We start from the raw sequence: 144,179 nt of genomic DNA, 5'->3' as shown, positions 1-144,179 counted from the left end.
TGATGGTCCTGGCATAGGAGCCTGAATTTCAAAAAAAGCAAGCAGACAAGAGAGGTCTGGACAAAACACACACTCACTCAAAGAGTGCTAGAATATGCCTTGGGGGATAAGTGCCTACCTATGGCTAAAATGCCAGGGCCCAGAATACACCAGAGAATGTGTGTTGACTAAATCTGGTCCTTGGATTTTATCTAAGTTTGTAACAGGCCCACTGTGGCCTTGGGCAGGTTACTTGTAATTGCTGAGATTCTGTGTCCTCCACTGCAGAGTGAGGTTATTAATGAACGTTCTCCAGAAACGTTTTGTGCTGATGAAATGGAAATGGGAGAGCAAGGAGGAGTATAAGTTTGCATTTAAGCAGTCAGCACGGTGCCTGGTAAGCATTTGGTAAGTGTTAGCTATAATTTGTTACTAACATTGAAGACGCAGCTTAGTCAACTGCTCGGGGATTTCTGGGTCTCAAAGGTTTCTTCTTGTTGCAACAGTGCCCTCTAGTGTCTATCTAGTCAATTGCAATGCCCTGCCCAAAGTTAGAGATCAAGCATTTTTCTTCCATACTCCTCTTAATTTCTCACTATATATATCTCAAAACACAAACACTTTAAAGGTTTAAAAAACATGCTTTTAAAGTATGTTTCTGTTTCTAGGCTTCATATAGAACAGAAGGTCCCTTTGGTCTGAGGCTCAGGAATGTGTGGGATTCTACATAAACCCAGAACTAAGATAAACAATAGGTAGAGACACTTTATATGTGCCATGTGTTCTTTGGGAGTGTTTAGTTATTTTTGTAAGTTCATTAGACAAAACAGCAGATTCTCCCCACAAGGCAAAGAGTGAATGAATATTCAATAATACACTGCTCTTTCTTCCTAAGAAATATGGTGAAATGTGTGTGACCAAATGCATTTTGAGTTCCTCTTCTAGAGTATTCTGAAGTCATATATTTGTTGCAATGAGGTGCCACAGACTACTTAGAGACACCATTAGGTGAGCTGGCTGGTGGCCCCACTGACATGTTTGCTGCCTACTGCTTTAGGTAGAAACATGGCTGTCTACGCAACTGACGGGATAGTTAAGAATCTACAGCAGAAATGTTTGACCTGCTTTACCTTAGTACATCTCACATGTGCCCTTGCCAAAGAGGGGCAGAGGATTGCTGGACTCACAAGAAAAGGGCAGACACATGGAAATGGCCATGTGAAGATAGAGGCCCAATACAGAGTGATGCAGCCAGAAGGCTACACATGCCATAAAAGCCATGAGAAGCTGGAGAAGGAAGGTGTGGAAGACTCTCAGTAACCCTGGAAAGGAGCAAGGCTCTGCCTGGCTTCTGATCTCTTGATTCTAGATGGGAAGAGAATAAGTTTCTGCTGTCTGAGGCACCAGGTTTTCAGCAATTTCTTAGAGCGGTGACAGGAACCTAACCATCACCACCATGGTGGGTGGAGTGTTGCTCAGAATGAGCCTGTGTTCTGCTTTCTAGATGGTGCCAAAGCTTTGTCTTTTAATGGGAAGGCTGTTGTGCAAAAGTGCTGATTCCGGAAGATAAGACCAATGATTAAACTGGTAATAAACAAGGGGTGCTTGTCTCCCCCGTCCACCGGGCAGTTGTAAAGCATTGTTAAAGCACTGTCAAAACCTTTTCAAATAGCTATTAGTGTTAATGATAAGTTCTCGAAGTTTATGCGGGAAGCTCACCATCTGCTGTTCATTGTCCTGTAAATAAGACCCTGGAGATGAAGCGAGTGGACTCCCTAATTAGCTGCTAGTGAACCCTTTCACTGCCTGGGCTGACTTGAGCAGCCAGCCAGATGACCCTCAGGCCTGCACCAGCCATCTCCAACACCCCGTGGACACCTCAAGACAACTGTGCAAAGGACTGTGGCTGATTTCCCGGGTTCCTGAAGGCACTGCCCAGCTGGAGTTGTTGAAGCTATTTGTACCAGGCTTTTTGTGATCACAAGCCTCAAGCCATTTTTACCTCCTCCAAATGAGGAGTACTTCCGCTGGCAGCAAGGCCATGCTTGGCATAAATCAAAAGTCCTGATGACTATGAGTGGTGCCAGAGGCAAGGATGTGATTAGCTAAACAAGTGTCTGTGAATGCTTCGAGTAACCCTTCTGGTGCTGCAAACATAAGCAGGCTGCTTTGGGGTCACTGGAATGCACTCTCCTGGGCCACCTCCTCTGGTGACATGACATCAGACCAGGTAAAGAGCGCCCAGAAGTGGGCTTGCCTAGTTTCCGTGGTGCATAGGAAACATACAGAAGGAAGCAGAGGGAGACTCTAGAGCAGCAAGGACGATGGTTAGGGATGCAGAACAACTGAAAAAGTTCCAAGCTCCTGAAGTGACATGCACCGTGAGGATCCCCAGAGCCTGATTTTGCAGGTGCCACTCTGACAGCTGAAGATCTACAAATGCATGGGAATCCTGCCCCATGCTGGGTAACACTACTAAGCTCCACCCTGTGCCCAGACACCACTTCCTTTCCTAATGTGCTTTCCTGAGCTTCCCAGGGGCTTCTGAGTATAAATGTGTCTGCAAGTGTTTGTCAACTGCAGGAAGTCACAGAGGCTGGTTCTTGATTTCTGATATCTGTCACCCTAGCTCCAAGATAGCCCTGTTTGTAACCAGTTCCCTCTTTCTGAGTCATAAACCCTTGCTTTTCATGGTCAAGTGTAACTGCCCATCACCTGACTCTGGAAGAAGCCACAAGGGGGAAGCTTTGACACAGCCATTTGCCAGCTGAAGTGGCTACAGTGGAATCTCCAGACCCTGACACTGGTAGTGTCCATGGGTCTGAACCTACCCAGTGGTGCCTGTGATGCACAAGGCTCAGGATGCCAGCTAACCACACCAGGACACTTCATCTGCCTGGCTGCTGGAATCCAGCCTCATGGTAGGAAAGACTGCTTGTCCCTGGTCAATCAGGCCTGCACCCAGCAGCAATTCCTGAACTGTTGGAGCCCACCAAGGTTTCCTAGTGGCTTTACCCAGTGGGACTGCATAAGAGGATGATTGGACCATGGGGCTGAGTACCAGGTGTTTGGAAGGGTCTACACTTGGCTATATCTAGCAAGGGGGAGGTCCTTTGCCCCTCCCCTTGGCGTTGTTATAAAAAGCCATTTTGAATAAGGTTCTAGGCCAGTGGATAACAATCTAGGTCCACCTGAGGCTATCCTGCATTTGTATCTGTTTCTTTCCCCTCTATACTTCTATCTAAGTCTCTTACCCCTCACTCCTCAAGAGTCCCTGGGGTAAATAAATGTAGGAGCTGGTCTCCCACACTTAACCACCCTCCAATCTGAACAGTATGAGAGTGGCCAGTGTAAGCACTACCTCTTGGATAGAAAGGTGTCCTGGCAGTGCGGAGCTAAGGAATACCACAATGTCACACAACACAACAGACTTCACACAAGAGATTTATTGGGAGGAAAAAAAAACCAGGAGGGTGGTCGCCTCTGGAGAAGCAGTGGAAAACTGAACAGGATACAAGGCTTATACAGAGCTTCTTGGGAAGATGGTAGAATTTTTCAGGGTGGAGATGGATGGGATTTTACATCTAGAGATTGGACTTTTTACTCTGTAGTGGGGGGCAGGGTCCGGCAGTTAGGGGAGTTGGAGTGTTCTGCGAGTAGAACCTGGCAGTTGGAAGTCCTGGTAGAAGGGTCCTGGCCCCTTGTGTTGCTTGAGGGGCTTACAGCCAGGGTGGGGAAGGGGAAGTGTAAGCAAAGGCAACAACAGAGCAGAGAGATTTTAAGACTACAGAGATTGAAAGAAGAGGACATGCTGTCTGTTCCCTCCAAAGATAAAAGCATGAGATGGCAGGCCAAGAGCTGTAATGCTGGCTGCCAAGGACCAAGCTCCCAATAGCCATGGCCTGAGGCCTGCTTGGGAACTGTACCATGTGTAGCACTCAAGAGTCCCAACTCTGACACCCAAGGCTAGCAAAAGACTGTGACATTAGTGTGCCACTTGCTGGAACTTCCACCTGCCTACTGCTGCAACTCACTGACGTTGAACTAGAGACCAATGCTGAAAGTGTTTCTTGCCAACCACGGTTCCTATCAAGGGAAAGGATGAGAGCCCTCACCTGGCTGAGTGGCGGCAAGATGACCAACACCAATGTGCTTCAAACTGTAAGGGTGGCTTTAGAGTTATACAGCTGGTATCTATGTGTTGCTCTTACTCTTTGGAGGCTGGCCTAGAATGAAACCTTTAATGTAAGAAGAACCCAGCATGTGATGGGGCAAGGCACTACATGTCTTAGGTCTGTTTTCTCTTGCTATAACAGAACACCCAAGACAGGGGAGTGTAGGAAAAGCATTTATTTTGGCTCCTGATTCCAGAAGCTAGGAAGTCCAGGACCAGGCATCTATAGCTGATGAAAACTCCATGCTAACTCACAGGATGAAATACGGAGAGTAGAAAGGCAAACACAGAAAGAAAAGTGGGACAAACAGACAAACAGCTGTACTAACCAATCTATTCAAATGAGAAAGACATCCAGTCAGGAAAGCTCTGCTTCTAAAATTCAAATGCCTCCCAGGAGGCCCTGCCTCTCCAAACTTGCTGGAATCAGCATTCCTGCTTTGAGTGTTTATGGGACAAATGATGACATGAATATTTATATATAAATTATAAAAGTTCAGCCTTAGCTTAGGCTTGTTCCTAACTAGCTCTTATAACTCAAACTAGCCATATTTTTTTATCTACATTTTTTCTCATGAGGCTCATTACCTCAACTCCACTCTGTCCATCTTGTTTCCTCTATGTCTGGCTGGTAACTCCGCCTTTTTCCCCAGAGTCCTCTCTGCCCTCCTTTCCTCTCCTCTCCCCCAAGTTCCTTCTGAGACCACAAACCAATGTATTCACACTCCTGGCATATGATCAGTGCTCAATAAATGAAAGATATCAATAAATAAATTGAGCAACAATGGCACAAAAATAGACTCAACATGTAAAGTTCCAATTGCCCACTCTGAGGAATGGCCTGTGCTCAAATGTTTTCCTAAATAATAAATCTGAGCTGTGACCTAAAGCAGCTCCTAAGTGTGACTCACAGCCCTCATGGAACAATAAGCCTTAGTTATGAAACATATTCTAGTATTTTTATTTATCAAAACTGTGTCAATTAGACAGTACAGCTTCCTGACAATACACAGATAGATATGCCCGGTAGATTGGGATGTTTCATGAGAGACATACACTGCAATACAGGCAGTGGGGGACTCACCACATATACATACATATCAGATACCAGAAAAAAAGCATGGAGCAACAATAATGTGAAGGCACAGCATAAGCAAAAGACATTCTGGAGTGTGTGTATGCTCACAAGCCTTGCTTGAACAAGACATTCTCATCAGAGTTTTTCTTCTGGTGGGCTAACACCTGAACTTCTCTGACACTGCCATGGATATCGGCAGTTCACTCTCCACAAACATACATTGAACATCTATCGTTCAGCTGGAATCTCCAGCCCCCTCCTGCTCGGTCAGGGATTCCCCATTGATCTGGGAAGCCCCATTCCTCTTTCTGCAAACCCCACTCTCTCAGAGAATCTCCAACAAAGAAAAGATGTAATTAATTAATTAATTCAGCAGCTGTAACAGCTCCGCCCCTGAAGTTGCCAGCAGCTGAGTGCTTTCCTAAAGCATTATACCTGGGCACAAACTCAGCTTGTGGAGGACATGTCATCACCCCTCGAGGACACTTCTTCCCTGAACCTTGACTGGAGAGAAGTCCATATTTTGTGCTTCTTTAATCCCAGACCAAAAAGCTGACTAAATCTGCATCATTTAATGCTTATGAACATTGCAGCCTTTGTATCTTTGAAACGAATGCCTGCCCGACACCTGGCAATATGACTTTTTTCTTCCATTTCCTGAGAAGACTTTAGTTTCATCTTCCACTTTCAAAACCAACTGATGGATAAACATGCACTCCTCAGAGCTCACAGGGGCCATGTTGACTGTGGGTAAAGCTTCTCATTTGCATCTGTGAGGTGAGAGGTTCAGATGCCTGAAGATGGGTTTGTTCGTTTGTTTGTTTTTTTACCTTTGTGAGGTCATCTAGTTTGTGATTCATCATTAACTCACAATCAAACCAAACTGTTCTGCAAAATACACTCCTTGGTGCTCACAATCACTGTATTTACTCTGTGAAAGATGCTTGCTTGATCCTTGGGGAAAAAATAAGACTGTCTGAGATATAAGAAAGTGTTTTCTTCTTCTGTGGCCTTGTTGTGGCCTTGTGTCAAGATCCCCCCTCCCCCACCAAGACCACCACAGAGCCTATATCCAATGCAAAACACACAAGGGTTTATTGACAACAAGCAAGCTCCGGCTTGGTCCATGTCCAACATTTGACATAGCAGGTGAAGGAGGACGGCCCTGAGCTCTCAGGGTGAGAGGTTTTTAAAGGGAAAAACCACAATCGGGGTGGTACAGGCCTTGGCATCATATGATTGGGTGAGAGTGTGTAACCTTTGAATTTACTAGTTGAGGGTTATAGTTATCATTTTGGAGCAGGCCTGCACAAGTCCCAGGCTTTATCCTTGAGCTACCATGGAGGCTAGCTGGCCTTGCATGTTCACATTGACCCATGCATGTAGCTCTAAATTGGTGAGGGGTCCCAGACAGTAAACAACTGGCTGAATCTTGAGCAGTCCAGAGTACGTGCAGAAAGGGAGCTACTGCAAGGACTATGTCTTTTGTTCATGGCCCTCCTCAAAACTACTGGCTCAAGTCTCAGGAAACTGAAATTGAGGCCCGATCTCTGAGAGAAGACTGTCAGCTTGATATGGCATCTGTTTGGTCCTTTCACTCTAAGACTCCTCGCTATGTGATGCCATTGGTCAAGCACTCCCACAATCTGTCTGGTAAGAACACATTCCTGACTGGCTTTGACTCAGGGAGTGAGGAGCCCTTGCTCTTGATGTAGAAGGGAGGAATGCAGGGCATCTGCCCCTGTGCTCTCTCTTCCATTGCCTGAAATGGATTGGTGGACAGTGTTCATTTCGTGCGGTATCAGTGTGAGCTGTTTTCATACACATTTCCTAGGGTGCATAGATTCTGTGTTCACTTTGTCAAAAGCACCTTGTTTCTGTCTGTGAGAAGGAAGACAGCCAGGTGTCTGACAACGCATGTTCTACCTCCCTCCATGACATCGCCCAGCGGACAGTGCTGCCTTCATCCAGCACCAACACTGTTTGAAAAGTGCACCTTCCTCAACACTCATAAATTCTGCATTCACTATCTCAAAAGCTCCTCAGTGGAGCCTTCTGAAGTGAGCCAGTTTGAAGCCTGAAAGAAAAAGAATCCTCTTCTATTCAATGAGGAAAATGTGATGTCCTTTTTCTTCAAAACCAACAGAAAATGTTTTTTATGAAGACATGAATATCATATTAGGTACATGAAAAGCATCTTGTTTGTGCCTTTGAGAAAGAAAAGTGGCAGGTATCTGATAATGAGATGTTTTCTTTGTTTCCATGGGAGCGTGCAGTGCATAAAACATCAAAAGTAGACACAAACTGTCACAAACACATACCCCTTCCTGCTCATCAGCACAGCAGCAGAGCACAGGAAAGCAGCTGGTCTTTGCCTCTGAAAGAGATGGGGGCTGCTGATAGACAACAGCACTCACTCTGTGAAGGAAGCTAACTGGTGCTTTTGAAACAGTGAAGCTTCTCACCATGAGAGTGTGGCTGCTCTTTCTTCCCTCCTATGACCTAACTCAGTGTGTACTTGATCGAGCATCACCATGGAATAATTTCTAGGCCCACAATACTTCTTGCTCATGGTTTATTTAGTGTGTGAAAAGCATCTTGCACCTGTCTGAAAATACAGAAGAGTGCAGGCTGGAGAGACGGTTTAGTAGTTAAGAGTGCTTGCTGCTCTCTCGGAGTTCAGATCCAAGCATCCATGTAGGGTTGTTCATGAAGTCTTGTAACTCCAGCTCCAAGGGATCTGACACTTTTTTCTGGATTCTGTGGGCATTCATGTACACACACACACACACACACACACACACACACACACACACACACACACAAGGTTGCATGGCTCCCAGGAGGCTCCAGCCCTTCTGATTGCCCTGGTGAGCACAGCCTAGCTAGGCCTTGCCTAACAATCTGGTAGAAACCATGTACCCAGGAGACCCCAGTCACACTATAGCCCAAGCAAATACCATGCCTGAGAGGCTTCAGCCAGGCCTGGTACCCTAGTGAACACTGCTTTCCCAAGAGGCTTCATCCACACCCATTGCCCATGGGAGGACCATGACTCTGTAAAACTTCAGCCACTACATTGTCCTGGTGAAGACCAATGCCCAGGAGACTTTGCCTTCACTGATCACATGGCAGGCAGAGTCTCTGTGTGGTCAAGGACACAGCCAAGCATGGTGAGCCAAGTCTTCAATCCCAGTACCAACCACAGAGACCTGGAGGTCTGTATAGACAGGCAGTAATGAGGAAGTCATGTGTTTGGGCTTAGAGCCAATGAGAAGGAAGAACAGGAAAGCAATAAAAAGACAAGTCACACAGGGAGAAGCTCTCTCTCAGGGGAAGGAGGGCAGTGAGTGGTAAACTAAAAGTAGTCTTGGTTCTTCACTAGTGCTCTGATCTCTTGGGCTTTTAACTCTGTATTTGGCTCTGTGTTTCTTATTTAATAAGACCATTTAGAATTTTGTCTACAAGCAAGGGCTACACAAAGAAACCTTGTCTCAAAAAGCCAAAAAAAGAGAGAGAGAAAGAGAATTTATACTGTAAAATGTGTTTGGCTGTCTTACCAAACATAGTCAACAGATTCAACATGATCACCTCCAAAATACCAAACCATTCTTTTTTAAAAAATATATTTATTTATTAAAATTTTTTCCATTTTACATACCAACCCCAGTTCCCCCTCCCTCCCTTTCTCCCGCCTCCTCATCTCCCTCCCTCTCTACCTCCATCCACTCCCTCTACCCCCATCTACTCCTTAGAGTGGGTAAGGCCTCCCATGGTAGTCAACAGAGTCTGGCATACCAAGTTGAAGGAGTGCCTAGCCCCTCCCCCTTGTATCAAGGCTGAGCAAGGTATCCCACCACAGGGAATGGGCTCCAAAAAGCCAGTTCATGCACCTGGGATAAGTCCTGGTCCTGCTGCCATGGACCCTGAAAACAGGTCAAGCCACACAACTGTCACCCACAATTCAGTGGGTCTAGTTCAGTCCCATGCAGGTTCCCAAGCTGTCAATCTAGAGTCAGTGAGCTCCAACTAGCACCGGTCAACTGTCTCTGTGGGTTTCCCCATTATGATCTTGACTACTTCTACTTCTTCTTCTTCTTCTTCTTCTTCTTCTTCTTCTTCTTCTTCTTCTTCTTCTTGAATGCCAAATGTCATTTATTGAAGGAGGGAGGAGGTCTTAAATACAGGCTTACAGCACAATGGGAGAACCCCGGATGGCAGTTCGCTTCTAATGGTTTCTTGTTTGTTTGTTTGTTTTGTTTTGTTTGAGCTGAGGATTGAACTCAGGGCCTTGCACTTGCTAGGCAAGCACTCTACTACTGAGCTAAGTCCCCAACCCCACTTCTGATGTTTTACAATCTTGCATCTGAGCTGTTAATGCCCAAAATGCTGGATTCACAGACAAGGAGCTTCCCTTAAGCATTTAGGAGGGTGGAATCTTGCATCGAATTAGCATAGGGAGGATATCAAGGTCAAGGTCGGCAAGCAATGCAACAGTTACCCAAAACGGGGGCCAGGGACCTACAGGTCCCCCCCCCTTTTACTAAAAAATGAGCTTCTGACTTAGGTTGCATGGGATGTTAGCAGGTCACCTTACCCGTCATGGAGACACCTGTCCAGGCCACACAGGTATTCTGTCTTAGGTTGGTGAGCGCCCCCCACGTATTACCTGTCTCTGAATACCCAATACCATTCTTTACCAACTTAAAGGAAACAATCTTGACACTCACTTGGAAGCACAAAAGACTTTGGATAGCCAAAGCAATCCTGAGCAAAGGCAATAATATTGGAGGTATCACAATCTCTAATTTCAATATAGACCCATGATAATAAAAACATGGTAGAGGCACAAAAGCAGACGCTAAGATCAATGGGATAGAATAGAGGACCCACACATAAACACATGCAGCTATAGCCACTGACATTTGACAAAGACACCAAAAACACTCATTGGAGTAGACAGTCTCTTCAGGAAATGTTCCCAAGGAAACTGAATATCTACCAGACAAATGAAACTAGTTCCATGTCTCTCACCTTACACACACACACACACACACACACACACACACACACACACACAAAATCAACTCCAAAGGGATGAGAAACCTTAATGAAAGACCTGAAACTCTGAAAATGCTAAAGGGAAAAGTAGGGGAAACACTCCAAGATAAAGCATAGGCAGGTTGTTCTGAAAAGGAGTTCAACCACTCAGGAAATAAGCCAGTTATTGATCAGTGGGAATTGTATGTGTCAACACAAAAAAACCCACAGCTCTCATCTTCAAGGCAATAAGAGATGGTTTCTCCTGCAGCCATTCTGAGTAATCATGGCTCAGGAACATGGATTTGGGCTCCCCCAAACTCCATGTCCAAATGTTCGTAAGTTTTATAGTCTTACAGAATGAAGAAAATCATGTATCAGGACACTTTTAAAATACATTGGGGAGTACATCAGACAGTCACTTCCCACAGGTCTCAGATGCTGGTGACAGTTTTAGCTTTTGGGTTGGTAGGAGCTCATAGTCTGCTAAGTTAATAGATTTCAAAAGGTTTTTAATCTATTAGTCACAGGATGTTAGTTCCAACACAGAGGTGGACAATAAATGGCTATTCGGGAGTCAAAAACTAGCACAAAATGGGGTAATTAGTGTCAGGACCTGCAACATCCCAACCTCTCCACATCACTGCAGTTTCAGCCAGTCGATAATTGCAGACAGGGCTTCTTTCCAGGAATTTCCCTGCACATACGGCAGTTCCCTCCAAATTGAAACATTCCTCCCCAAGAAGAATTATGAGCTCAGGAGGTAAACAAAAGGTCATGTTTCTGGGAGAATAAGAACTTGAAAGCTCTTATGTTCCCCCCCCCCCAGCAGTATAAAAAGAATAACTGCTGTTGGGAGGCAATAGAGGTGGAGGGGAGGGAGGAGTGGGAGGAAATGGGGAAAGATGAGGATTCACTTGTCACACTGCCTGCCAGCTGTAAGGATCTCCAGGGCTGCAGCTTTGTGGAGGTGTCACTGGACTTCAGGTACTGGGGTGGTCTTTTCAGTGATGCAGCTGCTTTTGAGTTATCCCTCTTCCTTGTAAGTAACCCCCAACCACATCCCTGCTAGTAACCCCCCTCCCAAAAAATCCATTGGTTCACCAAGAGAGATATTGGAACAATTATTAGTTTGATGTGTCATGGATTCCCTTCCTGGGGTGAAAAGACGTGTGTGTGTGTGTGTGTGTGTGTGTGTGTGTGTGTGTGTGTGTGTGTGTGTTGCATCTCACCAGATTAAAAATCTGTCACACAACAATAGAGCCTCACGAAATTACAAAGCTTCTGTACAGCAAAGGACACAGCCACGTAAAGAGACAGCCTGGGGAATAGGAAAAATATTTCCTGACTATGCGTCTGATAGGTTCATATCTAGACTATACAGTGAGCTTTGAAACCCAAACAAAAATAAAGCCCCAACAAAAATTGAACCAAGGAACTGGAAAGAGCATTCTTAAAGGGAGAAATATAAATAGTTAACAAATGTTTTTGAAAGTGTTCAATATTCTTTGCTACGGAAAAAAAAATGTAAGCTAAAACTATAATGGCTGGCAACATGACTCAGTAGGTAAATGCATTTGCTCTTTGTGCCTGCTGACCTGAGTTGGTCCTCAGAACTCATATAAAGAGAGAAAGAGAGAACCAAATCCATAAAGTTGTCTGACCTTCACACAAGCATTTATTATTTATAAATAAATAAATAAATAAAAACCCTATCCTGTCCTGAATTCCTTATCACCTCTGTCAGAACAGATATCATCAAGAAAATCATGACAATAAATACTGATAAAAGTGTAATAAAAGACAAATCCTTATTCACTTTAGGTAGTAGTGCAAATTGGTACAGCCATCTTTGGAACCAGCAAGGAGGCTTCCCAAACTGTTAAAAATCAAACTTCCATATTACCAGTGTCAATGAAAACTCTGGAAAGGAGCCCTGTGGCAGAGGCTGAGAGCAGATTATAATGCCAATGTCTATGGAGAGGTGGGTTGCTGCAGCCTCGGGCTGAATTACAATCCATCTTGAGTGATATTTAGACTAGTAAACAGCCATTCCTTGCCCATCTCCTTGTCTGACCCAAGACTGTACCAGTAGCAGACAAAGCTGAACCTAGCATCCTGATAAACAGATAAAACCGTTTTTAATATATTTACTCAACAAAACTGTATTCTCCACCAATGCAAAGGGTAAAGATGCTGTCAGATAGCATCTGGGGCTTACAGTTGAGATTCCTCTGCTTCCTGTAATCTCCCATTTAATGTCCCCACCAATGTATTGTCAGAACACCTTGACTTATAACTATTTTCTGTTCTGTTACTGTAAAAACCACTTTCATGTTGAAACGTTGTATTTGGAAAGAGCTATATCTATGGTCACAGCCCATCATCTATCTTGTCACTCAAATTGGACTCCAGAATAAACTGTCTCTTACTCCCTTTGAGGTGAGAGCTGTTCTTTTTGGGGGGTTGTTTTATTTGTTGTTGCTGTTGTTTGCTTTTCTTGTCTTTTTTTTGCATCTGCACCAGCTATTATCACTCTTGGGAGTATGTCCACATAACTACAACCTTCTACAGTAACAGTTGCCTATGTTTATTGTGGTTCTGTTCACAGTAACAAGGAACTGGCATCAGCTTCTATGTCCATCAATAGATGAATGGATTATGAACACACTTGAATTTCATTCAGCCATAAAGGAAAATTTAATTCTGTGACTTTCAGGAATGGGTGGAATTTGAAAATATTAAACTAAGTGAGGTCAACCCAAGCTAGGAAAGATAAACACAGCATATTCTCCCATATTCAGAACTGAACTTCTAATTTTACATATACATGAAAGAAGATACTAGAAAACTAGTGCCTAGCCCCTAAGGGAGGGGAGTATTTTCAGCATAAATATTTAAATATTCAGCTTAATATTTAAAACTTAGTAAATTCCACCTGTGCTTTATTCAGAACTTAAGATGTCACTGAAAGACAACTCGGTGGTTAGGAGACACTACTGCTCTTAAAGAGGACCTGAGTTCAGTTCTCAGCTCTCACATCTGTTAGCACACACACACACACACACACACACACACACACACACAAATTAAAACCCAAAAAGCCATGATTTATTGAATTGGTGTTTCACCATTTGTGGTAGTTTGAGTGTAATTGCCCACCCCTCCACCCAACCCCCCCCCACCCCGGGATAATCCCATAATCTCATAGAGAGTGTCACTATTAGGAACTGTGGCTTTGTTAGAGTGGGTATGGCCTTGTTGGAGGAAGTGTGTCACTGTGGGGGTGGGCTTTGAGGTTTCCTATACTGAGGACACCACCCAGTGTGTCCGTTGATTTGTGTTGCCTGCAAGATGTAGCAGTGTCCACTCCAGCACCACCTCTGCCTGCACACCGCCATGCTCCCTGCCATGATGGACTGAACCTCTGAAACTGTAAGCGAGCCCCCTCAATTAAATGTTTTCTTTATAAGAGTTGCTGTGGTCATGGTGTCTCTTCACAGCAATAAAAACCCAAACTAAGACATCATTTTTGAGCTATTTTTAATCTTTTATTTTGTTCTGTTACAAATTGCACTTTTAATTTACTTCCAGATATATTTTCTTTTGTGATTGATAATTCTGGTGAAAATGCTGTGATATTCTGTTTTTGCACATTTCTACACATTCTGCTATTTCCACTTAGTTTCATTTTTGTTTTGAAGCCTTTCATCTCTCATTATATAAATCTTCTCCTCAAAACAATGCATAAACTAAAAAAGAAAAAATAGAAGCCATTCACAGTTTTAAAATACCACCAATTTGGACTCTAAAACTACTAGTATTTAGTATATTCAGTTGGAATATAAAGATATAATTTTTTCCACAAAGGCAAGTAAATTTCTCCTGAGAGGTTTTAGGCTGAGAAGGCTGTTGCTAATATATAGTGGTGAGTTTGTGGTTGATGGTTCCCTCTTGACTCAGTTTCCCCAAATTAAGAAGAAACAAAAGAAAAGGAAAAGTACTGAAGCTGACCCAGTGAACATGTAACTAACAGCAGATGGTTTCAGGCATGTGGCGTTATTTTTAGAATTCAGTTTTATTTCATTTCATGAGTGTTTTGCCTGCATGTATGTGTGTGCACCATGTATGTGTGTGCACCATGCATGTGCCTGGTGTTCTGGAGGCCAGAGAGTGTTCCAGGTCCCCTGGAACTGTAGTTACAGATGGTTGTGAGCAGCCATGTGGAGTGCTAGAAACTGAGCAAGAGCAGCCAGTGCTCTTAACCACTGAGCCATCTCTCCAACCCCTGTCTTTAATTCTTCATTCGAAAGTTGGTCACATTTATTTCTTGGCATGTGTGTGTGTACACATGCCAGGGCACACATGTGGAGGTCAGAAGACAACTTTCAAGAGTCAGTTCTCTCCTACTATGTATGTCCTGGGGATCACACAGGTCATCAGGCTTGGTGGCCAATGACCTTACCCATTGAGTTACCTTGTGACAGTATTTTTGGTTCTTGTCTCAAATGAAAGCATATACATTTTCATTATTATGCAACATATAAATCACATACACAAATGTATTTATAAAGAAATCTTCCCATGGCCCCATAATGCATTTTCTATTTCTGTTCCCTGAGACCATTTCAACCAGTAACGATATGAGGTTTTACAAGCACTTTCTCTTTGTATCAGCTAGTGCTGGATTCCTTATGTAAAAAGAAGCCCATCTATGCATCTGGAAATGTAATACTTTCTGAAGCCCAGAACTGTGTTTTCTTCTCTTCCTTCAGAACACTTGTTTTATGATGAATCTTTCATCCAACATGATCCAACATCCAACAAGCTGTTTAGGGCACATTTGCTGTGGGATGTCTTTCTGTACAGTGTGAATATGTGTTGCTCTAATTGGTTGATAAAGCTGCATTGGTCTATGGCAAGGCAGCTTAGACAAAGGCAGGAAAGCCAAGCAGATATACAGGGAGAAGAAAGGAGAGGAGAGAAACACCAGCCACTGCCTAAGGAACAGCAAGATGCCAGCAGATTGGTAATGCCATAAGCAGCATGGGACCACAGGTCTGGGCAAGATGGGAGAAAACTTATAGCTACACACATTTTTTTTTTTTTAAATACTCATTAACTACGTATCACTGTGTGAGAAGAAGCCTGTTTTGTCTTTGATAAAAGGACGTTGTATGGAATCTAAGAAATGTGTTTTCATCTTTCCTTCCTTCAGAACACTTGATTGGTGATGCACCTTTCTTCCAGCATCAACACATGCTGTATTGTAAGTGCACACTCCTAGGTGCTCCCCATGGCCACCTCCACTGTGATGACTAGCAGCTTATTTGAGTCTTTGAAGTAGGGAGTGTCCAAGCACTAAGTGTGTACTCCCTTCTTCCTTTTGTGAGAGTCCTTAGTGTGTCATGCATTGTCCATGCAGCACTGACAGAAATGGTATGCCCACACAGCCCTTAGTTCTTACAGATGTCTTCACTGTATAAAAAGACACTTCCTTGAACCTCTAGAAAAGGAAGCCTCTCTATAGCCTGGGGAAGTTGTTTTTTCTTCTATTCCAAGACAGCTATATGTCTGATGTGTCTTTCAAAGGACATCGATGCAAGCTATTTTTATAACACACATTCTGCATCGCTCACAAGCATTCCATTCACTACATGAAAACATCTCGGTTATGTCTGGAAAAACAAAAAGAAAGGAAGAGAGTACTGGATATCTTACAATGTACGTGATGTACCTTTTATGCCACAATAAAACCATGTTTTCAGCAAAACCCACATTACAAGCACACTCTCCCCAGTGCTCATGAACAGTGCGTTCTGCTATCCCACCTAGTGAGAAGCAAGGTTTTGTGTCTTTGGAAAAGGTACACAGTCAGAAGCACGTTTGCCCCTTACCTGGCAGAACTGTGTTGCATCTTTCACCCAGCATCCACACAGACTAAACATCTATTCCTGAGAGCTCACAGTGGCTATCGTTGGCATTTGAAATGATGTTTGTTTGAGCCATTTGACAGAAGGAAACCTGCCAGCAACCTGACAGTTTTCTACTTCCATCCAAGTAGCAACTTCAAGTGTTGTTTGTCTGTCTTTGGAATACACACAGCGTTGATGAGCACGAATCTCTTGCTTCTCTTAGAACCACACTCACTGTGTGAACATAAGCCCATTCATGTTTCTGAAAGGAAACTGAGAAACAGTTCTGTTCTTTCTTTGCATGAGATCACTCAGTGTGCAACGCATCCTTCATGCAGCATCAGCATACATAAACTGTTTTATAAGGGTGTATTCCTTACACTGTAAATATAAGGAACTATAATATTCTAGATATTGTACTCAGTGAAGACAGACAGACAGCATGCTTGGGTCTTTGAATGGAGAAGGTTTTCAGATTCCTGACCACGTGTTTTCTTTTTCCTTTTCATGAGATCCCTCAGTGTGTGGTGCATCTTTTATCGTCAACAGAAGTGTTATATAAAGTCACACTCCTTAGTATTCAGCAATGTGCTAGTCACTTTGTAAAAAGATCCTTTTTGTGTCTTTAAAAAGTGACCTATGGAGGCAGATGCTGGGCTGGAAGACCTATGCAGGTGGATGCTGGGCCAGCCCAGGGCTGACTACCTCAGTTGCCCTCTGGGCCACTCCAACATCTACTCCATGTATGAGCTACTGCAGCATTTGAAGGAGCAGGTCCTGCAAACTAGATGTCATTACATAATAGGGCCTGCCAGCCTACATGCAACATGGAGCCTCTGCATCTGCAGCCTATGCTGTGGAACTCCCACAGAACCTGCCCTCAGACACCCTACCTAGCCACAAGATCACTGTGACTCTGGGAAACAGCAGGATATCCGATATGAGTCTCTGCGATGGTCCAGTATTTATAGTATGTCAGAAATCAGAAACTTTAAACCAGACCGACAGCTTGTTGCAATGAATATTTACATGTAAAGCTGTCTGGGGAAAAAAATACATGCTGTGTGACACACTGTTGTTTCCAATGCCACTACAGTGAATGAATATGTGATGGAAACATGGGAAATGTGGAGGAGCAGTGAGTGAGCCATAGAGAGAGATGCAACTGTGGTGACAGGTGTAAGAGAAGGCTATGGTGGATGGGGAGCATGTCATTGCTGAATAAGGTCAGCAGGGTAGTGTGTGGTGGCCTGGAGCTTGCACAGAATCAGCCCACAATCACCCTGACCCTGAGCAAGGACTGGATGTCCAAGATGAAAAAAAGTTCATTCTTTTGATTAGACCTCCTGGAAAGACTTCCATGGTCCATGTTGCCCAGAGGGCATGTTGGCATCTGTAGTACCTGCTGCTGACTCAGGCCATGCTGAAACCCAATGTTCATGTGCATGTCTGTGGTCTGGGCTGCCACTGGAGGCCATGTTAATGTCTGAGGCCCATGCTACCACCAGAGGCAAAGTAGACATCCATAGCCTGTGCAACAGCAGGAGGCTATGTTAGTGTTTGTGGCTTGAGTTGCCACAAGAGGCCATGTTGATGTGAGTGTCCTGTACTGCCACCTGAGGCTATGTTGATGTCCATGATCTATGCTGGCACCAAGAGCCATGTTAGGGGTCCATGGTCTTGCTGCAGCCAGGAGCTATGTTGATATCCATGGCACAGTACCCCCAAAGGCCATGTGGGTGGATGTCCATGGTCTGTGCTGCCACCTGAGCCTTGTAGATGTCCATGGGCCAGACAGCTGCCAGGGACTGTCTGTGTCTGTGGCCCATGCTCTGAAGGCTATGTTAATGTCTGTGCCTATGCTGCCACCAAGGGCCATGATGGTGTCTGTACTAGCGGTTTTTGTGTCAACTTGACACAAGCTAGAGTCATCAGAGGAAGGAGCCTTGGCTGAAGAAATGCCTCCATGAGATCCAGCTGTAAGACATTTTCTTAATTAGTGATCAGTGAGGGAGAGTCCAGCCCATGGTGGGTAGTTCCAGCCCTGGGCTGCTGGTCCTGGATTCTATAAGAAAGCAGGTTGAGAAAGCCATAGGAAGCAAGCCAGTAAGAAGCACCACCCCATGGCCTCTGCATCAGTTCCTGTCTCCAGGATCCTGCCCTGTTTGAGTGCCTGTCCCAACTTCCTTCAATGATGAACAGCACCGTGGAAGTATAAGCCAAATAAACTCCTTTTTTCCCAGACTTGCTTTTTGGCTGTGGTATTTTGTAGCAGCAATAGAAACACTAACTAAGATAGTGTCCGTGGACCATGCTGATGCTGGAGGCCATGTAGATGTCTTTGGTCTATGCTGTCACCAGACACCTTTGTAGATGTCATGGGCCATGCTCCTGCTGACTGTAAAGGGCAAGGAAGCTGCTTTTGCAGTGGTATTGATGACTGCAGACACATAGTTGAGAAAGAGAGTCATAGAAGGCTTCTGTGACAATCCCTACCCCTGTCACCACCCCCAAAAAGTAACAGTCTCAACAGGAAGCCACCAAGGAGAACTCTCAAAAATTGTGATAGGGATGCTGAAGTATAGCTCTCCACAACTGATGGCTTCTGGCAGGGGTGTGGGTGAGGAAGGATTAAATTTTGTTTAAGGGACTGGCCACTGGGGGGGGGGTTGACCATGCTCCAGTGAGTATATGAGCAACACAAATTGGACTCATAGTTTTTTTTTTTTGGGGGGGGGGGTCACAAGGGGCCACAAGGGGGCAGAGCTGGGAGGACTGGAAAGTGAGTGTGATGGGGGTATCTTATGTGGAATTCCCAAATAATCAATAAAAATATTATGTTAGAAACAAAACAAAAACAAGCTGGGCATGGTGGCTGTGCTGGCTGGTCTTATGTCACTTTGACACAAGCTAGAATTATCTGAAAGGAAGGATCTTTAATTGAGAAAAATTCCTCCATAAAATCCAGCTGTAAGCCAGGCAGTGGTGGCATAGGCCTTTAATCTCAAAAGTCAGGAGGCAGAGGCAGGTTGATCTCTGTGAGTTTAAGGCCAACCTGGTCTACATAGTAGGTTCCAGGGCTTCCTGGGCTACATGGTAAGATTCTATGTTAAATATTAAAATAAAGAGAAACCAATCTATGGATTCTGACAAATGTCTAATGACATTGTTTCCTATGACAATAATAATAGTAGTAGTAGTAGTAGTAATGATAATAATAATAATAATAATAATAATAATAATAATAATAATAAACAACCCTGACTAAAGCAACTTGGATGAGAAAGAGTTTATTTTGGCTCATAATTCCAGGCCATATAATCTATCATATCAGGGATGTCAAGGTAACAGGAATAAAGCAGCTGGTCATGTCACATCCACAGTCAGGAGCAGAGAGAAGCAAATGCTGTGTTCAGCTTACTGGCCACTCCTGCACAATTCAGAACCTAGCCTATGAAATGATAGCACCCTCATTCAGAATGGGTCTTCCTACCTCAACCAATGTAGTCAGGATAACCTCTCCAGACCTGCCCTCAGGCCAGCCTGACCTAGACACTCCTTCACTAAGACTCAAGGTGATTCTACATTGAGTTGACAATGAAAACTAACTACCACAGGAGTGTCATACAGAATATTTACACTGCCTTAAAAAAAATCTCTGGTCTCTGGGTACCCTAGGAGTCCAGGCCAGAGGTGATACTGCAAGGTAATTATAAGAAAAACATCAGACAAGCTGGAGATGGGAATAGTCTTAAATAAAGCCAAGCTGAGAAAAGTTCAACATGAGAACACCCCACCAACCAAAGAGACCACTGAGCAGAAAAAGTAGAGTGAAATTTCCTAAAATCCTAGGCTGAAGGATTCCCCTCCATGCCCAAACACATACTTTACTATCCAAGACCCCCTCATGATGGGGAGGGAGAGTCACCTTCCAGATGGATGAGAACCACACGCTGTACTGTGAAGCCATGCATTCTGCACCATCCTGTTGGTCTCTGAAGGGACCTCTCCCTAGATAGTCTGCCATCTCTCACCCATCTACCCTGGAATCATCTAGAAAATTATTTGTATGATTAATGGAAATTAGACACATCTTGTGTGAAAAAAAAAAGTGATCTCTCAGGTGACTGGTGAGATTGTTATCAGTAAAGTCTCATGCCATGCAGGTGTCAAGATCACAGTTAAGATCCCCAAACCATGTAAAAGCCAGGCATGTTGGCTCATGCCTATAATCCCTGCACTGGAGAGACAGAAATAGAAGAATTCCTGGGGTTGATGGCCATCATGGCAGTCTAGCCAAAGCAGTGAGCTTCAGATTCAGTGAAAAACCCATCTTGAGAACAAAGCTTGAGAGTGACTGAGGAAGATACCCAATATCAACCTATGGCCTCCACACACATGCACACCTGAACATACACACACACACACACACACACACACACACACACACACACACACACACACCCCACTGATATTTTCTTCTGTTACAGCACTTGGTTTGTGAAGCATCACTCACCCAGCATCAACCAACACTTTGAATCCTGAGAGTTGAGCCATTGTCCCAGTGAGAAGAGCTGTGTGACCTGGGACTTTTCTTCACTTTCCTTTTTGGTAGCAGGAGGGTTTGAATTCACAGGGCTGCTTATGCCATGCAAGTGCTCTGCCTTTGAGCTGCCTCTAGTCTCTTGTAGTTTAGATTTTTAATATTGGGTCTACGCTGAGCTAGTTCTGTAGCAATATTAGTTACTTTTCCACTCTGAAAAAACACCTAAAAGAAGCAACGTGTGGGAAGATTTCCTTACCCTCATTGTTGGGGAGAGCCCAGTCCACCCTAGCAGGCAGGCTGTGATAGAGATCACAGCAGCTTATGGGATAATGCTTACACTTGGCATATCAGGAAAGAGAGAGGTTGGGCCAGAATTGGGTCTGAGCTATGGTGAATAAGCCTATTCCTCCAGCTCAGCCCCACCTTGTAAAGGTTCCCTCCTGAAATAGCATCACTAGCTGCTTCCAGTTTTTCTGCATTTAGTACTTTGGGCTGTAATTATGCCATACGGCCCTTATTATGCAAAGATATGTTCTCTCTAATACCAGTCTCTGGATTTTGCTTTTGTTTGTTATGTTTTTACTTTTTTTATTGTGAAAGGATGCTGGATTTTGTCAAAGGCTTTTTCTGCATCTATTAAAATAACCACATGATTTCTGTTCTTGGGTCTGTTTCTGCACTACATGTATTGATTTGAATACCTCAAGCCATCTCTGGAATGCAGCAAACTTGATCATGGACAGTGATCTTTTTGATATGTCCTAAAATTCCATGTGGAAGTATTTTATTGAGAATTTCTGTATCTATGTTTATTAGTATCTCTAATTTGTTTTATTGCATCTTTATCTGGTTTTAGTATCAGAGTGATACTGGCTTCATACCGAGTTTAGAAGCATTTCTTCCTTTTCTATTTTATGGAGTAATTTGAGAATTATTGCTGCTATCTTTCCTTTAGTCATCTGTTAGCATTTCACCATGAATCTGTCTGCTAGCATTCTACTGGCCTTGGAATTATTACAGGTGGGACATCTTTTTTTAATTATTGCTTCAATGTCATTGCTCTTACAGATCTGTTAAAATTATTTATCTTGGTTCAACTTCGGTAGGTCGTATACATCTAGAAATTCATTCATGTAGGCAGATTTTGCAGTTTAGTGGAATATAGGTTTTAAAGGTATATCCATATGATCTTCTGAATGTCACTGGAATCTGCTGTATTGTTTTCCTTCTCATTTAAAATTTTGTTAATTCACATCTTTTTTTCTCCTTCTTTCAGTTAGTTTGGCTAAGGGTCTATTGGTAAGTATTTATTTTTTCAAAGAACCAACTCTGTTTTATAGATACTTTCATTAGTTCTTGAGTTGTGTACATGTTTTGATTATATCTAACCCTCTCCCCAAAACCCCCTTTCCCAAACATCTCATTTAATGTCCTTGAAAAAAAATCAAGACCAATCTGTGCTATTCAAATATTTTTGATGTTTGGACTCCACTGGAGCATGGGCAACAAAGCAGGGACTACACTATTAGAGAAAACTGATGTTGACACTCACAGGAGCTAACAATGGCCAATAGCCCTCAGAATAGTGGTAAGACGTCCCTTCCCCATGCCAGTTTATCTTTGGCTTGCACATGTCTTGTACATATTGTCATAACTACTGTTGTGTTCATGTGCACAGCTGCACTTCCAGCATTCACCCCAATAACTGGCACACAGATCCCTTGTAGTTACCCACTACCTCTGGCTCTGCCACTCTTCCTGTCCTCTTCTACCATGGTCCCTGAGCTTCAAAGGAAGGCTGTGATAGAGATATGCCATTTAGGCTGAAAACTCTGAAGTCTCTTACTCTCTGTATCTTGTCCACTTGTGGGTCTCTGTGTTAATCAACATATACTGTAAACAGAAGCTTCTCTGATGAGGGTCACGAGATGTATTGATCTATAGGCATAATATTAAGTCATTAGGAGTTAGTTGAACACCATGTCCGGTAGCATAATAATACTAGTAGATTCTCCTCTAGGGCCTATGTCTTATCTAGACATAGGTTCTTGGACCAATAATGGTGCTAGGAATGGGTTTCACCTTAAGGAGTGGAACTAAAATCCAACCCGAAAATGTTTGGTTATATCCATGATATTCATGCTACTATTGTAGGCCAGTCATTATTGTGGCTTGTAAGGTTCAAAGATGGGTAAGACTGATGGCTATTCTCCACTGGTAATACACATAGCAACTCCCAGTACTATAAAAGCTATCCAGTAAAGATGAAGCTTCCAGGTCAGTACCAGCTTGATTTCTCCATATTCTGTGACTTAAGAACATAGTGTCTCCAGCAAAAGGATCAAGTTCTATCTGGAGGGTAACCAAGGGCATTGGCAATTGTCTGTGATAAAAGAGTCTTTGAGACATCACTGGCCAACAATTCCAAAAGAAGTAATGACCTATTTCTAGAAGTAGGCTCTTTATTTGTTAGCCTGTAGTTAACTCTATATCTAGCCTGAATTGTTAACTCTATTTTAACATATGTGAGTGTGAGTGTGTGTGTGTGTGTGTGTGTGTGTGTGTGTGTGTGTGTGTGTGTGTAAAGATAGATTGGGGAGAGATAGGAAGTTTCTATAGTAGCAGGCTTCCATATGATGTTTTTGAGAGATCTTTAGTGTTATTTATCCCTCCCTGTGTGTTGATAAATTGTGTTCCCCAGTGTATTGTGCATCCTAATAAACTTATCTGGGGCCAGAGGACAGAACAGCCACTAGATAGGCATAGAGGCCAGAAAACGGTGGTACACATGCCTTTAATCCTATCACTTGTGAGGCAGAGATCCATCCGGATCTCTGTGAGTTCAAAGCCACACTGGAAACAACCAGGCATGGTGACTCACACTTTTAATTCCAGGAAGTGATGGCAGAGAGAAGAAAGGTATATAAGGCATGAAAACCAGGAACTAGAGCTGGTTAAGCTTTTAGGCTTTTGAGCAACAGTTCAGCTGAGATTCATTTGGATAAGGACTCAGAGGCTTCCAGTCTGAGGAAACAGGATCAGCTGAGGAATTGGCAAGGTGAAGTGGCTGTGGCTTGTTCTACTTCTCCGTTCTTCCAGCATTCACCCCAATAACTGGCACTGGGTTTGTTTTTATTAAATAAGACCTTTAAGATTCATGTTACATCCCTGTAGTCTCTCTTCTACCCTGAACCTCCCTCAAATTAACCCTTCTTGTTCCATTATTCCCTTATCATTTATAGAAGTGTGTTCTAGCTCTCCTCCCTGTAAAAATCCCTTCCCATACCACCTTAGTGCTTTCTTGATTTCTATGGGTGTTCCAAATGAAACCACATATCTGAAGATTCAAAGCTAACATCTACAAATGAAAGAAAATATGTGATATCTGTCTTTCTGGATCTGGGTTGGGCAGCATGATTATTTCCAGATCCATCCATTTACCTATGAATTTCATTTATTGATAGCTAAATAATATTCCACTGTATAAATATGCATTTTCATTACCCATTCATGGGTTGATGAACATCTAGGCTACTTCCATTTCCTGGTTATTATGAAAAAGCAGAGATGAACATTTCTGAACAGAACCCTAATAGTATGAGCAGGAGGATCAACAATTAATAAATGGAACCTCATAAAACTGGAAAGTTCCTGCACGGCTAAAGACATCATTGTTTGAGTGATGATGCAGCCCACAGAATGGAGAAATCACCTTTTTTAGATTTAACAGACAAAGAATATATCATCAAGAAAACTGTGAGATGACTCATCCCTAACAGGCTTGAGGGCCAGCGGCCCAAACAAGTAAAAAAGATACTTTCTGAGAACCAACCTGGGTCTGCCTAAGGGCCTTAGCAACCGCAACTGAGACATGATGTGGAAATGACCTGGACCAATGAGATGCAGCCATGTCCAACACCAGCAGATGCATATTTATCAGACTTCCCCCCAGGTTGGAATGGAGGGTATATAAGGCTTGCCTTTTCCTGAATAAATTGGGCTTGTTGTTTCTACATTCTCTAGGAGTCTATGTGGTTTGACTTTGTGCCAACTTGGCCCCCTCCCCCAAGGGGAACAACAGCACAGGACCCTGCTACATGAAAACAACCCAATTTTTAAAATGGGGCATGGAATTAAACAGAGAGTTCTTAAAAGATAAATTATAAATAGCTAAGAAAAAAAAGGTTTTCAATATCTTTGGCCCATCAGGGAAATGCAAATTAAATCTACTCTGAAATTATATCTTATCCCAACCATAATAAATAATAACAACAATAATAATAATAATAGACAAACGTTGGAGTGAATGCAGGGAAAGGGGAATACTTATTCACTCCTGGTGGGCACACAAACTGGTGCAGCCACTATGAAAATCCACATGGAGGCCTCTCAAAAGCTAAAAATAGATCTACCACATGAACAGCTGTACCACTCGAGCATGTACCCAAAGGAATCCGCATCCTACCATAGTGATACCTGCTCGTCAAAGAACCAGCTCTTCATTTTATTGAGTCTTTGTAATTTTTTCATTTCCATTTCATTATCTGCACTGATCTTATTTATTTCTTTCGATCTATTATATTTGGGGTTGTTTGTTGTTGTTTGTCCAAGGCCCTGAGTTGCATCTGAGTTATTTGAGATTATGCTGTTTTTATGGAGTATATCTATATATGAACTTCCTGTTTAGGCCTGCTTTCAGTGTATGCCAAGATTCTGTATTTTTTCACTTGATTGTAATAATTTTTAAATTTCCTTCTTGATGTTGTCAATGACATATTCATCCTTCTGTAGTGTGTTGTTTAATCTCCATGAGCTCATGCATTTCCTGTAGTCTTTTTTTAATCTCCACTATGGTGAAATAGAATATAAGACATTATTTCAATTTTCCTATATTCACTGAGACTAGTTTTGTGCCCTAATACATGATGTATTTTATTAATATTTCATGAGCTGCTGAAAAAATAAATATCAGTGTATATTATGCAGTGTTTGAACAGAATGTTCTTTTAAATCCATTTGATCTATGATGTTTACTTTCTGTATGAGATAATCTATTGATCGGTGGGAGTAGAATACTGAAGTCACCTACCATTATTATGCTGGGGTTATCTGTGACTTTATATCTAGTTATTTTCTGAAATTAGATGCTTTTCTGTTTGGGATGTACATGTTTAGAATTATAATGCCCTCTTGATGGATTATTTCCTCAGTTGGTATGAAGTAGCCTTCTTTCTGTCTTCTAATTTTGGTTTGAAGTCCCTTTTAGATTGGCAGTGTCAGCTTGTTTCCTTATTCCATTTTATAGAACTCCCATTTCCATCCTTTCACCCTAAGACAGTGTCTGTCTTTGATGGCAAAATGTGTATCATGGACGCAACTGATAGATGAAGCCTACTTTTTAATCTAATCTGCTTGCAAGTATCTTTTGATTGGGAGAATTGAGAGCATTAGTAATCAGTTATTACTAAAGGCTGTTTTTAATTCTTCTAATTTTATGACTTCTATTTTCTGATGCTTTCTTAGTTTTCATTGGATTGACTACTCTTCTACTGGCTTATCTATCCTGCAACCTCTTTGGTGTATTTATCTTTCTCTTTATCTGAATAATTCCTTTCAGGATCTTCTCTGGAGCTACTGTAGGGATTTAAATCCCCTTATCTATCTTTTATCATGGTAAGTTTCTCTTTTTCCTTCAATTATGACTATTTTGCCAGGCATGGTAGTATAGGTTGGCACCTGAGCTGTTTCAGAACTTGAAATATACTGTTCAAAGCACATCTGGATTTATAAAATTTTAGTTAATGAATTGAGACAAGGTCTCACCATGTATTCCTGTATGGTCTGGAACTCAATGTGCAGATGAGCCTGGCCTGGAACTTACTGGGGATCCCCTTTCCTCTGCTTTCTGAGCTGGGATTAAAGGCTAACACCAGCACATTTCTGCTTTCTAAAGTTTCTGCCAAAAAGTCACCAGTTATTCTGGTGGGACTGCCTTTCTATGTGGTGTTCCTTACAGCTTTCAGTACCCCTTCTGTATGCTTAGCATTTTAACCATGATGTGGAGAGTTTGTTTGTTTTATGTCCTATTTGGTGTTCTATATACTGGTATCTTTATTCTAATATCTTTCCTTGGGCTTGAATTTTACTATTTTATTTAACTTTTATTTAAAATAGAAACTATTTTACTGAAAATAGTTTCTATGCTTTTAGGATAGAATTATTCTCCTCCTCGTCTTCCTCTCCACCTTCCTCCCACTGCCACCACTTGGTCAAGAAGTCATACATTTGGTCTTTTTACGGTATACAGTCTTACATACTGTTTGAACATTTTTTATCCATTTCTCTTTGTCCTTGACTGAATGTTCCAATTCCTCTACTTTGTCTTTGATCCTTATCTTGATGACTTCCTTTTGTATTCTGTGATGAGGCTTCCCACTGAGCTTTTTATTGGACTTACTGAACTTTTCATCTTCAGCTTTTCCATTCAATTGTTCTTCAGTATTTGTGTCTTTATTGAATTCCATTTTTCTACTCTGTGCTGACTTCCTTATTTCATTCAGCCATGTGTTCTCTTGGAAGTCACTGACGAGTCTATTTGTATCCTCTTTGATGTCCTTGGACACAGTTATCATGTATTATTCTTTTGAATTCTTTCTGGAGTCTCTCCTAAGTCACTCACTGATGACCATGACTGTGGATGTGGTCATTTTTAAAGGAGACCTGTACTGATTTTTCATGCCATTTGCGTTTTGCACTGGGACTTACATATAACTTAAGCCATCAGTTGGTAGAGTTTTTGTTTCTTTGTTGTTTTTTTCTTTTTTTTAACTTAAATCACTTTTCTTCCCAAGGGCAGCACTTGCTGTGTACCAGAGGAACTAGTCTGTAGTAAGGTTGAGGAGTCATTTTCTTCTGTTAGACTTGTGTTCAGGGTAACTGGCTCTAGCTTCAGTGCTCCCCCGGGAGTAGAATGCCCTCTGCAATAGCAGAAATGACCAAGGAGTAGGCCTAATGTGAAAACAGAGTAAGAGTCAACTAAAACACTGTTTTCTCTGAAACCGCTATTACTTTAAAAGGGCGAAGGGCATGGATTATAACCAACATATTAGTTACTATATGTTTGGAAAGAAGCAAGCAGAGTAAGACTAGTGATTAGTGTTGTGTTGATAGAAAGTAGAGGAATGGAATAGAAGTAGAAAGAAGAACTGCAGGAGGAGAAGGGATTTTGGTTAAAGGTGGACTGAATGAAGAGTAAATAACTGCTATCAGATATAATAAGATACCTATCTCTAAGGAGTCTGGGCCATAGAGAACCTGTAAATCCAGCCAGTCTGTTCTTTGTGTGAGAAAATGGAAAAGAGTAAGGAGGAAAAGACTAGGGCAGGGCCAAGCCACCATACTAAATTTACACTGGGCATAAACAAATGAGGATGAAATGATGCTAAGGACAGATGGACAGGGACGTGGGATATGAAAACAGCCCAGCCTGATGACCAGGTTCAGTCTGATTCCTCAGTTTTCCTTCCTTGTGGAGACCCACAGAGGTTTCCTAGTGAGATCTGAGGTTGCTTTACCCAGCAGGGCTGCATAAGGAAATGATTGGGCCATGGGCATGGTTACCAGGTGTTTGGAAGGGTCTACACTTGGCTGTGCAGTGTGCTTTGATCTAGCAAGGGAAAGGTCTTTTGGCCTGCCCCTTGGTGTTGATATAAAAGGCCCTATTGAAGAGACAGAAGGGGCCAGTGGATTTTGATCCAGGTCCTCCCAAAGCTATCCTGTGTTTCTGTCTGTCTCCTCTCTGCTATCTTTCTTTCTAAAAGTTTCTTACTCCTCTCTCCTCCTCATAGGAACCCTTGAAAAGGTGGAGCTGGCCTCCCACAGATGGTGTCTGAACAGGGACATAGGTTCAGGGCCTCCCACAGATGATGCCCTGAACAGGGACTTAGATTAAGGGCCCCCACACTTCCTCAGCTCTCAGAATTCTGTGTCACCCTCGAGAGCACCTCTGTGATGTGTGGTCCTTCCTCGGGATTATATTACAGATGCTGGTCTGGTTCTTATGGCTGTACTCTTAGGCTGGGCTCCATCTAGTGTTTATGTCTCTGCATTCCTTCAGGGTTCTGGGTGCAAATCAAGTCCTGTCATCTTTTAAGAAGCATCACTCAGGTAAAAGCAGATCCTCAGCTTTACCACAGAAAAGCATTTCACACCAAGCAAGCAGAAGGCAAGCAGACATAGGAGCTTATGGGATGTGTTCTTAACAGGTTATGATCAGAAGTTGATAGCACTAGCTGCACTCAGCAAAAAAGGAAGACACACCCAAGAGCATGGGCTTGGACATCTCAGAGGGATTTGTAATTTGTTGTCTATCATATCTAGGATGTGGGTAGTTTTTATAGCTCATTGTGCTGCTAAGCTATTCAAATGAGATCACAGGGTGGCTCCTGGGGTACAGCTGACAATATTAAGTTAATAGGGAAAACTTTAGCTTCCACGGATGCAGACATTACAAGAGCTATTAGGATAAGTGGGTCAGACTCCTGCTTGGTTCACCAAAATCGTTCCTGCAGTTGTTAGAGTCAGAGCCTGGTCCCTGGAAGTTCTAACCATGTGGACTTGGCAATTGCCCTCAACAGGCCTCTTACAGAGACACGGTAATAGCCAAAAAAAGAAAAGTGGAGATAATTTAATGTGTCCGTACTGGGGAAAGGAACAAAGAAGTCTAGTGACCTCCCCTACCCCGAGTGCATTTTCAGGATCCTAACATAAGGTTTAAGGAGTGGGGAGGGGAATTCACAAGTAGCTGACCCAGCTAAGGTGTGGTCCTGTTATTGTCTCCACTCCAGTCTCTGCAAGCTGGCATGCCATGTAAATCTCTTTCTGGAAGAAAAGCTCCCCAGTGGGCTGGCACCAGGCTTCAGCCTTTTCCTCCTCCTAGCATGAGACTCCTGGGGAATTTCTAATTTTGAGAGGTCCATTGTTTCAACAGTTCATTACACTCCCTCTCCCCCAATAAAAAAGGCACAGGCGGCTCCTTAGATTGTCTTCATTCCTGGTAGAATGCTTACGTGAGAAACATGGACAGTTAAGATATTTTCATTGTTTAAGAAGAAAAAAAAGGTAATAGTTTTGTTGAGCTACCCACAAAATACTTAGGAGAGTTAGGGCCCTACTCAAGGTCATACACATTCAAGTCTTAAAACTGACTTATTGCTATGTTAACATTTCATTACAAAATACTTTTTATGTTGGTAACCTTCATAGCAAATGATAACCGTGTAGGAATCCTTGATTCTCAGCCAGGAAGATGCTTGTGTGAAACTCTAGAGTGAAGGGCTCCTTTCCTTGGCCGTGGCTCAGTAGTTTTCTGTCTTTCCATCCTTCCCCACCTAGACACAAGAGGAGAAATGGGCCCAAACCAAATGAACTCAGAAAAGTGTCCGAGGGGCTCAGATTGCTTTTGCTTTCCTTTGTATCCATCCCTAGAGAGCAGTGAGGGCACCGTCTCACAGGCCAGGAGGAGGGCATCTGGTTGTCCTCAGAGTCATTCTTACTCAGTTTTTTTGGTCAAACTAGAACCAGTAGCGTTGCTGTGGTTGTGGGCTGCAAAGCGCCTCCTAACACAGGTGAAGCTGGCCCAGCTCTGCTGACAATGGCCAGGGGTCACAGGCCACTGAGATGCCCCTGTAGTGGGGAAAGTTGGAAGACTCAAGAGGCTTCCACTCAGTGCTTGCTGGCTGTAAGCACTCCCCTAGTACCTAACAGCTTTACTTCCAGAAACTTGGGTTCGTGTCCAAAGACTGCCATTGGCTTCTCCCATGAAACCGTTCACAGCTAGGCTCCTTCTCTAACTGTCTGACGATGGTGGAAGGCACGAGAAGGAAATAACCAAGAGGAGAGGAGGAAACCAAATGGTGTGATTACAGACAAAGTTGAGGCTGAGCTGGGAGGACATGGAGAGGGCAAGACTGGGAAGGAGTCAGTTCAAGGAAAAGCAGATCAGTTCCACACGGGGTGGGAAGGGGGGTGTTTCAACAACAGAGGGAGAGGGAAAGGGGAGGAAGAGGGGATAAAGAAGAAGATAATAAAGAGAGGGAAGGAGAGGGATAGAGAGGGATAGAGAGAAAGAGAGGGCTAGAGAGTCCCAAGTCACACACACACACACAGAGAGAGAGAGAGAGAGAGAGAGAGAGAGAGAGAGAGAGAGAGAGAGAGAAACCCAAGTCATACACACAGAAATCTCAAATGCATTTGCCTGGGTGAAAAGGTTACTCTGAAAGAATTTTTCTATATGATTCCAAATCTATGAAGTGCTGGGAAAGGTAAAACTGTGAAGACAGAACAGTGGTCTCCACCAGCGACAAGGTGTGTAAAGCCATAATCTAATTAATCTTATCCAGAAAAACTCAGGAGTCAGACATTGGGGTAAGAACCTGAAAGATCAGAGAAGCAGGAGAGTAATCACCAGTAGCTTCCTTCCTCCATCCAAAAAGACTGAGATCCTCTTAGCCCTGCCTTATCACTTCCTGTCTCCTCTCTCTCTCTAGTCCTCGAAGCCTCTATGGTCAGCTAGTGGCTGGCCTGCCCTCTGATTCCAAGCAAGCTTTATTTGTCAGAACACAACCAAAATCACACAGCCCATGTATGTGTGCTGGCTGGTCTTAAGCCAAATTGACACACCAACGAAAGTTCTCTGAAAGGAGGGAGCCTCAATTGAGAAGATGCCTCCTTAAGATCCCGCTGTAAGGCATTTTCTTAATAAGTGATTGATGGGGGGGAGAGAGGACCCAGCCCATGGTGGGTGGTACCATCCCTGGACTGGTGGTCCTGGGTTCTATAAGAAAGCAGGCTGAACAAGCCATGGAGAGCAAGCCAGTCAGAAGCACCCCTCCATGGCCTCTGCATCAGCTCTTGCCTCTAGGTTCCTACCCTATGTGAGTTCCTGTTCTGACTTCCTTTGATGATGAACAGTGCTGTGGAAGTATAAGCCAAATACACTCTTTCTTCCTCAACTTGCTTTTGGGTCATGATGTTTCCTTGCAGCAATAGAAGCCCTAACTAAGACAGTGTGGAAAAGTATTATCTGTGAAACTGTAATGTGATATATACCATTTCACAAATGGTTCCAACTTACCATTTGACTTATGATTTACCTTTATGATAGGTGAAGAATGATCTGTATTCAGTAGAAACAGAAAGTGCTTTTCCTTCAGCCCCACTTGATGGAGATTTGATGGGGGTCAATGACATAGTCCCATCTTGCTTCAGCTCCTTCCTCCTGAGCTCTGGAGCATCCACTTATCCCCCACCACTCAAGTGCATCTCTTCCTCCAGAGGTTTACTCCCCTGGTTACTTTGGCTCACAGGAACTAAAGTCCTGACAGATAAACATCTTAAGACAAAGAACCACCCACCCACCAGGCAACAGTCAGTGGTGTTACACAAAGCTCTGGAGGGGGATCCGGAGAGAGTGCCCAACAAGATCACAGCCAGACTAAGACAACCTGGACCACTGCTGTGGAAATGTAGTCGCCCCGTTTCCTGCTTCCTCCAGGACTTTAGAGACTAAAGTGAGCACTTGGGAATCAGGTTTCAGGTTATCACTCCATTCTTCACACTGTGCTACACTGAGAATACATTTCCTTGCCTGCTTTCAGCACTGTGGGCCTTTTGACTGTTTTTCTGGGATGTGTACATGAGCCTAGTCTGTTGGGATGCTTTGGAACTGAGACTTCTGCCTTCATCATTCTGGTACCAGAAACGGTGCTTTGCAATTTCAGTTGCCAGGGATACGCATCTAGTCCTCTCAGTGAGCCTGGGCAGGTCTAGCCCATTGTGGGTCATGCCACTCCTGGCTGAGGTCCTGGGTGCTGTAAGAAAGCAGACTGAGCAAGCCACTAAGCGGCACTCCTCCACGCCCTCTGAATCAGCTCCGGACTCCAGGTTCCTGCCCTTTTTGAGTTCCTGTCCGGACTTCCTTCAGTGATGGATGACAACCTAAAAGTTGTAAGCTGAAATAAACCCTTTCTCCTCCAAGTTGCTTTTGGTTATGATGTTTTGTGACACTGATACAACAGATACTTCTACCTGTTATATTTGGAGCTTGCCTGGAACATAATCTCGCAGCAAAGTGAGGAGCGTTTGTATGCTTGTGGGAGGCCTGGGATGCACAATAGAGTGAATCTGTAAATGTAAAAATGTAAACTGTAATAGTAACTGCCAGTGTTGGCACTTGTAACAAATCACCCTGTTGTAAAACGTGTTCATAAGAAATAGAGCGTGGCTGGGCAGTGGTGGCACACACCTTTAATCCCAGCACTCGGGAGGCAGAGCCAGGCGGATCTCCGTGAGTTCAAGGCCAGCCTGGTTTACGGAGCAAGATCTAGAACAGGCACCAAAACGGTACAGAGAAACCCTGTCTCGAAACCACCCCCTCCCCCCACAAAAAAGAGGAAGGAATTGAAGATATTAAACTGTCTTTTCCCATGTCCTAAAAATAGTTCTTAATATTGAAGGTTATTAATTAAAAAAATCAGAATAAAAAAAGTCAAAATTAGAACCAAAACCAAGAGGGACTAGAACAAAACAATGGCCTGCAAGGTCAAAAGTCAGAAGTAAAGGAGCCAGTGATGCAGCTGCAGTTTAGCAGTGATCATACAGGCCTGTTGTGGCACACTATCACCGCTGGTCAGAAATCACCGCAGTGATGACTTACACAAGGCCCTCATGAGATCGGACACACTAACACACCCGAGTGATGGTTCACAAGCTACACCAGACAGCACACAAAGGACTCGCTTGAGGTGACATATAAAACCTCATGGGAGGGTCCACCCCTCCCCAAGGTCAACAATTGCTGGGAAGGAGACTTTGCTTCAGTGGGGTAGCTTCTTGTAAGTTTCCGATGCTCCTGTAAGTAAATTAAAGTCTCTGGTTCACCAAGCTAGACTTGGTGAATCATTCTTTGGTCTGTTGTTGGTGAGCACACGTTTGTTTAGAACTCTCCAGAAAGAGTTGACACAACAAGAATGAAGATACAATGGCTCGGTGACAGTGACAGGTTCTCTGTCTTGGGTCACGCTTTACCTGGTATGGAGTGGTAAGAGCAATGAAGTCTTAGTGCCCAGGAGACTAGAATGACCTAGAGAATGTAAGACTAGGATTTATGTTTTATTCTTATTACTTTACATACATATTAAGCATGAAGTGAGTTGACACTGTGAGTGGGTTTTAGATTCAGAAAATCCTGGGTTTGGACCCCTTTATTTACTTGCTGGTTGAGTGACTGTCGGGATCTATGAAATGGGCAATATAACCCTGGAGTCACTGTATTAGTTGGATGATGTTCCTAAAGAAAAACCTAAACTGTCAGGCTCAGAGAGGGGTGTTGTGTGATATTTTGATCGCATTCTGACACACCTGAGACTGTCAATAAAGTTTGCTTTGAATCAGAGGACAGAACTAGCTACTAGCTGACCAAAATTAGCCATAGAGGTTTTGGAGGACTGAGGACAGATAAAGGGACACAGATAAAGCAGTAGGGAGGGACTTAGAGAATCTCAGCCTTTTGAGATTGAGAAAACAGGGAAAGATGAGGGAGGGAGGGAGAAAGAGAGAGGGAGAGGGGGAGGAGAGAGAGAGAGCGAGAGGGGGAGGGAGGGAGAAAAGAGAGAGGAGAGAGAGAGAGAGAGAGAGAGAGAGAGAGAGAGAGAGAGAGAGAGAGAGTGAGTCACTGGTTGCTTCTCTGATCATTCAGGTTCTCACCCTGATATCTAACTTCCGAGTTTTTATTGATAAAAAATAATTAGATAAACACTTCAGAAGGGGGCCTCAGAGAAGTCCACCTATTCTTGCTTGCCTTCCAAACCCTCCCATGATGATACACTCAGGTTTAGCTTCCTGAATACCCTCAATGAGCAGCCAGCCATTCCTTAGTATGCACAGGGAACTGGTTCCCAGACTCTTCCCTCTAAAACACAAAGTCCAGGGATGCTCGAGTCCCTCACACAAAATGGTACAGTATTTGCACACAGCCTTTGCTCACCTTCTCACATGTGAAACCATCCAAACAACACGAAGACATCCGAGACCATGTAAATCCTATAAAACAGTTACGCTCTGCCATTTAGGAATGATGACGAGGAACTGTATTTGTTCAGCACAGACACAATTTAAAAGATATGTTTTCATCTGTGGTGGGCAGGACCTATAAGTGTAGAATCTGCTGATATAAAGACCTTGTACACCTCAGAAACAACAGAGGAAGGCTCTAAGCTAAGCAAATGTGTGGGAAAGTGGGAGGAAGTGAGTGTTTCTGACAGGATTCACGTCCTACACTAAAGGCCCAGAAGCAGAGTGGTCCTCCAAGGGGAAAATCTGATGGAGTATAGATGAAGGAGAAGCTGGGAGGGAGGAGATAATGGGGATGACAGACATGTGAAAGGCACCTCTGTAGGGTCTCAGGTAGGGACATAAAAAGGACAGGGTAGAAAAGGGTATTTGGGAGTGGGTGGCCTTGGCCCCCAGGGGAGGGTCAGACTAGGGTGACAGGGCAAGACAGCCCATCCCACACCCTTACTGCAGCCAGTCAGTTTAATCTGTTTATTATTACTTTTCAACACAAAGCTAAAAATCCTTGAGAAGTGCATCCATCACAGTTAAAAGCTTCCTGGAATTTGTCTGCAGAACACCACGTCCCGGTGAGGCAGAAATGAGAGCTGTGGCATTGCTTGTCAGTCTGAGCCATCCCTCACCTCCACTTTACCGAAGTCTTGGTTCAATGTGGCCGCAGCGCAGCCCCCACCCCAAGCCTGGACTCAGCTGTCCAGCATCGAGAAGCTGCAGTTCCAGCCAGTGCCGCTCTGGTGCCCAGCACAGCCAGTGCCTCGTCAACAGGCTCCCCTCGGGAGAGGTTCTAAAGTGTTCACAAAGTAGGCCGTGTTCCAGGGACCAAGTCCTCAGAATGATGATTCAAAGGCCCTGGATCTCCTCACCATGCAATGCCAGCTCCTTCCCATGCCCTCCTGAGTCGGAGGGTGGAAACAGTGATGTCATCATCGCTCGTGCTTAATGTTGGCCTCACTCCGTTCTAAGGTGACTCCGTTGCCATTCCTGGGGACTTCCTTCTTGCTCCAGTCCTTGTCCATGTACAACTCAGCAAGCACAGGACAGTGCTCAGAAGCCACCCCACCCCAGGACCAGTTATCCGGAATCCAAGGGTTGGTGAGACCTTCTCTCACTACAGCCCAGTGACCTGGAGAGAGAGAGGAGACCAAGAATTAGGACAAGGGGTGATCAGCACTGCTCATCATAAGTCAAGGTGCTCTGATGACCTTGGTAAACTGGCCTGAAAAGCAAAAACTCAGGGACAATTTTTATGTTTTATTTTTCATATAATATAAAAGATGGCAGTTTACTCTCACAGGCATTGAAAGCACCCAGAGACCAGGCCCCTTGTCCAGTTAAACAGTGTGCAGGAGGACCTACTCCTTGCTCATGCAGGATATGGCCAACCAAACTAAAATAAGATTTTTTAAATCATTTTAAAAAATATTTTAGCATATTCTTAAATTTTTATGCATATAGAATGTGTCTTGTTCATATCTACTCCGCTCTCTCCAACTGTCCCTTGACCCCCAAATGTATCTGCCCCCCAACTTCATGCCCTTTTTTATTATATCCCGAGTTGAATTAGTATTTTTAATTCATTTTTTTTCCAGTGCTAGGGATTAAACCTAGGGCCTCACATGTGCTAGGCAAGTACTCCACTATCCCACTAATAACAAATGAATAATTTGATAGTCAGTGAAAGATTTGCTCCACAAAATAACAACAACAACAACAACAAAATGACCTAAGAGAGGCCAGAGGACAACTTCTTCCTACAGAAAGGATGGAAAAGAGAAACTTACAGTGGCTACTAAAAAAGTAATGACACCTTTGAAGCAACGACAGAAATACATGAAGTAGACATATGGAATCAACAATTGATTCTAATTAATTACAAGGCTCTGTTGCAGTCCTCTGTGCTACGTGACATCAGGGTTAATGTAAGATCTGAAGGGCCTGGATTCTGGTTTTAGCCTAGGCACCTTGCCTGACAGCTGTAGCAGGGGTAACTTGAAAGAATGCCTCAGATTCACTATTCCTGATACGCATGCCTCCCACGAGTGTCCTCCAGGGGGCCTAGTAGGCCCTGGCTTCCAAAGCACTTCTGCAAATTACATCTTGCCTCGGATGAGACAGCCAATGCCCACTGGAGCCCAGTAGGAAACCAGCGTCCAGAGAGAAGAAAGCACTGGGAACACAGTCATCCGCATTCTAAACCCCAAAGAAGGAGGCCCCAACTGGGTGGTGGTGTCTTGCAGCGGGACCCAGGAATCGCTTCTTTCCCTGTTTACGTCCGTCTCTGAGGTACATGACGCATCCACCGGGGTTCTGAAAAGCTGCAGGAGAGGCTGAGAATGACATGCTTGTCTTTTATCAATGACCCTGCTGCAGGTCAGGGGATGGTGCCCGGCATCCTGAGCCTCTAAAAGCCCTACAGTCCCTTCCAGGTTCTTTCTGTCTGCAGCACTCACGTACAGAAGTCTACCATTCTTCCATACTGCTGTCTCCCGGCTCTTTGGGTCACAGTCTGAGGACATGTGACATCCACCATGCTGTGTCCCTTGTGGATCTCTAAGTACTTCTCTCATTCATTTATATGATATGTTATGATTTGGTTCCTAAATGTTCCCTAAAATTTCACATGTTGTAGGCTTGGTCCCCAGATGATGGTACTAGAGAGGATGGTAGAAGGTTGAGGAGGTGGGGGAAATTAAGTTACTGGGTGTATGCTGTTTCAGGAACACTGACTCCAGCCCCTCCCTGAATCCTTCCCTCTCCTTTCTGGCTACTTTAAGAGGTGTGTGGGGGAGAGGACAGATGAAAGAATGGCTCATGATTCCCGACACAGGTGCCTTCCACGGGTGCCCACACATCTCTACCATGATGTACTACCTCACCAGAGGTCTAGAAGCAGCCGGGCCAGGTGACCACGGACTGAAGCCTCTGAAACTAGGAGTCAAGGTGAACCTTTCTTCCTTCTAGGTTGGTGACCTTGGGTATATTTGTCACAGTGACAGAAACGCTAACGGTGACGTGTCTTCTTACCCCTGCAAGTGTGTAGTATACCTCATTCCATGGCACAGCATTTGAATACTTGGTCATGTTCACTGAATGACTAAGCATCTTTAAAGTTCAGGTAAGCTATCAGTTCATCTCTGAATCATGACCCTTCAGTCACCTTCAGAGGTGACTACAGCTGGGTTCACATGTAAAATGCTTACATGGACTAATGGTTACCTTTAAACTATTTGTTACATGCCCTTCCCTCTTAAATGTGTCTCTGACCAAACAATGACACGGTCTTTTATCACAACCCTTTAAGTATCTATAGAAGAAGGGGAATAAAATCGGTCACTTCAGATGTTTACAGGTCCATGGCCCACTACTGAACACAGATGATATGGGGCATGGGGGTGGGAGGCACTTCCCCTACCTGTGAACACTTTCTTTAAGCTTTTGCTGATCCAGATGTTGTCCACAGACTTGGAGCCTTGGGGATTCCTGGTGCTGATGTTGGTGAAGGTGTGAGCTGGGATCAGGTGGTAGAATTTTTCTCTCCTTAGGATATCACAGTCACTGCTATCTGGCCCTTGGCCAAAATCCCCCAAAATAATAACATCTTTTTCTCCTGGGAATGGAAGAAAGAAAATCAAGAAGTGAAGAGCAGGCAGGAAGCAAAACCCAGCACTGGTCCCGGCCACTTGAGGGGACGGGGATTCCCCGGCTTGGCCACTCAGGGTTGGGGCCACAGGCCTAGTTCTTATTCTCCTGGTATTTTTTGCATACCCACTGACTTTAAGCATAGGATAATTTAAAAATTAGGGGCAGTGTGAGACAGGAACACCCCTTTCAGTCTTTCTGGGCCCTAAACTTACAGTGGAAAAAGAAAAAACAACAACAACAACAACAACAAACAAAAAAAACCTTGCTCAGATATCCAGCAAAAGTTCAGCAAACATTTACAGAGTGCCTCCTCAGAAGCTGCTTATGCAGGAGTCATGGATGAAGAAAACACAATCCCTACCCTCTAGGAGCTCACAGTCTAATGTAGAGACAGAGGAAAAACCACCAGGACCAGAGGATAGGTACCAAGGGCATGCCGTACAAGGAGGGTGGCCAGACTGGCTCCTTGGAGGTGACAGCTGGCTCTGGTCTTAGAGGATGCATAGGTGCTGTCAGAACAAGAAGGATGGAAGGAACGTGTTCAGGAGTTCGGAGTAATGAAACAGTCTGGTAAATCCTGGAGTAGCTGAATGCTTCCAGAGTAAAGGTTTAAGAAGCCAGATGTGGGCTGGCTTGGCAGGTAAAGTGCCTGCGGGCAAGCCTAGTGACCTGAGTTCGATACCCAAAAGTCAAACAGTGGAAGGAGAGAATCGGCTCCTATAAATTGTATTCTGACCTCCATGAAAGAGAGGTGGGCGGCAGCTACTCTCTGATTGGCAGGCATGTTCTCTCTGCCTGGGGATCAGGTCAGCACAAAGAACCAGGAGAAAGGCTGGGTGTCTTCCCCTCACTCAGAGAGCAACTGAGAGCATCCATCACCCAAAGTGATGGGCAGAGTTTACTGTTCTCCTGTTATAGGCCATTTCTTGGATTTTCCCCCAAAAGGTACTGCTGTAAATGATGCTGAAGTGAGAAATTCACTCAAGTATCTGTGTTTCTGCTTCCTGTTCTTAGTACAGAGGACCAGTTAAAAGTGTGGTCATTGTTCATATTCTAGATGCTGCTGGCCTCATTGCCAGAGGCTGTTCCCATGTCAACCCTGCAATGTGAAGAATTACACTATCATCAACAGCAAGCATCCTCACTCAAATGATTTGGTATGCCTTCTTTCTATTTGTTTACATGAGTGTGAACTGGTTATTTATTTTAAATCCTGAGTTATAATTCAGTACTGTGTTGTTTACTTTGTTACTTCCTTTTTCCAGCAAGGAGCTTTCAAGTTCCCCTCCCTGTGCCCCCCTCCCCCGTGTTCTTTCTGGTCTAAGTGTGTTCGATCTTTGCGACCTGCTGAGATACCCAGAACTATCTGAATCTGTTCTAGTCTAGCCCCAGAGTTAGCCACTTCTCCAAGAAACCCCATCTCCTCCACCTGAAGGGATGTTCCAAACCAAGAGCTGGTGCTGTGCAGACTCTTCTCCCCTCAGGTACTAAGGACTCGGGAGCTGATTAGAGGCTCTTCAGATGTTAAAGCACAGTGACCCCCTGGTACTTAGAGATGCATCTCAAGCCTCTGCTACAGTGACAATGAAGTCAAACAAATGTTCTGGTTTTAATTCTCTCTCTCTCTCTCTCTCTCTCTCTCTCTCTCTCTCTCTCTCTGGTTTTTGAGGCAGAGTTTTGCTGTGTAGTTCAAAATGGCCTGGAACTCATGATTATCCACAGTTGGGGTGATAAGCATGGACCACAGTTTCTTTTTTCCTCTTTTTTCCTTTCTGTTTCACATACAGGAGACTGAATATGGTACACTACAGGCAAGGACTCTATCTAGCCCTCTCTGTTTATTACTTTGAGACAAGACATTCATTCCTAAATTGCCCAGGATGGCTTTGATCATCCTGTAGCCCAGGCGGTCCTTGAATATACATTGCCCTGTCTCAGCTTCCCACAATAGCTAGAACAGTGGTTATGGAATTAACTCTACAGAGTAGTACTTCTGTGAACACAGCTTCCTGTGCCTGTCCTAGGCAAAAGGAGCCGGGTGACTATGGGCATCGCCACCTCTCAGCCTGGTGGCCTTAAGCAGGGTTTTGGTATATCTCATGGAGAGAACAATCCATTTCCCGATAGCTGTTGTGAGCTGTGGAAGATCCGAGTTCCCGTGAATACCTGGCCCAGGATCTCCCAAGCAGCGCAAGCCTCCTTCCTTCTCTCCTGGGCCACACTAACAAGAGTCTGACAGAAACAGTGGCAGAAATGACTTACTTGTGTGTAAGGGAGGGCTAAAAAGGGAGGGCAGGGGCCAAGGGGCAGGACTACCTCTTTGAAGTATTTTAGACATTTCTCCCACAGCCTGCAGGAAATGGAATGGTTATGAAGTATTTCCCAAGTAATATGAGTAAGAATTTGAAAAGAACAATGGCCTCAGCCAGGCTCTGCTAGATTCCCAGGGTCAGGGCTGACCCTTGTAAGGAATTCACTGCAGGGGAGCCACAGGCCCTAGGGAAGGAGGTTTCTGTTGCACTCTGTGGGAGACACGTTAGAGAAAGCAGTTCATAGACAATAGCACGTCCAAGACCTTCAGCAAATTCCTTTTCAGCGGTGTGAGCATACAGTCATGATGGCTAAAGGGAAAGAAATCTAAAGTGAAATGATACAAGAGGCCAGCAGGGGGCACTTGTGTGCTACAAATGTTGTCCTCCTCCAGCCGGACGAGCCCACTAGACGCCTCTCCTGCTGAACTCTGCTTCCTAACATAGATCACATCCAATGGTACAAATCAGGGTGAGCCTGGGCTCTTTGGGGAAATCAATGCCAGTTTCTAGGAAAACCAACGTGAGAGTATTGCTGATCACAAGCCATACCTGACCAGAATCAACAACCAGTCACCAAGCCCTTGCAATGTATCAGGCCATTTCTTGGACATGAACATGTCATTTAACTGCCACCACTCCCATGAGACAAGTGATGTCACTGTCTCCTCTTTGTAGGTAGAAAGCTCAGACCTGAAAACTGAATAATTTGCTCAAAGTCATGGAGGTAGCCCTCAAACCCAGAATTTTTCACAAAGACTTAGGGAGGGAGAGGCCGGAGCTGCTGTTCCCCCTTGACACATAGAGAACTCAGATCAGGGCCTGCTGCCCATGCATGTAGAAGGAATGGTTAGAAGGTCTTATTAATAAAATCAAACCCGAGGCCAGTTATTGGGGTAATGCTGGAAGATCAGAGAAACAGAACAAGCCACAGCTACCTCACCTTGCTAGTTACTCAGGTGATCTTGTTTCCTCAGACTGCATGCTTCTGTGTCCTCATCCCAATGGCTCTCAGCTGAACTGTGCTGCTCCAAAGCCTAAAAGCTTAATCAGCCAAATGCTTCTAGTTTCTGGTCTTCACACCTTATATAATCTTTCCCTTTCTGCCTCCACTCCCTGGGACTAAAGGCGTGTATCACCATGCCTGGCTGTTTGCAATGTGGCCTTGAACTCACAGAGATCCACCTGGCTCTGCCTCCCAAGTGCTGGGATTAAAGGCGTGCAGCACTACCACATAACTTCTGCTATGGCTTACTCTTCCCATTTTCTAGGCACCATTTGTGGCTCTGTATCTAATGGCTGTCTGTTCTCTGACCCCAGATAAGTTTATTAGGGTCACAATATTGTGGGGAACACAATACCTCCACACGTGCAGACACTGAATCGGTTCTGAATGGAGGAGTGTGCTGGGAGGAGAGTGCTCTGAATGAAGGCAAAAGCTAGCATGTCTACTGGTAGGAAATGCTGGGGTTCTGGGAGATTCCCATATAAATGAAGGCGGCTCTCTGTGAGGTGCAGACCTGAGGATTGGTGGGAAAGGGCAGCTTGGCGAGCAGGAGGGAGGCTGGTGTCAGGGGTCAATCAGCCAGTTCTGTGTAGCTTTGCAAATGAAAACAAAGGGCTCTTTTTGAATAGGCACATCCATATTTCTCACAACTTGTTCTTCTGGCTAAATATGTGTCAGAGGGGACATGGCAGCAGTTTTGCCCCTGAGAATGTGCAGCCACAGAAGCCCAAATTCTCCTCTTAGTCACATGCCTGGGTGGGCTCCCTAGTCACTGTTCCCTGAGTTCCTGGGAGGGAAGCAAGTGCTGAGCCAATTTCCCCAGAGCTTCCCTTGATTTAGAAAGGGCCAGAAAGGACTGAAATGGGTGTCTACTGAGGAGCACACCTACCTGAAGGCCTTCCTACCAGAAGCTGTGAGAAGCGCACCCTACTTTACACTTGCTGGGCTCACAGAGGGAGACCCTGTCCTCAAGCCCTGTTAGGTTGAAAGAAAGTTCTGTGAAAGGACAAACATAGGATCCCTGGTGCCAATTGGGGATTCACATTCCAGATGAAGGCAGAAAGGCCTGGAGTTGGCAAATCAGATGCTTCTGTCTCTCTCTTTGGAAAGGCGGCTTTATCTTTCTTTGAGCAGAACCCTGCACTCATCGATTTTCTTTTGCTACAGGCTGGAGCATTTCCTGAATTTGCTGGGTCACCAGTTAACATTTAACTGGATATTAGTTACAAGCAGGGACATGGGGGACATGAGTCACTGTCCCTACCTGGATGTGTCAAGGCTGAGTCATGCTGTGGGTCAATCAGTAGTCCCTTGGCGATGTGGAATCTGCCTGCAGTTTTCTGACAAAATCCTGAGCTCTCCCTGGAGACCAGAGGGTGAATGGTATCTGCTCAAGGCAGAAAAGTTATGAACCAGCACCTTTCTTTTCTGCATCTAAGAGGTAGAGATGAATAGTAATGCCCACTGATATTAATAGGTAGAGACTAGCTGCGGGTGAAGTTTCCCACACAACTACTTGTTGGATGGGATATCTCAGTTTGAACTGTTTTCCAACTGTTTGTTCAGCTGTTTTTCAGCCTGAACATTCATTATTTAAGTAGAATGCTGGTCAGAGCAGGTCCTAATTTAAAACATAAAATTGTACATTCCTATTCACAGTGCACAAAAGTGGAAGTAACCCAAGAGCCTACCAACACATGTGTGGATAAACAATAAAATGTGGCACACACAATAGAATATTATTCAGTCACAAAAAGGATGGACCGTCTAATATATGATACAACACACTAATCTGGAAAATACTAAGCTAAGTGAGAAAAGCCAGACACAGAGGGAAAATACCATGTGATTCTCCTTAAATGAAGCACGCTTTCAAATTCATACACACACAAAGGTAAGTTGGTGGCTGCTGAGCACTGAAGGAACAGGGGATCCGGATTTAGTGTATATAGCATTTCGGAAGGGAAATGACAAATTCTGAAGATAGGAGGTGGTAACAGAAGCATAATAGTGTGAGTGTACTGAATGCTATGAATGAATTTACTAATCATCATAATGGCAACTTTGTCTATTTTACTATAATAAAAACGTTTTAAATGCAAAGTTATAACTGGACAGAAACATTTCTGTAGTCAGTTTTTTACTGAATCTCCTACTGTGATGGGACAAGTTTGACCAGAAGTCTAGGAAGCTAGGAGAGCAGTCAAGACTCAAGAATATGGGAGGGGTTTCAAGATCTCCAGATGCAATTCTTTCACCTTGTCACCTCCTGTTGATCTTTCACAAGGACATGTGCAGATCTGCAGGTACCATGAGAGAAGTAAACTCAGATGTGTTGTCACAGGGAAGGAATATCGCCACTTATACTTGCTCATCTAGTTCTCCATATCCAAGAGGCTCACAGACCACATTGCTGACAATCTGGCACCCACTGGAGAGGCCCTCAGACACAAAGGTGGGATACACAGAAAGGTCAGCCAGGATCCATAAGAGCAGGGAGCGTGGCTGCCCCTGGGTCCGTGACTGCTGGTAAGTAGCTGGGCTAAGAGGTCAGAGAGATGTCTGGAAAGAGGAACCACTGCCTGCCCTGAAGGAGCAGTGCCCAGCCACAAAGAAAGGGAATCCCTACCTTTCAGAGTTTCCTGTAGCGTTAGTGCAAAATTCAACAACCGGTGGCCATCACTGTGATTCTTGGTTGAATTCTCAGCCCCTGGAAGGGCCAGGGCTGTCAGCTGAAGGTTAACCAGGGTCAGGTCATTACTTCCCACCTGGGTAGTAGGAAATGCAGCAAAAGGAAAGAGCTTAGATACTCATGTTTCTTTTATCTTTTACAGCTGATTCACAAATAGCTTCTTTACAGTTGACGATGGTAAACAGAAGCAAAGCTAGCTCACATGCATAGGAGGCAACGTGAGGTATTTTATTTCAGATTCCTTTACTCTAAAGTCTACCACTAATGACCTTCCAGCCTTCTACCTCTACTCCTTTGGAACTAAAAAACTTCACCTATCTGGAAGTGTTAGAACTTCTGTAAACCTTCTGAGCAATTGTAAGCAAGAAGGAGGTGTCTCCAGCATCTAGATGTTACAGACCCAAGGCTGTTATTCACAAGGCTAGCTAGCCTCTTTGTTCCTTTGGAACCAATTGGGTGCTAACATCCACTTTAACCTTATTCCCTTTGTAAAAACCAAAGCTCACCAACACTGGGCAGAAGATATACCCAGAGCCTGGGCCCCAAGGTGACTTTTGTGGTCTTAAAGTGTGTACATATAAGGGCAGTTTATCACTGGGCAATCATACCATTGCTCAGCTGCTCTGCGTTTAGCAATTGTGCCTTTTCAATTGCCATGGCAGCAAACACTAAACACTTCTGAGAAAGGATGAGTGTAGGGGCCCCGAGAAGTGGAGAGTGCCAGTCTTGTCTTGTAGGTGTGTCCCCAGTTCACCATCATTGCACCCAAGATTGACAGTTCTATAAATGCCAGAGAAACACCTCAAGACTTGGACTAGGGCATGCTGCCTGTGAGGATAAGCTCTCTGTGTCCCAGACCATGGGCCCTGACTGGAACATGCCGTGAAGAACAAGAAGTCAAGGGCTGGGCTGGGTGACTGCTTCAGAAGACTTGAAGCTGTCAGTCTTGATGCCACAGCTACTATACTTTTTATTAGCCTATTAAAAAATAGTTTGTCTTTTCATGTTAACTAAAAACAGTGTTTTACAAGTTGTTTTTGAGAGGTGCTAGGCATGGTCGCTCACTCTGTAATGCCAGCACATGGGAAGCTGAGGAGTAGGACTGGGAGGTTCACTATGTAGGCTACATAGAGAGATTCTTTCTCAAAAAATAATAATAGTTCCAAAAAAATGCCAGATTGCCTTTTAGTTACATGAGCTGGTTGTGGCCGATGTTCCAGTAAGCCAGGGCCAGGACAAATCACGTGTCATCAAAAGTTAAGTGTAATGTTAGCTTTAAAGACAATCCTGGCCAACTCACAATTCAGAACCATAGGTGTCATGTGTGCAGACAGGACCTCATCAATACTGCAGGAAGAGGGATGGAAGGAGCCATGGAGTACCACAACAGACACACCTGTATGTGAGCATACACTAATCCCATCATCTCTGTAGCTACAAATGCGAGAGATGATGCATGGGACTTATACATCCTATGACACAGGCTATCCCCAAGCCCCACCTCCTGCTAGAGATAAATGATGCTGGGATCATTTGCTAGGGAGCACACGGAAAGAAAGGGTCTCAATGTCCAATAAAGAATGGTCTTACTGAGCTCTTGCAAGGGATCAAGCTGCCTGATTTGGAATATACAGTTAAGCAGAGATGAGGTTCCCTACCTCTGTAGAGACCTTCTGGATTCCCCTCCCTTGTGCTCACCAGCATCAAAGCATTTTGGAATTCAGGAACACTCCCCATAGGCTTGCAGGCCACTGAAGGATGGCACTCAGAGCCACCTGCCTAGCTGCTCCCAGACATGGCTGACATGGCTTCTTCATGGGCAAGAATATATATGGAGATGCCAATGGCAGGGGTCCCTCAGCCCAGAACTCCTTCTGGATCCCACCTCCAATCCCACAAGCCTTCAATGGGCCCCTTCTTTCTGACATCTAAACAATGAGGCCTGGGGGCAGCTGAAAAGGAGTGGTTCCTTAGAGCATTTCTGCCATATGTGGACATTCTGAAACTCCCTACTAACTAGTACCAGGCAGGCAGGACCACTGCACACACTAACTAGTACCAGGCAGATAAGACCACGGTACACACTTCTGAAAACAGTGTGGGCCCTATTCCAGAAGGGCAAGGCTTGGGGAAAGCCTGATTTTAAGAAAGATGATTGCTGGCTATCATGTTTGGGAACAAGCATGTAAATTAGTTTTCCACTTTTCTTTCTTCTCGTCATCTGTCTATTTATCTACCTGTATGTCTATCTCTCTATCTCTCATCTATCTATCTATCCATCTATCTATCTATCTATCTATCTATCTATCTATCTATCTATCTATCTATCTATCTATCTGTCTGTTTTTGAGAAGGGGTTTTGTTATGTTGCCTAAGATGGTCTTGAATTCCCGGGCTCAAACAATCTTTCTGCCAAGACAAGAAGGGTTTACTACTCCTCCCAGGTGACTGTCTTCCTTCTTGCCATTGGTTAGATTTCTCTGGGACTAAGATTCCCTTAAAATTCCCCTCACTCCTGTCCTGCAGAAGGTCACCTACTGGGAGAGTTTTCAGAATAGGTACTGATCCTACTCTAAGAGAAAAAAGATCAAGTGAGAAAGATGTGACTTCTCTGGGTCACAGTGTTACAAAGCCTTCCCCTTTGGAAGGGACTGGAATTCTGAAATGTCAGAAGCAAATACCTTGAACCTGGCGAGGAATGGATTCGGACCCACAGCCTTCCCATGACCGTTGCTGGGTGAGCTCTCCTGCCCGGGGATGTCCCTCAGTTCCACATTGGCTGCTGTGTCCCACAGGAATCCAGAGTAGCAGGGACCCTGCAGTGCAGATGGAAACAGGGTCTTGGTGCCAGGTTCCAAGGGAAGGGCAGAGGGGCCAGACAGAGCAGCAGGCTCTGCTTGCAAGGTCTCTCAAGGTTGCTCACACAGGGTGTTTCTATAATGAAGAACACACCTCTAAGCCACAGGGCAACTTGCACCAGTGCCCAATGCAGAGTTTTACTCATGGCCAAGGCTGCCTGGCTCTTCCCTTCATGGAAGGAGGTAAGGGAGACATAGACCAGGCCCAGAATCACTTTTTGAATCATCACATGCCATGAGGCAACAGCTCACATCTCCATTTGACAGATGAGGCCACTGCTGCTCAGAGAGACTGAGTAACTTCCCTAAAAGCCCACAGCGTAAGTGCCAACATGAGGGTTCAAAGATAAGACTCTGGAGGGCAGGTATGGCTTGTGATAAGTGACTGCTTACACAATGGTGCCTAGCACCTAGTCACTTCTCAATCAGTATTTGCCAGATGAGCAGAAGTCAATGCTTATGTCGGTACTGACTTGAACTTGAGCAGAGGCTCTTGGCAAATGGACAGGGATGCAGACAGGTCTGAAGCCTGGGTCGGTGGGGAGGTGCAGACAAACTTGGGGTATAGTGGACACAGTCCTGGGCCCCCTTCTGGCTCTGGGAATCAGAGAAGTAGCTTCCATGCTGTCTGCTTCTGCCACTGCCTCTGGAGCCTTGCAGAACATGAAAAGCGTCAGTCTGTCTTACTCCAGCTGAGCCGCCGCTGGCCACCAGGGCATTTGTAAGTGTCTGACACCAGGGACAGATCAACAGGCCACCAACTAAGCCAGCAGCACTTGTCACCACTCTCTTTGCTGAAGTAACCCTAGCCACCTCCGAGCAGCTGCTGTCCCACATACAACTTCAGCCCACATCCCAGACAGACATTTGACAGGCACACCTCCCTTGAACAGGTGTGCTTAGGACTAAAGGAGGGGGAACATGAATGTGAGCCTTTTATGTTGTGCAAGACCTCCTTGCCCATCACTAAAGCACACACTAGTTTAAATATGGTCCCACCTGGGTCTCAGTCAGCTGTGTCCGGGAACCAGGGGACCCAGGCAAGGCCCTCAGGGTGACTAAGACTCATGAAGACAGAGAGAATGAAGTCTTTATGGTGGACCTCCTTCTCCTATATCTTTAAAATGTAAGAAATTGCACATGCTATTAATCTGGGTGACTCAGATACACTGAACTCATAATACTCCATGATAACAGGTGTCCGGGCCCAGACACGGCTACAGCCTGATGCTGGTAGGGATCCCAGTTCAAAGCCACCATCACCTAAGGGACATTCTACCAAGCCCTTGTCCATGCTCCATCACTGAAGTACCCTAACACTTACTATCTCCTCCTATACTGGGGTTGTCCTGGGAACTGAGGAAGGGGCTACTGCTCCATGGTACAGATAAAATAAGCCCTCAGTGACTACACTCTGATGGCCTTGGCTCCCCTCCTAAAGGGACATGAGCTGACTTGTCCTGCTGTAAACTTAGTGAAGGGGGCTAGGATACCCAGCAGTTCTTACAAAGAGTGGTCACAGATAAGGCTGGGTTGCTGGGTCTATTTTTCTCACATATATATGAATAACCTCTCATGAATGATTTGTTGAATGAATGAATGAATGAATGAAGATGAATGGACTCTAAGAGTCACATGAATTTCTCACACTGATATCCATGTAAAATGCTTAAATAAAAAATAAATCAAAGTGGCATTATTTTTTGTGTGGACAGAAAGGAAGGTCTCTGTGCTACATTCTGAAAACCAGATGTATCCCATGTGAGTTCCTTTCAGCCCACTGTGAACTCACTGTCCACTGCAAGGCTGTTTCCACCCCCAAAAGAGCAAACCCAGAGAAAGGAGCTACATGCACAGTTTTCAGTAGTAACTGAAAAAAAGAGGGGCTTACAGTCAGTACTAATAAATAAATAGATAACTTTAATCTAGTCTACATTAATAATTTAAGAGCCCAAATTACAAGTATCCATCATGTAAATACAACTCAAAATGTTGTAAGCAGATGGGGCATATGAGAACCTTAAAAACATCTGCATTTGTGCAAAAATTACACAGATGTTTTTGAAATTCAAGTGATTATAAGAAACGATCTTAAAAATCTAAGAACCTAGGCTAGGGAGATGCCTCAGTCAGTAGAGTCCCTGTCACACAAGCAGAGGGACCTGAGTTCAGAGCCCAGAACCCACCTAAAAAGCTGGACACAGTGGCCTGGAACCCCAGCACTGGAGAAGGCAGAGACAGTGGATCCCCGACACTCACTGACTAGAGGGTCTGAATCTCTGAGCTACCAGGTCTCTGAGAGACCTTGTCTCAAGAAAGTAAAAGGTGGAAATCAATGGAGGAAGACACTTGATTGCAACCTCTATCCCCTAGCTGCCCCCCAAACACTCAAAACCAAAGTGCCTGATGATATTCCAAGGTGGGTAGTTCTGGCATGAATATGTGAGAGAATGAAAATGTTCATATGTAGATTCACCCATCCCATCCGGGACAATAGAGAAGGAAATCTCATCAGAGCTCCTCCAGGAGCCTAAGTTCCACCTCAGAAAGCAATGTTTCCTGTATGGACTGCGGTGGTCGTGAATTCTCAGAGCTGTGACCCAGGGATTATAAGAACAACAGACAGACATATAGACGAACACAGAGATGCTTTGGCCCTAGACAAGACTTCTCTTCCCAAGATGCTAAACTCCCGTTTATATCTGGGCAGGAATACATCGCTGATCAAAATATGAAGTGAGGCCAAGGAAATTAGAAATGATCAAAAGTTAGGGCAGATATGTGAAACAGGACCAAGGATACTGACAAAGAGAAATTTAAATTGCCCTTGATTTGGGGAAAATGCTGTGTTTAAATACGAAAACATGCAGGTCGCGATACCTTTTGAAGCTGACTGGAAGGCTTCTCAGCAATCACAGACCTCCAGCATCCTCGGGACCCCTTCCACTTGCGGATGTTGGGCAAGATTGGCTGGTTTAACTCTGTACAGAACTGTAAAGACAGAACACAGGTCAGTGTGTCTGTGTCCCTGTACATGGCATCCTTAGAAATCAGACACAGATGATGCTGAGCCACCACACAACAGTTAAAGACCTGTTGACCTTCATCCCTGTGTTTCAAAGACCAGGGATGGTGATGCATGGTTTGTCTACTGCAAAATAAATACATAAAAAATTAACAAAGAAAAAAAGAGGGTTTACAAAGATTCACACAACTAAACTAACATCACAAATTAGAAAGCAAATATTTATCATCTGATAAGCCATCATCACCGGAGGATCCTCTGTTCAGAAAGAAATGGATTCTCTATATCATTCCAGCCTAAGCATTTCAGAAAGATATATTGGATCCCTCTAAAGACTATGACACCAGTGGATACAAGGTCCCAGGAGCACCTGGATGAGGATCAAACCCAAAGGAGTGTCTTTGCTCCTCAGTGCTTAGCTTAGAGGGGGCAAAAATGACCCCAGCTTAATTATGTACCAGCAAACTATTCCATCTGTGTCTCCTCAGCCCCAGGTGGCTACCACAGCCTGTGTGTATGAATACAGTATGCAGGGCTACTTTTATTTCTTTTCTCTTCTTCTTCTTCTGAGATAAAAATCTCACCATGTGGCCTAGTCCAGCTTCAAAGTCACAGTCCTCCTGCTGCAGCCTCCTAAGGGCTGCAGATTACCACAGCATCTGGCTCAGAACTTGCTTATGCACATTCTGTGTCAGGGGAACAGCCCGGCTTACCACTGAGGCAAACTGAAGTTGAACAGGAGAGTTACAAAGTGATTGACTGCACCGTCCAAAGACAGCTCCCATACCACACTCCTCTGCAGGTGATTCTTTCAAGGAATCCCAGTATTTGTCAGATTTGGGGCCAGTGTTCAAGATGCTCCACCATTTGGTGCTTTCCCTCCCTGGTGACACCTTTTTGTCCCTTGATACATCTTACAGCACACAACTCACCTCTCTCTCTGTTCACCCATTCTCTGTGTACAGAGTGTTCTTGACTGGCGGTGTGTGTGTGTGTGTGTGTGTGTGTGTGTGTGTGTGGTATGCATGGGTGTGTGGGAGTGCACACATTCATGCATATTTAATGAAGATTCCAAAGGACGGCATCTGGTCTCACTCCTTTGAGACAGGGTCTCTCACTGGGCCCCAAGCTAGGCTGGCTACCAGCAAGCCTCAGCAATCCTCCTGCCTCAGGGCTGGGTTACAGGCACAAACATGGTCATGGCCACTGTTTTGTGTGGATGCTGATCTGAGCTCAGGTCTGTATGCTTGCACAAGTGCTCCTGCCCACCAAGCCAACTCTCAAGCCCATGCTCTTCTGAGTGCCATATACTTCTGCTCTACTGAGCTGCTTCATCAGGCCTATCTAGCCCCACAGTGTCAGCTTAAGCCACCGTATAGAAGGCAGCAAAACCTGTCGCTCTATTTCAAAATTATCTCCCAGGGTTTTCTGTTACTGCTGATGCCTCTGCATTTTGAGACATGGTCTTACTATACAGCCAAGGCTGGCCTGGACCACTCTTCTGCTTCTGCCTCTGAGTGCTGGGGGCACAGGTAAGTGGCACCACTCCAGGCCTTGCCCGAGCTCTGAGGCACACTGCTAACTCTAGGCTCTTTCACATTCACATGGAGTCCTCCAGTCCTGCTTAAGCATCTACTTTCTCTTATCCCAATAGCTGCCTTCTTCGCCTCCCCAGCCTGTGCCTCGGGGTTCTCTGTACTCCTTTCCTCCTCCGTGCTCCAACTATTCCTCATCCTCCCCGGTTCCATCTCTCCCCAAGCCCGGGTGATTCTGCTGTCACCTGGATGTGGAGTCTCTTTTGCTTCCAGTCCCACTGTTGGGGCCCCTTTCAGATCCCAGTCTCCCTCATGGGGACACTGCACAGCTTCTAAAGAGCTTCTGAGCTTGTCACCACCAGATACAGTGGAGCACATCGAGGCCCCACCCTATGGCTCCTCTGAGAGATCTGAGTTACTGGAAATTCTCTGACCATGCTGTAGGTCTGCTGGATCAGAAACGCGTGTGTGGGGCCCAGTGACCCACCTTGTAACAGCTCTTAGCGTACTTAGGTTTGAGATCAGCTATGGCTGCCTCAGTTGGCCTAAGCCTCGAGCCTAGACTCTGCAGTGCTGTGGACCGCCCACAGAGCGTCTCGCCTGGGGGAAGCTCCCTTCACACCCTCTGGGCAGCACATAACCACACAACTGGCGGCCAGGAGGCAGACTCGAAAGTTCCGGACTTTGCTTACGCTGTGACAGAGTAGATGAGGCACAAGGAAGGACTCAGTCAAATCACAGTAAGTGCTGCAGAGAAAATGAACTGGGTGGTGGAGGGAACCTGGGAAGTCGAATTTATACAGGAGCTGTTTTTACGGTCACCTAAATGTCTGTGTTTCCCAACAGTGGGCTCTGTCAGGACGTGATCTGTGCCTTTGTAAACCCTTCCCTGGCACAGAAGCCCGTTTGCCAGTGAGTGGAAAATGTAAGTGGACCCTAATCTTCAAACCCACACCAGACCAAGGGATTCTTCTTGGAAGTTCCTACCTTGGCGACTACTTCAATTTTAAGCAGGCATTTGGCACACAGGTATATTCTGTGCTGCTGGGTGTCTGGGAAGTATCCACCCAGGAGTTTGGTCAACAGTAACTTCCACTGGTTTTACCATCAACACTGCCTGCTGCACAGCAGTGGAGGGTAGTGTTATTATCAGCCAGTAGGGAGGAGAGATGGGGTGAGTCCTCTTGGCTAAAAACCATCCTCTGTTGGTGTGATATCATTGTAAACTTCACAAATTCTCAAGTCACCTGAGAGCTAAACTCCTGGGTATATCTGTTGGAGCTCCAGGATCAGATAACTTGAGGTGGGAAGATCCACTCTAGCTGTAAGTGGAATCATTCACTGGCCTGGGGTCCTAGACTGAATTCAAAAGGAAAACACAAGCTGAGCAATTGGCATTCCTCACTCCGATTCCTGACTGTAGAGACAACGTGACCAGCTGCTGCCACGCCTGCCCTGACATGATATGTGCAAAGAACACAGTGAGGCAGGGCTGTGAGGGGACGAAGGAGCTCCTTGGGGACAACAGAATAGATACTGGTATGGGACTGGATGACCTTACATGACAATATTAAAGAGAGATTCATGAGTACAACTCAGAGCTCAGGCAAGGCATGGTATGGTGGTGCACACCCGTAATCCCAGGGGGCAGAAGGACTCTGATTTTTCAGGCCAACCTATGCTACAAGGCAATGTTTACTCTTGAACCACAAGGCAAACACAACCCTTCCTTCTTCAAGTTGCTTCTATCAGGTAATGTCCCAGGAATGAGAAAAGTAACTAATAGAGCAGAGAAATGAAACACTCCTAAAACTGCAGCTGCAATCTATGGAAGATAACACGCTTTTGTTACTTCATATGTAAAACTCTTTTATTCATTGGTAAACTCTAGAAGCCCTAAAGGAGGTGTCATCGCCATGAGCCAGCTGAATGACTGGCCCTTGTCACATGTCAGCCTATACAGCACATTATTCCTTGCTCTGCCCTCTTCTTTATCTCTCATGCTATTGAAGACAAATAAGAACTGAATAAACTGAGGTGATACATTGATGACTTCCCAATTTTTCAGATCAGAGTTAAGTAAGAGGTGGGAGTCCCTTCTGTTTCTTGGAGTGGAAGAAAAAACTATCTGTTTACAAAGAGAGATGACTCTGCATTTACAGTTCACAGCCAACCTACACAGTAGGACAGCTACACAGTCCTACACAGTAGGACACCTCTTAGGTCCTTGCTGATCAAAGTAAGGGCCACAGAGCAGCAGCACGACCCTCAGCAGGCTCCAGAGACATGCTGCATCCAAGTCCACAGGCTCCCAGGACGAGTTGTGAGCTGGGGAAGCTAAAAGCAATCAGCATACTTGTCTTCCTATTGGCCCCACTCTGGCAGATGCCCCAGTATAGAACAGCCCTGCTGTCTCCACACAGCCCACAGTTGTTCATGAGCAAAACGCCCATAGACAGGGGAAGCACAGATTTAAGTCACAATTCACAGCTGTAAGTGTTAAAGAGAGGGGTCTGGAGATACATCTTCTCTGCTGAATCTCTTGCCTGACACAAGGGTCAGCACGTGTCAAGGTCAGAAAGGCTGAGGCCAGGCCCTCTTTATAGAGCCCTTGGATCCTAGCAATGCCAACGGGAAGTAAAAGCATCTTCAGAAAGTGTGTTGAATATGCAGAATGGAGTTCTTTTCAGTTACAAAGAACAAAACTCCAAGGGAAAGACATGGGTAGGGGACATGAATATGCTCAAAGTACATTTTATATATATATATATATATATATATATATATATATATATATATATGAAACATCTTTCTGTAACCCAGGGCCATGTATAATGAATACACACCAATGGACTGAAAAGCATCTTGTAAGTACTCTCAACCTGGACTGTGCCTAAAACTGCTTTAAGTCAGCAGATTCTTAAATATTCTGTTTTACCCACTCAACCAAAAAAGAAGAAATAATAGTCTCATGAGCTCCAACTGGGTCACCAAGACAGAAAGTCCAAAATGGCAGAGAAATGTGTGTGTTACAAAAAAAAAAAAAAAAAAAAAAAAAAAGTGTCCCTGTAATTCCAATTATTCAGCGCTAATACCAATATACTACCCTCCCTCATTTTTCTCAAACTCTGATAGTTAACTGATTACCAGCCTAAATCAGAACTGAAATGGCTTCTGCTTTTTTTGTAAGTTAACTATTTAGTATTATTATGGTGGGCGCACGTGTGTGTGTGTGTTTGTGTGTTTGTGTGTGTGTGTGTGTGTGTGTGCGCGCGCACGTGCGCGTGCACGCATGCGCTAGGGCACATGTGTAGAGGGTAGAAGACAACTTCATGGAGTTGAATCTCTTTTATCTTTACCTACCTATATTCAGGTATCTCTCCAGGCTTATACCATCACTTGCCCCTCTTGTTCTTAATATAGTCAATTAATAAACTCTGCTCCTAATTGACTGAACCTCTGAGGTTAAGCCCAAGGTTGAAAGTTGTGACAAATTTCCCCACGTAATTCCTAAGTTTGAGAAGTTCAGACAAGCTGGCCAGCTGCTGTGGAGCACAGCCTTCCTACTTCCATTACTCACTGTCTGGGAAGACGGCTTTCATTATTGAAAACAAAAACCACTTTAGCTTTTCATCTCACACCTTGAAAGCAGCTGCCATGTGGCTCTCTGCAGCTGATCCATGAGATCACAGTATAATATCGAAAGGGAGCCAGCAAGGCATACAGCAGGCATGCAGCAGTGCTTGTTATGAGTAAGTCAATGGGGTCCATCTTCTACTCTCTCCCAGCATGAGTTACAAGGGTGACCAGGGACATAACTTGTTTCTCTAGCATCAACCTGAAAGGGGAAAATAATTTTTAACATTTACTCCATAACCAGTGACCAGAAAGGTGATCGGTGTTATAATGTAGACACAAAATAGCCCCAAAGCCTATGTATCAAAGCCTTGGTCTACTCCCCACCCCCTGCCCCTGAAGGTGGCTCTAAGGTGAGGTGGTAGAATCTTCAAACTGTGGGGGCTAATAGGAGGATGTCAGGTTCCTGGGACATGTTTCTGAACTGGCTATTGGAAGTGTGGTCCCTCCTAGTTGCTGCTTCCTGGCTTCCAGGAGGTGAGTAGCTTTCTCCACCATCAGGTTCCATCTTGCATAGGCCCAAAAGCAGCACAGCCAACTGACCATGAAATTAAATGTCTAAAACCATGAGCCAAAGTATTTGTCACAGTCACAGAAAACTGACTAATATAACCCATAATGAAGAAGTGACGGGAACTGCTTGATCACCATTCCACCCCAAGTCTTGACAACAAGAGGTCTCCAGGTCAAACATCTTAATGGCAATCTGCAAGGTGCCCAGGACACTGAAATGCCAAGATAAAAGACCAGTTGTGGCTATGACCTCAGTGCTGGCTGCATGCTGGCTTGCCCTGGACCAGCCGACTGCTTATCTCTGCAGTGACCAAAGGGCCCTACAACTTGAAACAACTGCTTTTGCTCATGGACCTTTGTTTTGCACTTTTCCATTACTGTGACCTCCTCCCCTTTCTAAAAAGAATATTCCTTAATTCAACAGGCCATGATCAAGAAATAGAGACTGCTGTCTTCCAACCCTCTAGGAGGTTTCAAGCTTCCTTTTCTAGTCAAGTGGAAGAGAGCCCTGGCTCTGTGATCAGTTTATACAGACACATTGCTAGCAGTGACTACACAGTCAATTGAAGGCGGATGTAGAAAGCCTGGAGGTGTTTTAAAGCCAACACCACGCCCAATTCATCCTGCTTCCTGGAAAGATGGGGAGGGTTGGCTCCAGGATGAAACCTCAGGTTCATATTTCCAGATGAGGTTGTTTCCCTGGGTTGGTATTTCATTTGCTTTCCTCATTTTGGACGTGACTTCCCTTTGACAATGAGTTTCCCATATGATGAGACTGATTTCCTCCGTGTTTTCAGGGTGGCCACTGAAAATCCGATCTACTTCAGTGGATGCAGTAGGTGGGGTGCTTTCTCCTTATAAAGATATATTGTCTCCCCAAAGAGAAGAAGCCCAGTGTCAGGTCATGAAAGGTCAAGGGACTCAACTTTCACCTGAATATGATACATCATGGCCAAAGACAAAGACAATGCTTGTAGAAATGTTAGTGGGGAATGAGGGCTTATCCTATCAGAAGGTTTTGGGTACAGGACATGACAGATGGTATTAGAAACCAGAAGCCCTCACACGGTGGGCAAAAGGAATGAACAGCCAAGGTGCATCAAAAGCACCAGCCTGTTGCATAAAAAAACTAAGCAAATGCTAACTGCATTAAGTATAAACTAAATAGTAACCATGTTTGACCTTCTTCTAAATACAACAAGCCTACTGTGAAGTTTCTGTAAATTACCAAGGCTTTGAAAGGCCATATTACCTGTGAGCAGAACTGAGCTATTTCTTTGGTGGTGATTTGTAGCCTTAACAGCCCTGGCACATCTCTAGGTGGAGACAGAATGCAAGCAACACTGTCAGAGAGCAAAGCTAAGAACATCTTCACACCGACCCCCTCCCCAAAACCTTTATAGAAGGAAAAGACTCCCTGCCCCATATTGTTTGAGGATGAGCACTGTCTTCCTACACAGCCATACTGTAGCTGCCCCAGCTCAAATGCAAACACAGGCACCAGGCTCCACGGCCTCTCTGAGACCCACACACCGTACTCCCACAGCACTGCCTCTAGGATCTGTGCCCAGAGACCCTGGGGCCTATGGAGAGAGCAGAGGAACCCATTTCAGTCCCTGCTACTCAGATGCCCATTGAGCAACTGGTTTTTTCCAATAGCCGAGGAAGACCCTAGGTAGAAGGTGATGGCACTGTCAGAATACTGGGGCAAACTTTCCAGTGGCTTGGTTCCTCCCAAAAAGGGTCTACACCAGCTTTCCTCAATGCCTCCTTAACCCCACATCAAGCCCCCGTACTGAAGTGCTTAGAATAAAAGCTTACTTTTAATAATAGGTAGGGATCCTTATAGGCTAAATCCATGTAAATCCAATAAGAACACTCAAGTACCTGATCATCTACAACCAGGTGTGCTTCTGTTTAAAAAAAAAAAAAAATAGAGTGAGCAGGAAGAGGCACAGGCAGGCAAGAGAAACATTTCCCAAGCGTCTTGCACAGGGCAGGCACTTTACACACATCAGCACATTCTTCCCAATGTGTCATAGCAGCAGTCCCTAGGTAGACAATGGTACTCCAATTTGGCTCAGAGGGTTGACATGGCTGTGTCAATCACTGCCCTTAAGATAGCCAAGATGAAAAGCCAGCATTGGCCAACCCCATTGCTCCAAAGCACTCAGAAAACATTAACCAATGACTCCAAACAACAGTGTTTGCCTGCCTTCATGCAACGTCCATTCAGGCTGCAACTTGTTAGTTCTCTGGAATTGAAGCCTGAAGAGAAACCACCCTGCTGAAGTCAGCTTTTCCAATGACAGCCAAGCTCCTATGAATGCCATGTCACAGGTCAGCCCTCCCTCTGCTGGGGACCATGACCATTCTGTGTCTCCTGGCCAAGGGATGCCTGCTCTAAAGGCTCTGCTCTGCTCTCCTCTGTCCAGAGAAACCATGACTGTCAGATCCTTCACATGCCACTATGAGGGCAGGTCCTCAGCTCCTCTTTCCACAGGGACCAAAAGGAAGTTCTAGATTGGTGCCCATCCTTGTCTAAGCATCCTTACTCCACAGAGGAACATAAGGAACTAGCAGCCCCACAGCCATTTAATTATTAACCTGTTTGCACACAACCTGTCTCCAGTGGCTGTTGGCTGGTAATCTCTCCGTTTTCTCAAAAGACACCAGACATGAGACAGTAACATGCACTGTGGAAACACACACACACACACACACACACACACACACACACACACACACACACACGACTTTTTAAGGACAGTTTCTTCAAAAGCAAGAGATTTCAGAGGTTGAAGTAAATTTAGGAGTGTGGGCAAGAACAGTCCTTATGGATTTTATGTCTTGAACTGCTTGTCACTGTGTCATCATCATTTATGTCTACTTTTCAGAAACAGTTCCAAAACTTCCCTTCTTCTACGGAGATCATCAGGTGCTAAGACTCCATCTTACAAGGTAGTTGAGATCTGATGGCAATCTTGAGTTCATTTGCTTTGTTTTTGTTTTCATCAAATTGAGGCTAATGGCTGGCATGAATAATATAAGCTCCAGTAGTTTATAAAGCAAAGACGGAGAAAATAAGTACAATACCAATGCTAACATTTCTAGTAAATTCTTTCTAGGCTGTTTCCTATGAATTTCATCAACAGACTTCATCTCTCTCTCTCTCTCTCTCTCTCTCTCTCTCTCTCTCTCTCTCTCTCTCATACACACACACACACACACACACACACACACACACACACACGCACACACGCACACGCACACGCACACACTGCTTTTCCTATATCTATGGCCCCCTCACCCCTCTTCTGAGACAGCACCAAGGCATGTCCCTGCAGGCTACTCTCCAACATGCCATCTTCCTGTCTTACCTCCCCAGTGGGATTACAGGTAACTGCCCCGTCTGGATTATATGTACCATACTTGTAGAAACTCCCCAGAAAGCACTTAATTGACTCTGCAAACCACTATCATCTACACTGCATCCCCTGATAGTTTCATCACCTGGAGGAAATATCTGCCTTTTGGAGGCTTATTTCACTATAAACATAACTAAAGTCACCTCACAGGCTAGCAAGAGACCCTCAACCACTCTCCCCTCACACCTTCAGAGTGCTTTTTATCCACATGTTTAAAATATCTTAAGAATTCAAAAATTATACTGTCTTTGATTCTGAGAGTAAATCAAGAGTTCTTGGATTGTTTTAACGTGCACCTGTGGTAGACAGCAACACAGGGTACTGGAGAGGACGTGGCCAAAGACATACTCCATCTCCCAGAATCTGTGACCAGAAAGAATGTGACACTTTCTCTTTATTTCTCTGTCTGTCTCTGTCTGTCTCTGTCTCTGTCTCTGTCTCTGTCTCTCTCTGTCTCTGTCTGTCTCTCTCTGTCTCTGTCTCTGTCTCTGTCTCTCTCTCTCTCTGTCTCTCTCTCTCTCTCTCTCTCTCTCTCTCTCTATATATATATATATATATATATATATATATATATATATATATATATAACTTATAATAAAACACCTTTGTGGAGAATTTCTCCTGATGCAACCTGTATTTGCTAGGACCCTCAGGTGAGTACAAGGCCCCAAAGCAGCCAAATAGTTTGGTAGTTTTTGAGTTTGAAAGTGTCATTTGATTACCCAACTAGAACTTTGTGCAAATGTCTGTGGTCAGCACAGGTGCCTTCCATAAATCCACCAGATTACACCGCTGCCACCACTGGGGTTCTCTGCCCCAATGGGCCCTTCCGGGCCATGTTTGTTACTTAGCAGCAAGGTATTCCCTTCGTTATATCACAAAGCCCCACCTCCTGTAGGGATTAACACTTCAGTGCACAAATGCTGGAGGAGACATAAACATTTGGTCCACAGCAGTTCTGGACCACCAATAGTTAGGAAGGAACATGACTGCCTGTCCAGCCTAAGCGGGCTGGGAACAAGGACTAGGGAACAGAGGTGGAATCACACCATTAATCAAAACTGGACCTGTGACTCGGGCTATGAAGACATGACTAGGAAACCCGTGTGCATATATGCTGCTGGTGGGGACCTGCCTCAGTCAGAGGAGGCTGCTACCGAGGTAATGTCTGAGTTCCTAGCTCAAGAGGAGTTGACCAAAGGAAGAAGAGGGGGGAGCATTGCAGAAGCAAAGAGAGCATACAGAAGGTCTGTTGTAGGGAAAGCATGGAGAGTTGATAGGACACGGGGCTATTTAGCTGCAGCAGAGACAGCAGGGGCAGTATGAGTGTGTGGAGTCCCAGACAGGCAAGGAAAGGAGGCAGGCCCTTGCCCACAAGCACCCCCATCCCCGCAGATTGGGAAGAGGGGCCCAGCAATCTCAAAGGCTGCACAGCTGCAGTGCAGAATGCAGGTTGATCTAATGGGAACAGAGCGGTCAGGGCCCACTGTGGGGAAGTAACTCAAGATTTCTCTCCACACACTTAGCAGAGGACAACATGGCCCAGTAATTCTTCGAAAACTGGCTCTTAGAACTGAGGGGGTGGGGTAGATCAGTTTTAGGGCAAATAAAATAAGCTCTTCTTTCCCAATTAGGCACTAAACTTGTGAGTAATGATTGAAACTAATTATTCTAAGTGGAAGCAAGTCTGAAAATAGCAATGCGTTTTGAAGGGTTTTATAGCTATTTTGGGAGCGCGTGGGGGAATTTGCAGGCAGATGGAAGCACATCCCACATCACAGCAAAAATACTGGGATGGTCATGCCATGGCTTACACCAACCATGCTCACCCACAGAATCTGAAGTTTGAATAGCCTGAGAAACACACTAATCGTGAAGGCTATGGAAGCAGAGTTGTCTGATGGTCCCTACTCTAATGCTGAACCCTGAACTCGGATAGAGCTGTCAAGCTATGTATTACAACACAGAACCTGTGATCAAAGGCACTTGCCACAGTTCTGGTTAACGTAGCCAAGCACACACCTGCCAATTCTGGGTTCTTCTTTCCTCTCTGACGTCAGGTGAACAGGGTGAAAGGATACCGTGGATGGAAGGAAGAGACTGTCCCTTGCCTCCCCAAACCACCCTACAACTGAGTGATTATTAGGAGTGTGTGATGGTAAATCATTTCTAAAGGGTTGTTTTGTTTTTAACGTGTGTGTGTGTGTGTGTGTGTGTGTGTGTGTGTGTGTGTCCTTGTGAACATCTGCCATGTGTGTGGATACCCATGGAAGCCAGAAAGGAATCAGCTCCCCTGGAGCCACAGTTACGGGTGGTTGTGAGCCACCTGATGTGGGTGCTGGGATCCAAACTCAGGTCCTCTAGAAGAATAGAAAACGCTCTTACCCAGTGAGCCATCCCTCCAGGCCTATGTGGTTAATCTTGATGGTCAACTTGACTAGACTGAAAAGTTCCTGGGAAATTAGTAAAGGGGTCCTCGGGGTATATCTGAGCACATTTCTAAAAACATTAACTAAGAGGGGGAGATGGGACTGGTACCATCCCAGAGTCTGGGTCCACTGGAGTCAGAAGGGAAAACAAGATCCAGTTACACCAGCATCCTCTCCATCTACTTCCTGGCTGCCACACGGTGAAGAGCCTCCTGTCACCATAATGAAGGGAGCCAAGGACTATGGGTTGAAACCTCAGGAACTGTGAATCAAACTAACTCCTGCCTTAAGAGTTGTAGGTCAGGAATTTCCATCAGAGTGGTGTAAAGACACTACTATGGGGCCTTTTTACCCAAGAGGTTTCAAGGGTCAGAGACAGCAAGAGAAAGCATGAGGACAGAGAAAGGGAAGGTGAGAAGTAAGGAGAAGGCAGCAGACACGAGGAAGGACCAGTGCTCAGCTGCTTCAATCCACAGACAATCATTCCTCGAAGCAGAACAAAGCTGCTGTTCCCACCAGGCCTCTATGTGAACAACCAGTTTTTTAAGCTCCCCGGTCACATCTTCTAGGTCTGTACATGCTAACGTCTAGCTTCCTTTGAACTCCCTCCAGACTGCAGAGCCCCAACACTACCTCCACACACTTCTGTGAGGGACCCAGAGTTATTAGGAGCTGTCACATTAACCAGAATTAGCACTTATGAAGCCTTGAAGAAGTGGCTCTGGCTGCCATTTTCCTCATGAAATGCCAGTCTCCAGCTTTTCTAAACTGTGTTTATACGACCTGCTTTCCTCAGCAATAATCATAACACAAAGACTTTAGTGCCATGGGTGAGCGCATTTCCAGTTCATGGCGTTTTCTACTTAGATTTGCATTGTACCGAATTCTACTCTCTAATGCCTTTACATTTCCCATTTTCTTCCCAGTAGACTTGATAGCTTTGAGTGATCTTTCCTGTGTGGGCAGCAAAAGATAGAGAGACCTACAATTTTTCACTCCCAGAGGCTTGGTGGCAGCAAGAAGTGGAAAATGTCTGAGATCCATTAATTCTTAATTTTTCTAGGCTAATGGGGAAGTAGAAAGCCAAACCCCTATGGTATTTTTCAGTCAAGTTGCTTTCTTATTAAATTTCTGGCCAGGTGCAATGCCAAACTCTGTGATGTTAGTTTCACAGGCTTTTCTGGATCCTTCCAGGATACAGGCAGGAGGTGGGCTGAGTGCAAACTGGACAGAGAGAGTTAGAAAAAGGGTACCAAACAGCGGACAAGGTTTGTATTGTGGTTGCCATGGCAGTGCTTCAGGACAGGGAAGCCAGGCCACATTAATGTGTCCGGCCACCAGCATGTCTGTCCAAGTTCAGCAAGCCTCTCAGCTCCCCTCTGAAGCAAATATAGCTGGTCTTCAATACCCATGGGTCCCACATTTCTATTTGTGGGTTCAATCAACTACAGATTAAAATTATTCAAAGAAGTACCTTTGTGCATACTGAACATATGCAATCTTTAGCATCATTCCCTAAACAAGACAGACAACTACTATTTGCACAGTGTTTATATTGCATGGAGTACTGTAAACTAAACATGATTAAATAGAAGGAGAGGATGCACGTAGGGTACATGCACATACTTTGTTACTTAGGGAACTGGTGTAGAGGGGTCCTGGAACAATGCCCTGCAGATACCAAAGGACTTCTGCACAAATACCAGGATAGAAGCATTACTCTAATAACAATATAAATGACAGACTGAAACAACAACATCAGAGGAACCAAATTATAATCTTATATTGAATTTCTCTCCCAGCTTTTCAAATTCTAGTAATTTCATCTACCTATTGGTAAAAAAATATCACTTAGTTGGCTTAAACTTTACCCATGTAGAAGACTCTCCCTTTTCCATAAAAAAGCTCATTAACTGCTGTTACCAAAACCTCAAAACTGCCCATGCCTCATCCTGAAATGAAGCATCAACACGTTACATCTCTTATTCATAAACACAATCAGACAAACAGTGACAAAAGGGAGCAGCTGCAGAGAGACAGCAAACCAACCATCAACCAAGAACAGCTGATTCTCCACCCAGTGGAGAGGAGAGGGAGGAGACTGGCTATGGCGAAAACCTGCAGTCTTACAGGCCTCAAGCCTTGGGAATTTTCCTGCTACCCCCAGCAACTTGTGCAAATACTGGCATTTAAGCCAAGCCCTGGAACTTCTTCAATGTTGGTGCTTTGTCTCACAAATGCTGGGGAATCTGCATTAGTCCTGGACTCTTCTGGTCCCTGGAGATCTGAGAGATGATGTAATGAGTCATCTGTGCTTCTGCAGGGCCACTTAAATTCTCTTAACTGTCCATCTACACAGAGATCCACTGGCAAATAAAAGCACTTAGGGCAGAGGACTTGAGAGCAACTCACAGATGAGGAGTTGTGTGGCTTGCTTTGGATCTCTGTGTCCACCCTAGCTAACTTTGTACGATAGACAGATCTATATTTCATTGGCAAAGGTGAGATGGAGAAGGCTTAGGAATGGGCAGGAGTGAGTGGTAGTAGTTGTATGTGGTGGGAAAGCCCAGTCTAGGACCCGGACACAAGTCTTCCATCCTGGTATCGTGCACACTTCTGAATCACTACCCAGATGGGTCAAAATCTCTGGACATTTTCCAAGGAGTGTACACTCTTAAGGCCCAAACTCATCATTTCAATGTCTTTGGAGGTTAATAAAAACATTCCGTCAGCTGTAAGAATCATTCATGCTAAATGCAGAATTGACAATTTGTTAGAATGTCAATTATTTTTGGCAAAGCAGACTTTAGGGACCAGCTCAATCAGGATATTTTACTGCTGAGAACAACCACAGCGATGTATCTAACAACTCAGCAAAACCAGTTTCCCCTGTACGCCCTTTGTTTCTTTTCAATGGCCGACTATCCTAAACTTTGCCAAATACAAAACCATTCTTCAGAAACCAATGAATGAATGAATCATTCATAAAAAGCCTAAGAATTTTCTAAAGAGAGTGAACTGAAAGTTCTTCCCAGGACTAACCCATTGTTTGCATTTCCTGATAAGATAAGCACTGAGGATGACCTAGGAAAGCCGGGAAACTGTAGAATACCCGGCACATGGCTGTCACAGCATCTAAGGTGGCATCGACTATGTGCAGCCATCGTGAGGGCCAGTGCTGACCTGAGTGTGTTTTTCTTTGTGTTAAAAAGTGAAGTAAAGACAAGGAGACACCTTCCAACGCTGAAAATCCCATAGCAGCGCTCTCCCAAGCCAACAAACTGACTAACAACTGTTTTCACTACGGTTTTTAGCAGAAGATCGTTTTTATGTAGCAGTCTGATATATTTTACTTCTATTTGTCTCACCTACCCATATATACATTCTATACCCATGTATACATCCCTGTACCCATGTACCCACATACTGAACTGATGTTGAGATCTAGTATTTGAGAGCCAAACTCAATGTCTGCTCACTACAAAATCCTTGGTGTTTCTAGAGTATCTTGATATTTTGTCGTTTTCCTTTTCCCTTTGTCCAAACCATGTGAAACTTTTGTTGTACTGACAATGCCTTGAAGCTCATCTCAAAGAAAAGAGCCTGTGTCATAAGACAGAACCAGCCTTGGAGCACTAAGGAAATATGTATGAGTCACTCTTAAGTAACCTAATAGATCAAACACGGCAGTGTCCACCCCAGGAATACATTCAATTGTCGAAAGTCCCCTGTTCCCAGTGAGACTGACTGCTGAACCTGCACAGGAACAGTGGAAGCCAAGGGCAGGAGAATGACATGTTCAAGTCAGGAGAGTGGTGGACACCTGTAATCCCAACATTTGGATGATGGAGGCAGGAGGATCAGAATTTCAACATCATCCTTGGCTATACATTAAGTTCAAGGCTAGCCTGGGCTACATGAGACCTCATCCTAAAGCAAAAAAGACAGGCAGAAAGGAAGGGATGGAGGGGAGGAGAGAGATGCCATATTTAATATGCTGAAAGAAAACTGACTGCCAACCAATTTTACAATCAGGAAAACTGCTTTTCAAAGGCTGAGAGAGAATAAAATTGTAGACAAACAAAAACAAGTGAATTGTTTGCCAAGAGACTTACCTGATGAGAAATACTTTAAAGATACAACCAGCATAGCAATATATCCCTAAAGGAGCAATAGTGGCACTCAGATCTTGGCAGTAACCAACTGCTCCTTAATTGTACTGAAGGCTGAACAGGAGGGAAATCAGGCCTGGTACTGGAACCTAGCCAACTACTCGGGGCTTGTGAAGTCATGGATCTTAGAGGAAAACCTACTATGGCCACTTTATTAGACCAGCAAAACTCCTAACTACATTCTAAATGTATCCTTATAGCTATGGAAGTGTAGCTCTTAGCCCTCATCAAAGAAGCTTCTCTTTGCAACAGATGGACACCATTATAGAAAGCCACAATTGGTCAAAATGCAGAGATCAATTCATCATAGGATGTGAGCCCCAGTGGATACATCTACCACACAACTCCTGCACCTAAGGCTCAGGAGGGTTATAGCAGGCCAAGGACCAGAAAGTCTGCTGTGAGATCATGGCTCCTAGAAATGACAGGGAAACTACACCCCTGTTATCCCAACAGTGTGGCTACTTAACAAGACCTGAACAATGACAAGACCAATAGACATGCTATTATGGAAGAGGAAAACCTCACGGAACCCCAGCCCCAGACAGAACTTCTGAAACTGATGACAACTGAGAGAGGGAGAATTCGTCTTCTCCAGGGGTGAGCCCTCTAATTTGTTATCCAATACCAGGTGATCAGCCCTAAAATTATATACATACAAGGAACACTAAACAAACTCACCGTGTTGTGTGTGTGTATAAAATTATGCATATATATGCAACTATAATATATATAACAATAATAATAAAAGAAAAAGGAGCCTTGAATTTAAGAGAAAGGGGATGGACAAGATTGGAGGGAGGAAAAGGGAAGGAGGAAATGATATAATCATATTTTATTAATTTAAAAATTAATGTTATTTAGGTTAAAAGCAAGTGACCTCATACTAACTGGAAACCTTAAGAAAAAAAGACCAACACCCTTAAAAGCAATTGTAGTTGCTGTTATGGGAGGCTATTTCTATTATTTCATTAGCTCATTTAAGAAGCAACTGTAGGGATTGGGGGTGTGGCTCAGTTGGACAGAGCACTCAGCATGTACATGGTCCTGATTTCAAGTCCACCCATGGGGGTGGAGGCTATATAAAACAGCATACATATAAGTGTATTGTGGGACTGGACTGTATGAAAATGCAATACATTTATATCAATAAAGTTGAAAGGAGCTAGGAAGAAATAATGATGTTTTAGAAATCACACCAAGTGGAAACTCAAATCTACTGGCACAAATAATCAGGCATGATTATAAGTGAGAATTCTCATAGCTAATATACAAGTAAATGTTTGTTCCATCACTTGTCTTCTTTAAAGGACATAAAAATATTTTAAAAAAAGAGAATTATAACAATGCATAGTCAGTCTGTAAAATATATATTAATATGCATAACACTAGCATAAAAGGGGATGATGGGATGGAGTTCTAGAGCACAAATGTTTCTACAGCTTACTGGAATTGGAAGCATAAATCTGAGACTGCAGACATTTGAAAGCAGTTACTGTAACCTTGTAAATTAAGGTATTAGGATAAATCCTGAAACAAGCACTAAGAACACATAAATATCTGTGGGGGAAAAAAGGATTAAAGAAGTTAAAATACTACAGTATAAATATTTACTCAAGCTGGCTGCTGTGGCTTATGCCTATAATTCTTTCATTCAGGAGGCTGGAGCAGGAGGATTGCCACAAGTTCAAGGCTAGTCTGGGCTACATAATGAAACCTTTTCTCAAAAAATCAGTAAGAAAAAAAGAAATAAAAGAAAAATGTTTGCTTAATATTTAAGAGTGAAGTAGTGCAGGACAACAGCAAAAAGAGCAAAAAATAAGACAACCCAGGGTGAAATGTGGTCACACACTCAATCACGGCATTCATAATACTAAATGTGAATGGATTAAAAAGTGGACACAACAGAGCTATATAAAAATCAAGACTCAACTATATGCAGCATATAAGAGTTACAACTGACATGCAAAGGCCTAAGATGAAAGTGATAACAAAAAAAAGTTATATCATGCAAAGAGAAACTATATTAAGGTCAGAAAAATGGACTGCAGCTGGTGTGGTGGTGTACACCTTTAATCTCCCAGCACTCGGCAGACAGAGGCAAGCAGATCTCTCTGAGTAAGAGGCTAGCCTGGTCTACAGAGAGAGTTCCTGGACAGCCAGGGATACACAGAGAAACCCTGTCTTGAAAAAACAAAGAAAAAAAGAAAGAGAAAATTTTATTTTAAAGCAAAAAACATCACTAAAAATTAGAGATGATAAGGGACAATATATAATAAAAGTGCCAAATGATTAAAATGATACTATCACTATAAACTTAATAACAGGACCCCAAATACTCAACTGACAGAATTCACCAATAACAGTTAAATGGATGGTTTGACTAGACAGGTGATTGACAAGAACATAACATAAAATCAAAAACACAAACCAACGAGGCCTACAGTCACTGCAAACATGTCGTAATACACACCTTCTGAAGTACACAGGGGAGCTCTCCAGACTACAGCTGAAGTTTTCTCCAGTCCTGCCTGGCCCATGGTCAGGACAAATCTCTCTCACCTGCCAGTCTCGCAGCTGCTCAGACCCAACCGAGTAAACACACAGAGACTTATATTGCTTACAAACTGTATGGCCATGGCAGGCTTCTTGTTATCTAGTTCTTCTATCTTAAATTAACCCATTTCTGTTCATCCATATGTTGCCACATGTTCTGTGGCTTTACCTGCTGCCTTTACATGCTGCTTCCTGGATGGCAGGCTGGCACCTTCCTTTCCCAGAATTCTCTTCTTTGCTTGTCCCACCTATACTTCCTGCCTGGCTACTGTCCCATCAGCATTTTATTTATACACAGCGATATCCACAGCACCAGACAGATCAGACACTGGGCCAGGAAACACGTATTGACACATTTACAAAGTCAAGTCCCTGTGTTCCCTGAACACAAGATGAAATAAAACGAGAAGTTAATAAGAAAAATAAGTTTTGAGAGTTTACAAATGTGTGGAAATTAAACAATTCACTTGGAAATACCAAAAGGTTAAAAACGAAATCAGAAGGGAATGTAAGGACCTTGGCATGGATAAAACTGAAGACACCATATACAAAAGTATAAGGAACTCGTCTACGGCAATATGAGAGATCAATTTACAACTGGGGGCCTTGTGACACCAGTCAATAAAAATGAGTTCAAATCAATAACCTAAGCTTCCAAAGCAAGAATAAGCTAACACAAACACAGGAAGAAGAAAGCAGTAACATTGGAAGACAGAAAACCACAGAGAAAATCAGAGGAGTCGCAAGCTCTTGCAGAGAATTAACTACATTCCTCTGCAAACCTCACCCTTCTGCCAGGACTGTGGCTTCCCACCTCTGGGGAGCTAGGACAAGTCACTCTGAAGTGGACCTCACTCGGTACAGATCCCCTCCTCACTTGTAGCTCCTGTAGTTTCTGCCTGCTTTGGCTGCCCTTTGGAACCTTGCAATACCTGAGTGCATCTTACCCAGTTTATAATGTTAGCTGAGGGAAGGTTAATCTGATATTAAGCTACACAGCCATGATCCAAAGTGCAGGCTGCAGATAGCAGAAGGGGGAAGGCATCTCAAGGTGGGCAAGCCAGCACAGAAAAAGTTGTAGCCGGCACATGGGCAAGGAACTTCACAAAGACATGAGCCACTGTGACAGGCCAGAAAAACTCTCTCAGGTTGGCGGAAACAGAAGTCTTAGTAAAACCCAGAGGACTGACTTCTTAAGGCTAAAATAAAGCTAGTTCTCCTGTGCATATTTAGACTTGAACAACTTCCAAAGGGCCAGGCCTGTCTGATGACTGAATTGTCCTCTGTTCTTTTTTTATAGACCCAGCCATAGCCTCTGCCTACATCTATGATTCACATGTAGACAATCTCTGTTCATTTCCTCTATAAATCTAGAGTCAACTAAAAGACTAAGATGTAGTGACGGAACTTTTAGAGTATGTAGGAAACCAAATTCTGCCATCAGAGGAGTAGCCCCCAAATATAAGCAGACAGGCAGAAGATGGCAGCTGACTCCCCAGAGGGTCAGCTGACAGGCCACAATCACTTGGGTGATTGATTTTCTTTTCTTGCCAATTCATACTTCTGTGACTTCAAAACACTTTTAAAGGTAGATATAGTAGCAAATGATTCTAATCCCAGCACTTGGGAGGTAGATGTAGGAGGATAGGAATCTAAAGTCAGCCTAAGCTACATGAGATCCTGTCTCAAAATACCCCAAACAAAAACAATTAAAAGATTTTTAAAGCTAAATCAATTTATTTTCAGTATTAAAATATAGATATACAAAAATTGCTTGAGACATTACATACAAAAAATTTAACATAATAATTTAACAATAACCTTTAAAAATAGAAAGTGAAAGTACATTGTACACTGTGTGTGTGTGTGTGTGTGTGTGTGTGTGTGTGTGTGTGTGTGTGTTCTGTGTACATGCTCACCTATGGAGGTCAGAGGACAATTTCAGGAGTTAGTTCTCTCCACTAGTGAGTTCCAGGGATTGAACTTAGGTCATCGCGCTTGGCAACAGGCATCTTTACCTACTGAGCCATCTCTCTGGCCCCAAAGCAAGCCTTCTACAACTAACAGTGCTTTGAATCAGATACAAAACTGGCTAAGGTAAGCATGGTTTATTAGATTGTTAATGTCATTAAAGAAGAGCCAGGCTCCTAAGCAGGAAGGCGAGCTGAGGCAGGATGAAGCCTGGCTGTGGGCAATGAGACTTTTCTTTGGATAAAGTACCAACAAAGAGAAACAGGACAGGGGCAAAGAAGACAGCGGGTCAAGTTTCAACCCAGGTTTCAGGAAACCTAAATGTGTCTGATGGGGTAAGAAGGAGCACAGATGCTCTGACAAGCGGGTAACACCCCTTAAAGCCTCCACTGTGAGGGTGCCCAAAAGCCACAGGAAGGAACTGAAGGAGGCTGGGTCAGCACCAGTAGGACACAGGGTGCAAAGTCTGACCGGATATGACCACAAAATCTCTCTCCCTGACCTTGGACACTGTGCTCCATGGCCTTGGGCAAATTCATCCCATGATTAAAACCACATCTACAAGACATATCCATGTGGACAAGAAGAAATGACTAGAAACATATCTAGTTTCATCAGCAGTAAGACCCCAAGGAGGCTTGTAGGCTCCTCTGAAATAAGGGAAGTTGACCATGTGTAAAAGTTCATACATGCATTTTTCTGAAGTAAGAGCCTATAGTTTCCAGGTGACTCTTAAAGGATACCACTTATCTAGAAGAGGAGCCAGCAAATTGTAAATAAAAAGGGCCAACTGACAGATAGCTTGAGGTCTGTGGGATAGACTATCTCTGTTACAACCCCTGGACTCTGTCCTTGTGGCTTGAGAGCAGTCACAGACACTGAGTTAAATGGGTGGATATGCCTGGATTTCAGTAATAACTTCATGAAGACAAGCCAGCTGCTGTGGTCTATCAGCTTTATGATAAAGCTAAAAGTTTCAATTGGGGGAATGTAAAGACCGTGTATGCCCCTGGGTATACACATAGTATCTTGAGGATGTCAAATTCTTTGTCTCCACTCTTCTACTGCTACTGGGGATTAAAGCCAGACCTATAGGCAAGCATTCTGACACTAAGCTGCACCTGCAGCCCCACCTCCTTTAACCAGACTACAAACCCTGGCCCACAATTCACCAAGATGCTCCAAGGCCCATCAGTGAGGTTCGTGGGTAGACCCCAGGGTGCAGGTAGAGCTGCCTAGAGGCTCGAAGCTACAGCAAGCCTCTGTCAGAGTCAGACACTACTCTAGAGATTGGAACCTCCCCAGGGAGCCCCATGTCTGCCCACTGGTCCTTTTAAAGAAAAGTGGCCAGCTTCCTGCCAAGCAAAGGATAGCAATGAGATTAATTATGACCAACACCAACACAGTGAGAAAACAAACAACCTTCATAGATGTGTGAATACCAACCACTCGACATGACCTTCACATTAAGCTCCAACTAATGAGGAACTAAGTGAGAGGGGAAAAATAACACTGGAGATCTGACGGATCCCATGCTGGAATTTTAAAGGACATACTTTCTAGAATCTTAGCCCAAGTGCAGGGTGTGTCTCTTCCACATGCTCCATCATTCTATTCATTCTTCACTGGCTATGTGACCATCTGGATATGGAAGCTGGGCCACTAGGAGGAAAGGTCCTTGCCTGACCAACAAACCAGCTATGGCCCCAGGAGTGAGGGACACCTCAGTACCTTTGGTCTTGGGGTACTTTCTTAAAAATGTATAGGGTTGGTTTACATGGTTTTAAAAGTCTCCCTCGGTTGAAACATTTTGTGATTCTATATGGACCATTCAAGTGTAAAGCGAAAAGTACAATTAGGGGCAAGACAGCCACTGCACTGTCACACAAGCTAAATTAAATGGAAATCCAAATCACAACAGAAGCCACTATAAAGGCGTATAACAAAGACGAGGCTTTATTAGTGCATTTCAGTGAGTTTGCAACACCAGTTTTTGCCAGGAGCCTAGCTAGCATCTTCAGCTTAGTCATGCACGTCTATATGAAAACGGTTTGCCTCCTATTCCTTCTGAAGATCTCTAGGGAACTATTAGCTTCTAATTCCAGTGCTGCTCAGCACTAGGGTCTGGCTGGAAGAGCGACTACTATATTAAGTTCAATTTTTCCAACCCCAGGCTTGCTGGAGAAACAAATACACACTTCTAACACACAGAAAACACCAAAGTGGAGCTCAGAGAGCATTTGTCTCACCTACCAGAAAACTAAACAAAGAGTTGCATTTCAAAGCAGGTATTTTAAGAGAATCATCTCACATCTCAGGGCAGCAGTAGCAGAGAGGAGGTGAGCGGGGTTATGGCTTTTTCTTTAACATCCTCTAAAGACAACAGAAACTCCGAATAAGCTTGTCAAGAGAGGAAAAGGCAGCAAGCAGCACTGAGGATGAGAATGACGACTGCAATAATGAACTTCACGGGCAGTGGTAGGGTAATCAGATGCTGACACACTGATGTTTACAATACATGATCTCTTTTGCTGCATTGTTATTCCAGTTATTTTACTTATTAATTTATTCTCACAAAATTCCAATGAGGTCGTAACAACTGTAACTTTGCATGCTAGGGGTTAAAAAAAATGAAGTTTGTGGGATAACCTGCCCAGCAGGCCTCTCACTGGTAAATAACCAACCTGAGACTCAAGCTATCTACACCCTCGGATCTAGCTAGAAGATAGAGTGTAACATCAGCTTATCTAGGACTGATGGCTGAATGGTGGCCTGAAAGACTGGGGCAGAACAGGTAGCAGTTGTGAGCTGGGTGGCCTGTGTCCCAGGGAGGCTGAGCCCAAGTTGGGCGTTGACCACAGTAGGCCAGCCAGCTGGTGGGGGCCCTGTGTACTGACAGGGTGAAGGTTATCTCTAGCCAGAATGGCTGGCCAAACTATTGTCTGCAACCTTGCAGGAAGCTGTTTGAAAGGGTCATTGAAGAAAGATCTCTCTAAATCAAGCTGTACTAACGTCTTTATTTCCTTTCATGTAACGCCACATTTAAATGCATGAATCTGTTTTTAAATCCTGGAAACCAAGTCCCAGTGACTTGAGTTCAGGAAAACAAAAGGTCCTACACTCAAAGCAAAGAACACAGACAGGCAGTTGATGAGCATCCTTCTTACTGCTCCTGGAACTTAAGCATTGTATGGCATGAAACACACACACACACACACACACACACACACACACACACACACACACATGCATAGCAACACTTTTTCATCTAATACTTATTAGATAAACTGCTCATGGCTCTAATAATTTTTAAAATAAAAACTTCACAAATAAACTTAGATTGTTAATTTTATGGTTTTTAACTTATTTTTAGAATAACTGAAAAATTATTTGGTTGCTGCTCCTAATCTGGAAACTAGGCCTTGTATAGTGTTCATAAAAAAGAAAAATTCAGAGATATGACTTGCCAGACATCCTTGGGTCTCTCCCCAACCCACAGCCCTAACTTGAGGCTGTGGCACAAGCCTATAATGCCAGCACTGGGGAGGCAGAGGCAGGATGATCACCATACATCTGAGGACGGCCTGGTCTACACAGTAGTCCCAGGCCAGTTAATGCTACATGGTAAAACCTGACTCCAAAAAAACCAAACCAAACCAACAGGGCGGGGGTGCTGGGGGTAGTCAAGAAATTAAAACAGGAACTCTTGAAGTCTATCCATTGAGGTCACTGGCATTCACAATTCCCTTATCACAGTGGTTCTCAATCGTCCTGATGCTGTGACTCTTTTATACAGTTCCTTATATTGTAGTGACTCCCAATCATAAAAGTATTTCCTTACTATTTCATAACTTTAATTTTGCTACTGTTCTGAACTGTAATGTAATGTACCCGATATGCAGGATATCTGAAATACAACCCCAAATGGGTCATGACCCACAGGTTGAGAACCACTGCTCTATTAGTATGTTAGTTTTGATGCTGAATAGGACAGATAAGTTACAAGAGCCCTAAACCCAGTTAGGAACACTGGGAAAATGGAGAAAATAGAAGACAGGGTAAAGAGACAAAATGTCCCCTCAGTACAGTGTGGCCAGGGGTCAGTCTGACAAGCACAGCTCTAGAGTGTGATGGAAGACATCACAGAGAGCAAGATCAGAGGTGAGAAAGGGGACCCAGGATCCAGGAGGGTTTTCTCCCAGAGCCACAGGGAGCCACAGTGTGGCTCTAAGTTGCCCCAGCTCTGGGTTCTATAGACAGTGGGGAAAACCTCTGCTAAAATACTGAGATTACAATAACAATCATGACAGTAAAGGAGAGAGCATTGGAAATCTCATTTTCTGAGACCTCCAAACACCTCCAGTCTTACATGTTATGTCTTACACATCTCAAGCCTTTGCTGTTCAGACCTAACCTACCAGTGCTTGTGAGAGACAACACCTTTCAGAATCACTACCACCTTCCAAGATGGAGGCTTGCTCAAGTCCCTACTATTAGGACTGAAGGCACCCGTTCCAATGTCATGAAGTCTCAGGAATTCAGTGAGTATAAACTCTACAGGCAGGTTTCCATTTGAACCCAGTGGAATAATAGTAAAAGAGGTTTGAGGCTTGCATACTGCATTTCTGAGACCTCTCTTGCTGGCTCTATTACTAGCAGGACAAGTAAATTATAAATGGGGGTTTTAAGAGCCTGGGAAGATGGCTCTGTGGATTAAGAGTGCTTGCTTTGCCAGCATAAAGACTTGAGTTCAAATCCTAGCATTCACATAAAAAAGCCAGGCATGGTTGCACATGTCTGTAACCCCAGCACGGTATCAAAGACAGGCAGATCCCAGGAGCTTGCTGGCTAACTATTTCAGCCTAGCAGAAGTAGTGAGCTTCTAATTCAGAAAGACAGCAATGGAGAGAGACCCCTCCCCATTTTGCTCTGGATTCTAAACAAGAATGTGTGCTTGCATACTCATGTGCATGCCACACACGATGGGGATCACAAATAGATGGGTCTGCGTATTTTTAGTTGTCCCCACCCTCCCCACACACACGTGCATCACAAAGGAGCTTCATGAGACACAAAAGCAAAATCTTCGGCCTCTAGTAGGTTTCTGCCTATCACAGGCTAGTCAATAATCACTGTGGAGCTAGTAAATGATCCACTCCTGAACAGTTTGGGGACTGTGATACACATCAGCCACCTGGGGTCTCTGCAGAATGTGGCTTTGACTCAGTGGGTCTGGGCTAAGGGTCAAAGTTCCACATTTTTAAGGACCTTCCAGAGCTACCGGTGCAAGGAATAGCAAAGTTGCATGGTTTACCAGACACTTTTTGCAATGGCTCTCTAGCCATGACCTAGTGGAAAGGAATCTATCATCTATGAGGCTCTTCAAGGAACATATTGTATTTCAACAAGCCATTGAACTAATCTTACTGCAAACAAACAAACAAATAAAAATAAAACAAAAACAAAAGGGACTAATTCAGGCAATATCTCATGTATCATTCAAAATATAACTGGATACCAAGTGCATAACTACCAGCTGTTTCAGGAATTTTCTAAAAATGTTTGCTACTTGCCCAGCAAACAGAAACCTCAACAAACACTTGGAGAACGAATGAGCAAATGAGCAGAAAACTGCACAGAAGATTGACGTGAACTGCCAGAACGTGGCTCCCCATCGGGCCCTGCGTATATTTCAATGGTCCTACAAAATTTCCTGCTGGTCATCTGTCGAGATGGGATGATAAAAACCCACCATCAGGCTTCTTGAAAGGGCAGAAGGGAAGACAAGGAGAACAGCTGGAGGTGGGGGATGAAGGAAGCGGTATATACAGAAGCTGACTTCTGGAGACTTCTCAGACCCAGAAGTTCTACTAGGCACCTTTACCTAGACTGCCCACATAACTCTCTTCCAACCCTTTGTGAATTAGGGATTATGATTTTCATTTTACAGCTGGGAACCTGAGGCACAGAGGATAAGTAACCCAAGATAATTCAGGAGGGAAGGGGAAGGCAGCTTTTGGAGAGAGCCAGAGAAGCCTGGTTCTCAGGGCGGCACAATGGCTCACTGGCTGGCAGCCAGCCACAGCAAGCCTGACACCACCTCTCTGATCCATTTTGCAGCTTTGGTCTCTCAACTGGCCTGGCTATGTGGTCTCTCTAAACTAGACAGTAACCACTTCAAAGACATAACTGGTATTTTTGGTGCCTGTGTTTTTATTATACTGATGCACTGGATGTGGAAGGTCTATGTATGGTAAGATTTGTTTCTAACTTTTCAAAATCAGGAAGTAAAACAAATAACTGTGTAGATGAATTTCTAAAAGGTCTTATTAATAAATTAAAAAAAAAACCATAGAGCCAAAAATTGGGGTTAAAGCCTGAGAGAGACCAGAGGAATAGGAATGGCCACAGCTAACCTCACCTCACCAACTCCACAGCTTCCAAAAGCGAGCTACTTCCTGTCTACCCATGCCTATATGCTGGGCTGTTCTGCCATCTGATTTGCTCTCTCTGTCCAGCTGCATCACTTCCTCTTCCTGCCCAGCTCTGTCACTTCCTGTCTGCCTATTCAGACCTCCAGACCTCCATAGTTAACTAGTGTTGGAATTTAAGGCATGTGCCACCACACATGGCTGTTCCCAGTGCGGCCTTGAACTCACATAGATCCAGACAGATCCCTGCCTCCCAAGTGACAGGATTAAAGGCGTGTGCTAACATTGCATGACATTTGTGTTCACTTATAATGACTGGCTTTCTTCCAATCTCCAGGCAAGATTTATTAGAGCACAAATAAAATATCACCACATAACTTCAGTAAATACTACTACAAAGAAAAAAAAATGGGATAGGTCTTTTAAACAGTTTCAAGAACATACAAAGAACAGTCATATATCTGTTTACACAGAAGGTCCAATGGTTTGTATTCTACCCCATCTGCATATCTCCTCTCTATAGAAAGATAGATATATGATGGACAGACAGACAGACAGATATGGATAGATATCCCTCCCTCTCTCCTCTCCCCCTCTCTCTCTTTCTCTCCACTGTCTCTGGAATCCTTTCAGAATGATTGTTAAGATCCGTTCCTATATTCCTTCCCGTGATTCCTAAGGACCAGGCCATTCTCTTACAGGACCAAAAACAAGTTATCAGCTTCAGGGAAAGTTATTGTTAATTTAGTCCCTTTATCTAATTTACTATCTACAATCAAGGCTGCCATTTGGCCCATTGATAGCTTTTATAGTCATCACAGTATCTCTTAGTAGCTAAATGTCTATGAAGAATTGATATGAAGAATTAACATGAGCAGAGTGCTTAGGCATCCAGAGAGCCATTTGGCTACATTAGCTCATTTGCCTTGCATCTTGCCTTTCTAAGGTGCAGTGGAGGCACTGTTCCTGCTTCGCCCATCATGGAAAAGGAGCCAAGTGGAGCCTCAGAGCTCAGGCCACTCCCCACCCTTCACAGTACTGGTTGGTGCTGGTGTCAAGACCTTCTTTGTTTCAATGCCAAGGGACTGAGCACTAATCCAAACATTTTAAATTCCTAAAATAAATACCATTTGGATGTTTATCTTTCAAATCACTTAGTTTCAAGTCAACCTACAGATTACAATCAACATTTGTAGGAAGAGTACTGAGCTAGCCCTGGGGGAGTGTACTACTGCATGAGTGCAATAGGGCCCCCTACGGCATTTTAGGGCCTGGCCTCCTAGGCACCTGCCTAACCTGCATTGCTGAGCCCATTCCTCCTCACACCTAGAACTCAAACCCATAAGCAAAAGGCTGTCAGTTCCAGGGTTGACTCAAACAGAGAAGAGAGAAATGAACCAAAATCACCTCCCGGGTGCGGTGGCGATTTCCCAATCTTCAGCAACAGCCTGAAGGGATGTACTATCACAGCCATGTCTGCTAAACATTGAAGCTATCATTTCAGAAATGGAACTGTGGGGTTCAGATCCTCGCTCCTCCACTGAGTTCGTTTCCCTTGGGCCGGTTACCAAGTGTGGCTGGACCTCAATTCCTTCACCCACACACTCAGACAATCAAACATGGAGAAGAGAGGAGGGGATGGCAAGGTTGAAGGCTAGCGTGTAGGAGGCCTCTTCCTTGCTCCTGCTGCTCGGAAGCACCAGAAACCTTCAGAGGGCAGCCTGGCTTGTGACAAGCCAGCCTCTGCTTTCACAGAGCTTGGAAGGAACAGAGCAAGTTTGGGTCTGCAAGAGTGAATGGCCTGTGACTGGAAGCTTTGACTAGCAGTCTACAAGGCTCACTGCCTGTGGAGAATACGAACAAGCAGACCCCTTCTGCAGTCTGTGCTGTCTCCGTCAGGGAGCAGAATTCCTCCTGTGTGGCAGAAAGAACAAAATATTTACCTTTTCCAGGGCCTCTTTGTCGAGCAGTTCTTGCACAGCTAGAAGTTTGATGCTGTAAGAAAAAAAATTAAAACAATACTTGAAATAAGTCATTTCATGTCACCAAGCATCATCACACAGGTCACAGAAATAAGAATGTGAACTCTCAGCCCGCCCATCTTCCTATATCACATCCTACCTTAAGGTGACTTTTTGTCTGTTTGTTTGATTCAAAATGACTGTTCCAAATATATTTAAGATGTCTCTAAACTCTAAAAGTAACTTTACCACAAGATTAAGCACCTTCTATTTTCAGTAGAAGTCGAAAGTCGGACTCGAAAAGGAGTTTGCACACCAATGCTCACACTATTCATCATAATTCAAAGATAGAAACAACTCAAATATATATCCACAGAATAAACAAAGAAGTGCAAAGTGGGGTTGGTGTGTGTGTGTGTGTGTGTGTGTGTGTGTGTGTGTGTGTGTGCGTGCGTGCGTGTGTGTGTGTGTGTGTGTGTGTGTGTGTGATTCATCCTTACAGGAAGGATATCCTGATATATACAACATAGATCATAGACAAATCCTGAAAACACACTAAGTGAAATAAGTCAGTGATAGAAAGATGACTCTGGGTGACCTCACTTCCGTGAGGAAAGAGTAGCTATTTGATAAAGACAGAAAGAGAAGTGGTTCTTCCCTAGGGCTGGGGTGAGGGGAGTGGGAGCTATTGATCAAGTGGTATGGCACTTCTGTGTAGGATGAAGAAAAGGTTCTGGAGTTAGACGGTGGTGACGGCTACACAACAGTGCAAACGTGCTGGTGCCACCCAAATGTCTGCTTAATGATGGTTGAAATAGTAAGCTTGGTTATTCACATTTCACCATAGAGCATCCTTAAAGTGACGGGCAATTGCTTCATGCAAGGAACTCAAGCAAGTTCCGGGGAATATGAGAATGCAACAGTGACTCATGTTCAGTATGAATCTTCACTCACAATCCTTTCTGTGAAAATGGGCAACTAGTAAACATCCTGTATTGCTCATCAGGCACTGATGGCACCTTACTGTGTGCATGAGGCTGGGAATGTGCATGACTTTAGGACATGTTCCCTGCCTGTCAGTTTCAGGGCTGCTTGGCAGCCAAGGTCTTATCAGGACATAAAGTGAAGTGTCTCGAACGGATGTACAGAGGAACTAAGGGAGCCCTGACTCCACAGACAGCATAGAGGGCTTCCTGAAGATACCCAAAATAGCCTTGCCAGGAGAGAAGTTGAGGTGGAGGCTATATGTAGAACAGTGGCTCTTAACCTGTGGGTCCAGACCCCTTTGGCAAACCTCTATCTCCAAAAATACTTATGATTCATAACAGTAGCAAAATTACAGTTATAAAGTAGCAACAAAAATAATTTTATGGTTGGGGGTCACCACAACATGAGGAACTGTATTGAAGGGTCCCAGTATTAGGAAGGTTGAGAACCACTGCTGTAGAAGGATACCCAAAAACATGAAGAGGAGTGGGCAATATCCCAGTTTCCAGATTAGGGCCTAGAGCCTTGACTGCAACCAGCAACTGGGGTGACAGAATCCAGCAGCAGGTGTAGATTATAGGACAATGCTTTTTTTTTAATAGACTTAACTGCTTCTAAAGCATTTGTGAGCAGATATAGTCAAGCATGCAGGCAAGACCTGGGCTGTGGTGAGTACAGTAGGCAGAAGCATGAGAATTCAGACATGGATTGGAGAAGAGTCAACTGTAGGATGGGTGACAACGCTCCATCCCCAAGGCTGATGTACCTATTTATGGTCACTGGTCATTGTAGTCCATACTTCACAGGTTGTGTAGAGCAGAGGGGAACCCTGTTTGCCAAACATAGCTGCCTACAGGCATAATGCCATCCAAGGCTCATCAGCCCTTATAAACTTCACCCTCCTGAAACAATTAAGCAAATATATCCTGTCTAAGGCAATGGTTTATCTTACTAGCAGGTCCAGGAAAGGCAACTCCTGCCTTCAAGGCCTACAAGAGGCCACCACTACCTTCATCCACAATTTGGCAAAGGTGGGTGCTAACAGATTGCCTCAGGGCCTTCCCTCCACTAGCCACTTACTTCTCTCCCGTCTACTACACAGATTTACTTCAGCTGTTTTCTTAGGGACACTGTATGACTGGCCCCAAGCAGCTTTTCTGGTCAACCACGGCAGAGGGTGTCTACTTACATGTTGCTTTTCTTGGGATACTTCCTACTCTCTTTAAAGTGTTATTTGATGTGGGGTTTCACTTATCTTCTCCCAACTACTGAAGCACTTTAAGGCCGAGGGCTTAGATGTTCTCGCCCATAGCCATACTTGTAATGCCTACAAGTGACATGTATAAAACATTCAAGGAGTATTTGCTAACTTCATGGGCCAAGAGGCCCGAGGGCCAAATTACTTTGAAAACTCCTACATTCCAGTGTGGATGAGTCAAATGCCAAGTCATGCCTCGGTTTCCCCATATGAAGAAAAAAAAAAGATGCCTTAAAGGAGTTCACTGGACAAATTCACCCTGGGTAAAAGTTACTTACTAAACATGGTTGTGTAACTGACTGTTGCTATGAAACACACCCTGTGGCAGCTCGAAGCCATTAGTCCTTCCTCAGCACATTCTAACTACCAAAGCGAAGATTCTAGGCTAGCAGTATGGGCAGCACCTGATGCACTAAGTTAGCAGTATCCGGTCATAGCTCAAGTTACAGAAGCTTAAATTGCCTCTGAAATAACTACTGGATAATGTTTACTGGGAAGGACATGGTAAACAGCCTCCTGTTCCTGCTTGCTTGTGATCCCATGGTCTGATCTAATGACAAATATCAGAAGTCAACAGGTCAGAGGTGGAAGCTGAGAGCCAGTCAACTCTTTCTCTTCCCATCCACAGATACCACATCCAGCCTACCGACCGGCACCATAGGAAATATCTGGAGGAAAAATGAAATGAAAATACCTCTGCCCACTCTGGGCTACTCCTCCCCACTCTGTAGAACAGGGTGACACCTACATGGTTCCTCTCCAACCATCCATGGCCCCTGTCACCTCTTTCCATGGGGCTTCCCTCTATTGACTTTTAACTGAACTTCGGAATCCTTCTCAACATCCCAGCAAACCAAACGCAGTCTACTAAAGATGATAGCAGGCTCAAGTCCACTTAACATCTGCTTGAAACCCAATACCAGTATTCACATCATTGGGAAAGGGCAGAAAGAAACAGACATGCTCACACTTAAAGCCCCAACCCCAGATGGAAGGGCCGCAGGGCCGGGGAGGGATGAGACAGTCACAGGAGCCCGGGGAGGGATGATGATGTGACACTCAATCTAGAGACAGTCTGAGCCCCAGATCAGGAGCAGGGCGGCTGCCTTGGAACCCTTCACCAAGTTGTGACCCTTCCTCCTGAGACCTAGAGACTCTGAGGGTGTCCTCAGATGTCCCTTTAGATGACTACTCCACTGTTATTCCTAATGTTGGGTGCTCCTCGAGTCTCAGATACTTTTATCAGTACCGATGATATCCAGTCTTCTAACTCACCAGGTATACCCTGGGAAGTGATTTCACACATGTTTAGAGGCAGCAAACTTATTTACCAAATCTTCCATTTGATACCATCTAACGTCTTAGTCTGGAAGATCATCTTCTGTTACGTCGCTTTCAACTCTGCCCCTTCTCCATACCTCCTCCTTTCTGCTACTTTCACAAGTACATACTGAAGCTCTCCTGATGGAGAAACTGCATCATGCTTGGGGTGGGGGCACATGTGAATGCACAGTAGGCCCTGCCCTCAAGAGCTGCAAGGTACAAATGAAAGTGTTGCTTAGGTACATACTCAGGGGCAGGAGCGTGTGGCATTTATAGTCTCCCAGGTTCCAAACTGGATCCAGGCCTCAGTGCATGTGTCTGTGGGTGGCCTGAGACCTAGTCAGCAGTCTCTGAGATCAGCAGAGGATGGGCAGATAAACACCCGATGAACAGTCTCCCCCTTTCTGCACTGCACTTAGAGAAGAGAGGGAAAGCACATGAAAGCAGCTAGCAGCACTGACTTGATTCCAAAGAGACAACCTCAAGGGCAAGTTCTGAAGACAAGCGACACTTACAAGCACCTGGAACACACACAATCAACTTTTGCCACATAAGCTTCAAAAAGGCAACATGCTGGGGGCTAGGGGATGGAATGGGGTAGGGGTGCACTGTCTTTTTTATCAGGGCAACATCTGGCACCCTGGGGTTTCTAAGAAGATTAGAAGCAGCCCTGGGAAGAGTGAAAAAACAGAACCACCAGGTCAGAGATAAGCCAGAGGGCAGCTGCAATCAGGGTGGCTTGGAGCCACAGACTGAACAGCTCTTAGTAGCCCAAGGGCACGGATAGGAATACTTGATAGAGCCTACAACCATGTTTTGTTTGTTTTTATTGGTTTGAGAATTTCATATGTAAGTAGTATATTTACATTATTTCTAGCCATCCTTCCTCTCCATCCAACTCCTCCCAAATCCCCCAGCTCCCTTTGATATATGATCTCTTCTTTACTTACTATTGTTCTATTCATGCATATGTGCATATGTACATATAAACACATAATGAGTTCATTGAGTGTTGCTCATATGTATATATGTTTAGGGCTGACCTCTTGAGATTGGATAATCTATCGGGGCTCAATCTATCCGGGAGAAGATTCTCAGCAGCCATTAATCTCACATAGCTCTCACCCAGGGGTGGTATACTGTGAGATTTCCCCCACCCACACTGCAATGTCAATTGGTGTTATCACTGCACCACTCTCTTTTTTTTTTTTTTTTTGGCTTTCTGAGACAGGGTTTCTTTGTAGCTTTGGAGCCTGTCCTGGAACTCACTTTGTAGACCAGACTGGCCTCGAACTCACAGAGATCCGCCTGCCTCTGCCTCCCGAGTGCTGGGATTAAAGGCGTGCGCCACCGCTGCCGCCGCCACCACCACCACCACCACCTGCACTGCACCACTCTTATTTAAGCAGACATACTGCTGGGATTCCATGGGTGCATCTTCCCATTATATAGAACAGACACTATGTCACAGCAGACACTCTGGTTCTCCGGATCTTACCGCCTTTTCCCCTCCTTTTCTACAATGCTCCCTGCGCCTCAAGTGTAAAGGTTGTACAGGAGCTACAACACATTTGAGGACAAAACTCCCAATTCTAGAGACAGGCATGTGGTCTGGGAGATTATACCCCAGTAAAAGGAAGTCTAGAGTCGAAAACTGCAGTGTGTGGGATAGAATTAGCACATGATAAATCCATGAGGGTCCTATGATAACACATAAACAAAACATTTAAGACTCCTGTTTTACACACCAGGCATTCCTGAGAGACAGTGAGAAGCAAGGGCAGCCTTTCTCAATGCACCTGAGTCTGATAAAGGAGCCAGATGATAATATCAGCCACAGAGAAAGCACTCTGCATGTTGAATATGCTATACGGCCTCCTAGAAGGACACCAAAGCTAAGAAGATCCTTTGTTTGTCTTGTTTGAGCCAGGGTCTTACTATGTAATTTAGGCTGGTTTGAACTCATAGTCCTCCTGCCTCAGCCTCCTAAGTATGAACCATCTCAGCAAGGCTTTTTGAATGAATATGGAAAAGCCAAGAGTAACCTCATCTTAATTTCTGGATTAAGACTGGGAACTGGAGGAAATATGTGGTTAGGAAGGAACATGGAGATGGAGAACAGTAACTTATGTCTGGAATACTCTGACACTTGGCTCTTGGAGCCTTGGAGTGCAGTATGAGACAGCAAGCACCTGGCTATAACTCAGCAAGTCCTAGGCTCCAGAATTGGGCAATGGGGTAGGAAGGCAGTGTCAAAGGAGTTAGCTTCCTGAGGAGGCTAAACACAGAGAACAGCCAACAGCAGATTCCCTAAGCCATATAAGCATTTGTACATATTTATTGTGTGTGTGTCTAAGTGTGTTTGTGTGCACCATACACACATGTGGGAGCCTGAGGAAGTCTGAAGAGATGTCAGATCCCCTGGAACTGAAGTGACAGACAGTTGTGGGTTTTCATGTGGGTGCTGAGAACCAAACCCAGCGCCTCTGCTGGAGCAGCAGGTACGCTTAACTGCTAAGCCATAGCCATTTTAGAGACAGAAAGAAGCCCAGCATGGCAGTGCACACTGTTGATATAATCCCAGCACTTGAGAGGATGAGGCAGGAGGAATGTTGGCTGTGGGCCAGCCAGTGCTACACAGACAGATAATGAGTTCTAGGCCATCCTGAGCTACAGAGTGAGAACCTGTCAAAAAAAGATTTCTTTTTGAGAGCAGAGAGGACTTCCAGGAAAGTGGAAGGAAGACCTGGAGCTCTACACAAGTGAAGAAAGAGAAGTGGGTTACAGTCTAGGCAAATGATACACTGTCTTCTCATAATCTAGCTGGCCTTGTCCAAGAGTAAAGCTCAGGGATCTGTACCTTCTTTTTGTTTCCATCCTACCCCAATCCTTTTTGCTTATTTTAAAGTGATTTGGGTTTTTGTTGTTGTTATTGTTGCTGTTATCGTTTGATTTCTTTTTAGATAGGATTCCACTCTGTAGCTTAAGCTATGCTGTGTTATGTAGCCTCAGACTTGTTTTTGGCAATCATCCTGCCTCAGCCTCCCAAGTGCTGGTATGACAAGATGAAGCCACCATGATCAGCCCCTTCCTTGATAAAAATCAAAGAAATCAGTTTCGCCCAGAATATGTGATCAGCGTTTGCATATTAGGGCAGAATAAAAGATTCCAGAGAGTTCCAAAGAGTGCCCAGAGCAGTTTTTTTTTATCACAATACAACATTGCCAGAGTCTCCTCTGCAAGGAAAACGGAGAAGACTGTGGATTCTCAACGTTAAGAACCTTTGCCAAACCCTACAGTGATCCCAGGAAGGCGAAACTGTAGTCCTGGTACATCTGTCATGTAAAGCTCGGGATCCAGAGAAGGAAAATCCCATGCCTCAGCAGAGGACAGCTATAGCAGGCTCCTGACTGGAAGCTCCCAGCAAGGGCAAGAGAAGGAGGTGAAAGCCAGGCCTGATGGCCATAGGTCAGGGCCACACTATTCGATGTCCCTGTGTAGTGCTCAGGAAGTTGGACAAGTCAAGGTCAGAAATGGTGCCAACCCAGCTGCCCAAACTCTCCTCCCTTCCCCTTTGGAGGAGGCTCCCCAGGAACAAGACGACAAAGAAACCTCCCTTGTGGCCTCCAAGGCTCAGAAGAAGTCGTGAATGTCACAGATAGACTTGTTTTCCCTAAAACGTTTAACTTTCTCCCACCATTGTGAAACGGCCGTCAGCCACTGCTGGACAGTAGACTTCTCTGAGGGAAGGCACTGGTCCTGCTGTCTCCAGACATACCTGTTGTCACCGACAACAGACACGTTAGTGTCTCATCCCCACCAAAGCTGAGTGCTACTGCGTGTGTCAGCTTGAGAACAATCTGCACACAATTCAGCCCGCAGTCACTGCCCTTGGGGAGTCCACAAAACAGTCTGAAAAAGGACCTTCCTTAAGGAGAAGCCCAAGAGTTTCTAGTCCATTTTCAGGTTTTCAACTGTTTGGGTTCATTACCATGATTTCCGTTTCCTTAGAAATTTATCTGGTTTACTCATATTTCCAAAGCTTGAGCCAAACCCACAGAAAGGTGGTGGGACAGAGGTGACTCTGCAGAGTTGTCTTCTGGTTGCCACACACATGCTGCGTTTAAGGCAACCCCCTACCCCACGCACACACATGAATAACAAATAAAGAGTTTTTAAAAATAACTAAGTTCATGAGAATGCAGGCTACTTGGTCAGCCTTGTGAAAACCGATCACCTCTGCCACCCTTTTCCCAAGTTATTTGGGTAATTTGGGTCCCCAGCTTTGCATCGGTCACTTTCTCTGACTGCTTCTCATGATGGTTTAAATTATTTCTTACATACAGAGTTACACATTTTGCTCTATTCACACCCACTATACAAAGTCTACTTCCTAACCAATAAAAAGACAAAGTAGGTAGGCTAGTTGACATACACGTAATCATAGCCCTAGTGGGGAAAAGCAGAAAGACTGTGAGCTGAGGTCAGCACAGGCTTGCACAGCAAGCTTCTGTTTCAGACCATTTGTGATGATCTCCTTCACACCGAGTGTCTGCTTGTATTTCCCACATGTCTGAGTGGTTCAAAATCTGTTTGGAGTTCTACAAGTGTTTCCCACTGAGCTTCTTCATAGTGGTGCAGGGAGTAAGATCTGAGGGCTAAGTCAGTGTAAGCAGCACTGCCTCTTGTTTGCAGCGTTTTAGGAACCTTGGGAGCTCTGGAGAAGGAAAGGGGGTTCAGCACAGCACATACATCTATGCCCCCCCATCAGGGACACGAGTAAACTCCACATGTTGCTCTGTTCATAGGAAGCATTTAAAGGTTGGTGTAAACACTCATGCTGCTTGGAGGCTTTCTTTAGTCATTAACACATTCTTGAAGATGAGAAAGAACAATTGAGGGAAAGCACAGCATTTCAGACAAGCAGCATAAAATGTTCATCTTCTCTCCCCTTTCGGACTTCCATTGTAAGATTTGTGATTGTTTTTAAACGTCAACTGTGCAGCATTTGATCAAGGACTCCACAGATGACATTATGTTGTAATGTTGAAAGGCTAGATGTGCTCAGGGCTCCCATACTGAATAAACTCACTGGGATATCTTTTCACTGTAGAGCAGAAACATTACTTCGGATGCTAGGAACTGCTTGAAGGTGAAACGTTAGCAGTGCTCTCTAGGGCTACCGATTCCAGTGCTTGTAACAGTCATTCTCGTTGTGACCAGTTTCAAGCCCGAGCTGGGAAGAGATGTGATCAGCCAGCTCTTAGGAATTCTTAACACCCAGGCAGCAGAACACTCTAGTGAGAAGGGGCTAGATGCATGTGGCCCTTCAGATTTGTATGTTAAAACCCAGTAGCCCTCAATGTGATGGAGTTGGGAGGTGGTTGATCATGCCATGAGGGGGTAGAACCTTTACATGGGTTTGCCTTATTATGCTGTGCTGTGAAGAGTCTGTATTTAGAACAGATGAAAGGCTTGTAGAAACCTTATACTGAACAAATCTATTGACAACTGTGTGATCTCTTTGCATCTCTGTCACATTCTTATATAGCTTTAAATTTCTGCATTATTATGATTTATATCTGTGACCGGTGATCTTTGATGCTACTACTGTAATTGTTTGGGATGCCATACAAGTACCATATAACACAGGAAGCTTCATTAGTAAATGTGAATGTGTTTCCCCACTGGAGAGCTGTTCTCCATCTCTCTCCCTCTCCTTAGGCCTCCCTAGCCTCTGAGACACAACAATATTGAAATCAGGTCAGTCAATCGCTGTACAGACATCTGTGAGTGTCTATGTAAACAGAAGAGTTTCATGAAGCTTCTCACTCTAAATCAGTGGTTCTCAACCTTTCTAATGCTGTGGCCATTTAAGACAGTTCCTCATTGATGGAGGAACATTCCTCAGTGGTGACCCCCCAGCCATAAAATTATTCTCAACGCTACCTCATAAATGTAATTTTGCTACTGTTATGAATTGTAATGTAAATGTTTGTATTTTCTGATCTTAAGGGTCTTAGGCGACCCCTGTGAAAGGGTCATTCAACGCCTCCAGTGGGTCACAACCCACAGGTTGAGAACCACTGCTTTTATAAAAAATTAGACATGAGCAAGCTTATTGGAAAAGAATCACCAAGCAAGACAGCGCATGCTATGCCTCTTGTCCCCAACACTTAGCCAAGCTGTGAGTGCAGAGCAAAAGCTCCTTTTAAATTTTTATTTTTAATTAACTAATTAATCCACGCTGGTGGCCACAGGAAAGGGTCTTGGGGAGAATGAAAAGTGCTAATTCTGTGAACACAGAAAGGAAGTAACCCAGCCTCACTGTCAGTGGGGAAACATTTCAGTGCTTTGGATAGTTCAAACCAGTCACAACAGATGCAAAGTCTACTCCAGAGCAAGGCTCTACACTCTGTAACTGTGACACTGAGAGAGCTGTGGGAGCCGCACAAGACACAGCTGGGGCTTAAGGAAGGAGCCATGTCCGGAACACAAAGTGCAGGGGAAGCAGCAGTTCTAATGGGGGAGCCAGGGGAAGCAGGCAGGGCTCCTGAGATCGCTGGTGTAGACTGCAGAAGTCCCCAGGACTTCAGAGCCAGGGACATCAAAGCCTAGCTTCAGAGCATTATGGACAGGCCGCCTCTCTTGTGAGGAGAATATAGCTGGTGACTTTGAGTGGAGGCCAGTGCTCATTAACTGTTTCCAAATTCCTAGCGCCCCAGAGAATGACACTGAAATCTATTCCTCCTGTGCTCAGTAAATGGAGTAGCAGGGACCAGAAGGCAGTGTATCTGTTTGCAACATGGTGTCCTAAGTATCTGCAGCTTATTGCTAGGACCTACTTCCCAGAAAACGTTCTTTTCAAATATTACAGAACACCCACAAAACACCTGGTCACTCAGGAGCTCTGGCAGACATAGCCAACAAGATTAATGCTGCTTTTAGGCATGCCAACATAGCTGTCCATTACGAAGGTGTCATGTCAAGTATACAAGCTTATTACTTAAGCTATGCATTTATAAGACTTGAGCTGCCATAGATCCCTCTAATGGATGTGGGCAATATGAACTGGGAACCTGCCAGAAAGAATTTACCATTCTAGATGCCATTAAGAATATCTCAAATTTATGAGCGATAGAGGCATCAATGTTAACGAGAGTTTGAAAGAGGTTGATTCCAATCCTCATGAATGATTAAGGGGTCCAAGGCTTGAGTGGAGGAAGTAACCATAGAGGTGAGGAACACCGTAAAGAGCAGGAGGTAATCGTACAAGTGAGGGAAACCACAGAGAGCAGGAATTATGAGTGGAGCCTGGGGGCAGGTGTGTCTGAACTGCCATGATGTCATGTTAAACAAGAGGTGAGGACCTGCTCTTAGGAATGAGCAAAGAAGGTCATCTCCTAAGATGGAACCTGCAGCAGATGAAGGCACCATGAAAGATGCTAAAGTGAAAACAAGGACTCTCAGTGTCAATGTCAACTCAGCCAACAAACACACAGAGGACTGCCTCTAAGTCTCACCCAAGTTCTGCTATGGGTAATGCCATCGAACACTATCACATTCTATCATTCTCTCTCACTGACCAAATCTGTGAAAGAACAATCCAGACAGAAAACTTCATTGTTATTTCAAGAAATAACTCCAACCTGTGGCGACCACCTCCTTGATCAATATGCAGCATAATTCAGGGAAGACTTCCCCACTCCCCACCCCATCCCTCAGTGACATCTACAACTCACTGCAGGCTCAAATGAACACATGCTGTTTTCAGCAATAATTTACTTTAAAAATAACACTTAGTAGGCCACATTCTAGTGCCAGAATAAGTTTTTACCTGTACGTAAGAAACCAACACTAATTTTGCTATCCCTATACAGCCAGTCATCTTACTGCAAAGGTGCCATCCTGGTGTATGCACGCCAACAAGGCCTCAGGTAACCTTACTCACTGCTATCACAGAAGACAGAGCTTGAAGGCATCTTTCAGGGAGAAACTAGGAAGGCAGGTCCTCACAGGATAACAACCTGACTGGCACTTTTCTCTTGAATTTCCCAGACTCAAAAGTGGAAGGACTTAATAATTGCTGATTATAAGTCATTGGCTCTACCGTATTCTGTCTTAGTAACCTGAACAGACCAAGGCAGACCAGATCTGCAAGGACCTAAAATTACAAAACACTTAACATTTCTATAATAAACAAAGAGAATAGGAGATAAATTATCCCACTATAATGTGTTTCACAATGATGAATTTACGAAAAAATCAGGGCCAGTAGGTAGAATGACTGAGGACATGGAATCATGTGACCAGTGGGACACGGGGAAGCTGGCGAAGGCCTGTCCTACAGAAGGCATTTGGTTGGTCAGACTGCAGTTTCTGTAAAAGTCAGGATGACAATTCTAATTTAATAGGCTCACTGTAGAAATTCGCTGAAATGTCATATGCTTACAGCATACAGTAGGTACTCACTAAATCGTACCTAACAATATCAATGTTTGTACACGGAAATGGACACAATTCTTACTTTCTTTAGAAGTGGGAAGTCCACAGAGAGCTGTCACTGATCAAAATAAAAGTGGCATTTTACAACTTAAAAAAAGAAAAATGCTGCAAAGGACCGCCAACAGATGGAAAGGACTGTGAAGGTGGAGCTGCTAAGCTGGCATTTCACAACAGCAGGACTTTTAATAGTGACATTCGGGACTGCAATGTCCCTGCGATCACTGAATCACTTAGCAGCCAACACTCCCATTCCGACCCATCCAAGGCACGCTCCCTCAGAGAAGCACATGATTACTGTAAGATCTCTAAAGGTGGCTAGACAACACACTTTTGTTCTTTATCCCTAAAATTTAAAAGAAACAGTATGCAGATGACAGGCAAACATATACAGAATGACTATTCTTTATCTTAATATTTAAGACCTGAGAGACATACATTTAATATATGCATCGTGTGTGTGTGTGTGTGTGTGTGTGTGTGTGTGTGTGTGTGTGTAAGAGAGGAAGAGACGAAGAGAAGAGAGAGAGAGATGGGCTGGGACACTGGACTCAAGTCTAAACAAGAAACTCACTTGAATTTCATAAAGACCTTATCCACATCCCCTGGAGGCAATTTTGTATATATTTCATAGCCCGTGTTCTATGGTGACATATCTCATGAGGTCATGGTTGGAATGTTTGTGATTTTAAATATTTCAGATTTCAGATTAGAGGTGGCGGTCAGCCTGTACAACAGACCTGTTTCTTCAATACTTCCAAGTCAGCATGCAGGATTTCTTTAAAAAAAAAAAAAAAAAAAAACTCCTTACCCCAAAAATGCGGACAAAATTCCAGAAGTATAAGATGTTGGAAAGGAGTTAAATATCAGGTCATTTTAAAGTGAGAAGTGAAACACTTGCCTTAAGCTGGAGAAAAACCTGCTACTTTAGGAATCCTGTGTTGCTGCTAAGTTTCAAATTGGAGGAAAGGAAGAAGAAAAAGCATTTTCCTCTGACACACACTGAGCTACATGCTTCTTAAACACTCCTGTTTGCATAACATCAGAGTCACTGTCATCAGGTCTACTTGAAAGATGAAGACAGCCTCCTGGGCCAGGATGCCTCAGGAGAACAAAGCCTTCCTTCACACTCAGGGCCAGTGCTCCCCCTCCCCCTAAACTTCTTCCTAGAGTCACATCCAAGAGGGGAAAGAGGAAGCTGCAGAGCACCCTGGAGGTTCCTGTTGGTCATTTTCAATCTAAGTGATGACGACTCAAGCCAGATGTGCTTACACCAAGCTCTCCACTCAGCATCACACCAAGCCAAGTCCAAGTGAACTGGGGACTTCCAAGGACAGACTTCTTCCAAGGCCTTTCTCAGTTCAGGCGTCCACCTCTATAGACTCTAATACTTCCTAAGTTGGATAAGGTGGCCATTCCCACTCCCCGTCCCTCCTGGTGTCCTTACCTATGCTCTGGTACTTCAAAGCCCATAAATGGATACTAGAAATAACTTCTGAAGTCCTGCTTTATATCTGGCCATGTTTTCAGACAGGAAGGAGTACTATGTTTTCTACATAGAAATTAATATGAACAATCCTTCCATGCTGGAATGACTTCTGAAGTCCAACTTTACTTCTGGTCACAGTTTCAGACAGGAAGTGGATACTGTGTTTTCCAAATGGAACCAATATGAACAATCACTTCCAGGGCACTTGGTACACTGACAGTGGGATCAGAATCCATCCCTGTGCATGAGCAGGCTTTTTGGAGCCCACTGCCTGTGATGGGACACCTCAAACAGCCTTGAGGCAGAGGAAGGGGCTGGCCATGCCTCTGCTGAGTGTGCCAGGCTCTGCTGACTCCCCATGGAGGCCTTGCCTTCTTGTTGGGGGGGAGTGGAGGGTGAGGCTGGAGGGGTGGGAGAAGGGAAGAGGGGGGATCTTTGATTGGTATGTAAAATGAATAGAAAATTTTTCTTAATTAAAAAAAAAAGTGAACCATCACAGGGCGCTTCCGAGCAACAAGGATGCCCTCTATCCCCAGCAAGGCTCACTTCTGGTCTTTTCAGTCCATTGCCAACATCTTAAGAACATTGTTCCTCATTTTATTTTTCTAAGAAAATGTAAGAGGGCTTAGCAGGGCATGCAAGTAAAACGGAACCTGTGCTTTTGGAGCACACTGGGAATTGGAAAGTCATCTAACACGGCACAGGCTTGGTGGTTCTAACCTAATGCTCCTGCCAGAACTCAGCTGACTTTCAAGACTGGCCTTTCTCAACACTGTTCTCCCTTCGGATCACATGAAATCCACCCCAGGTTTTGTAAGAGGCACAGCCTCCCTGCATCAACAAAAACCAAACCTTCCCTCTCCCCTAATGCAAACCAGCCAGCTGGAGTCAGGGAGTTGTATAAAGCAGTGGCTCATAGGGTCACATTTCAAAGAAGTCTGTTAGGTAGGTTTTAAGAATAAGTTTTCTACAAAGCTTTTCTTTTTTGGAATACTTGGAAATATATAGAGAAAAGGGGACCATGAATCATAATCCTGCTACCTGTGAATTACCATTTGGGTCTTAATGATACATTCTAGACCTTTGAAAAGTGAATATAGTACCCAAGGCCTTGGCATCCAACTCCACAGACAGTGGTTCAGACACCATCACCGCTGCTCTACTCACAACAGCTGGGAATGGGAACAACCTGAAGACAATGAAAATGGAGTACAGATACTCTGTAGAATACTATTCAGCAGAGGAGGAGGAAGGAGGAGGAGGAGGAGAAGGGGGGAAGAGGAAAAATCGTGAACTTTCCAGGTTAAAAAAAAAAAGTGGATGGGACTAGAAAAGAGAATATTAGATGAGGTAAAGCAAACCCAGAAAGACAAATGTCACACGTTCTCTCTCATCGCCTCCCCTAACTCCACATCTTCAGATGTGAACAAGCATCCTGAAGGAAGCGCAGAAACCAGGAAAGCATAAAGAGACCATTGCTGGGTGGGACGATGGGGGAGCAATAGACAGGGGAGAGCAGGGCACAGTGATCTGATGGGAGTAGGAAAAGGGGGAAGCTCTAATGGGGGAGGGGGAGGAGAAGATTGCAGAAGGGAGAGTATGGTCAAAACAACAGCAAGGCTGTCTGGAGAGTCGTGAGGAATTTACTATTCACTATCCACCTAAAAGAGTATAATACATGTAAGCCTATGTATAAATGCACATGCATAGTTTATAACGTGAATATATGGATTTTTCTCATCTAGTCTGAAAATGCTCCCTCACAAACCAAAAGACCATCTAACAAAAGGCCCCAAAACAGGTGTGAGAAGCCTGTTTTAAGTTGTTGTTCAGGACCATCCAAGAGACTCCCAAAGCACACACACAGGCTGTTGTTATGTCCCTTTCCTACTTCAGACACAGGGCCCAGAGGACCCTGAGCTGGATCTGACCCGAGGACTGGCTTTCATAGGACCAGAAGACACCAGGTAAGCTTCCAAAGGAGGGAAGCAACCAACAGCTCTACCCAGCATGGCATTTATGCACCAAAACAATGACCCACAGGGCATGATAACACTAAGGGGGCAATAGTGGCACTAAGACACTGGCAGTAACCAACAGCTCTCTAATTGGGCTTAAGATTCCCTCAATAGGAAAATCATGCCTGGTATTGGAAACTCAGCCAACTACCCTGTGTTAGTGAAGTCACAGATCTTGGAGGTGAGCCTATAACCACCACTTTACCAAATCAGCATAATCTCTGACTACATCCTAAGTATTTGTCCTTACACCCACAGATAAGGGTAGTCTTCAGCTCTTATCCAGGAAACTTCTCTTTGCAACAGAGGCCATTACAGAGAGCTACAACCAATCAAATGCAGAATTGTAGAGCCCAGCCTCAACAGGTATACCCACAAAGCACTACTGAGGCTCTGGAGACATTGCAGAAAAGTGGGCAGAAAGACTACAAGAGCCACACTTTCCAGTGGGGGGGACATGCACATTTACTGATGAAGCTTCCTGTGTTATACTGTACTTGTATGACATCCATTACAGTATTAACATCATAGATTACTGGTCACAAATAGAATAAGGCAGAAATTTGAAACACTCCATGAATGTGACAGAGATGTAAAGTGATTACAGGGTTGTCAACAGATTTGTTCAGGAAGGGTTTCTACAAACCTTTTGTTTGTACTAAATACAGAATTTGCTGGGAGACTGTATCTCCTAGGAATGTCAGAAGCTGTACATGATTGTCTAAACATGAGCTGAACCAGAGCAACAACAGTGCTAACATGGGCAGGGAGGGCCAAGGAGGCTGCAATCCTAAAAAAGAACGACAGGCAACTGAAGAATGCTGAGGGCAGGAGACAGCCTTCCCCAGGGAAGAAGAGCACACCACCTGGTTATCCAATGCCAAAAGGTCAGCCCTGGAAACAACTGTTTAAGCAACAGTATACAAACTAAGCGGGTTGTACTTATATATTTTTGAGTGTGTGTGTGTGTGTGGAGGTGCGTTTAACAACAATTACTGGGAAAAGAGGCCATGAACTTGAAAGAGAGCAGGGAGTGGTATATAGGAGGTTTAGAGGGATGAAAGGGAAGGAAAGAAATGATGTAATTATATTTATAATCTCAAAAAAATGAATTTTTAAAAATAAAAGGAAACAAAAGATGACATAAATAAATAAAAGAAAGCAATTTTAAGGCTGAATGTGGCTGCATGGGTCTCCAACCCCAGTGCTGGTTCAGGGGCTGGGGGAGGGGGAGGAAGGAGGAAGGCAGACAAAAGGATCTTGGAGCTCACTGGCTGGCTAACCAGCCTAGCAAAATCAAGGTGCTCCAGGTGCATTTTATAAAACTGGGACATAATCTATACTGTTCTCTATCATTGGTAATTATCAAAGTAACAAATAATAACTGCCATGTTATGTCATAAACTGGTATGAGTGGATATTGGGGCTCTTAACTGTTCACTGTTCTAATTAGCCATTTGAGTGAACTCTTTGAACATGTTTTCTTCATAACTTCAATTGGTTCTAACAGTAAATTCCTGGGAGTACAAGGTCAAGAGCCATGTAAATTTCTGTGGTTTAATAACTTCTGCAAAATCACTCTTCAGATTCTACTAGGATTTGCAAGGATCCCACTATCTGTTTTACAATCCACTCTCTTGCACTAGGTAATTAAAAACTCATCAGTGATTCAGGGGAGGAGATTATGAGTGTAAAGTCACATTTATTCAATCATTGGCTGGAATAAATTCTCCTTTCATCTGAAATAGTGAGTGACGGGGGCACAAGGGAACAGCCCCGGGGATCTGCCTTCACCCTGCCAGCTATGCTGGAGGGTCCAGTGAGTCCAGCACTCCTGTGTGGAACAACCAATAGACACCAGGGCCTCTGTGCCTGAGAGAGTCCTTGTGCCTCTGATTCCTTCTTTTCCTTTATTAACTGGATCTATTTCCCCGAATAAATCAGAATGCTATTAGGGGCTTTTTAAATTCCCAAATACTCCCATGAGAAGCTTCTGATATTTTGTCCAAAAAGTTTTGTTTGCATGGGGACCATCAGTTAAACTAAGTAGGACTAAAGTCTACTCTCTGGACAGGAATGTTTAGATAGATTTGGTTATTGGCTCAAACTCATGAGTAGAGGAGATCCTGAAGCTGGGCTCACACTCTCCCTGTGGCTTTGGCAACAGCCAAGACTCACCTACAGGGGTGCCATGAAAGAATACAGTGGTTGTGAACATATGTTGGGGTCTGTACGGAAGCCTGGAGATTTTCCAGAGGAGAAGGGTGTATGGCAGACACCAACCTGCTAGTACTTGCCATCTAGGAGCAGACCCACCCACCATCAGGAGAAGATAGGCTCTTGCTCCCAAGATCTACCCACAACACTATATTCAACAGAGAAGATCTTGGACCAAACTCTCAGACATCAAGGAAGGAGCCCCAAACAGTTTATGACTAGGCTTTTAAAATGTGAGCATCCACTCAGGGACCAAGGAGCACCTGCTGAGCGTGCAGAGCCTTGGCTGTGAAACTGCACACCCTGGTTTCTGAGTCATCTTCAGATAGAGGAACCTGCCTGTTCTCTAGTTCTGTAAACCTCTCTCTACTCTATAAAAAGAAAAACCCTACACTCACCTCTTGCAGTTAGCATCTGCTGCTGAGGCTTCTTGCTGAGAGCTGCAGCTGAGAGGTCTGGCCCCTTAAAAGCAACTGCAAATGCCCTGCTAAGCCAGCTTTTATCTGAGTGGGGTAGGTGGGGGGTGAGCCAGAGTGCAGTTAGGGGCTAGATGACCTGCTGTGGGTAGAGGGAGGGTGAGGACTGGAGCCAGGGGCCTGGGTCTGGTTTCTGTTAGGCAACAGCCTCTTGCCAGTCTTCAAAGGCATGAGTCCCAGACACCAGAGCTATGCATTCCAGCTGCTGTGTATGAAACCTTATCCTCCAGCCTGCAACTCAGTTCCCTTTGGTCCTTCAGTCTGCAATTTAAAACCATGAGCCCCCTCTCTGTCTCAGAAACTTATATGCAAATCACAGCCAGGCCTGGAAAACTGCCTGGGATCCCAGCAGAACCTGCAGACCCTGTAAAATGGAACAGTCACATGACAGGGGCCTCTAATTTTATCAGCCCAGTTCCCTAGGCTTAGGGAATTCAGAAGCAGGTTTCAAGTAGACAACTTCAAAAGCACTTGTGAGAAGGCGGAGGTGGGGGGCTGGGGTTGGGGGATTAGGGGTGGGGAAGCCACTCAGCCCAGTTCAGAGGCTCCTACATAAAGATCAGCCAGGACTGAGTTAGTTCATGGCAACTGCTGCCCTGTGCTTTCAGAGCAAGATAGTGGTTCTTCATCTATGGAAACTAACATCTTAAGTAGGCCCCAGGTGAGGCTTTGGAATTCGAATTCCTAATAAAAACTGAATGGTGGGGTGGGTGCTGCCAGACTGTCAAACCTTAAAGGACTTGAGAACTTCATGAGGATGCAACATCAGATCCACATTAGGCTTTCATGAGGATGGAACACTAGCAACCTGTGGGTGAGGGGCACTGATGGCCTCTCCTGTGCATACCCAGTGGCTCTGAGGAGAGATATGGGACAAGTCAAGAGAGCTCAACCTTATTTCCTAAACAGGATGTCCATTTCCTATGGATACTGTAAATAATCAATTGCTATGATCCGAGGGGGTCAACCCAGAGGATAGTGAAGCATGACACCCAATCTGTTACAGGACCACCTTTTCTTTCTTACACATTTGTCCCATCTATCACTGTTTGAGCTTTTTTTTTTTTTCCTCATCGGTCCACCTGTGCTCTTGACAGATCATTCACATTCTTTTCCTCACTCCTATTTGTATCCTTACTCTACAGCACTTGCAATCTTGGTCTCCTACGGTCCCTCCTTCTCAACACTAACACTGGCCTATACTGGCGCCTACTGTACCCTTGAAACTCCACTGATCCTTTCATGGATCCTGACATCTCTAATCTTCCTCCTTCCTTTTCACGGTGCCTCCTGATTCATCCTACTACCCCAGTTTGCTTGTGGATATATACTTGGATTCACTCATCCTCCCAGAAAACCTGTGCCAAGCAGTGTGCTGGGCACCAGTGATTAACAACAGAGAATAAGGCTGCCTACCAGCTCCCATGGAACTGACAGTCTGGTAGAGAGCACAACCATCAATCAGCTGATTACACCTGGTACTACACAAATGGATCAATGGGTCCAAATGAGGGGTGTAGGATGCCGAGGCTGTACAAGACGAGACAAACTGGGCTGTGGGGCAGCATCTACAACAGGCATTTTCCCGACTCCTCCTCTGCCAGGGCCTTGAACCTCACGAACACAGGGCCTGTCTTCCACCATCTTTGCATCCCTCCCAGTGCTATGGCAGGGCATCATCTCTCTCACAACCATCACTAATATTCAAGAACTGACTCTTTCTCCCTCCCCGCCCCTCCCTTCCCAGTTCTCTCTTCTGAACTATGGCTTTATTTCTTTCAATGCTTCCTGTATCTCCAATTACAGTGCTTCAGAGAAACCTCAAACTCAACATATTAAATGAGATTTTTCCAAGCAAAATTACCACACAGCCCTTTCCCCTTCTTAGACACCATTCAATCAAAGCTGTATTACTCTTGAACCAACCTAGTTTCCCACCTCATGCACTGTTATCTAAAAAATTCCCCCATACTAGTTAATTCTATCTACTCAGCCACCTCCCAAATGCATCCGTTATCATATCAAATGTCCCAAACCTGGAGCCTTCTTAGCTCAAGGAATACATTTTGCTTATTATTACCAAAAAAGCTTATTACAATAAATTTTAACATTAAGCAGAACAATAAACTAAATAACAACAGCTGATAAAGAACTTGTATATCACCACATATGTGTGTGTCTGTATCTCAAGTTTATGAACTACAATCATGCTACGAACATATGTAGTAGAGGGCTGCATGAGCAGACAGATGCCTGCACTTCCGCTGCATCTGGACTTGATCATGTGGCTTGCTCTAGGCAATAGGATATTGGCAAGTAAGACTCAATAGAGGTTAAGAATGGCTCCATTAAATATTCTTTAAAATTACTTTAAAGGACATGTAACATTCCAGATGTGTATGTTCTACAATTTATTATTCTCTGTTTCTGGGCACTTAATTTTTTTTAACATTTCTGTGATTTATGATAAACAAATTTGCACATATTGTAGGCATTTTAAATATTTCTTTAATCTGAATTTAGAGAGCTGAACTTAGTATCTTTAAAAAAAAAAAAAAAGTATATGTAGTTAAGCCTCTTTAAACTCTGCGCCAGAAAAGCAATTTCCAGCCTTTCTCCCACCAGCAATTCAGAGAAGTGTCTTAAGACAAACCCTGCTGCAGTAGCTGATAAGCAAAAAATGTTCTCTCCTTTTCCTTCAAATGTCTCTGGTTGTCAACACACTGAACACTTCTCCTGTGTGGCCCGGCTGCTTGTGATTCTTCCATGCACGATCTCTATCTGTCCTTGGGCTGATTTTTCTCTTAGGATGGAAATGGTGGGGCTAGAGAAAAGGTTCAGAGGCTAAGAGCGCTGGCCGTTCTTCCAGAATAAACAGATCCCCAGCACCCAGTGGTGGCTCACAACCATCTATAACTCCAGATCCAGGGGACTCAACACTCTCCTCCGGCCTCGCTGGGCACAAGGCACGTGGTACACAGACAAACGTGCAGGCAAAACATCTATACACATAATTATTTTTAGAGATAGGAATGATTTTCCCCTTGGTTTATATGAATATTTATATATTAGAATATTTAAACTTCTTTATACTTGAGCCAAGTGTTCAACACTGACTTCAAATTTTGTTTCTAATACTTGTGATCTACAACAGTTGGTTTTTTTAAAGGTCACCCAAGCCACTGCTCCTTGTCTTTTCTCCTATTTTCTCTGGCGTTCTGTGCTTTAAAAACCGGCTCTTCTCTTGAACCTCTGGTTAGTTTGAAAGACGCAGTTATAATTCTTCAATGTACTCTGTGAGGGAAGGACGTAATTGTTTTTCACTGGTCACGTACTCACTTAGCCACTCTGCTGATCTGCAATGCGCTGGCATCACATGCTAAGTTCTCTGAAAGGCTTGGCTGCCTCCCTCCGAGATGCTCTTCCGCTCCCGTAAGCTGTCCCTACAAGTACTCTGACTTCTGTTTTAATTATTGTCCACTTCTCATATGTTCTGGTCTCATGCTTTTATAGATTCACTCAACAAGCATAAAACACAATATGTGCCACGCACAAGTCTAGGCATGGAATATACCACATTCAATCACTTCTCTCTGTTCCCCTTCTAGTGGGTGGTGAGGGAGACCGAGCGCTGAAAAAGCAGCATTCATTGGGTGCTTGCTGGATGGGCCAGGCTCTGCTGGGCACTTTCCCTGTCATTCTCATCTCTGCAGCAGCCCTAAGTCTGTCTTCCCAGAACTCCCCCATCTCTACCTCCTCGCTCTCGGCTCCATCCTCATCATCCACAGGACCTACACACTGGCCTAACACTCTTCATCCTTCTCCAAGCTCTCCCAGAACCCTTACCAGGGCTTTTCCTCCCCTGGAACTGAGAGAACCATCAGCTCAAGTGTCATTCACGGCGAGCAGCTAACCGTAGGTCAGATGTCATGAGATTAACTGTGCCCGGCTATGAGCCATTCATTAGTCTCTGAAGCCTCTCAGAACCCAGTTCATGTGAAGCTGGATGAACAAGCAGGCTGGGGTCCAATTCCTTCTGTTGGAGGAAAGAGAGCAGCACTCTAGAGTGCCTCTGACACTATCTACAAGGGAACTCGCCCACACAAGTGAAGGGAGGTCCCCGTGAGACTCCACAGAGACTCCTAAGGTGTCCCACAGAAGGTATGCAGATACACTATGACAAGCAAACACTTCCAGAACTGCCTCCAGAAAAGCAGAACAAGTACATGCCAGAAATGATGTCTCTTGAGGTGAGAGACACCTGTCCTGCTCAACACTTAAGAGCAAACACCATGCATTCCTTCTACCAGGAAGTTGTCTGACAAGGAAGTGTGGGTCAGTTGGGTAAGGGAGGCCTCCAGAGCCACAGAAAGCAATGCACACAGCTGCCTGGGTGAAGAGCCACAGAAATCACTAACTGCTGGCCTGTGTTTAGACAGAAAGCTGTTCTGTAACTGAAAGAAAAGAAGCAGCAAAACAGTGGGTACATGGAGGCCCACGACCACATTGGTTGTTTAATGGGACTCGATGGAGGCCAGATATGATCAGAGACAAGGGGGGAAGGGAGGCAGAAAGGAGATAGGAGTATGTTGTCAAAAACAGTATGGTAAGGATGAGAGTGGGAGGGAACCAAAGCTGTTACCAGTATACCAAGACAGACTTCTGATAGGACATAACTCCTCCAGGCCGGGAGGGCTGAAATAGGACTTCTGATAGGACATAACTTCTCTAGGCCAAGAGAGCTGAAACAGGGTACTAGGACAAAGGACCTTTGTTACAAGGGCAGGATCCAGGCCCACCTCAACATACAGACACTAGTGAATGGAACTGGGCCTTGGGAAGGGTTGTTTTCCTAAGAAAATCAGCTCTCCATGACCTTGAACCAAAATAGCTCGCTCTGCTTTTTCTCCTGAAGCCTGAACTCAAGTGTCCACTCAGAACTGACCACTTCCTCCAATAAACACAAGGCCACAGAAGTCACTGCAGAAGGAGCTGATCCTGGTGGGAATAGGAACATCCACCCTAGAGCCTGGTGCTAAGTGGGCTATGGCTGCTCATTTGAGGTCAGGAGAACATTAGAACTAGTGCCTTCTGGGAAAAGAACCTTCAAGATGCAGAGAAGGCTAGCTCAAGTATTACTCTGCCACCTGAGTGGGTTCCAGGGGACAGCTCCAAGAAAACAGATCCAGCCCTGCCCTACCCTAGCTTCCAGATACACAGATACAAGTTCTACTCCACAGAGAGCTGCGCCCCCTGTGGCCATGGCTAAGCACTAGAAAAGAACACTCGGCTTTCTTGAACCTTATTTTCCCTATCAGCAAAGGGAGGCTCAAAGTTCCTAGTAGTCATAAGATGGATGGGTGCTTGGCTAGGCTTCTCAACATCCAGATTCTCCCTCAGCACTTTCCTGCAGCTACAGACATCTGCATGTCCTGCAGGAAATGGCATGAGGCCAGAAAGCACATTAATTACTAGCTCAGGTGCTGCCCGCAAACCACATGGAATGCCCAGCAGATTTGCCCCAACCATGCACTCCACGGGAGTCCTTCGGCCTAAAGTATTCAGGGGAAACATATAGCTCTTCCCATTAAACCCAGTCACAGGAAAAGATTAGAAGCCCACACCAAGTTCACAGCAGGAAGGGAGAATACCCAACATCCCACATCTCTATGACAAACACAAGAGCAATAAGAAAGAGCTCAACATGGCAACCTTGGGCCAGAAAATCCTTCCCTGGGCAATGCAAACACAAACCAGAGCTGGCACTGAGAGGAAACCACATTGCTAACCTTGGTCTATAGACAGCCCTCCTTATTGTTGGAAAATGAGATGCCTTAACAGCTAAATGAATTAGGTTTCTAAGGGACAATCAGTGTAATACAGTCAGTAAACAGCCTTAAAGTCAAACAGAGCCAGGATCAAAGCTGACTAAATCTGAATGTGTTAGAGCAGCTCTTACCATGTGCTTACCACATGTCCAACACTGTTGCTACATGACCCAGAAGCCCCATGGCACCCTGAAAGACAGGTACTGTTACCAACCTTCATCTACAGGTGAGACCACTAAGATACAACATGCTTGCTCCAACCATCCAAAGGCATGTGACTGAGGTATCTCAACCTAGTCTCTTCTTGCTAACTTGAGTCCCCAGGGTCACATGGGGTATGGAAGGAGCATTCATTAAAAATTCATTAAAATTCTGCAATTCGAAATACTAACATCTAACTTGCATCCAACTGTGCCTGCTCCTGCTAAAGCTACTATGGAAGGGATGTGGGAGGGAGAATACAGCCCGCAGCCACCCGTTTCTGGCCACAGAAAGGCTGCCCTGCAAGGCCCCTGCCTAAACATAGAAGAGCCAGCATCCCCGCTTCCAAGACCCAGGGGTGCCTCTGAACTCTAATAACCTGGTCCCGCTGGCCCAAGCCCAGGCAGACTGCTCATTCGGGTCACTGAGATTCACACTTCAAAAGCAGGAACAAGCTGATGTGATAAAAATAAAACTGCTGAGACAGAGGGGGTGCGCTGTTCCTGGAGGGCAGTAGGCTTCCGACGGGTGCTGTCTCTGCTCTGCCACAGGGGTGAGCAAGAACCTAGAGCAGACACAAGGCAAGAACCCAGCTAGCTCTCTGTCTAGGGTTTAAAAACCTGCAGTGAGATTCCAGGAGAGAAGTTCATTCACATGAATTTCACAGTATACTGGCTGGCTTTGGGTGTCAACTTGACACAAGCTAGAGTCATCAGAGGAAGGAGCCTCAGTTCAGGAAATGCCTCCATGAGACCCAGCTGTAAGGCATTTTCTCAATGAGTGACCAATAGGGGAGAGCCCAGCCCATTGTGAGTAGTTCTGGTGGTCCTGGGTTCTATAAGAAAGCAAGCTGAGCAAGCCAGTAAGCAGCACCCCTCCATGGCCCCTGCATCAGCTCCTGCCTCCAGGATCTTAACCTGTTTGTGTTCCCGTCTTGACTTCCTTCAGGGATGAACAGCAATGTGGAAGTGTAAGCCAAATAAACCCTTTCCTCCCCAACTCACTTTATAGTCGGGGTGTTTTGTTGCAGCAACAGAAATGCTAAGACACATAGCATCCAAGAAAGGGGCAATTCCCCCGCCACGACTCCAGAGTAAGCACGAAAGACAAGGCACTCGAAGCAAATATCTCCACTGGATCTACACGATGACTATGCAGAGCTGCATGAATAATATTCTAATTTCAGATCTCAAACAAAAACTATGGGAGCTGCAGGCAAAGCAAACAAACAGAAAAACAAACAAACAAAAACTTAGAATTGAAACCACCCAATTAGCAATTTCCAGCACTGGCCACCTCCTATGCCTGTACCCTTGTGAGGACCATGCCCAAGAAGCCCTTTCCATATGAAGAGCTGCTAGAGGGTGGCCAGCACACACTCCTGGGTTCCTGGCCTTTCCTATGAACACCTAGTGGGGTTCCAACCAGGGACCCTAGCCTGTCTAGGCTGTCAAGAAGACATGCCAAGCTGAGTCCTCATTGAACAACGTTCAGGACCCACTGCCCACCCTTCCCACTTACTACCACAGATCCCTCATCTATACCTTATCCTCAGAAGAGCCTCAAGTCCTGGGCACACGAAAGCCTTTCTCCTGTGCTATTCAGGTAAAATACACAAGAGAGCTCAAAGGGTCACAGAGAATAGAAGACACTTCCACAATAATGTTATAAGGACTATGTGCATAAACGTTTGTATATAGTGGATAAAATAAAAATTACTAATGTGATGTTACCTGTTACTTCTGAACTTTTAAAAATGTGCTCCCAGACCGTTTTAAAAAGCAGCCATGGCTCTTATTGTACTTGAGTGGCAGTGAAACTGTAGGTATCCCACCAGCAGAATTCTCTGCCCGGGTCCCTCCATTCTTAGGATAAAATGTGTTTCTTAGCTACTGTCTCTGGTCACTGGTATCACTCAGAATTCCTAAATCAGAATTAGCATCGTCCAACTGGTACGAGACAAGGAGCTCCATGTCACTCAGGACCTGACTACACACAGGGCCAGCATGTGAATGGAAGACAGAACAGCCTCAATTCAGGCCTGACTCAGCCATGCTGGCACCTGGAACCTATTAAGCTCCTGCCCTTATTTAGTTGCCTGGCCCCATTACCCCAGAGTCCAGGGTGAATTTCTAAGGAGTTTTGTCTGCACTATACTTTGCTACCCATGTCCCTTTGCAGAAAATGTCACTCTGGTAGACCACTCTCCTGTCATGTGTGAGGTCCTAGGTTCATCTACAGTAACATGCACACACACACACACACACACACACAGACAAACAGATACACACACAGTACACACATACATACACAGACAGAGACACACAGAGAGACAGACATATACACAACAGACACAAACACATACATACACAGAGACAGACAGACATGCACACACACACACACACACACACACACACACACACACACACATGCCCTCATGCCACTTCATCTGAAGAGAAACAATCCCTAGTCACACTGCCATTGTTTTCTAGATCATACTTAGGACCCTGATTTTACTCTTTCCTAATACTTTCCTGCAAAGACAAAGAAGCTAGAAATCTCTGCTCTGGGAAGGCCCGAGATATCTTTATTTTCCTTTTATTAAAAATGGATTCTTTGCACCGGGCAGTGGTGACACACGCCTTTAATCCCAGCACTCGGGAGGCAGAGGCAGCCGGATCTCTGTGAGTTGGAGGCCAGCCTGGGCTACAAAGCCAGTTCCAGGAAAGCTACACAAAGAAACCTTGTCTTGAAAAAAAAAAAAACCAAAACAAACAAACAAAAATAAATAAATAAAAAAAGAATTCTTTGCAATGAATACTTGTAAGTAAAGATATATGGACAAAAGGAGAAAACTAGATTCTTTTCTCATACAATATATCTTGATCTACTCTTCCCAGTTCCTCCCCACTTCCCTCCCCTTCTGATCAACTCCCTTTCTGTCTCTCATTAGAAAAGAACAGGCTTCTAAGATATAACAACCAAACATGACAAAATAAAATATAGTAAGATGAAGCAAAAATTATCACTTCAAAGTTCAACAGCAACCCAAGAGGAAGAAACGAGTCCCAAAGGCAAACATAGGAGAGACACATTTGTTATCACAGTCAGGAGTATTATTCAACTGTTTAAAAAATGACAGCATGAAATCTGCAGGCAAATGGATAGAACTAGAAAAATCATCCTGAGTGAGGTAACCCAGGCCTAAGGAAGACAAATATGGTATACATCACTTGTAAGCAGATATTAGCCACTAAGTAAACGATAACCAAGCTGCAATCTGTAGACCAGAGAGGTTAGGTAAAGAGAAGGGATGGGAGGGGGGAGTGGACTTGGAGCTCCCTGGGAAGGAGACAGAGGATAGATTTCACTGGTAGACTCTGGCCAGATGAGTAAGGAGCAGGGGAAATCAGGTGTTGAGGGGAGACAGGAGAGAGGGAGAGAGCATGAGGAGAGATCTCAGAGATAACTTGAAGGCCACTGTAACATCCTAAAATATAGGATGTTTTCCTCTTCCCCAAACAGCCAATTGTAATGATTTAGACGTGACACAGCTTTAAAAAGAGGTTAGTCTTTGAAGAAAAGGCTACTTATTTTCCTCTACTATGTGTCTTTTTCATTGTTTTATTTACATGAATAATCCCTAACCATGATCTGCTTGTGAAGATCACCCTACAACATGGAAAGCGGCGAGGGACAAGCTCACACAATTGCCTCCTCCAGGCCCTTGACCTCCGCTTTTGTTCTGCCTGAAAAGGGACAAGTATGACACTAGCCTGCAGTTCCCTCACCCTGTCTACCTCACTCTGCTGGAGGGTCAGGAATCCAAGCACATCTACCTCCCCGCCCCACTGAAAGTCAGCACAGTTGGGGGATTTGCATGACCTCACATTTAGGCCAGGGTGAAAGACAGAAATAAGCCAGGCCACTGCTTTGTCCTTCTCTGACCCTTATGACTGAAAAGGTCTCCCTCACCCAATAGCCCACGATGTATTTATTCACTCATATACCACCATGTCAAGCATAGATCCAGTACCTAAGAAGCCTACATCAGCAACATTATCCCAAGTAGTTTTTAAAATCCAACACACAGTGAAGTCCAGCTCTTTCAGACACTCCAGAGAGCTCACCCACAAGACACTAAGGAGGGAGACGCAGTGCACACCAGGAAAGTGGCAACCCAGGTGACAGTCATCTGCTCTCTGGGTTCAAGACACCTGCAGGCACACTCTCCTGTGGTTCAGTCTGTTATACAGGAAGCAAAGATGTCAGAGGCCCACACAGCTATGACTCTCATGAACTTAGAGCCTCAGATAGGGAGGTAGGTGACCCTTATCCACACAACAAATGGGCTTTCTGCAAGGGATTTAGATATTTCAGTTTCCACCCTCTCTGCAATTGATTTCAGCTACTTGCAAACCCCACCTTGGTTCACTCAAACAGTTTTCTTCCTGTCTGCTAAGCCAATAAAAACAGAACATGTTCCCAGTACACCACACTCAGCTATGAGAGGGCACATGAGAAGTGGTTATTGCCCACCAGGATTTGTCAGTCTGAGAGACAATAAATCAGGAAACTGGATTAATGAGGCAGTAAAGGCCAAGTGAGTAATCTGGTACAGCCAGTCCTGGAGAAAAATCCAGGAACTAAAGACCAGCTCCTCCTAGATTCCTAAGTCACACGGAGTAAACCAAGGCATAGAGGATCAGGGACAACTCTGTCTATAACCACATATCAACACTTCACAATTGCATATTTTTTGACCCAGTACCAACCTAGCTGGAGTATGTCTTAGTGGAAGAGCACTTGCCTAGCATGCTGGAAACCTGAGCATAGATTTGACACTAATGCATGCACACACACATACATACACACACACACACACACACACACACACACACACACACACACACACACGGACCATTAAATGGGAATAACAATAGTACTTATCTCATAAAGCCATGTGATACTAAATCAAGTAAAACTTAGAATAGTGCCTGTCACAGATCAAGTTTTTTTGTTTTGTTTTTTGTTTTGGTTTTTTTGTTTTGGTTTTTTTTTTTTTTTTTGGTTTTGGGGTTGTTGTTTTTTTGTTTGTTTTTGTTTTTTTGGTTTTGTTGTTGTTGTTGTTTCTCTGTGTAGCTTTGTGCCTTTCCTGGAACTCACTTTGTAGTCCAGGCTGGCCTCAAACTCAGAGATCCACCTGCCTCTGCCTCTGCCTCCCGAGTGCTGGGATTAAAGGCATGTGCCACCACCGCCTGGCCCACAGATCAAGTTTTAAAACAAGTTACTCCTCAAGCCAGGTACAGTAGCCAATGCCGACCATCTCAGAACTAGGAAGGCTGAGGCAACATAACCCCCCTGAACTTGAGGCCAGCCTAGGATGGGGTTAAGGGTCAGACTAGATTCTGTCTCTAAAAACAAGTTACTTAGCACCCCAATCAACACCACCACCACATCACATTATAGATAAACTATAATGCCAGGAAACCTAGTGTGAACGTCTTCAGTACTACTGAAAAGGGGCTCTACTTGAGAAAGGGCTGAAAGACTGAATTAAAAGGTGCTCTGTAAAAGTACACAGGTAACACTGAACCCTGAACACAGAAAAGAGACTAAGTGAACGTGTGCTGGGGCCTGAAAGCAGCTGTTCTGTGTGGTAGTGCTGGGGTGATTTTTTTTCATTAGCTTTGCTTTCCTGAACACTAGATTTTCAGTCAGATATAGGTAGCATTTTCATAATTAAGAAGTGAGTGCACAGTAACTTTGGGCACACTGCCTGATCTTTATTACTCCTCTTGGCCAGTGTCCTTCAGCCCCTAAGATGAGGGTCTGGGATCCGATGTTCGTTTGTTTGTTTGTTTGCCATGTTCCTATCCCAACACAGCTAACGATTACTTCTCCAGGTAGCTATGTCAAAGTCACTACAGTCTTTCTTCAGCAACTAATTATGGCTGAACAATTTTAAAGACACCTTCTGAGCTGGAGAGTCACGGTAAGAATATATCGAATTTGCAGGCGTGAATGTACGTTCCAGTGGTTTTCCTCTGTTCACCTGTCAGAGTGGAAGAAAGGACAGAAACTGGCCACAGACCAGAAATGCTACTGAATAGTACTTGAGGCAAACTATAGTGCTTTCCTGACAGACTTCCTCCCATACATAGCCCACTCAGTGACCACAAGGAGCCACACTTTCAAAACTACTATGAGAAAGCAACGCACAGACCCCAGACCGCCCTGAGAAGCCACGCCATGATGAGCACAGATAACCGACAATAAAGGGGGTTCTGCCTGAGTCACTCCAAAACCCTCCTCTCTTCCCAGGATGTCAAACCCCAAAACATGTCTGCAACCTGTCAAGAGTGACCACAGCCAGCCCCTTCAGAAAGCCCTGCCTGCAGGTATGTGGCGAAAGCAAGCAAAAGAATGCGGGAAGTTCTCCGGCCTTGCCTTTGAGAAACAACAGCTTGACCAGCCTGCTTCAGCCATGAAAGAGAAACGGAGTTCCCTGCAGCACGGGGCTCAGGAACCAGGCTTTAGACTGGGGAACGGTAGGCTCAAACCCCAGCTACATATGCAGGCCACATGACCTTGCGCCCCACTGGCCTTCCTGAAACCAGGCTCAAGGTTATTTAACAGTAGTTCCACTCTGTAGGGTTGTGTCACAAAAAGCAAATGGCTCAGTCCTCAGACACACTGAGTCATCCAAGAAACATTGGCTTAGTTTACGAACAGCCTGTTCAGCACCTGAATCAAGCTGAGAGTTCTTGGGACTTGCCACTGACAGGCAATCTGTGCTGTTCACTTTCCACAGATACCGTTTCAGCCCTGTCACCCTCAGAAGCAGGTGACAGTCCCAGTCATAAGGTGGTCTGACAACATTCCCTGCCAGCAGCCACCCAGCATACTTGGCACAGGTAACAAGTGGGGCAGAAAACAGAAATCTAGGCCAGAAAATAATGAGTGCCCCGAAACCTGACAGGATCCTGGCCAGGCAACCCCTATGCAAAGGCCCTGACAGAAATTCCAGACTGTCTCCAGGGAGAGAATCCCACACAAAGGCCTGGCTGGAATGATCTATGTCCCCAGGGTCTTTCTTACCCATGGTCCTCTTTCCCAGTCCCATATAGACTCTGCTCCAGCCCTCCACTCTGGAAGCACACAACAGAAGGCAGATTGTCCTCTCAGCTTTGGAATCAACTCCTGTATCAAGTTGTCAAGGAGAGGACGTCTCACTTGAATCACAGATCACCTGAGAACCTAGGGAAAACTGCCAACCCTGAGCACTTGAGTCTGCTCTCAGATAATGCTAATTTTGCTGGCCCAGGGTACCATGGTTAGAATGGCAGGGGACTTGAACTCTTTGTGTATAAATCCTAAAGGAAGAAGAAGTAGAAAAATGGTCTGTATGGACCCAGGCTCAATCCCACATCACAGACCTCACCCAGCAAGAACCCCAGCGTTTCTTATATTTCCAGACAGAGGTAAATGCATGCACGGGTTTCTAGACATACCACAGGGCTGGGGACACAGTGACAAGGGCTGAGAGAGGAGCCGATCAGAGGAAGGACCCCAGTTGGGGAAGACGGCAAAGTGACAGTTTGCAGCTGAAGAGGGGGAAGGGCCACATACTACAGGTGCCTTAAAGTGCCCCACTCGTTCCCATAATTGCACCAGGGGAGCAGCTTATGTTTTCAGGGGAGGCAATGTCAAACTCAGGCCACAGGATCTGTCCACAGCAGTTAGCTAATAATCACTGGAAATAAGACTTGAAGCCAATCGAGGCCTTCCAGGCTTCAAAAGATAATGAGTACATTTTTTTCTACATCCCAATATGAGAAAAATGTGGTAACCTTTTACCCAGCATCCCCAAAACCATAACACTTGTTAAACACAGCACATGGATTGTGATGTCTGGGAATCACAGATGGCGTGGTTAAGTACTCCATCTCCTACACTGACATTCCACCAGCCACAGATGATGTTCTTTTCCAGGTCCAAAATCAACCCAGAACTCCAGAGTACACTGAGTTACTGGGCCTCCTCTAACTGCCCTCCAATCTCTCTCTTCCCAGACTTGACACACAGAGTTCTTGCAGGTCAGTGATTAGGATATCTCTCAGTTTGGGTTTCTTGGTTGTTTCTTTGTGCTTATGTTCTAATTATGAATTTTTGGCAAAAACACCCCAGAGGTGAGACTGAACCCCTCTGAAGAATTCAGTTAGTCAGGACATATTGGTGATTAAGGATACAAACAAATGGTATTAACTCTGGTCACCTGATAAAGTGGCATCTCCCAGAGCCAGGTGTCACCACTGTCTGCCTGTCATCGTGTGTTCATTCCTTTACTCTCTTGAAGGCGCTGAACTGAAAAAACAGTCTAGATTGTCTTGTGCATCTGTGGTACGGGAGGTAGGGCCCAGGCTCCAGCACTGAGCACATGCCCAGCCCACCAGCTCCTGGACTGTAAGTACGTCATCATTTGATAAATAAAAAGACATCTGAGCAGCAAGATTCATGACCCCTTTTGTTTTCTAGAAATAGATACAGTTTATGAAGAAAAAGTACCTCTAATGGGAGAGTGCTAGGGAGCTATAGAAAGGCATTTAAGATACGTTTTGATGTGACATGCGAGCTCTCTCCAGGACGTAACCCTGGTCAGAGTGGATCTGAAGCTCCTCATTTTTCCCTTGAGCACAGCCATGTACACTCCCTCTTCCCTCCTGAGCTTAGGGTCTGATGGGTCTCAATGTTACCTCAGGAATGTAACTGCTTGTGCAGCTGAAAAGGTGGGCTCCACCTCAGGGAACAACAAAATCAGGACAAAACCTGGAGAGGCCCCTCCCCTCCTGACCCTTGCCTTAATCTGAAGCGTCTCCCTCTTCCCTAGTCACACTGTTTTGCTACTTCATTACTCGAAATACAGCCCTCTGTCTCTGGACTTCAAGTCTTTGTCCTTCCTCTTTGTCCAGACCTCTGATCTCCAGGCCTCCTTATCTAACTTCTGGGCAGCACTTCCAGTCTTGCCATTTACCATCTGTCCTTCTGGGATTCTTCCTGAATCCCCACCCACTCAAGAGTGATTTTATATCCCAGCTGTAAACATCTGTGGGATCCCACGCCCCACCATAGCACCTACTCTGTACCCTTCTTTCTTCCCTTGTTGGAGCAGGTATTCCTTCTGTGTAGACTCAGACCAGGGACCTAGAGGATCCAGAGGATCCAGATGAGACCCCAAAGGGAACAGGGACCAGTCCAGACTTAGGATGCCCTCTCATCTCACCTCCATTCAATTACTATGGAAAAGGGGACACTCCGCCAGTCTTCCTTCTGGTTGAGGGACAACTGGTGTTATGTCTCTTCACAAGGCGCAAGCAGCCCAACCAGGGACAAGAAGGCAGCAGGATGCTTCTGCTTTTACAATGAGTGTTTCTGGATCTCATCCATGAAAAGACAATTTCACACCGTGGTCCTGCGAGTGCCATTTCTATCCCTGTTTACATTCTAATCTCACTCTAAAATATAAGAGGAGCCGAGTTATGGAATGGGCTGTGACTTCTGTAATCCACAACTATGCCCACTCTTAGTGCTGAGATACAGATGTTCAATGGATATATAGGTCATAACACTGGAGGCTGAAGCTAGAGCATGGGAAGCTGTAACCAATGAGCTATCTCTCCACTCCTTCTAGGGGAATATTAATTGATATAAAACAATACAAAGATTCATGATACAATAATCACATCTTTGATGAACCAGGCAGAGTAGTTATCATCCCCCTCTCAAACATTGAACTATTTCTGCTCAGAAGTCTCTAACTGCTCTCTTCTAGCTCTTCATAACACACACATTACTGTAAAGTACTTTGTTCGCATCCTATGATCTCCCCTCCATACACTGAGTCCCTCGCCTCTGTACACCCTTGTACATCATCATAGCTTCTAATTCTATGAGATCACTTTACTTTGTTTCCACATTAACGAGGGACAGGTAAGGCTGCCCTGCTCAAGCCACTGCATGGCTCTGGTCACCATCCTTCTCAGGATACACAAAAAACTGTGAAGAATCTGTTCTTAAAGTGAAAGAAGAAAGAAATGCACACAAGATGAACAGCATGGTCAGCTACTCCAAGAAGCAAGCCATCCACTTCCTGCCTATTCCTTCCAGGACGCACTGACCTCTGCCACTGCTCAGCAATGCCTCTGGCTGTTCCCTCCATTCACGTGACTCAGGGAGTTGGCGGCATCTGCTCCACTGCCTTCTTCTCTTTTAAAAATAATTTGTGGTTTGTGTGTTTTTGCACAATACAGATTAGCTGGCTGTGGATGCGTCACTGCTCACACGCCATCACTCAGGGAGTTTAAAAATAAAAATCACATCTGCAATGCAAAGCTCACACGCTCCCCTTTTAGAGCATGGTGAAAGGCTTTGGTGCCCAGTGCACTCTTTCAAATGCAATTGAGGCCTCCCAAAGCCAGGGCAGGGCAGAGAAAGATGAGCAGATTTGACCTGGGCGACTCTGGGATCCTGGGAAGAGCCATAATGTTACTAAACCTTGACCTCTCTGAACCGGTCTTCAAATTCAAGGGCATATGACAAGAGTAAATAAATAACCTCGTTCTCCTAAGACTTCTAAATCAGAAGATCACAGTCCCTGGTCACAAATTGTCCTCGTGGTGAGCGCCCTCCAAACAAAAGAGCAACTTCCTAAAATAAAATGTATCCCATCAGACACCTGGGGTGGCAATGGACAGGAACATGCTTATACTGGTAGCCATCCAAGTGTCTGAAGACTCGAGCCAATGGGGGTGGCTCAGTCTGGACCAAGCAATGACTATGCCCCTTGGTCATCACAGACCTCTCTTCTTCAGTACAGGGTGAAAACCTTACGGAGGAAAACAAAGGTTATTTCTCTCCAGCCTTAGCCATAATGGGGTAAGACAAAGAGATTAGACATCAGTCACGTGAAAGCTGCCAGTACAAGGGTAGCATCACAGAGGACTACAGCATTTGCCTCTCTCTTGTGTCTCTCTCTAGGCCTGCAGCATGAAGTATACCTTTCTCTCATGCTTACCTGGGAGCTGTGCTGAAATATTGATTTTAGGTTATAACAAAAAGCCACCCCTGACTTTTGGAATGGCTTGAGCTAGCCCAGGGCCCTGTCTCCTTTCCAACGAACTCCCTCTTGCACTCCAAACACATGCTCAGTTTTAGGGCCACTGATGGAAATACCCAAGATAATGAGACCTGGTATGAACCAATATCTCTCAGAATGTTTCCTTGACAGAAGCCATAGTCACTATCACTTGGTGCCAACCTAACTTCCAAGGCCATTTTAGTTTTCTACCGCTCAGCCTAACAGAGTAACTCTGAAGTTCCAGAGTAAGTGCAAATGTAGAAGTTATTCAAGTTCAGTGGCCTCCGAAGTATTTTTCTAGGGAAGAGGTCAGTGGCCGGCAGTGACTTGAGGGAAGACAGACGGTAAAAGAGCAGAATAAGGAAGTTGGGGCATTCCGGTTGTGGTGTCTAAAATTCCTGTGCTAACCAGCCTAAGGACACAATTTCAAGAAAGACATGTGGTTCCCTGAGGATCCTGGGGCAGCAACTGCTGTCACACTGAAAAAGATCCTTGCTTTGCAACAGGGCTTACAAGAGTTATGAAAAGCAGACTTAGGATCCCACCTAACAATGGAGCAAACAAGCAGGGCCACAGCACAAAGAGCATGGAATGAACAGTCAAAGCTGCTTTGGGACCATTCAAAGAAGAATAGGTAGGATTCTCCTGATAGAGTCATTTCCAACTCCAGATGCACAGAGTGGAAAGGGCATCTTTCCAAATGTAACAGACCACAGCAATGGCTTGCAGTGATGGACCACAGCAACAGGGGTTGGGGCAGGGGATCTGGGGATCCACAAGCTTGGTATATGGATGCTTGGTGATTGTGTGCTCAATAAAAGAAAACTTCAAATGCTAGCCATTCTACTTTTTAATCTATTCCCAAGAGAAATGTGTACTCACATATACTAACATGTATACAGAAGAATGTTCCCAGCAGTACAGCTTGTGGTAACAAAAACCTGAAAACAAACTAACCGTTCAATGGCTGAATAGGTAAGTACAATGTGGTACTCCCACTCAGTGGAATCCAGTACTATGGTAAACTGAATTAATTATAGCCAGGAACAAAAGGCAAGGAGGAACCACAGGAACAGGAGACTGAATGACACAAAAGCTAGCTGCAGGGGCGTGCATGTCTAGTTTACACAACACAACACATCTGTTTAGGGACAAGAACTCCTATGTAAAACCACAGGGAAGCAAAGAGACAACAGGGCACACTTTTCTTGCATGTACTTACCTCTGCATAACAGGAGCACCAAAGGAACATCAAAGCAATGAGGTTGTCTTCTGAAGCTTCGTGGGCAGCGCGTGGATTACTTACTGCAGCCTAAGCTCTATCTTTAACAGATCCTTGGAATGTTTGTGTGTTTTGCTGTTTTGAGACACAGGCTCAAATGATTCTCCAACTTCAGACCCCCATGTAGCTAGGAAGACAGGAATGCGCCACTATCATTAGCTTCTGAGTATATGTGGAAACCCAGGGTTGACACTGGGAACTTCCATCTTGTGATGATATTGTGTTCCCCAAAATATCGTGCACCCTAATAAACTCATCTGGGGTCAGAGAACAAAACAGTCACAATATTAAATAAACATGAGGATAGGCAGTGGTAGCACGTCTTTAATCCTAGCATTCAAGAGGCAGAGATTCACCTGGATCTCTGTGAGTTGAAAGCCACACTGGAAACAGCCAGGCATGGCGACATGAGCCTTTAATCCCAGGAAGTGATGGCAGAAAGCAGAAAGGTATTTAAGGCGTGAAGACGGGGAACTAGACCAGGTTAAGCTTTTAGGCTTTTGAGCAATAGTTCGGCTGAGACTCATTTGGATGAGGACTCAGAGGCTTCCAGTCTAAGGAAACAGGATCAGCTGAGAAGGTGATCTGAGGTGAGGAAGCTGTGGCTTGTTCTGCTTCTCTGATCTTCCAGCATTCACGCCAATACTTGGCTTTGGGTTTGTTTTTATTAATAAGACCTGTTAAGATTCATGCTACACCATCTATTGCTCTCTGTCTTATGTATGGAAACAGGGTCTCTCATTTGAACCCCAGAGGTCAGCAATCAGGCTAGTCCAGCTCACCCGAGTGCTACAGGGCTCCCCTGTCTCCACCTTCTGAGAGATGAAACTACAGAGAAGGAACACCAGGTGCCATTTTTAATGACGATATTTCTCAAAAACAGAGTCAGTAATCTGCTACTGGTTCTGAAAGAATTGTGTGGAGTCTTTCAAGCCCAAACTGGAGATGCTACCAATCTTCAGGGGAAGGAAGAAAAGGAAGCTTGCTGTTCCAAATCTCTGTCCTACTCTCCACAGCACTCGGTCTTATATTCCCAGGCTACATATACCTTTTGACTCTGCCATTTGGTTAAGATGGGTTCCGGTTAAGTACTGTGTATGGCTGCTATCAGAACACGGCCTCCTATTTCACAGAAGCATCGAAACTCAGTGCTCCAGAGTAAAATGTCCACAAACTATGGCCATGGGCTACATTCAGTACCCCACCTATCTATTTACACCGTGTACAAATGGTTTTGGCATTTTTCTGCGTGTGTGTGCATGTGTGTGTGTGCGTTGTGTGCGTGTGTGCGTGTGTGTGTGTGTGTGTGTGTGTGTCTGTGTCTGTGTCTGTGTCTGTGTCTGTGTCTGTGTGTGTCTGTGTGTTTGCATTCATGAGAACAAATGTGCATGCCAACATGTGTGCACATATGTGTGGAGGGCCAGTGATGAATCCTCCTCAATCACTCTCCACCTCAAGGTGGGACCTCTCAGTGGAATCCAGGCCTCGCCTATAATGCCAGTGCAGCTAGCCCACTTGCTAGAGGCCTCCCCCATCTCCCACGTCCCCGTGCTGGACTTAGGACACAGCCAGCATTTCCGTGGGCTCTGGTGGTGCACCTCCAGTCCTCACATTTGCCTAGCTTTAACCACCGAGCTATCTCTCAAGGCTCATTTTGGCATTTTTAAAATTAAGTTCATCCTTCTACGATTTCTCACATGTAAATCACACATTCTGTTTACTCCCCTCCCATCTTCTCTTCCCCTCACCTTTGTTTTAGTGTTTTAATAGTTTAAAGATATCAAAAGGAGAGTACCCATTTCAGAGCACAAGAAATTATATGAAATTCAAACATTTGTGCTAGCAAAGTTCTGCTGGCGAACAGTCCTGTTTGGGTATGCCTCGTCTGAGGACCGGCAGGAGACAACATAGCCTGCCTAAAAGAAAATGAAAAGAAAAAAAAAAGCCTGGAATATTTACTTTCACCTGATCCCTGATTAAAAAAAGGCTAGTTGACCCCTGCACTAGGGGGAAAAAGTGTTAAAACAACCAGACTAAGTATAAAAGAACAAAATAATACAGTTTGCTTCTCTGCTTAAACTGTTTATAAGACTACATACACTCCATAAAATATACTTTTAAAAAACTGAAGTCCAGGGCCAAGGATGTAACTCAGCGGGACGGTGCTTGCCTTGCACGCACAAGATCCTGGGTTCAATCCCCAGGACCACACAAATCAAGCAAAACAAAACCCTTAGGACCTTAGGGCCGAGAATCATCTGGAAACAGCAAGAAGATAGGCCCAGAGAAAGCCCATCGGGTACACGGAGCACATCATTACTAGTTCTGGAACATCTATCTATTCTGAGCAGCTAAACTGGAAAGGTACACAAATGTGGAAAATTTTCAGCCTCAAGAAAGCAAACAAAACCACAATAGCTGCTCAGGGCAGAGCTGCTCTGTCTCATCAGGGGCAAAGCAGGCTGGCCCACTGGCCATGTTTTGACAACATCCCCAGTGCCAAAGCAGTAGCAGGTTCTGGACTTCCTGAGAGTAGCTGAAGGTGCCGTTCTGAGCTATTATTGGAGCAGAGCTGTTCTGGGGGCGTCTGTCAGGCTAGATGCAAAGGCCAACATGCAACACAGAACCCATGCTCTGGCCCACTATGTACTCTTCGATCTTTGAGGCGCACAGAGTTACATCGGCCAATGACAGACCTTGTGCCAAATGAAGCAGGTTTCTGAGTCCCTGTGGAGAACATGACAATGTGTGGGCCATCTGCACATCACAAGATACGAAGGGATGGCCTACAGCCCGCTGTTCAGTGTAGGTGAATAAACAGAAGAAACAAGCCCTGAGTGAGCTTAGACACAGACTGCCATCCCCCTGCCTCCTCTCTAAGGCCTGCCTCACCCCAAATGGCCCCCTCTGCTGAATGTGTGGCTCCTCCTTTTCATGAAAGAAGGAGGAAGAAGGAACCCACAGGATAAAAGACATAGACAGCAAGGTCTAGTTGAATGTGATACACAACAGAACAGGAAGGCAGGAGGCAAATTTAAAAGGTGAAAACATAGGCAAGGAATTGAAGTTGCCAGTGCTGCTCTAACGCCCGAGTCCGTGAGCTGGTCTGCATCCATAGCAGGAGAGAGGGAACTCGGTCCGCACTGCTTCCAGTGTACAGAGGTCCTGACAGAGACTGACAGGGATCAGGAGTTCCAGGCTGACCCAGCCTCAGGGGACAAGGCAAGCCCACAGCCTTCCCACAAAGACAGAATGAAGGGTCTACAGCTGTTGTGGGAGTTCAAGAGGGCAAATGCCATTCGTCAGCAGTTTGGTTTTAATTACAAAAAAAAAAAAGTCTATTTCTATACCTTTAAATTGAAAACTTATATTCTCGGTATTGTTTTTATTAAGGTCGAATCTTTAGAAAGGTAAGTCACAGAGTTCCATAAACACGATGCTATAAAGAGAGACACGCTGAGAGGCTGGGCGATGACTCTATCTTCTTCCCCTGGATTGTCATTGTATTGACTAGTGTCTAAGCAGGATCTATCTCTTAATGTACCAACAACTATGAATAAATATGTCATCTCATTCCTCCCTTTCTCACATGAAGGTGTAAGGAAGAATATATATATATATACACACACATACATATACATATACATACATATATATATATATATCCCAGTGGCTCTCAACCTGTGGGTCAAACGGCCCTTTCACACTAAGACCATCAGAAAACACAGATACATTGTGATTCCTAACAACAGCAAAATTACAGTTCTGAAGTAGCAATGCAAGTAATCTTCTGGTTGGTGGGGTCACTGCATGAGGAACTGTATGAAAGGGTTGTAGCATTAGGAAGGGTGAGAGCCGCTGATATATACCATTGTGTGCTCTGTCCTCTGAATAGTGTAGACTAGGAGCCTTCCCGCATGCCCTTCCTGTCTGTCCTCTTCTGTCATGGCTACAGCAGTTTGTTTCAGATGACACACAGATTGTCACACAAAGTACGCTGCAATGTGTAACTCTCCACACTGGTTTGTAAGGTAAATTCCCAGCAGCAATATCACAGATTTTAATTTCCCCTCATGCTATGAGTTTATAAATCATCTCCATTTTTGTGCAATGCCTTGGTTCCTGGTGAGAAATAGAAGAGACAGGAAGTGAAGCCAACGAAGTCTCGGGAACCCTTAATTTTTTGCTGTTGCTCTTAGCAATATTAGAAAAGGAAGGACAGATGGGGCAAGGCTGTGCTGTCGGTCTGCAGTTTCTCCTGCTCCTGATGGAGAGTGGAAGGAAGAACAAATGAACACCAGATACAAAAATAAATGCACTTACAATTCCATAAAGAGGGAAGACTGAAACCCCATTCAACCTGAGCATAGCCTAACTCTGTTGCCATGTGTGTCTTTTATATAACCATATCCCCCCTCATTAGCTTACAAATTCCTCTACAAAGGAGGATGGCTCCCTGTGAGAATGGGGGTGTCCTGGATACGGTCAATCAACGCTTTGCAGAGTAACAGCTGGCTCCTGAGTACTCTCTCTTAGCCCCGTGCAAGAAAGCATTTCTACCATGGAACCAGGAGATGCCAAGACCAGAGGCAGAAAAGATCTTCCCCATGACAAGCACTATCCACTTCATGCAAAGGCCAAGGGCCCTTTCCCAGGCACAGTCAAATCCTAAAAGCCAGAAAGGAGTTTTCTCTTGAATAAAGAGCCATTGAGAGAAGAGCTCTAGACTTTAGCATTCTCTTTTGCTTTGGATTTGCATGGGTTCACTGTACATGGTACTGACTTTCATAAAGATATTTTCATATGAGTAGATAACTTGGGGAGACACAAGGAGAGGTATAAATAAATTTATTCATTTATCCTAAATGAATAAATCACACCCAGGACCAAGACTTCTCCTTGACAGCAAATGAAACAGGTCCATCCTTTCAGAGATGGCTTATTTTTCTGGTCACTGGATATTGTGCCAGGTACCACTGGTGTTGTGACTCATGTGCAGAATGTGAGTCATTATGGTAATGACAATACCTAAGGACTTGGGGGGCAGGGGCACAAAACTGGAAAAGTCTAAAATCGGACCAGGCTATAAGGAAAAACTGGAGATGGCAGGAGAAAGGCAATTAAGAAACGGGGAGAAGTCTGACTGGCAGAAACAGACAGCTCAAAGATGGGGGACAGTGAAGGGTTCAGTGTCATGGAGGTCAGCACAGGGAAACTGGAACACACACACACACACACACACACACACACACACACACACACACACACACACCACACAGCATATGGGAACCTTCCTAAAGCAATGCTCTCAGGAACACTGGGGCTTTCGGCTTTCGTTCTGGAAGCCCCACTCTGATGGCAGCGTGTGGATCTGTGAGTAAGGCTCCACAGTGAGCCTGAACTAGGAAACCAGGGCCACAAACAGGGACAAGGAGGAAAGTGACAATGTCAAGGGATGCTGACCAAATACTTTACAATTAATTCCACTGAGTTGACACAACACCATCTTGTTTTCCTAAAGATGATCCCTGGAGGCTACAATGACTTATTTTACATACAGTGCCTGTTGAAAAGACTAATCAAGCAAGGAGACATAAAAGCAGCTGACTTGTAGAAGACACCATTAAAGCAGACAGCAATGACTTTACATGGAGGAGGACCCACCCACTGCAGTGCATAAGTGATAGCTGTGTGACCTTTACCACGGTTGTCCCCAAACCTCCCTGTGCCCATCTGCAGCTGATCCCTGCTCTCACTCCCAGCCCCGATCTCCGACCCACTCTCTGTCTATAAAAACATGCAATAACAGCTTAAGTCAAAGCACATTAAATCATGCTCAGACTTTATTCTTGCCCATCAAAGACATGCAAAGTACCAAAGAGCTACTTCAGACTAGGCAGCACTATTTTCAGTATGTACAACTCCATACCATATGCCATTTCCAACCATCTTTTTCCTCACTGGCAATGATTCATTTGGTGTTTTGGCATTAGGCATTTAGTTTGGAGCATATTTATACTAAGAGTCAAACACATATCAAATTAATATGATCCAAAGTCAAATAGAGTATCTTTTAAATTTCAGGTGTTCCTTTACACACAAAACTAGGAAAACATTATTCTGAAAAACACTTTGGTTGATATAATCCCTGCAGAGGCTGACACATACTAATTCTTCAGTATTTTAAACCCTACAAACATTCTGCTGTGGAAAACTACAATAGAGATGGCTCAGAGCATCGGAACTGAGGTCATCTTGCTGAGACATCCACTGGGCCTCCATAAGCTGATGTTTCCTACCTTAAAAGGTAGCACAGAGGGAAATACACACACACACACACACACACACACACACACACACACACACACACATACGCGCACGCGCACGCGCACACGCGCACGCGCACGCGCACGCACACGCACACGCACACACAACCTGTCCTTCCAAACTCCTGCCCTTTCTCAGAGGGAAAGATTATCTCCAGGCTTCTCCTCTCCAATACTCACTGTCTTCCAAGTTATTCGACACTCCCTCCCACAAAACCTGGAAGGCCTTACATCACTTTTCCTAGGAGGCTTTCTTCAGGCCTTTGCTTAGTTTCCTTGCCTCCTCACACCCCTAGCCCAGCCCAGCCTCATAATCGGCAAGGTAGACCAGTAGTCCCCAGTTCCCCCTCTACAGAGTATCCCCCTCTAGGATAGCAGAGGCACTCTGGCCTCACCTCCTCATTTCTGCCTTCTACTCTGCCTGTGTCTCTGTCACCATCCCTAGTCCCATGCCTCTCACATCCCCATGTCTCAAAAACACAAGAGCCGACCACCATTGCCTCCTGGCTTGCCCTGTAAGAGGCTGCCCACATGTACGCTTCAATGTCACAGAGACACAGCAGGTGCTCCCTCAGAACTTCTCCCCTGACACCTCCTCCTTCCCTGTCCAGTTGAGGGCCCAGGTCCATAACCTCTGCATTGGGGTTCTCTTTGCGGATTGCCTCCCCTCTCCTACAGCCAAGGAAAATCACTCAGGTAATGTTAGAGTTCCCACACCACTCCTTGTGCCATTAAAACAGTTTTAAAGCACTGGCATGGACCAGTGCTGCCCTGGGGGACATTGCTTTGGAGATTTCTCTCTAGAAATCCTGGATTATCACAAGTGGGTCCTTGTGGTATCTAGTGACAGGAAGACAAAGTTTCATTAAATATCTTATAAAACATGAGCCAGTCCTACCACAAAGAATGAGCTGCCCCAAAATATCAAGAGAATGTGAATTACAATCATTTCAATATGAGAAGTAAAATTTAAGAAATCAGCTGATAGAATCGAGGCCAATAGAGCCCGCCATAAATGCCCAGCCTTCTTCACCTGCAAGGGCCAGTGTCGCACTGCCAATTCGTTCAGTGTTAGTATTCATTTTCTTTTGTTTTGTTTTTAAAGAAAATGCCAAACTTCAAGAATGCATTTGTATTTGAGGAAGCCTGCCACCTCTGGTGCAAGTGGCCCTGCCTGTGCATGGTCTGCACACAGGAAAGCACACAAGCCCGCATGCCTGTGAAAGGGATCACTTGACAAAGAGAAGGCCAACATGGAGGTCATAAATAGCACGCAGAAGGCCCTACAACTGATGAGCCAGCAGCAAACAGTCCCATGACCATCCATGGGTTGTTGGCAGTGAACAGAGCCCAGTAATGGGAGCAGGGAGGCAGGCTGACACTGATAAATAATGTCAGATGATAAAAAATGTCCACACAGGATTTTGCTTTTCTTTTCATGGTGAGCCTCCCCTGCCCCCACATACTCCCTGAGCTCAAGCCTGGAGCAGCACATCTTTTACCAGTGTGGTGTGTTGTTCTCCCCCATAAGAAAGTGGTTCTCAACCTTCCTGATGCTGTGATCCTTTAATACAGTTCTTCGTGTTGTGATGACCCCAACCATAAAAACTATTTTCATTGCTACTTCATAACTGTAATTTTGCTACTGTTATGAATCATAATGTAAATATCTGATATGCAGGATATCTGATATGTGACCCCCATGAAAGGGTCATGACCCCCAAAGGGGTCAAGACCCGCCATGTTGAGAACCACTGCTATAAGACTTCACTTAAGGAAAGGTGTCCTTGACTAAAGAGAGTTTTAAAAGCACTGTCCAGGATCTGGAGCTATAGCTCAGGGACAGATGATCCTGGGATATGTCCCTAATACCTTAAATAAATAGATGCATTGTCCAGGGCCTGTGGATCAGCGGACATCCACCAAGGTTTACAGCTGCAAGAAACAAGAGCGAGCACTGGCTGGCTCAAAGAGGCACCACTGCACAGGACCCTCCAAGGGCAGTCCTACATGCTACAGTTCTCGACACCCCCACTCCCTGCCACCAGCCATCCGGTCAATGCTCTGTGCGCAAGACCTCCATCCTACGGCAACTGTCCCTACAGCCAAATGGAGCTCTTCACAGTCCCTATGCTTTTGGATAGGTGCCACTGTCCCTCAATTCCAGATCAGCAGGGACACACTCACTGTGCTGGGCAAAGGAGCTTCATCAGTGCTTGTCTGGCCATTACCTCCATGATGAATGCTGTCCACCAAGTCTCCTTAGGAAGGGGCTTTCTCAAGCTCTGAGGGAATTCAAAAGAACAGCACCAAGGTAGAAGACACAATGACCTCAAGAGCAGGAGCCCAAGCATTGTTCACGTGGCTTTATGTTTTGAAAGTTTCACACAAAACTCCAGTGTTCTACAAAGACAAAAAAAGAACACTGCACTGCACAGTCTGGCCTTGAACTACACAAAGAGCCAAAGTCAATGTCCCTGGCTCCAGCGGCCACCAGGCCACTAGACAGCAAGAGACAGTCCCTGCTTCCACCTGGGTTGCATCAATAGTAAATCAGATGCCAGGTGCCACCAGGCCCTAAAACAAGCTGCAGAGGAGGGCCTGCAAACAATTAGTCAGAAGGCAGAATCCTGCCAACTGCACACAGGTTCCCCCAACTACACTTACTCACCGAGAAAGTAAAGGAAGCAGAGGTGTAATTAGCACTAAAGATAAAGATCTATTTTTAAAGACAGACTTATTTATAGCTCTCACATAGCCAGACACTCTGTGGGTGGAGACATATACAAATATATGTCCATGGTCAGACACACACAAACGTAAGGACACAAGACAAAACAGGTTTATAAAGTAGGCCTCCATTAATGGATCCCATTTGAACCATGAAAGATTATTTCAAAGGTTGCTGATCTCAAGTTGGACCTGTAATAAAGCCCGACTCATTGCTATATTTATTTTGCACAAATAAAATTGGGTTAAATTATACGTATTTGTAATTTAGACACACTGTTTTTGGTCTCTTTGTTTGAAGCCAGTAGCATATGTTTTGGCTTCTCCGATAGGTCCATTAGCATCTGTGCATCTAGTCATACCACAAAAAAAAAGGTCATACATCTAGTCAAAAAAAAAGAAAAAAAAAAACCTGGAAAAATCTAAGGTTTAGAGTATAAACAAAAATAAATAAACAAATACATTTGTTTCTTAGCATGAGAGGATGGAAAGATGGCTCAGTCAATAAAGTGCCAGGCAGATATGGGGACCTGAGTTCAAACCCCCAGCATGCATGTCAAAAGCTGGGCATGGTGGTACACACCTATAACCACAGCACTGAGAAGGAGGGGCAGAGATGGATAGACCCCTGAAGTACCCTGGGCAACAGGCCCAGCAGACTCCATGAGCTTCAGTTTTGGTGAGAGGCCTTGTCTAGTTAAACCAAAGTAGAGAGCAACCAAAGAAAGAAACCTAACATCCATGTATGGTGTGCACATGCACATATGTGCACAAAAAGACACTAACACCTACATACACCACACACAAACACACACAAAACTAAAATCAGAACTTTCTGAAACATACAAACAGGGAGAAGAGTAAAATTAACTGAAATGGCATACGAGATAAATACGAAGTAGACAGAAATGAGGCCTTCAAATGTATGAGAGACCGTCCCAAAAGTTGTGATCACCTGGTCTCTATTTCTAATGAGGAGGGCTTTAGAAAACTAGTCCTGAATTACAAATGGTTTGGATATGTCCCCACAAGTTAGATGTTAAGAACTTCACACTTAGTGAAAGGTGTTGGGTCGAATAGCAGGTGAGGAGGCCAAAGAGTTTTGCCCTCAGGAAGGGGTTGCGGTCATTACTGTGGGAGTGCATTGGCTATCAAGAGAGCAGGGTTCTTTTTCTTTAAACTATGTGTATGTGTCATTGTGTCCGTTGTTGGAACCCCTGGAGCTCAAGTCACAATGGATTCTGAGGCACCTGCTGTGGGTAGAACTGAACTCAGGCCCCTGGGTTCTCCCAGATGGATAAGATGCTGAGCACCTTTTCCTACCACGAAGAAAATTATTCCAGATTGTGTCCTGATGCAGTGACGCCATGCTAAGCAGCAAGAAAGAGGAGAAGTAAAGCAGTCGGTGCAGTTATCTTTTTTCTTTTTTCCCCTGCTTAGCAGTAAGCTTGAAATTGCATGCTCCTAACCCCGAGTTCAATTCTCAGCACCCACATGGCAGCTCACAAAAAGGATGTACATTAGGGAGATGCCTGGGATGATGAGGACAATTAGACACTAGGACAGACCTCCATGAGACATAGGAGTCGGGGCTTCGTCAATGTGGCAGATGAGGAGTGAGCAAACTGCTGCTGAGTGCAAAGCCTTCGGAAGAAAGTACTTTTGTGATTCACGTTATCGTAATTCCCACTGGGGTGTCTAAGGCCATGTAAGTCTCTCTTTACACTGAGAGTCTCTGGGGGGGCATGAAGAAGAAGTGGCATTTTAAACACAAAAGCAAAGGGAAGCAGAGCTCTGCTGATGACAGGGTCCCATGAAGTAAAGAGGATGACTCAGCTTGCCACAGCTGGGGTTCAGAGGGATCAGGAAATGAACACGTTGTATGTAATTTCATCTGTGCATGATGGCTTGGCCAGTTTCCTGTAGCAGGTGCTGCTGCAAGGCACTGGAACTGCAGGTCCTGTAGTGAGATTCCAGAAGTTCACTTCTGACCACAGTCCTTGGCATACCGTGCATTGCATTCTGGCTTCAGATAAATGCGTTAAACTCCCATCCAAAACACATAACTTAAATGTGAAGTTGGAGGACACTCAGAACCTCTGAAGGACTCTGCTAAAAGCCCAGCTCAGACACACTACTCCAGCCAGAATCAGCCAAGACCTTCCCAGGTGGAGGTTTGTTTTTGTAGGCTGTTGAGTACTTCCTCCTATTACAAAGAAACTATTCCAGATTATGTCCTTGTGCAAAGACTCCATGGCTACGTGGCAAGAAAGAGGAGAAGACATGCCATCAATGCAGTACCTTTTATTCAGGTTAGCAATACATTAGAAAACAACCTATCCCAGAAGAGATGTAAACGGCCAATAAGCTTGAGAAGATGCTAAGCATCACTGATTGTTAGGGAAATGGAACCCAAACCTTGATCACACTGTTCCACACCCAATAGAATGGCTATGATCAAAAATCAAAAACAGTAATACGTGTGGATAGGAATGTGGAAAACATGAGCCTTCATTCACTGCTGATAAGAACATAGAAATGATTTAGCTGCTCTAGAAAAGAGTCTGGTGGTTCTTCAAAATGTTAAACATAAAATTAACTTTGACCCAGCGAACCTGACTCTCTGTAGATAGTCAAGAGCACCAAAACCACCCTCCATTTAAAAATGTCTTCACGTATGTTCATAACTGCCAAAAGATAGAAAAAAATAACAAGTATCCACCAATATAGCGAAATATTACTCAGCTCACAAGAAAAAAAATGGAATGCTAACACACGTGACATCATAGCGCAAGCCTGAAACACACAAAATGCAATGAGTCTAATACAGAGAGCCAAGTGTCCACAAGAAGAAAGTCCAGGCAATACGAAGTGACGGCTAGGGCATATGGAGTCTTCATGAGATGGTGAACACGCTCAGGAATTAGATGGGTGGGAGTCAGACAACCTTGTACACATAATAAAAACCACCTAACGGTCACTTCTCAGTGGTGAGCAGCATGGCCTGGAAATCATATTCCAATTACAAGAACAAAGCCAGCCACCACACAGCCCAGCACTGCTGGCCTCACTGTGACAGACAAAGTGACTTCCTGCACACCATTTGTCAACCACCTTGAGCTCCCTCCCAGACACAGGGTGCCACCTCACAACCCATACTGTCTTTCCAGCCCCTCCAGGTATAGAATTGTCCCCTTCTTGACCTCCCATGTCCTCTCAACATTTACAGAACCTCTAACTCTCTTTATAAAGGAGACTGGGCCAGCTTCCTACTCACCAACCAAGTGACTCTCTGCAAGTTTGCTGAAATTCTGCAAGGAAGACCTTGAGTATATGATGGACATACTGTACCCACTTGTCAGTATGAGAATAAAGTTAGTTACTGAATATAAAATGCTTACAGTGGTACTGAAATAATAAATGTGACCAAGCACATATTCTTGCCATGAATCTCTTAGTGCTGCTGAGCCAAAACTATGCTCCTGAACATAGCTCCTACCTTCATGAAACCTTCAGTCTAGGAGGGTGAATACATGCAGTTGCAATACAGGGCCTGCTGTAGGAGGGGAGATCTGGGTGGGAGCACTTAACTGGGCAGTTAATAACAAAAGTCAGCTTGCATTGGCTCTACCACGGACACTCTGGATCTCACTGAAGGCCTAAAGGACACAGAGTTCGAAACAACAGACAGACACTTAATCCTACCTGAAGTTAGTGACTAGGGCCTGGCAAGCTCATGTGCCAAAATTACCTGGGGCTAAGAGCAAGCGCCAAAGTTGGCAGACTGAAGGCAGCTGCCTGGGAGTAGAGATGGACCACAAGGCTTCAGGGCATTGATGGATTTCCAGAGGGATGTCTAGGCTGGTGCCTCTGAAGGGCAACGCAGAGAAAACTAACCCCAGGTCCCAAAAGACCGTAAGAAAGCTGTCCTCATGTCAGAGGTCAGTGCCCCCCCAGTAACTGGATGCCAGCTTCAATCTGTGCACTGAATACCTTGAAATTTTTCACCAGAAAAATTCAGAGATGTGTCTTCTTCACAAATGGCCAAGAAGGGAAACACTGGTCAGTTCCTCCTAAATTATCTTCTTATACACTGAATGGTATCCCCTTAAACTTCACATGTTAAGTCCTAATCCATAGTTCCTCACAATGTGACTATCTGAAGTTAAAAGTCTGTAAAGAGGTAAAGGCAAAATGAACCATCATCCAATATGACTGGTGTCCTCACCAGGAGAGGACATTGTGATTTGGATAGGTAGAAGGGCCATGTAAAAACACTGACAGATGAGGGTCAGTTACAAAGCAGTGACCTGGCCACGGGTAAAACATAAAACACAGTCAACACCTAAATCCCTGGCTGTGGGTACTTGACTCCAGCATAGAGACAATGAATTTCAGTTGTTTAGACCTCCCAGTTCACAGAACTTTATCATGGCAACCCTCTTGACTAGAACACACCCTATCTACAAAAATATTGCTGCCCCTTCTCAAAATTCCAGGAACTTGGCAGAAAATAGAGATCACTTTTCTTCCTAGTGGAAAAAGCCTCAGAATAGAAGAGACTTCTACGATTCTGAAGAAATGTATACATCTAAGTATACAATGTTTTCCAAAAAAATGATCAATCAACATATCATACACAAATACCCTTCAGCCCTCCTCCTTCCCTTCCTTCCTCTTTCTTCTTTGATTTTTATTACGGGAGAGAGGCAGGCCTTAAGACAAGATGTGTCTCACCATGGAGCACAGAATCCCTGGACCCAATCCTGCTTCTGGCTCCATAGTGCTGGAACTATAGTACTCCACCTTCCTGGCCCTAACACAATAGTTCTGATGAACACAAACACTGTATCTGATCCCAGTGTGGTGGCTCACATTTTTAATCCCAGCATTCAGGAGCTAGAAGCAGGCAGAATTTGAAGCCAGCCAGATCTAAATAGAGAGTTCTAGGCCATCCAGGACTACATAGTGAGACCCTGTTTCAAAAAAAAAAAAATGTAAATAAAAAATACTATATCTGAAATCGGAACTTATGGATAACCTTGCAATCTTGCCTCCCATTCATCCTCCAGGTTATTTCTGTGTCTTGGTTTGTTTGGCTAATGTCAAGAAATCCTTGCTTTTCGTAGGTAAGTGGTTGCATATGGTGACATTTTGAACCATCACCTTAGATACTTTTCAATTAAGTTTACTCCAGAATTAGAAAGATAAAAATGTTTCTAAGTCAAAACTAGCAATATCTAACAATGGCTTATATTTTTATTATAACTGTGTATTCATCAAAACTACCACAATACAAGGTCATGAATAACCATCATGTTGCCCACTATTTGGCTGTGTCCAGTTCACAGGTACTGAAATGCTCCCCTTGGTGACCGAGAGATATCACACATATTCCATATTTTAAAAAGTTAAACTTTAAATTCAATTCAGAAAATTTAAAAAGGCTGTGTGAACTTTAAAACTCAGAAAAAATATTTTATAAGGCATCAAATCCAACCTTCCTTCTTAAAAATCCATCCCAGCTCAGAATAATTCACAGGTTTCATAAACAGTATATTTTAAAAGGGTGGTCCTCAACCTTCCTGATGCCCTTTAATACAGTTCCTCATGTTGTGGTGACCCCCAACCATAAAATTATTCCGTTGCTACTTCATAACTGTAATTTTGATACTGTTATGAATCATAATGTAAATACCTGATATGTGTCCCTGTGAAAGGGCCGTTCAACCTCCCTCGAAAGGGGTCATGACTCACAGGCTGAGAGCCACCGTTTTAAAACCTGTTGACCAATACAAGTTTTAAGTCAAAGAAAATAAAGTTCACTGCTATTTACCTTTCTGAGGGCTGCAACAATGCATTTAGGAAGAATTGGTGCACTGGCGCAATCAACTTGTTGAGTTTATAACTAGCCACATCTTTTGAGTCACCTCTGAAGGAAAATCATGATGAGCCAAAACCTTCAGTTACTGCCAAGAGTCAGCAACCTCCCTACCCTGTTTAAGACAGAGTCCATGTAGCTCATGTTGACCTCAATCAAATTCACAATTTTCTTGCCTCTGCTGAAATGAGAGGTATGTACCACCATATCTGGCTAATGTATTTTGAGGTTCATCTGTAGGTACTAGTAATTTTTATACACATAACAGATGAGGTTTGGTTTTGTTCTGTTTTGTTTTAAGCAACTTCAACTCAAAAGACCTGTTCCCTTTCTGTCTATGCAGACTGAGGAGACCCATTGCACACTGAACATTCCTTGACCGGGTCAGCCATGCCTATGAGAATCCTGTTCTTACCGGAAGCCAACTATATCCATCCCTAGACTGTTAATGCCAGTTGCACACATTATGACCACCTCCTAAAATGTGACACCAACTCCTGAACAAGAAATGTGAACAGAAAGAAAAGTTGCTCCTAAGAAAATGAAGATGAATATTTGGAAGGCTTCTTCTATAAATGCAAATTATGTAAGAAATTGATGTCAAAAAAGGTGCAGGCAAGATAACTATAAAAGACTCAAAAGTCATTTTAAAAAACCCACAGTGCTCCACACCCAGTTTGCTTCGCAAATGTCCTTGCTCCACTTTGAAGATGCAAAGGTCAGAGCAAACACATGCACTCACTGGCATGATGACATTACTAAGTATCCACACACTGAAAGAACTCAGAGCAGAGTGAGTAGGAGCTGCTGGTTCAGACACAGGCTGTGATGAGGATTACTGAACTTACAGGCACTTTCTAACTACCAAATTTAGACACTAACTGCTGAGACCATAATTCACAGTCCACTATGAAAAGCCATGTGACCCTAACAGAGGTCTCAGCTTCCCTGAGCAATCCCCTTTATGTCCATCAGACAGGGACAAAGACGATGGCCACAGGTGACACTGGCTGGGCTCAGGTCTCAGCCCCAGCACATCCAGTGTTATCTGTTTTTGTTCTTGGCATATGCAGAGCTACCAAAGAGACAAAAGCCCCAGCACATGCAGTAGGGAGACGGCATGGAGTATTTTACAATTTAAAGTGAGACTTGAAGGTTTAAGACTGGAGATCACTTTATGCCATTTGTTAAGAGCAAATGGCAAAATGGCACTCGGATCTGCCACTGCAGCAATGCCTACCAAGAAGGGAAAAGAGGAAATGGAGTTGACAGCAAGAAGGCCAAGAAAGCCAATCATTGTTTCAGACCACAGTTGTTTACTTTTTCTTCTTCTTAAAATAACAGAAAATGAAATGGTGCCATTTGCAGAAAAATGGATGGAACTGGATGGAGATCACTGTGTCAAGAGAAACAAGCCAACTCATGTTTCCTCTCCAATGGAATCTAGATAGTTTTTTAGAGATGTGACTTTGTAGAAAGGGACAGTTTGGGAAACAGCCATGGAGGGACAAGAGAATAATGGTGGGTGGCAAATGTGAACACGTACATTACACATGCATGAAAGTATCATGCTGAAACTGGTTATTTAATAAAAAATAATAATAATAATAACTGTTAATTTCTTTAAAAGGCGTTTTTAAAAATGTAAGTTGGACTGGATTTGCTCACACAGCTTCAGGAGAGGTTGCCTTTGAACCAGTTATTAGATCAATACCATAAACTACCTTAAACTGCCCTCTTAGATGCCATGCTTTTAGCCTGAATTGAGAAAGACAAAGTACCAATGTGCCCTTCAATGCTGAACCAGCAAAGATTACAAAGCTGAGACCAGAAGGATGCAGGAGACACAGACAAGAGGGCAGCGTTCCCCTGGTGAAGCACTCCATTTCAGGACTTTACAGCAGCCTCGCAATCAAAGGCCCAGCCTAACAGCTTAATCAGGTAATGGCCTGACCAAAATAGAATCCTCAGGAAACACAGGCTGGTTGGGAAGAAGCACAAACCAACATTAGTTAGAGAACCGTAGAAAGAAGAAAGAAAAACAAAACAAAACAAAAAACGGGTTTCTTTATATGAGACTTTGAAGGACTCCAGACTTCTTTTGCATGACATGTTTATTTTAGGACACCCTCCACAGGCTCCCAGCCACCAACATCCATGTGTGTGGCAGCTATCCATCACAACACCACAATAACTGTGATCCAGAATAAGGTCTGAGAGCCTTACTTGGAGTAAAGCGAGGAAACTTTCACCCAGCATTTTTGTGGTATCTCCTCACTGTCCTGATGCGAAGAGGGTTAGGGTTAGAGTTTAGGATCCCACCTCGTTATCCCTAGAGCACATAGATGAGGTATCTGTGATGAGTGAATACAACTTCAGTGAAATGCATCATTTTATTTGCCACTAGCAAAGATTCTTAAGGAATTATGGATTAAGACACTTGTTTATCTTTGCTGTTGTTACTTGGTTTTCTTTCATGTGTTTGGTTTTTTGGGGTTTTTTTGTTTTTTGTTTTTTGGTTTTTGTTTTTTGTTTTTAAACTGGGTCTCTCTATATAGGCCTGGCTGTCCTAGAACTTTCTATGTAGACCAGGGACTGTCATTGAACTCACAGAGATCTGCCTGCCTCTGCTTCCCTAGTGCTGAAATTAAAGGTGTGCTACCACAAAAGGCTCAAAGAATTATGATAAAGGCATCTGCTTTTGATGTTAATTATTGGTACCTTATTCTAGAAGAAACTTTCTATGTCTATGTATTATACATTACAAGCCCAGAGAGAGCCCAGCTTGGCCCTTTCAGCCCTTGGCTCTACCAGAAAGTGAAGGCATGGAGGGGCTGCTAACTATTAGCCCCAATTGTTCCCACATCTCTCCCTGTCCAATGCTAACTCCTTCCCAGTGAGCTTGTTCCCAGATTGGTCCTTACTGACCCCGAAGGCTGTGGTTTGCACATACCCTCTGGAACCAAGCAAACTGGTAGGTACCCTTCCCAGTGAGCTTGTTCCCAGATTGGTCCTTACTGACCCCGAAGGCTGTGGTTTGCACATACCCTCTGGAACCAAGCAAACTGGTAGGTACCCTGTGCTCTTTGGCCTCTCGGGACTATCCACCTCCTCTCTCCCATTGCACATTGCCTTGATAACCACCTGTCAGGTTCCTATCTCCTTTCAAGACTGTCAGTTCCCTCAACACAGGGCATGTCTCTGTGCCACTCACCTCACAGAGGAATAAGCTTAGAGTAAGTTCAATCAACAAGGATACAAATTTACATAAATACCTTCTGATGAAAAGTTACCTATAATCCCTAAGCATGACTTTGTTCTACATGTCATTGATGCTAAAAGCATGTATGGCCTTACCAGATACCACAAACTGCTATGGGTACCCAAAACCCTCCCCCGTGTCCAGAGTGCAGTGTACATAGGAAGAAGTAAGGTCAGAGAGTTGTGTCCTGTTCACACAGTGCAGAAACATACCAGCTGGCCCCAGAATTTCTGAAATGTCCCTCAGCCTAGATTCCAAGAATTTCAAAGGGTTTCAAACAAGTCACCACCCAGTCATCAGACCATCCCAAACACAGACAAATCCCTTCAGTTTTTACCTCTAAATCAGTCCTTCATCTCCCCAGTCACTACACTTGAAGCAACAACAACCTCTTCTACATCTCCCAGAACTCAACCCATTCAGGCTGCAGCAGCCTCTGCTGCTGCCCCAGACTTTCCACACCTGGCCTCCTGCCATCCTCCAGCATCTGGACAAGGCCTCCTCTGACCACCCCCCCCCCACCTTATCTAAACAAGCTTCCCTTTGCCTCATCTCCATCGTCTTCAGCCTTTGCACCTACCTGAAGTTAGGTACCTGTGTGCTGACACGCTTATCTCCCTACCCAGAAGGGAAGTTCCAGCAAAGCCAGGGCTTTGCTGGAAAGATCAGAGAAAGCTTAAAAAAAAAAAAAAAAAAAAAAAAAACTCTTGAACGAATGTTTAGTCACCTGGAAAAATCAACAGTATCAGACCTCCACAGGACCTTGACATTAGACCCCAAAGAAATTCAACCTTTCTGAAAAACAAACATAACTCTTTTCCTTTCTGTGAAATAACCCTGAGTGATTGATACCCACACTGAGACCTCCCTTGACTCACCCCACCTTCTTACAAATCCACAACAGTCTTCGTGCAGACCACCCTTCTGTCTGGAAATGACCCAGAATTCCTTGGCTCTGCAAACAGGAACTCCACCTTGGAGTGGAGCCCAAGGTCTCAAACTCATACTTAGGGCCAAGCAGAGAGGCCTTGACGTCCTCTGAATTTGCTGCACACATCTGGCTACCACCCCATCCTTTGGAGGAACAAAAGCAGGAAAAGTCACCGAGGCCTCCTGAGGCTGAGACAGTTTCAGGGACTTTAGTGAAGCCATCCTTCTCCCGAACCCCTGATGCTTGACCCGAGACAGGGAGGAAACAATGAATTGTGGTCTTGGGTCAGAAACAGGACATGGAAGGACATATTGAATTTAGTAAAATACCCACTGACTCCTGGCTTTGAAATCAGACAAATGCCTAGCTTCAAATCCTGGCTCCAGCATCTTATTTCTGAAGGAAGGCTGCTGGGATACCACCTCAACCCTCTGAGCCTCTGGTTCCACAGCTATCAAAAGAGATATCAAGTGTCTACTTTAAGAGGATTGTTGAGCAGTTCTGCCCCTGGATATTATATTTGGCTCATCTACCTACTCTTCAATTCCCCAACATGAGCCAATTATTCATATGGAAAAAATACAATCAGATACCAAATCAGTCTTTATGAGTTAGCAAAAAAAAAAAAAAAAAAAGCGACTGACATTTACATAATTCTGTCATGGAGGTGAGCCAAGCTGATCCCTGAATTGTGTTTATACATGTACACAGCAAGTGAACATTCAATGTGTATTTTTCAGTGAATGAGTCGAATGACAAGATGAAATCTATCTACATTGATCCCACTGATCAAGGCTGGCAGACTAAAACCTGTTGCCAGTGGGTTTTGTTTTCAGTACATGTTGCAGGCACTAATCTACCTGCGCTTTGCCGGAGAAGACTCGGCAAGAAATAAGGTTGAAACCCTTAAGAAGCTAACTACTTTGACACTCGTTTCCGGCTGATACAGAATGTGGTGAAAACAGGCAAGTGGGATGCTAAATCTCCTTATTTCTTTTGGAGATTATCTGTCAGCTCTTCCCTTGCAGTTACCGTCAGAAACCAAAGGAATTCTTTAAGATAGAATGATTACTCAGCAATAAATAAGCAAAGCCGGAAGGATCCTTCCTCATGCTGACTGTCACCGAATTTGGCAAGGATCTTTAGCAGAAGCATGCCTCTGTCAGTCTTGCTCCATGAATACTGAAGGAGGAAGAACATTGCCTAAGACCAAAGGTTGGCAAATGAATCTGATGAAACCGTCAGTGCACGGGCACGTACCACAGCATGGTGTCCCCGAAGGCTCCTGGCGACTGTAGGAATCTAGCTCTGAGAGGTCCTACCTTAGGCTTCTCATGCAAAACACAGTTTCTTCCGGCTCAGACATGTCCCTCTATCAAACTGGCAGCATATCAGGGCAATAAAGATTCCAGTTCCCACACAGGTAACTTTTCTCTAAGGAAATGCACATCCTCGAGCAAACTCACTGAAAGGAAGCTAAGAGATAGCCATGCCCGCTGCAAAACTGCCCAAGGCTTGCTTTATAATGCCTTTATAATGGATTTAACACCTGTGACTGGCAAAGGAGTTGGCAAATACCTTTGGTCCAGTACAGCGTGGGGCCCTTAACCAAGAAGCAGCGTGCAGGTTGCTGTGCCTAAGTAAATATCACGCTTGCAAAGAGCACGCTATAAAGTCAGCTGGTCTTGCTCCCTCTTCCAGGTTAGTTGCAAATGAGCTGTTTCAGAGGCAAGTGGCCTAACTCCCATCTCTTGTTTCCTAGCCCAAAAGTTGGAGAATCTCTAACAAAAGTAACTAAATATTCCCTACTTTCCATAGTTCCCGGGGCAATCAAATGGATGAGGGAGCTGTTGGACAACATGAAGACACACACTAAACTCAGGGCACTCTTCCACTACACATAGCCACATATGAGAATCAGAACCACCTGGAAAACTCCCTGCCCCTACTCTTGCTCACACTAAATATGCTTCCTGTAATGAACGAAGGGAGCTCCTGGGGTGTTGAGAAACTTCTGTGAATCAGTATGAACACACAGCTCTTGGAGCATGGGCACTGCCACCTGTCCTTAAGGACTCTGTGACAGCTTCTGGTGCCCTAGGACAGCGACACAGGCAAATCACCCCCCCCCCAGCTCTGCACGGATCATGCTCTAAGCCTATTACTTAGGTTTTACCAGACACTAACTATGTGCTAAGATTCCTCAGAATACTGACTGCCCTGTGATCAGGCCAAAAGAGTCACTAACTCAGAGGACATACATGTATCCTGGTGTGAGAATTCGGTGGGAATGGAGGTCACCTTCCCATTGCTTATTACAAGTGTCCCTTCGATACCTTGGGTTTGGGTGAACTTGCCTGAAGTCAGCAGCTAAGTGTCTTCAATATTTTAAGAAATCCAAAAAAAAACAAACAGAACAAAAACCCCAAAGACTCCACACCGGACGAAATCTGTTACTGCCCCTCTCCAAGCAACCCCGGGTGGCTCCATGCTTGATACAGAGCCAGGCCAGCTGCCTGAGGAGCTCCTGCATATCTGGGACCACAGACCCCATGTCCAGGTCTCACCCTCCCACCTTCCACTCTCCATGTTCCTATGTCCTAGAAACTGATAAGGTCCTCAATTCCTGACCAGACTGAACGTTATGGAAACAAATAACTTCAGGGATGACCAGGACAAATCAAAGGCCGGGAAACAAAGTAATGAAAACACTCAACACAAATCCACTACATGGGGAGGGTCTTAAAAAAGAAACTCAGAAGTACAGAGATGGCCCAACCCAGGTGCTTCTCAAGCTCTGGAAGACACCAGAAGCGTGCGGGGGGGGGGGGGGGGGGGGGATGATCTGACACTCAGGGCTTCCTAGGGAATGGTCCAGGGGCCACATGCCAATAAACGCTGATGAAATAAATGGACAAGGGCTACCCAGGCTGTGGTCCCACTAAGAGCCTTCAGACCCTGACTCACTCCTCTCTTTACTTCACCCTGGGCCTTAGGAAAGCCCCTGATGAATTCAGCAATGGTGTGCCGGCCACCATCCCCACTGGCAGCTGTGAAGGGGCAGTGTTAGCAATCCCACCCTGATGGGGCTGTGAACAAGTTTGCAGAATGAATGAGCTAGGGTGGCAAACAGACAATAAAGCCTGGCCAGGGGAAGAGCACCTGGCGGTCTCCTGGTCCTGATCCTGAGGACTGCCCTTATCTACCACGCAGTCTCTCCCCTAGGTGATAAGACTGTGCCATGGGACAGTGCCAAGAAAATGCTGTGACCTGCTTTTCCCCTCACTAATTTGTCCTGATGACCTGCCACAATACACTGATTTCCCACTGAGAGTTCACATCTCGCTTCCAGACACCAAGCTACCACCTTGCCAAGCAGCTCAGCCTCCCCAAAGGAAGGTAGCAAGGACCCACTGGCACTGCACCCCAGACCCCTGAAGATCGGGATCCGAGGATTTCTGACCCAGAGGGGAGCTAACGGCATTACACTGCACACTATTTTACAAACTGCAGGAGTTCCTGCCACGATGTACTGTTCTGCTGTGTGGGGGATTAGCAGATGTTCCTACAGCAGGGATTGTGTGACTATTAGAAGCATTCTCTCCCACTGGCCCCACCTGGCAGTTTTTCCTCCTTGAGTTCAGAAGCAACAATCTGCCCAGTACCCACACCTGAACTGGCCTATTCTAGCTACAGGACAGGAGAAGGAGCATGCTAAAGGCCAAGTTCAGGTTCAGCAAGGAAAAGGAAGCACCGAGTGCTCTGTTCACAGCACCCTGACAAATACAGCGTATGTGTTTACAAATACGACAGCTCTATGCATCCAAACAGGTGTATTTGATGGGAAAAACATGACTTTCCTTCCCATTAATACAACTTTTAAAAACTCGTTTTGTTTTGTTTTTTTCTTACATGCAAAATTATACCTCAAGTTCCCAAACTGAATCCCTAAATCAGTTTAAACTCTGTGGAGCCCCATGAACCAACTACCTTCCAAAGCAGATCCTACACCCACATGGCCTCCACTTAGGAGGGGTCCACTGCATGGCCATCAGCTCTAGGTGAGAACACTGGCTGGGACCTCAGGAGCATGGATTAACGGCTCCCTTCCCCTTGAAGGATCCACTCATGTGTGTCCTCAGAGGAGGCCATGCCAGCCAGCTGTCTTTACTTCCAGCACCCTTGGTGGTTCCTGTCCTCACCTGTTTTCCAGAAGCGTCATGCACACCACCTCTCGGACTCCAGGGTTGTTGGCCTTCTCCACAGAGCAGCCTTGCAAGTTCCAGGTGGCCAACCTGAACACAGGCCGTCCATCCCTCATCCCTCCGAAGGCCTCCACCGAGGGCCTCATAGAGATCATCTGTGTGGGCCCCCCTGGTGGCAGGTCCAAGTCCTCGCTCTGCAGGCTCAGAGAGGTGGGACTGGGGTGAGGCTTTGCAGTAAAGGTAAGACCTCCGTTGGTGTGGGTAGATGGGGGCCTGGACCTCTCTGCGAACACCTGCTGTCTTATTCTGTCCAGGAAGGCGGCATTGATTCCATCCATCCTCACCAGGTCCTCAACACTGCGGAAAGGACCGTGTTCCCGGCGGTAGTCCACGATGCTGACAGCCATCTTCTCCGTGAGGCCTCGGACACTCATGAGCTGAGCTAGGGTGGCTGTGTTGATATTGACTCGGGGAGTGAGGGGCACAGTGGTGGCCAGGTGATGAGGCTGCTGTTCAGCCAGCAGGTCCCGTCTCAGGGAACTCGGAGAGTGCTGGGCAGAGTTACCCTTGCTGCTCACACAGATCTCAAACTTGACCTGTTCCAGTTTGGTGGCCCCTACCCCACTGACCAGCGCTAGATCTTCCACCTTCTTGAAGCCACCAATATATTCTCGGTACTCCACAATGCTTCTGGCCACTGCACGTGTCACCCCAGGCAGGGTCATCAGCTCCTCCTCAGTGGCAGTGTTGATGTTTAGCCGCTCCTGATTCACCAGGATGTTGCTGAAGTTGCAGGCTGCACTGAATTTACGGTTATGGGACAGATCCGAGGGGTCTCTGGGGATAGAGCGATGGCAGCCGAGGGTGCTCCCCATGGCCAACCAACACAGAACAACTCTGGATAGAGAAGCCCGGGAGCCTTTATAAGCACAAAAGAATGGAAGGTGGCAGGACTTACGGATCGAGGAAGTTGCTGCAGACAAACATCAAATCTTCCATGGCTAATGTTCAAAATTTTGCTGGGCCACCTAGAAATTGACATGGAAATTGATTGAAGTTAATCAACCCTTAGCACTCCTGTAGTGTTATAAGTTCATAACTAGTCGGGGACAGGTCAATTCCTGAAAATGCAGACGCTGTGAAGCTGCCCCCGGTTTTCCTCGGATTATTTATCACACAGGGTCCAAAAAGGGAAGAGAGCTATCCCCACTAGTCCCATGCCTCTCCGCTCTGGCAGCAAAGGAGCCACCTCCTCACTTCAGACACCCCCACCGGAGCTCCTGCAGACAGACAAGTAGACCGAAGCCCTTCTGCGCCCAAGGCACTGGAACTTGGGGACTCAGAGCTGAGCAAGCGGGCGCAGACACCCAGCAGGGGCTCAGGGACCCACCCCCGGCCCTCCGATCCCCGCCCCACCTCTCCACCGCTCTGCTGGGGTCGGTCCCCGGTCCCCCGTGGCTCGCCGCGCGCGGTCCCGGCTCCTTGTGCGGGGGAAACTCTCCTTGCTGCTCTCCCGGGGCAAGCAGGGCTTGCTCATAAGCCGCAGGAGCGGCGGCGAAATTCGGCCCCCGAAGCTGCACCAAGACTTGCGGCGTCGCCCCTGCGTTGATCCCGGCAAAGTCCGGCGCCCAAATAGGGCGCGAGGGCCGGTGGAGCGCGTCCTGAGCCCCTCGCCGCGCAGCAGCAGCGCTGCGAGCCGTGGGTGTCACAGCCAAAGTCGGGGATCGCCCGCCCGCGCCTCCGCTGCACGGCCACGCCTCCTCCGCGCCAACTCCGCCTCCCGCCTCCCCACGCAGGGGCGGAGCGCCAGCGCCAGGGGGCGGGGCCATTGAAACCTGGTGGGCGGGGCTTAGCGGCTGGGCGGGCAGTAGGGATGGCTCACGGAGTTTGTGAGCCCGTCTGCTTTTCTGAAAGCTAGGCTCTTAAAGAACTCTGTTTTTGTTGGGTGGAGCTGTTTAAGGCCGCCTGGGGCAAGCTGAAGTCTTTCTGGTGAGGTTGCCCAGCAAGTCCAAGGCTCCTGAAAGTCTCCGACAGGGGATCAAACGGGATCTACCTCAACCTTTCCTCTACTCAGAAAGACCTCACATTGATCCGGGAATGCCTGGGAACCACGTGTCACTGGAACGGGGCTTGCCTCCTGCGAGTTCACAAACGTTGTACATATGCTGCTATTTGCAGATTTAGCTCTCAGAGAAAATGAGGGCATGTTTCTGTTAAGTATTAAATCTAATCACTAAAACGGAAGGAAACGATCCTGGGAAGTTCAGGCTTCTTTCCAAAAAGTTTTTGGATCACATTGTGAAATGATAATTTAGTTAAAGATTAAAGGGCCTGATGTGTTACAATGGATACCTGAAGCAGGAGTATTTGGTTAAACAAACCCTGCAGTGTGTCAGTGATATGGGGACACTTTGGGTACTTTGACCCAGGGCCGTTAGTGACCCCTGAAAGAATAGATCTTAACCCAACCATCTGTCTGAGGCTTTTGATTTGAATGCCAGCAGAAGGCATTCAGATGTGAAGTGAGTGGCAGCCCAGCCTTGGTGAAATGCTACAGATGTTAGGACCCTCACTACTACAAGGAAAGGACACCCCAGTCAGATGAGCTTAAACAAAAGGGGGGGGTGTCCTGGTTCCTGGGGAGTAGTTATGGAACCCACCTTACCTCAAGCAGGCCTGCATCCTCACCAGCGGCCTGGGCTAACCTGACTCCCTCCAATCTGCTGCTAATTTTCTCTCTGTAGGCTTCATTCTCAGGCATGCTGATCTCACTTGACAAGCATGCCCAGAGGAAAAAAAAAAAAGAAGGGAGAGAGGAAAAAAGAAATGGAGGCAACAGGTAGATGAAGAGGAATGCACGCGATACACCTGGACAAATGTGCACATCCCAAGATGGAAGTTTCCAATGATCAATGACCAAACTGGTGAAAACACAGAACAAATGAACTGTCCACACGTCACCATGGGAGCTGAAGTTGTCACAACCTCTTTCCAGCTCGGCTTGACAGTACCTTGAAAGTTAAAGGGGCCCTTGCACTACAACTCAGCCACTCCACTTACAGGTGCTTACCAAAGAGAAACGAAAAGACAAAGCCCCAAATCCTCTACAAGGGTGTTTGTGGGCTCCTTGTAGTCAAAGATTGACAACCTCAAGTCCATCTGTTTAGGTTTGGCCTCAGTTTGTCACGCAGTGGTTCAAGTGTTGGGAGTCAGCCCTCAGGGTGGTGATGGACTTTCAAGTTTTAGATGTCACTTCTTTAGAGGTCACTGAGATGCCAGCTGTTGAAGGGAGCAAGGAGCTGGTTGAAGGACCCCGAGTCAGCCGTTGGAGGGGGTTATTATAATAAAATCAGTTCTGGCTCTTCCTCTTGCTGTGGCTCCCAGTCTCTGGATTACCCTCTTCTGCTATTGTGATGCCATGTGTTGGGGGTCTTGCCGAGGGGACAGCCATGCCAGCACTATTCCCTGATGGCTCCAAAACTGTGCACCAAATAAACCTCTTCTTCACAAGTACCTCACTCCAGGTATTTCATGATAGCAACAGAAAACAAGAATGCAGTAAAAAAAAAAAGAAAAAAAAATCATTTCTGAAATATTTTTGAGCAATAAAAGCGAACTATTTAACCAAAGCAACAACAACAGAAAAGAAAGTCAGTTCACTGCATGAAAGAAGCCAGGTAAAAAGAGAACATGCTGCATGATTCATATATACGCCAGAAATCAGAAACTGTCCATATGCAGACAATGTACTGTGGGGATGGAGGGAGGGGGGAACCAACTAAAAAGGGCATAAAGTACTTCCAAGGTGGGTGGTTGAAATATTGCTTGAGATGTGCTCGTTGCATATGTCAGACACAATAAAATGGTATGTTTTAAATATACTGTTTAATGTAACTAAATTATACGTCAATAAACTTGGGCAAATCTTCAAAAAATAATTCTACAGGAATACCTTTTTAACTTAAAAGAAGAGATGAAAATGGGGTAGGGCAAGGTAAGCCAGGATTGAGAGAAGGCTGGCAATGGAAAAGGCTGAGAGGAGAGAAGACATTAAGTCATCAGCTACCAGAAGAGCAGTACACACTACTCAGAAAGGTCCAAGAAACAGGAAAACAGCCTGTGTGATGGCCTAGCAACAAATTAGACTTCCCAGAATCAGCACTGACGTGAAGAAGTCAGTTGAGGGTTTATTATAGAAGGAACAAAAGTTTAAATGAATTTTCTTGATGCTCCAAGGACTAGAATTCTAGCCGACCATTGAGTTACATGAAGATGGCAGAGGTTGTATCATTTCAGCCAAATGCCTTTGCCCCTTATAACATAGTTCGCATTTACGGCCTCATCAGAGAGGACCAGGTCAATGGCTTTTCACTTTTTAGTCAGCGGTTTCAATGATAAAGAGTGGTGAGGGAGATGTGGTGGAAGTTAAGAGGTAAAGCATCTGTCGATCTTCAGTTTCAATACCATGGTGGAAGCACTCTTAGATGTCAGTGAGTCCAATTCTCATTTCTTCTATTCCCAGAGCCCTTGGCACCAGGGATATAGATGAGAAGTTAGGAAGAGTCCCGCATGTTAAAATAAAGAGGAGCAAAATGGGACATGACTATAAAATAATGATCATATATACTCTAATGGACTTCCCAGGGAAGTGAGGCTTAATATAAGACTTGAAAGTCATGAGGAAACAATGTCTCAACCCACAGACTCCCAGTCCATTCAAAGCAAAAGCAATCCCCACTTGCCAAATCAATAACATCCAAGCAGGCTACTGACGGGCACCTTGGCATCAACCTTACGCATTGGCCAAGACGGATGTTGTTCTGAAGAGCAGTGTATCAAAGCAATGACTCCTATCTGTGTGACCTCCACAGTAGATTTGTCCCTGTGTACTAATGTGCTCCCTGTGTTTGGAACTGATGAAAGTCCAGGCATCGTCAGGGCTCTGGAACTTCCTGTGTCAGGTCTGCCTTGTGGCAAGTCATGTCATGGGGTGGCAGAGACTGACCACTGATAGATACCTGGACAGTGTCAACAGAAGTTCCTGTGGCCTTCATACCTGGTTGTGGTCATTCATCTTAAACTCCACCTAGCAACAAAGGC

General features: G+C 44.9%; 1 protein-coding gene across 1 annotated transcript; it reads right to left on the bottom strand.

Moving 5' to 3' along the window:
• Positions 1 to 35,313: 35,313 nt before the first annotated feature.
• Positions 35,314 to 140,829, bottom strand: Eepd1 (endonuclease/exonuclease/phosphatase family domain containing 1). Its single transcript, XM_036192968.1, has 8 exons — positions 140,496 to 140,829; positions 139,077 to 140,107; positions 79,009 to 79,060; positions 50,250 to 50,360; positions 47,193 to 47,327; positions 44,449 to 44,587; positions 38,275 to 38,469; positions 35,314 to 35,985 (listed from the first exon to the last, which is right to left on the bottom strand). Exons 2-8 carry the CDS (start codon positions 139,952 to 139,954, stop codon positions 35,786 to 35,788), a joined length of 1,710 nt encoding a protein of 569 aa, XP_036048861.1. The 5' UTR covers positions 139,955 to 140,107; positions 140,496 to 140,829; the 3' UTR covers positions 35,314 to 35,785.
• Positions 140,830 to 144,179: the final 3,350 nt, after the last annotated feature.

Source organism: Onychomys torridus, chromosome 7 (assembly GCF_903995425.1).
Source record: "Onychomys torridus chromosome 7, mOncTor1.1, whole genome shotgun sequence".
Lineage (NCBI taxonomy): Eukaryota > Metazoa > Chordata > Mammalia > Rodentia > Cricetidae > Onychomys > Onychomys torridus.
The sequence above is the reverse complement of the archived record's forward strand: the minus strand, read 5'-3'. Positions and strand labels throughout refer to the sequence as shown.

Bases quoted from the DNA above. Each gene is read 5' to 3' on its own strand.
- Eepd1 (XM_036192968.1), bottom strand. From the start codon at position 139,954: ATGGGGAGCACCCTCGGCTGCCATCGCTCTATCCCCAGAGACCCCTCG. The intron at 47,328-50,249 runs GTATCGCGACCT...TCTGCACTGCAG, and splicing joins CTTCCAGTCAGCTTCAAAAG to GGTCCCTGCTACTCTGGATT. The intron at 44,588-47,192 runs GTATTTGCTTCT...CCTACTACCCAG, and splicing joins CATTCCTCGCCAGGTTCAAG to GTGGGAAGTAATGACCTGAC.